Source organism: Oncorhynchus nerka, linkage group LG11 (genome assembly GCF_034236695.1).
Source record: "Oncorhynchus nerka isolate Pitt River linkage group LG11, Oner_Uvic_2.0, whole genome shotgun sequence".
Classification (NCBI taxonomy): domain Eukaryota; kingdom Metazoa; phylum Chordata; class Actinopteri; order Salmoniformes; family Salmonidae; genus Oncorhynchus; species Oncorhynchus nerka.
The window spans coordinates 21,604,741-21,748,163 of record NC_088406.1 but is presented as its reverse complement, the minus strand read 5'-3'; the positions used below and the strand labels follow the sequence as shown (position 1 = coordinate 21,748,163).

The 143,423-nt window shown below is 42.8% G+C and overlaps 6 protein-coding genes and 1 long non-coding RNA gene across 24 annotated transcripts; 2 read left to right on the top strand and 5 right to left on the bottom strand.

Annotated features, from left to right (window-relative positions):
* Nucleotides 1-11,285: 11,285 nt before the first annotated feature.
* Nucleotides 11,286-27,782, top strand: LOC115136606 (protein NLRC3-like). Of its 5 annotated transcripts, none has more exons than XR_010465027.1 (7): nt 11,286-11,525; nt 18,438-18,539; nt 18,882-19,065; nt 20,589-21,550; nt 21,749-21,785; nt 21,976-22,087; nt 22,193-22,282. XR_010465027.1 is itself a non-coding variant. In XM_029672164.2 (6 exons), exons 1-5 carry the CDS (start codon nt 21,424-21,426, stop codon nt 27,191-27,193), a joined length of 2,370 nt encoding a protein of 789 aa, XP_029528024.2. In that variant the 5' UTR covers nt 20,595-21,423; the 3' UTR covers nt 27,194-27,217; nt 27,694-27,782. The 5 variants fall into 5 exon arrangements, 2 of the variants coding, with proteins under 2 accessions (XP_029528024.2, XP_029528025.2); XR_010465028.1 differs by having other exon boundaries at nt 21,976-22,074; nt 22,193-22,277; XM_029672164.2 differs by lacking the exons at nt 11,286-11,525; nt 18,438-18,539; nt 18,882-19,065; nt 21,976-22,087 and adding exons at nt 25,525-25,695; nt 27,151-27,217; nt 27,694-27,782 and having other exon boundaries at nt 20,595-21,550; nt 21,749-21,784; nt 22,193-24,185.
* A 306-nt stretch (nt 27,783-28,088) lies between these two features.
* Nucleotides 28,089-32,228, top strand: LOC135573869 (neoverrucotoxin subunit alpha-like). Its single transcript, XM_065024049.1, has 5 exons — nt 28,089-28,208; nt 30,526-30,698; nt 30,843-31,007; nt 31,145-31,191; nt 31,282-32,228. Exons 1-5 carry the CDS (start codon nt 28,089-28,091, stop codon nt 31,815-31,817), a joined length of 1,041 nt encoding a protein of 346 aa, XP_064880121.1. The 3' UTR covers nt 31,818-32,228.
* Nucleotides 32,229-32,806: 578 nt separating this feature from the next.
* On the bottom strand, nt 32,807-41,000 carry LOC115136605 (heterogeneous nuclear ribonucleoprotein R-like). Of its 4 annotated transcripts, none has more exons than XM_029672158.2 (12): nt 40,834-41,000; nt 39,794-39,960; nt 39,552-39,670; nt 39,296-39,403; nt 39,065-39,178; nt 38,704-38,880; nt 38,339-38,474; nt 38,028-38,233; nt 37,722-37,874; nt 37,531-37,640; nt 36,850-37,436; nt 32,807-36,146 (listed from the first exon to the last, which is right to left on the bottom strand). In XM_029672158.2, exons 2-11 carry the CDS (start codon nt 39,954-39,956, stop codon nt 36,851-36,853), a joined length of 1,872 nt encoding a protein of 623 aa, XP_029528018.1. In that variant the 5' UTR covers nt 39,957-39,960; nt 40,834-41,000; the 3' UTR covers nt 32,807-36,146; nt 36,850. The 4 variants fall into 4 exon arrangements, with proteins under 4 accessions (XP_029528018.1, XP_029528019.1, XP_029528020.1 ...); XM_029672159.2 differs by having other exon boundaries at nt 36,850-37,433; XM_029672160.2 differs by having other exon boundaries at nt 37,722-37,871.
* An 8,010-nt stretch (nt 41,001-49,010) lies between these two features.
* Nucleotides 49,011-62,931, bottom strand: LOC115136604 (uncharacterized). Of its 4 annotated transcripts, XR_010465025.1 has the most exons (5): nt 62,575-62,931; nt 50,791-55,307; nt 50,111-50,236; nt 49,765-49,886; nt 49,011-49,471 (listed from the first exon to the last, which is right to left on the bottom strand). It is a non-coding gene; the product is annotated as an uncharacterized LOC115136604 (long non-coding RNA). The 4 variants fall into 4 exon arrangements; XR_010465024.1 differs by having other exon boundaries at nt 49,011-49,886; XR_010465026.1 differs by having other exon boundaries at nt 49,011-49,886; nt 51,075-55,307; nt 62,575-62,930.
* A 3,993-nt stretch (nt 62,932-66,924) lies between these two features.
* Nucleotides 66,925-92,807, bottom strand: LOC115136603 (von Willebrand factor A domain-containing protein 5A-like). Of its 4 annotated transcripts, XM_029672156.2 has the most exons (19): nt 92,671-92,806; nt 92,337-92,431; nt 86,219-86,269; nt 82,777-82,979; nt 81,830-82,052; nt 81,328-81,503; nt 81,029-81,143; nt 80,654-80,829; nt 80,372-80,460; nt 80,070-80,214; nt 76,309-76,388; nt 75,866-75,980; nt 75,553-75,711; nt 75,233-75,336; nt 74,469-74,686; nt 73,684-73,815; nt 71,185-71,342; nt 69,340-69,463; nt 66,925-69,066 (listed from the first exon to the last, which is right to left on the bottom strand). In XM_029672156.2, exons 3-19 carry the CDS (start codon nt 86,259-86,261, stop codon nt 68,987-68,989), a joined length of 2,340 nt encoding a protein of 779 aa, XP_029528016.2. In that variant the 5' UTR covers nt 86,262-86,269; nt 92,337-92,431; nt 92,671-92,806; the 3' UTR covers nt 66,925-68,986. The 4 variants fall into 4 exon arrangements, with proteins under 4 accessions (XP_029528016.2, XP_029528015.2, XP_029528017.2 ...); XM_029672155.2 differs by lacking the exon at nt 92,337-92,431; XM_029672157.2 differs by lacking the exon at nt 92,337-92,431 and having other exon boundaries at nt 73,720-73,815; nt 92,671-92,805.
* Nucleotides 92,808-93,310: 503 nt separating this feature from the next.
* On the bottom strand, nt 93,311-120,593 carry LOC115136601 (von Willebrand factor A domain-containing protein 5A-like). Of its 5 annotated transcripts, none has more exons than XM_029672149.2 (23): nt 120,464-120,593; nt 110,293-110,343; nt 109,860-110,062; nt 108,983-109,205; nt 108,481-108,656; nt 108,182-108,296; nt 107,810-107,985; nt 107,500-107,588; nt 107,198-107,342; nt 106,037-106,116; nt 105,594-105,708; nt 105,279-105,437; nt 104,959-105,062; nt 104,223-104,440; nt 103,612-103,641; nt 103,311-103,427; nt 103,087-103,137; nt 102,932-102,949; nt 102,537-102,557; nt 94,784-94,825; nt 94,420-94,577; nt 94,021-94,144; nt 93,311-93,752 (listed from the first exon to the last, which is right to left on the bottom strand). In XM_029672149.2, the coding sequence occupies exons 2-23, from the start codon at nt 110,333-110,335 to the stop codon at nt 93,673-93,675; spliced, it is 2,487 nt and encodes an 828-aa protein (XP_029528009.1). In that variant the 5' UTR covers nt 110,336-110,343; nt 120,464-120,593; the 3' UTR covers nt 93,311-93,672. The 5 variants fall into 5 exon arrangements, with proteins under 5 accessions (XP_029528009.1, XP_029528010.1, XP_029528013.1 ...); XM_029672150.2 differs by having other exon boundaries at nt 103,317-103,427; XM_029672153.2 differs by lacking the exon at nt 94,784-94,825.
* LOC135573868 (von Willebrand factor A domain-containing protein 5A-like) lies at nt 117,193-135,409 on the bottom strand. The gene is made up of 5 exons (XM_065024048.1): nt 135,260-135,409; nt 134,164-134,243; nt 123,578-123,692; nt 123,265-123,423; nt 117,193-117,246 (listed from the first exon to the last, which is right to left on the bottom strand). The coding sequence occupies exons 1-5, from the start codon at nt 135,407-135,409 to the stop codon at nt 117,193-117,195; spliced, it is 558 nt and encodes a 185-aa protein (XP_064880120.1).
* Between the last annotated feature and the right edge of the window lie 8,014 nt (nt 135,410-143,423).

Here is a 143,423-nt window from a genome sequence, read left to right as displayed (position 1 = left end):
TCAGCGACCTATCATGTTAGTGTTTGGAATTACTTTCTGTGATGATAATGAAATTGTCATTTTCAGCCTATTGCAAGTTTAATTATAGCCTATTTCCCATGAATTAAAGGTGAAATGTAATTGGACAGGTGGCTGGTGTCTGGTTCCACTTGCAGCTGGATGGTCTCATCTAGCCGGAGAATGCCCATGCACCCCTGAAATGGGACTCCAGGGTTTGATAATAATGAAGCTTCTCATTTTCGTCCTTCTTTATTTTAATTCATCTAGCTACTCCCCTCCTGTGTGATGTACACATGCCACTGGGAGAAAGTGTTTTGCTTTTTCCAAACTTCCTCTCGGTTTGTGTCTGTGGCAAAAGTGAGTTTACTCTAAGACCACACAAGTTGAGGCTAAAGTAAGTTCAACAAGTGGGCACACAACTTGAATGCTAGAGCCAAGGTAAACGTGGTCCACCAGGGTTCGAAACTTGGGTATCCTGTGTGCCACAAGATTATGTTATCCCTCTGAGCTAAACCACATACAGAACTCCATGACAGTCTGAGCCAATCCCTTTGAAGTCTGACTCAATGTAAACCCACACGAGTGCAAAGCACCAAAAAAGTAGGTTGTGTGTTGGGGGAGCGCTCGGGGTGACACACTCAGAAATATCTATTCATTTCTACTTCAAAGCAAATGAAACCTTGACAGAGGTTTACCTTCAAGGGACTGCGGGGACTATCGGTGGGAGTTATTCATATGAAAAAAATATACATTATTTGATCAATTAGGATTAAGACACAATTTCACAAGCAGCTATTCATTTCCTGAAACAGGAAAGGGCCTTCCCCAATTTGTTGCCACAAAGTTGGAAACACAGAATCGTCTAGAATGTCATTGTATGCTGTTACGTTAAGATTTCCCTTCACTGGAACTAAGGGGCCTAGCCAAAACCATGAAAAACAGCCCCAGACCATTATTCCTCCTCCACCAAAATTTACAGATGGCACTATGCATCTAGGCAGGTAGCGTTCTCCTGGCATCCGCCAAATCCTAGACGTTTCCACTTCACAGTAACAGCACTTACAGTTGACCGGGAAGCTCTAGCAGGGCAGAAATGTGACGAAAGGTGGCATCCTATGACGGTGCCACGTTGAATGTCACTGAGCTCTTCAGTAAGGCCATTCTACTGCCAATGTTTGTTTATGGAGATTGCATGGCTGTGTGCTCGGTTTTATACACATGTCAGTAACGGGTGTGACTGAAACAGCCAAATCCACAAATTTAAAGGGGTGTTCACATACTTTTGTATATATAGTGTAAATATATCACAAGTATGTGATGTATTGTTGTCTCTACCTTCTTGCCCTTTGTGCTGTTTTCTGTGCCCAATTAGTGTTTGTACCGCTACCATGCTGTGTTGTCATGTGTTGCTGCCTTGCTATGTTGTTGTCTTTGGTCTCTCTTTATGTAATGTTGTCTCTCTTGTTGTGATGTGTGTTTTGTCCTATATTTATATTTTTTATCCCAGGTCCCGTAGGAGGCATTTTGCCTTTTGGTAGGCCTTAATTGTAAATAAGAATGTGTTCTTTAACCTTTATTTAACTAGGCAAGTCAGTTAAGAACACATTCTTATTTACAATGTTGGCCTAGGAACAGTGGGTGAAACTGCCTTGTTCAGGGGCAGAATGACAGATTTTTGTCAGATTGGGGATTCGATCTAAGAACCTTTCAGTTACTGGCCCAACGCCCTAACCACTAGGCTAACTGCCACCCCTTAACTTCTTAACTGACTTGCCTAGGTAAATAAAGGTTAAATAAAATTCAAATTAAAAGACTGCAGGCATTAATGTTTCAAGAAAGGAGTGTATATATTTGGCCTGGCGAAGCGGTTTTATGCGCTGACTGAATGGAAGCTGATAATTGTGAGTTTTTTTACTCTGCTGGTCTCCGGACTCAAAATGTGGTCTCGAGACCGAGACTGATCTGGTGTAAGTCCAGGTAGTTAACGTTCCAGTGTCAACAACCTGAAATCCCTGGTTATGAGCTGACTGAACTGAGCACCCTCTGAAACAAACAAGCTAATTATGAAACGCCACAAGTCAGTTGACCCTATAATGAACCAAATTACTCAGAGAACAACACAACCCTGCTTGTAATTAACTGATTGGGAAACAGCAGCTAGCGCTCCATGCGCATTCTGACTTTCACAGCAGATCTTACTGGTGGGATGCTGTGACATACTGTACATTCTTCAGGGGTTAATTTGCTGCTCCACAGAAGGCTATTCCTTCCTATACACCCACCTCCACTTCTACCCTCTCCTCCTCTCACCTCCATTCCTCTGCACACAATCACACACTGCACATTAGCCATTGCTTACACAAGCTGTGTGTGTGTGTGTATGTGTGTGTGTGTGTGTGTGTGTGTGTGTGTGTGTGTGTGTGTGCACGCGCCTACTACTTTATGTGTGGGAGCATGTTTTTGGTTATTGCTAGGATGCATTGTCATCCTGTATATATTTCATTTGAATGGACTCTAGGTTAGCAGTACCATTTATAATGGCAGTTCCGAAATCTTTTGATGTCCACTCTCTCTGCCTCCCCATCTGCCTCTCTCCCCATTCTGACCTCCCTTCCTCCCCAATTCTGACCTCCTCCATCCATCCCCCATTCTGACCTACCCATCTCCCCCATTAAGACCTCCCACTCTTATCTCTGTGACCCCTCACTTGATAATTGGATAACAAGTGGGCAATACATGACATCCCTATTAGTGCCTTAGATAGTGTAGTATAATCACAGCGTCATTATCAATAGCGTGACCATGCACAAAGTTAGGGTCATTTTTAAATGTCATAATAGGTCATGGTTAAAGGACCAGCGCAGTCAAAAAAGTGATATTCCTGTGTTTCACAGTGTACATATTTCCACACTATAAGGTTGGAATATTACTGTGAAATTGTGATAATGCACTTTTAATGTCAGGAAGCAGGTGCAGTCAGTGTTTAATAAGAACACCCAGAGTGGCTACAGGAACAAGTGTAGCATCTGAACATAACACAGAAACAATACTGCCTGATGGGTAATAAAAATAAAATTAAAAAGGAGCTCTAGATAAAGGGGGAGTAATCAGGGAAGTGATGAGGTGCAGGTGAGGACCGGTGACGCTGAGCACTGGAGATGAGGAGTGGGAGCAGATGTGACATTGGGTGAATGCTGTTTGATAAGACTGCCTGTTTTGGTAGGACGGAGTTTTGGCCTGCCTGGGGACATCACCAGGTGGTAAATTAGTTCATACACAAAACCTTTCTTCCCATATCAGCTAGTTTTCAGTTTTCACCTCCCCACTCAGACAACTCCCAGACAGTCTAAGCTAAATTTCTGCTTGAGAAATTGCTCTTTGCTCATAAGCTATTTTATTTTTTACAATTTTAATTGAACACGATCACAGTAAGGTAGTTAATTGTTACCCAGAAATGATTTGATATTGAGATAAAAACATCTGCATTGGACCTTTATAAAGTGTGGTTTATATAACTCAAAATAGCTTGTACAATGTGAATAAATCCATTTATCATTTATTAATCATTTGCAAATGTGTTTTGGACTGTGTTGATCCGGTACCTCTCATGGCATGACAAATAATGGTCACATTTTGCAATGCAAAATTCTAATAAAAGAAATCACAGTTAATTTGAGTTGCCTCTTTGTTAATTGTCCAAGACTTAATCAAACCCTAATGCAGTGGTGTAAAGTACCTCAGTAAAAATACTTTAAAGTAGTACTTAAGTTGTTTTTTGGGGTATCTGTACTTTACTTTACTATTTATATTTTTGCCAACTTTTACTTCACTACATTCCTAAAGAAAATAAAATACTCCTTACATTTTCCCTGACACCCAAAAGTACTAGTTACATTTTGAATGCTTAGCAGGACAGGAAAATGTCTAATTCACACACTTATCAAGAGAACATCCCTGGTCATCCCTATTGCCTCTGATCTGGCAGACTCACTAAACACACATGCTTTGTTTGTAAATTATGTCTGAGTGTTGAAATGTGCCCCTGGCTATGCATAAAAAAATGTAAACAAGAAAACCGTGCCGTCTGGTTTGTTTAATATAAGGAATGTGAAATGATTCATACTTTTACTTTTTATAAAGTATATTTTAGCGATTACATTTACTTTTAATTCTTAAGTACATTTAATACCAAATACTTTTAGACTTTTACTGAAGTAGTATTTTAATGGGTGACTTACTTGAGTCATTTTCTATTAAGGTATCTTTACTTTTACTCAAGTATGACAATTGGGTACTTTTTCCACCACTGCTCAAATATGAAGAAATTCAATTTCAGCCCAAGCCTAATATTCTAAGAGTTGATTCGGGTTGGGTCAGCCCAGGTTTGCGTAACATTGTGAGTGTGAGTAGCACGTCTGTATCTCTCACAGAACTCGAATGAGGTTCACTTTCTATGATCTCTCTCCTTATCAATTCAATTCAAGGTGCTTTATTGGCATGGGAAACATACACTACCGTTCAAAAGTTTGGGGAAACTTGGAAATTTCCTTGTTTACAAAAAAAGCACTTTTTTGGTCCTTTAAAATAACATAAAGTGATCAGTTTAGACATTGTTAATGTTGTAAATGACTATTGTAGCTGGAAATTGAAGTTTTTTTTTAAATGGAATATATACATAGGTGTACAGAGGCCCATTATCAGCAATCATCACTCCTGTGTTCCAATGGCACGTTGTGTTAGCTAATCCAAGTTTATCATTTTAAAAGGATAATTGATTAATAGAAAACCCTTTTCCAATTATGTTAGCACAGCTGAAAACTGTTGTGCTAATTTAAAGAATCAATAAAACTGGCCTTCTTTAGACTAGTTGAGTATCTGGAGCATCAGCACTTGTGGGTTTGATTACAGGCTCAAAATGGGCAGAAACAAAGGACTTTCTTCTGAAACTCGTCAGTCTATTCTTGTTCTGAGAAATGAAGGTTATTCCATGCGAGAAATTGCCAAGAAACCGAAGATCTCTACAACGCTGTGCATTACTCCCTTCAAGGAACAGCGCAAACTGGCCCTAACCAAAATATAACGAGGAGTGGGAGGCCCCGATGCGCAACTGAGCAAGAGGACAAGTACATTAGAGTGTCTAGTTTGAGAAACAAACGCCTCACAAGTCCTCACCTGGCAGTTTCATTAAATGGTACCCGCAAAACACCAGTCCCAACGTCAACAGTGAAGAGACGATTCCGGGATGCTGGCCTACTATTTTTAGCCAGATCCTAATTGGTAAGTTTTACGTTCCTTTTTATGGCATAGAAGGCCCTTCTTGCCTTGTCTCTCAGATCGTTGACAGTTTTGTGGAAGTTACCTGTGGTGCTGATGTTTAGGCCAAGGTATGTATTGTTTTGTTTGTGTGTTCTAGGGCAACGGTGTCGCGATGGAATTTGTATTTGTGGTCCTGGCGACTGGACCGTTTTTGCAACACCATTATTTTGGTCTTACTGAGATTTACTGGCAGGGCCCAGGTCTGGCTGAATCTATGCAGAAGATCTAGGTGCTGCTGTAGGCCCTCCTTGGTTGGTGACAGAAGCACCAGATCATCAGCAAACAGTAGACATTTGACTTCAGATTTTAATAAGGTGAGGCCGGGTGCTGCAGACTGTTCTAGTGCCCTCGCCAATTTGTTTATATATGTTGTAGAGGGTGGGGCCTAAGCTGCATCCCTGTCTCACCCCATGGGCCTGTGGGAAGAAATTTGTTTTTTTGCCAATTTTAACTGCACCCTTGTTTGTGTACATTAATTTTATAATGTTGTATGTTTCCCCCCCCCCCAACACCACTTTCCATCAATTTGCATAGCAGACCCTAATGCCAAATTGAGTTGAAGGCTTTTTTTAAATGAGAAGACTTTGCCTTTGTTTTGGTCTGTCAATTAGGTGTGCAGGGTGAATACATGGTCTGTCGTACGATAATTTGGTAAAAAGCCAATTTTACATTTGCTCAGCACATTGTTTTCACTTAGAAAATATATGAGTCTGCTGTTAATGATAATGCAGAGGATTTTCCCAAGGTTGCTGTTGACGCATGTCCCACGGTAGTTGTTGGGGTCAAATTTGTCTCCACTTTTGTGGATTGGGGTGATCAGTCATTCTTTCCAAATATTGGGGAAGATGCCAGGGCTAAGGACGATGTTAAAGAGTTTTAGTATAGCCAATTGGTATTTGTTGTCTGTATATTTTATTATTTCATTGAGGATACTGTTACGTTCCCCAGTTTATGTATTGTAGTTTGTATATTTGCATGTGTTTATTTCAGGAAATGGCTTCCTGAAATCCCTCAAGCAGCTAATTGGTCGACTCCATGGCTAAGTGGAGAGCTGACCCCGCCCCCTCGTCAAGACGCAGCTGTCTCCAATTACCCATTCCTTCTGACGCTATATAAAAGCCAGTGTTCTGTTCAGGAGGGAGATCTTTTTGTAGAGAGATTTTCTGTGAGGTCATTGCAGAGATATTTTGATAGAGGTTGATTTTGCTGGGAGTTCATTGCTGAGAGTTGGTATGTTTTGTGAGTTTGTTGCTCAGATGGAGCTTATTTTGATGTCCTTTGTTTCTTAGTTTGTTTGAAATTGTTTAATATTCTGTTTCATTTGTTCCCAGGGGGGAAGGGGAAGGCACCTAGGGAGTGCTTAGGCAAGAGGCCCGCGGGCATACATATACCCGTAGTATATACGCTGTCTAGGCACACTAGGTAAGACCTGGGCGGACCACCCCCTGTATTTTGGTTAGGGCACCAGGTGGTGCTAAATTAGGTAAGTATTGGGTAGGCAGGTAAGATAGGAGAGGGGGCTTCGAGATTTACTTTCTTTGCTTTGGTTCCGTCCAGCCCCTTTTCCCCATATTACCGTGTAAAGGAATAAAGTCCTTGTAAACGGTACCACATTCTGCCTGTTGTCATTCTTACTTGCACCTACAGTCCATACCTTTTTCACTTCACGGAGAGTTTAATTGTAGCAGGGTGTTGCGTTCCCTCTTCATAGAGGCGTGCGTAACAGATACCATCAACACCACAGGCCTTTTTGAGTTGGAGGGTTTTTATTTTGTCCTGTAGTTCATTCAAGGTAATTGGAGAATCCAGTGTTTTCTGGTAGTCTTTAATAGTTGATTCTAAAATTTGTATTTGATCATGTATATGTTTTTGCTGTTCTTTGTTATAGAGCCAAAAAGATAGGAGAAGTGGTTTACCCAAACGTCTTCATTTTGGATAGATAATTATTTGTTTAATGTTTTCCAATTTTCCCAGAAGTGGTTAGTCTATGGATTCTTCAATTACATTGAGCTGATTTGAGATGTGCTGTTCCTTAGTTTTCTGTATTGTTTTAGTGATTCACCATAGTGACGCTTAGACTCAGGTTTTCTGGGTGTCTGTCTTTGGTTGAACAGGTTTCTCAATTTATTTTCCTAGGTTTTTGTATTCTTCAAACCATTTCTCATTGTTAATTTTCTTTGGTTTCCTGTTTTGAAATGATTTGATAGGGAAGCTTAGAGGTCAACTATACTGTTTATATTTTCTACTGCCAAGTTTACACCTTCACTATTACAGTGGAACGTTTTGTCCAGGAAGTTGTTGAAAAGGAATTGAATTTGTTGTTGCCTAATAGTTTTTTGGTAGGTTTCCATACTACATTCCTTCCATCTATAGCATTTCATGTTTGAGTATTCCTCTGTTCAAGTAGACTGTGATTTTGCTATGAACTGATAGGGGTGTCAGTGGGCTGACTGAACACTCTGAGAGGCTCTGGGTTGAGGTCAGTGGTAAAGTAGTCTACAGTACTACTGCCAAGAGATGAGCTATAGTTGTACCTACCATAGGAGTCCCCTCGAAGCCTACCATTGACTATGTACATACCCAGCGTGCGACAGAGCTGCCGTTTTTGTTGGTTATGTTGTCATAGTTGTCCCGAGGGTGGCATATGGGGGAGGGAATGCTGTCACCTCCAGGCAGGTGTTTGTCCCCCTGTGTGCTGAGGGTGTCAGGTTCTGGCTTTTAGGTCGCCACAGACTAGTACATGTCCCTGGGCCTGGAAATGATTGATTTCCCCCTCCAGGTTGGAGAAGCTGTCTTCATTAAAGCATGGGGATTCTAGTGGGGGGTTATAGGTAGCACACAGGAGAACATTTTTCTCTTAAGATAATTTCCTTTTGAATTTCTAGCCAAATGTAAAATGTTCCTGTTTTGATTCATTTAGTAAAGTGAGTTAGGTCTGCTCTGTACCAAATTAGCATACCCCCTGAGTCCCTTCCCTGTTCCACACTTGGTAGTTTGGTGAATGGGACTACCAGCTCTCTGTAACCTAGAGGGCAACCAGTGGGGTCCATCTCCTCCATACCAAGTTACTTGTAGGATGACAATGTCTGTATATCTGATTTCTTTGAAGTCCAGGTTCCTGCTCTTTAGACCAAAGGCAGATTACCTCAGGCCTTGGATATTCCAGGATGAGATAGTGAAGGTTTTGGGTTCCATAAAGTGTCCACTGTTGTTGGCCGTGTGGTTTGGCTTATCTCTGCTCAGATAGACATGATCCTGAAACTCATCTCTCCAGCGTTGCACTTCATATAGCCACGTGAAGGGGTTCTAGAGGAGCTGCAGCACCCCTGATAAATTCAAATACATTTACCAAAGTTATAGAATAACTGCTGTCTGTTAAGAAATAAATGAAATATTTCAGAATAGCCTACTACAGCATCTAAATGACCTTAATTAAGCCACAGATGATTGCTAGTTAATTTTTTAAAATTGCGTAGCTGTAGATTGTGTGTAGTCCAACAAGGAACGCGCAGCAAATCTGTCAGTGAACAGTACACACAGTCCTTTCGCAATATGGAAAACAGGTTGGAAACCAAATGGCTCCTGCTGAAAAGAGAACTATAATCTGTCTGCTGTAGGCTAACTAAATATTTTATTAACTTCCAAATATTGTTTTACAAAGTAAGACGAGCGCGAGGTATGGGCTTTTAGCAAGAACGCATCGGCCATCACAAGCGAGTGAGCTGCGCTTCATTGGGTGAGCCAGTGAAACTGGAAGGCATGTTTAGGCCTATAATTTCCTCATATTTTATTAAATTTCTCATGCGTTCCGGTACCTCAGGGCTCCCTAGGTCACACACAAAGAGCTTATTTTTTTGTTTGTTCTGGCACCTCTCGAATTACAAATGAAGCACTGCGGGTATCACTTGAACACCCTTTGATGGGGGGACAATTCACAGACAATATAATATAAAGTCAGAAATCCCTGGTCTTTTGTATCTGTTGTGTTGTACTTCTTGGTTGGTTTGGTAACCGTGTGCTCTAGCAGAGAACCTAGCTTTACCAAGGGGTGCACACTGCATTCCGAATTTGAAGGTACAATTGTTTTGTTGACTTTGAGCTCGCCACGAGGAGGCATTGAGGACGTTGTGTGGCAAAAGAGAACGCGTCTTCTGGCGCCCTCTGCTGACCACTACACACAATGACATCTGGCTGGAGCCAACAACTGTTGACAGTCCTCACAAGTTTGCTATTTTCCAAAGAAAGTAATGTTGACTTTTTTTCTGATAAGTCAGCTGTTCAGAGAAGAGTAAAAGCAAACATAGTGTAGTCGTTATGGTTAAGTGTTAGGGACCCCACAAATGTTGACTTTGTCATTTTATCCACAAGCTACAGCTCATGAAACATGGGGGCCAACACTTCAGATGCGCCTGTTTTATAACACAGTTTCAGAGTCTAATTTAAATAAGAGAGAATTATAATTGCCACGCAAATATTTTGCCTATGAATTAGGTTGGACATTGTGCACCAGAGGCAAAACATGGGTGAATTCACAGCCAACAACAGAGCCACATTTTGTGACCGAACTACTGCAAAGTGCATTGAAAGAATTGAAGGAATGTGTATTTGTTCATATGAATATTATGAACATATCAACAAAGTATCACGCAGATGCAGAAATACAGACAGGCAGACACCACCAGAACATATTCGTAAGTCTAAGTTAGTAGCCCAGTCCTGAGTGAGGTTTGAAGTGATAACTCCCAATTACCAGATAGTCATTGGAGTGCTATTAGACCACAGCTTCTGCAGCTAGCTAGGCTATACCACATCACATGGATTAGATTAACCTCCAGGTCAAATTACCTGGCTATAGGCTTTGATATTATACAGAGCTATTTCCTCTTTATTTTGCTACTATAAACTGAAAAGATATGTCCTTTTTACAATGTCACTTAAAGGTAATGACTATCTATAGACTAGTTCTAAATAGGAAAGTAGTCATATGTGAATTCATTGTGAGGGGAAGTCCATTAGTAATTATGTCATCACTGAGGTTGACTTTATTTGCATAGAACTTTCATGATGAGTGAAGAGAGACACTGGCACTAATGCCCTGCTGGACTGGTTTTATGGAATCCTAATTCCTAGTGTCCTCCTACCATAATTCAAATGTGCTTCACTATGATGCTACACACTAATTCTATATAGCCTGTAGGCACAGACATCAGTTCAACATTTTGATTTACATTTGGTTGAGTTGTCAATCAATGTGAAAACACAAACAAAAAATGAACCATGTCATTGGATTTAGGTTCAAAGTTGCAGAAGAAATGAAAAAACTCACTTACACTGATGACTTAAAAAAAAATCTGGGACATTGTTACATTGTGGGTTGCAACCAATGTGTATAAACCCTGGATTACAAACCCTGGATTACTGATGCTATGTATTGGCCATTGAGAGGTTTTGAAGCCACCGGTTGGCCATATTTGCACTCCCTAGTAGGAGCAATCCTCCATAGGAATGAATGAAATTCTACACTATTTAGATTACATTTTTTAGGGTAGTGGGGACAGTGACATTAGTCATCTCTAAAAATGATACTTTAAGGAAAATGTCTTTATATACAGTACCAGTCAACTTTGGACACACCTACTCATTCAAGGGTTTTTCTTTATTTGAACTATTTTCTACATTGTAGAATAATAAGATAGGAAATAACACATCAATATGTAGTGACCCAAAAAGTGTTAAATTAAAATGTATTTTTTTGTGTTTACTATTTCCTTTTTTATTTAGCAAATATTTCTTACTTTTTAACTCTGCTTTGTTGGGAATGGGCTTTACGCCTGTCGTACTCGGTGATTTCATTTCAACACAGCGCCCCCTATAAGTAATCTAGTGTGTATATGACTCATTGGAGGGAAACCGTCTGTTTAGGCGGGGAGACTAGGATTCAGATGGACGTTCGTTTTTGGCAAGGAAATGCAGTCTGTAAACCGCGCCCCTTTACTATAAAATTATTTTTTCTTGTGCTTGTATTGCATTCCTGGAATAAAATGAACCCCGAAATGTGCACCACCGGTGAATTTAGCTGGATTGTCTCATACAGATCTTTATCATAATAGACAGGTAAACATACATTGAAGGGATATGCAAAGCAAATTGACTTGGAAATAAAAGTACAGTACAGAGCCCGCGTTGGACGAGGACAATGGCCTATTCGGGTAAATTGCTTCTGCAGTCCACGCTGCATTTTTTTCACTGTTGCAATATATTTAAAAAAAAGTGAACTAGGTTACTTATTGTAAAAGTTAGATTGTCTCGTAGGTGCGAATGTGACAGGTTAAAGGACATATTCATAGCCTGTTATACATTGAAAAGTATTAGTAAGTTCATAGTATGTGAGGATCTTAAAACATCTAAGGTTAAAATATGCATTCAGTATTAGTTGATAGAGATTGATAACATTCATATAATTGTGTTAAAGTTCAAATCTGTCAAAGGGTACGAATTGTGAGAGTAATGTGTAAACGTTATATTGATTACTTTATTTTGTGGTGCCTAAAAGTGTTAATCTGTGATCTACGAAATGCTTTTAATCTATGAGCCGGAGATCGATTGCTCTGGTCTCCACCCATATTCCTGGGGAAATTCGCGGTCTTTTTCTCATTGAACTAAATGTTGACTTGAGAATACAACACCGTATCACTCTCGTGATTATTTCTCCCCTGTTTTCAGGTACTTTATTGATGATAAAAATAGTAATTTAAATGTTATAACTAGCGAACATGTCAAGAGTGTTTAAGGTGTGTTTTAGTAACGTCTTGAGGAAGTTAGAGTTAAGTTTGAAGAGAGTAATATTAGCCCTGCTCGGTTGAAGTGAAGGTGGGAGCATAGTACAAATAGTCATGGAACTTATCAGTGATTGCCCATTTTAGAGCTAGAAATTCTAGCTTGCTCGAGTGGTAGTGATAGTTCTTCTCAGCTGCTGTTAAGGTTCGAGAGCCATAAGCAATGACCCTAAGCTTCCCCTCTTGCTTTTGATAAAGAACTGCTCCCAAGCCTTGGTGTGACGCATCAGTGTGTACAACAAATGGCTGAGTGAAATCAGGGAAACCTAAAACTGGTGGGTGAAGCAAACACTCAATCAGCTGTTCAAGTGCCTGTTGATGCTGGTCAGTCCACAGGATTGGCTTGTTTGAGGGCACCACATGACTTACTTTCTTTGTTTTTGTTTTCCGTGGGTGGTCAAGTAATTTCTCTGAATCTGCTTTCAGGAGGTCATACAGGCAGCTGGCACTCCTAGAAAAGTCTTTGATGTACTGTCTGTAGTACGTGAGTAAACCAAGCATTTTTCTGAGCTGGCCCACAGTCTCTGGTCTGATTTCTTTCAATGCTCTTACTGCTTCAAAATCGGCTGGGTCAACTCGGCTGCCCTCTGCAGACACTATTCTGCCCAAATAACGGACCTGGGGTTTAAAGAGATCACACTTACTTGGTTTGAGTTTAATGCCATACTCTCTGAGACGCTGCAAAACTTTTCGCACATCATTCACATGGCTGTTGAATGTTTTACTGAAAACTAGCGTGTCGTCCAGATAAGGAATGCAGATGTTATCCCGGAGCCCTTCCAAACACTCCTCCATACACCGCTGAAAAGCTGCAGGAGCGTTCATGAGGCCGAATGGCATACGTATCCACTCATAGAGTCCCCACGGTGTCACAAATGCTGTCAGTGGTCTGCTTTCTTCAGAGATGAACCCCTGGTGATACGCTTTCCCCTGATCTAAGAGGGAGAACCAGGAATTACCACCTAAACTGTCCATGATGTCTTGGACCCGAGGGATGGGCTGGCGGTCGGGATGTGTCTTTCTGTTCAGGTCTCTGTAATCTATACACAACCGGAGGGTCCCGTCCTTCTTACGAACGCACACGACAGGTGAAGAATATGAAGAGTTTGACTTCCTAACCCAGCCCTGGACTATGAGGTCATAAATGTAACCCTTCATCTCCTGATACAGTGGCCTGGGCACTGACATGTATGTGCGCTTTACTGGTTCAGAGTCCTTTAGAGAAATAGTCATTTTCAATCGTTCAATGCAGCCAATGTCATTGTCTGATCTGGAGAAGGAGTGACACTCTTCTCTAAGCATTTTCCTAACAACCTCTCTCTGTTCTTCGGTTAGGTGAGTTAAACCTACTGGTGGATCCCACTGTTCAGTATCAGTACATGGGGTTTGAACGCTGGTGTGATTCACTGTGGCTGAGGTGACAGTTTTTTCAAAGACTTGGGCAGGTAACACAGTCATAATGGTTTGTGCTGTACCGATTATTGTGCGTCCTAGCAGGGCAATGTCGTGGTCAGTGGGGTTAGAGACATCAAGCAGGATAACTGGAAAACCACCTTTACTGACTCTGACTAGTGTGTCAAAGAACTCAAGGTCATCTGGCCACTGCGGGTTCAGGTCTGGCTGGAAAAGCATTGTCATGTCATCTTTGAAAGGCTGGGAAGCTACACGGCACTCAATCTGAATGCTACTGTGTTTTGGTACAGCAACCTTCTCTTTCTTGGTTTTCACTGCGTATTCATCTGTCTGTTCTGCGCTAACAGCCTGTATAAAAGCCCTCACCTTGTTTCTTTTGAGGCTTGGGAAAGCTGTTTTTACTGTACTGTATAGTTTAGTCTTTTCGGTCATTGTCAGGATGTGCTCGATAACATTGAAACCTATGATGGGATGAGATAGGTGACAGCCTTTCATTACCAGCACTGGGATGATCAGTTCCTTTGTTTGGTCAGTTTCAGAGGCTAGACGAAAAGTTGTTTCAATCCATCCCAGGTACGGCATTTCAGTCCCATTTGCTGCAGTCAACCTTAGATCATCAGGTGAGTCCAAGATTTCTGAAACATCTCTCAGCCTTGCGTTTGGGAGAGATTCCTCTTTCCATCGTTCATCAATGACCGATACCTGAGAGCCTGTGTCCCATAAAGCTTGGAGGTGGTGGCGATTCAGGTGACACTCAATAAGGCACTGTCTGCCGACTAGCGAGGTGACCTTACGGGGGTGGCAACCTTGAGCTAGGGATGGTAAGGAGTGGGCATTTTCCTCTGTGCAGGAAAACCTTTCACTGGTAGTCACTTTTCAGGTGAGTGCATTTTTCCTTATGTTTAGTCCAATGTTGGTTTTGACATACTTTGGAACAGTACAGTGTCTCTTTACATGATGAACATTGTTTCAGGTTCTCAAATGACTCTTCTCTGGCACAATTTGCACATTTCTGGGACTTTTTGGTAGCTACGGTTAACACTCGTCCCTCAGCGGTAACCCGTTTCCGTTTAAAGGGGCCTCCCTTGATGGTCTGGCTCCCCGGATTTTACATCCAGCTTGAAAATGTTCTCCACTCCCACATCGGAAGCAGTGTGTGCAGCGTGCATCTGTTCTGGCCTGCTGGCATACAAAACACCTCCTTGGAGCTTGAGCAGAGTGGTTGGTATACCGGTTAGGTGCATATTGATGCTGTGCAGGCTCAAGTGCTTGGGACCGACTGTAGTTGCTGTAATACTGCTGCTGGGAAACAGGTGGCTGGGGGTCCCTATCTGGCCTCCTAACTGGGGGTGGGGCATAGGCACAAGGCTGTGACTGAAACATAGGCTGCTGTAATGTCTCCTTAATCTGAGCAATCTCTGCACTGAGACCTTTTAGAGAAGCTACACCTGTCTTAAGTTCAGCTAACTCTGTTAACAGTTCTGCGGGTATCGTAGCTTTGGCTTCCTTCACAGGACACTTTGCAGATGGCATATCCTCTAACTGGACTACACTTACAGTTGTAGCAGGCTGTGGGGCATTAAACCGCTTTTTGTTTAGTCTTTCTCTCTCATTAGCACAAGCAATGTTAAGCTTCTCTAGCAAAACCTCATCTGATGTTTCGCTCTCTAGCAGGAGAGGCTGCATGTCTATCCTGATACTGTCACTCTGGAGACCCGTAAGGACTGTGTGTAAACACATGCTCTGGACTAGAGCAGGGTCATACTTAAGCCCTGATTCTGACTCCTGGGATGCAAACAGTACTTTTTGCCTCAAATCTAAAACGCGCATCAGGAAGCTTTGAGGGGTCTCCTTGCTATGCTGTGCTTCTGAAGCTAGCTGTTTGTAAAGCTCTGTTGCACTCTTCTCTTGGAAGTGGGAACGCAGGATACATCTAAGTGTGGGAAGAGTAAGCTGGGGTTTACCTTCCAAGTAGCTGCGTAGCTGTGAGCCTGGAGAAATAGCCCTGACTACTGCGTCTACTATTTCTACCTCAGGATATCCTCTGTTAAGTCCATTTTCAATCTGATGGGCAAGGCTGGAAAAAATCAGTTTTTCTTTTTGGCCCGGTTCACCTATCTGACCAGAAATTTTAAACTCTTTGCGCCAGTATGAGCTGGGCTGTGCATTGGGTGAGAGCGGCACGCTCCCCTGAAGATTGGCATGGTGTTGGGGCTGACGCAGAGAATCACTGACTTTGGCTGCAGTAATCTGCTCAGTTCCCACCCCTTGTTGTGGGGTTACAGTTCTCATTTCCTCTATTCTGTGATGTGTTCCGGCTGGTTCAAAATCATGGTCACCTTGCCCTGTTTTGTTATCTCTGCCACTGATCATCTCTGTCATTTCGTCTCTAAGTAGCAACAATTCCGACATGCCGCCATCTTCTAACTCTGCGACTTCCTCTCTTCCAAGGAACATCATAATGCGAGTCATTAATGATATGCGGGATTTATCTTTAACATCTCTTCTCTGTTCGCCTGATATTTCAAGGAAATCACATATCTCTAGTAATTTGTCTTTAGTCAGGGTGTGCAATTCTCCTACTACCTCTTCCTGTAGTTCTTCCAAGGCGCTTGTCATGTTGACAGAACAGGAGGAACTTTTACTGTGCAGGAGTTGACTCTGAATTAGATGGTCCTTACTGTCTCTGATGGTCGATCAATGGCCTCAGTTGACACGTACTTAACCACTAACTTCCAACTTCCTCCAAACAGCAACACTTTCCTCACTGCAGCCTGCCTGAGTTGTTATGTGGAGATTTAGCTGGCTCGGAATTCAGCGACCAGGGTGTGGAAACTGGACATCTGAGCAGCAATCTCAGCGGAGCCTCCAAAAATGTTACGCCCCTGAAAACAGGGGAGAAATAATCACGAGAGTGATACGGTGTTGTATTCTCAAGTCAACATTTAGTTCAATGAGAAAAAGACGCAAATTTCCCCAGGAATATGGGTGGAGACCAGAGCAATCGATCTCCGGCTCATAGATTAAAAGCATTTCGTAGATCACAGATTAACACTTTTAGGCACCACAAAATAAAGTAATCAATATAACGTTTACACATTACTCTCACAATTCGTACCCTTTGACAGATTTGAACTTTAACACAATTCTATGAATGTTATCAATCTCTATCAACTAATACTGAATGCATATTTTAACCTTAGATGTTTTAAGATCCTCACATACTATGAACTTACTAATACTTTTCAATGTATAACAGGCTATGAATATGTCCTTTAACCTGTCACACGAACACCATCTCTTCCATTCCTCTCCTTTGTAGTGAGACGAGTACTACTCATATGCTAGCTATCTGGACTACTTATTTGTCTAGAGAACTAGATCTTGTTGTATGTAGCGTGTGGTGATGTTTGCGCCGTACAGTTCGCGCTCTTTTAGACTGAGTGTGACGCATACTGTGGTATTTCACCCAATATATATGGTTGTTGATCAAAATTGGATTTGTTTTCAATTTCTTTGGATCTGTGTAATCTGAGGGATATATGTGTCTCTGGTCATACATTTGGCAGGAGGTTAGGAAGTGCAGCTCAGTTTCCACCTCATTTTGTGGGCAATGTGCACATAGCCCGTCTTCTCTTGAGAGCCAGGTCTGCCTACGGTGGCCTTTCTCACCGAGTCTGTACATTGTAAAAGCTTTCCTTAGTTTTGGGTCAGTCACAGTGGTCAGGTATTCTGCCTGTGTACTCTCTGTTCAGGGTCAAATAGCATTCTAGTTTGCTCTCTTTTTTTTGTTAATTCTTTCCAATGTATCAAGTAAATATATTTTTGTTTTCTCATGATTTGATTGGATCTCTCTCTAATGAAACCAGTCTGTAGGAAATTGAGTTACAAAACCATGATGCATTGGCAAAAATCAACTATTAATCTGACACTTGGCTTTTCACCCTAAATAAAATGTTACTTTATTTTCATTTAACACAAATGTTTGTGGTAGTTTGTCCATAAATCATTAAAATGGTATACTAGTTGAATTTTACATTACCTTGACACTTTTTCAAGTTTCTGTAAAAACGTATTCACCCATGATGCATCATCCCCAGGAGTAGTCCTTAGATGAGCACAAGTTAAAGCTACAATATGTAACTTTTTGGGATTCCTGACCAAATTCACATAGAAATGCGAGTTATAGATCTTTCATTCCAGTTGAAAGCAAATCTAAGAAGTGGTAGATCTGTTCTATGTGTATTATTTCTATGTTTCCTTTTTGTGTTCAAACAGCTGAATATACAATATGTTTGGTTATAGAATGATATTTCAGTGGTTTAGATGGTACAATGATTCACTACACAATGACTGCTTGTTTTGTCACAAACTAAAATTAGGTGAACTATTAGAATTTTAGCAACCATGAAATGGTGTTGTGATTTCTGCATAGTGCATCTTTAAGTTAATTAATTCACTTAAATGCCATCAGCATGAGGTTCCTATTCTCAAACACCCCCTTAACCCTACTTGGCATTCTCAATATTAAAACTCTGAAATAGTGAAATTATTTTTATTTTCAATGTTTTGTTTAACTCAAGCCTTTTCATAAGAGGAACAATGTAAAATATATATATATTATAAATGGATTTGTTTTTACTTTTTTGGATTATGAAACTGTTAATGATGATTTTGTGGTAAAATATATATCTGATTAAAAAAACATAATGAAATAGATATGTACAGATCCTAATCTCAGTGATCCAAGAGGAAATCACATGAAAAATGACATGAGAATGACCCATATAAGCTACAGACAAGAGACTGCATGCAAATTGTTTTCCCGAGCATAATGAACATCCGATTGTATGGTACTGTTGATTCCCCCAGCCTCTATGAAATAGACAAGAGGGGTAAACTGGTCGCAGCCTGTAAGAACACGTTTTGGAGAAGGACACCATGGACAGCAAAAAGAGACGCACCATGGCAAAGGTCAGTCAATGGCTCTCTGTAAATCTAAGGTTAATGGAACATTTAATTTATTCTCTTAATTGTATGTGTATTGCTTATTTCCTGTATTTACAATGTAACTTTGTAGAGCATTACATAAGCCCATATTACCACTTATGGTGATGATTAAACATGTTATCTGTCAATGAAATCTGCAATTCTCAACAAGTGTCATATAAACAATGATATCTTCAGTCATCCATTTTCTAAAAGATTCAGTATATTTGGCTAAAAAGCATAACTTCTTTCTAACAACTTTTCAAGCAATACCAATAACTTTACCAATGGCATTTTGTGTAGTCTTATTCACGATTATTGTTGCAGAACCCTGAGTGGAAGAAGAATCTTGGCACCAAGCCATGTATTAGAAAGCTGTTAGGCAGCCCTTGTCCACCATCAGCAGCCTGTCTCCGGTGTAGGGAGAGCCCTAAGAGTTCCCCCGCCATTGACACGCCTGGACAGATACCACAAGAACACAACGACCCACCCTCAAGCAACAGGAAAAGGAGTAAGCCATTTCAAATGAAAACTTGTTAGGGATAGGCGTCCCGTCAACGGGAGAGTTGTAAATCATGCAGTGCCTTGTGTCATGATCACGCATTTTAGAGAAACCACAAATGTCGGTACATATTATATTGGCTGAAAGCTTACATTCTTGTTAATATAACTGCACTGTCCAATTTACAGTAGCTATTACTGCGAAAAAAAGGCCATGCTATTGTTTGAGGAGAGCGCCTAACAACAAAACACTTTTTTCACCGCGATAGGTTTGATAAATTCTCCTCTGAAGATGAAATTTGTACTTAGTCTGAAATCTTGCTCTGATTTATCATCCCAGAGATAACATGAATTTGTTAGATAAAATCCTTTTTCATATCCTAAAAAGGTCCATATAGCATGCACAATTGATTTTGTATTTCGTTCAATTTTCAAAGAATCTGTGAAAATCTAACCATAAACGTAGTTTAAACCGGTCAAATCACGTTCGTATGTATTCCTCAGAGATCCTAGAACGTAACTAGACTTCACTATCATTAGGGGGGTAGTATATCCTATAGGAAAAAAGAGCGACACCTTCATGGCAGGCCGACTCTCACTTGATCGACTCTAGCTTTGTCAAATAAGCACAAATCGCAGTCAAACAGAGCTAGCTAGATAGCCAATGAGCTGGGCTTCACGGGAGTATCCAGAAACCCTGTATCTGTCGTCAAATGTAGCTGCTAACCTTTTGCAACAGTATGCCTTTTCCTTTTGGACAAAAATTATAAGAATATTCAGAGTTATGAAAACGGGTTGGTTTGTAAATGTTGAACTTATAATATGGCTACTAATACTGGAAAAGCTAAATCAAAGTCCAAGTATACAGATTTGACGATATTCTTGCAGAAAAATGTCATATGAATGCAAATGTCTCCTTCGCAATTTGCCCAAATGTTCCTGGGTGATTTCACACTAAATGTCATGTAGTTCGCTCATACTTCAAGTTAGTCTTGTGGACACCACCTTCCGGAGACACCTGAAACCCCACCTCTTTAAGGAATACCTAGGATAGGATAAAGTAATCCCCCCCCCCCCTTAAAAGATTTAGATGCACTACTGTTCCACTGGATGTCATAAGGTGAATGCACCAATTTGTAAGTCGCTCTGGATAAGAGCGTCTGCTAAATGACTTAAATGTAAAATGTTAAATGTGGACACAATCGGAATTACAACCAGAGTGATGGCTAGAACTGGGACCTTTGTTGCATTTCAAAGGTGGTGGGAGAAAAAAAAAGTTTTTCCTTTGTATTTTCTTCTACCAGATCTATTGTGTTATTCTCCTACATTCAATTCACATTTCCCCAAACTTCAAAGTGTTTCCTTTCAAATGGTACCAAGAATATGCATATCCTTGCTTCAGGGCCTAAGCTACAGGCAGTTAGATTTGGGTATATCATTTTAGGTGAAAATTGAAACAAAGGGGGCTAGCCCTAAGTCAGAGTTTTTGTAAGTGACAAGTATGTAGTATCCAACTCTCTTTCCTCTCTCTAGGTCTAGGAGATCAACCTACCACGGAGCAGACACAAGCTTCACTCCCATCCTCTTCCTTTTCATCAAACTGCCAGCCTCTCCATTCTTCCGTTACACCACGGCAACCCCCCTTTCCACATCTTACTCATCCTCACCTTTCCTCTCTGTCATCCTCTGTTTCACCACACGTCTCCACCCCCCATCCTCTTTCACTGGGCCCTCCTCTCCCGTCATCCATTCCCCCAGTCTTCTCCTCCCCATCCTCGGTTTCACTGGGCCCTCCTCTCCTGTCATCCATTCCCCCAGTCTTCTCCTCCCCATCCTCGGTTTCACTGAGCCCTCCTCTCCCGTCATCCATTCCACCAGTCTCCTCCTCCCCATCCTCGGTTTCACTGAGCCCTCTCCCGTCATCCATTCCCCCAGTCTCCTCCTCCCCATCCTCGGTTTCACTGAGCCCTCCTCTCCCGTCATCCATTCCACCAGTCTCCTCCTCCCCATCCTCGGTTTCACTGAGCCCTCCTCTCCGTCATCCATTCCACCAGTCTCCTCCTCCCCATCCTCGGTTTCACTGAGCCCTCCTCTCCCGTCATCCATTCCACCAGTCTCCTCCTCCCCATCCTCGGTTTCACTGAGCCCTCCTCTCCCGTCATCCATTCCACCAGTCTCCTCCTCCCCATCCTCGGTTTCACTGAGCCCTCCTCTCCCGTCATCCATTCCACCAGTCTCCTCCTCCCCATCCTCGGTTTCACTGAGCCCTCCTCTCCCGTCATCCATTCCACCAGTCTCCTCCTCCCCATCCTCGGTTTCACTGAGCCCTCTCCCGTCATCCATTCCACCAGTCTCCTCCCCATCCCTCATGTTAACAGCACATGCTTTTGGACATTCCTACACAGCCCAGTCTGGAGGCACTAATGTTGCACCACACCTCAACAACAACTATATTTTGGGCTCTGTTAATATTAACGTGTCATCTCTGCAGAGCGGTAAGTGTATCTGTTATGATTCTAATCATCATCTGAGTACATTTAAAACAGTAACTTCATTTTATAATTACTCATGAATAACATTAGTTTCATTAGGTAGACCTTGTGCTTTGCTTATTTTTTTCTTCATATAGAATGTGCCACTCAAATTCCAAATGATTTGTATCCTAAGCAATGTTTATGTTTTGTATATTCCAGTGGACTTGTCAGTGGCTCCACAAAGCAGTGATCAAGGGTAAGACATACATTTTTGGAACACTTTATAGACTAGTGTATTATGTAAATGATTAGTGTACTTGCAGTAGCAGTTATAGTAGTAGTGGGTTTTTACAGTATCCTAAACTGGATCAAATGAACTCGGCATTTATCCTCAACATTTAATTTTAGCACCATAAACTGATTGTGTTTCTGTCCTGTTTCTACAGTAAGTGAAGGGTGGCCTGACAGCCTGTACCTGGTGCACATCCAAGTTACAGCAAAGCAGGCACCTAGAAGACTTCCTACTGCTAAGTAGATATCATGTGGTGATTTGGCAATGTGATTATTTCACTTGTGTGCTTTTCAACTGGTGGTCTTCATCACATACCTTACCTTTTTTTTTAAACGTGTGTGTTTTGTGTCCCTGTAACTTTGTCCTTGCAGAGGATGCTCTCATACAGAGAGTCAAAGAGAAGCATAAAGCCAGACTGAAAAGCCGCTGTAAGCACCTGTTTGAAGGCAACGCCAGAAATGAAACTCTTCTCAACAATATTTACACAAAACTCTACATCACAGCAGGAGAGTCCGAAGGGCTCTGTAACAAACATGAGGTGTTGCAGATTGAGACAGCATCCCGAACATGCACATCAGAAGACACTCCTGTCAACTGCAACAACATCTTTAAACCTTTACCTGGACAGGACAGAATAATCACAACTGTGATGACCAAGGGCATTGCTGGGATTGGAAAAACAGTCACTGTACAAAAGTTCATCCTTGACTGGGCAGAAGGAAAAGCCAATTCGCATCTGGATTTCATATTTCTGCTTCCTTTCCGGGATTTGAATTTGGTCGAAAAACAGTTCAGTCTTCATGGCCTTCTGTGTAGCTTCCACAATGAACTTAGAGAAATAGATGCAAAGAAAATTGCAGGTTGTCAAGTTCTGTTCATTTTCGATGGTCTGGATGAAAGCCAACTTCCACTGGATTTCAATCGAAACAAGATATTGTTTGACATGACAGAAGAAGCGCCCATTGATGTGCTATTGACAAATCTCATTAAGGGGAATCTGCTACCCAGTGCTCGCCTCTGGATAACCTCCCGACCAGCAGCAGCCAATCAGATCCCCAGGAAGAACATAACACAGATGACAGAAGTGCGTGGGTTCAATGACTCACAGAAGGAGGAGTACTTCAGGAAGAGATTCTGTTCGGATGCGAACCTGGCCAACCGAATCATCTCCCACATAAAGACAAAAAGGAGCCTCAACATCATGTGCCAGATTCCAGTCTTCTGCTGGATCACTGCTATGGTTCTAGGGGAGATGTTGACAAATGACTGCAAAGAAATCCCTAAAACAATTTCTGAGATGTACACACACTTCGTGCTCATTCAGACAAACCTGAAGAACCAGAAGTATCATAACAGCAATGAGACAGATGCGCGGAGGATCAAAGAATCAGATAAAGAGATCATTCTAAAGCTGGCCAAGCTAGCTTTTGAACACCTGAAGAAAAACAATCTCATATTTTATGAGAAGGATCTGATAGAGTGTGGCCTTGACATCAATGTAGCTTCAGTGAAATCTGGATTGTGCACACAAATCTTTAAACAAGAAGATGGGCTCTACTGCGAGAAAGTCTACTGCTTTGTGCATTTCACCATCCAGGAGTACTTTGCCGCTCTGTATTTACTCTACTGCTACACAACCAATAACCTTTGTGTGTTGGAGTCTTTCCTCCATAAGAGGTTTGTTGAGGAGGACCTGGAAGAAGGTTCTGCGGCTTTGTTGGGCGATAACGGAGACCATTCAGATGCTTCGCAGAGTGATGAGTCTGGAGAAAGTCTAGAGTCCACTATTGAAAACTCAACTCTGGAGGAAGAGCCTGAGGAACACTCAGAGTCATTCAATGATGATGAGGCTGAAGAAGTGTCTGGCTCTGAGTCTTCAGAGCTGGTTCTACATGAAAAACCATCCTTCCATGTGTTACTGAAGAGTGCATTGCGCAATTCCTTGCAGAGTGTGAATGGACATCTGGACCTTATGCTCCGCTTCCTTCTTGGCCTTTCACTGGACTCGAATCAGAGACTCCTACAAGACCTACTGTCAGAGACGGAGAGCTATGCAGATAGTGTTGAAGAAACAAAGTTTTACATAAAGGAACAGCTGAGGTTGCACAACTCCCCCGAGAGATCCATTAACCTTGTATACTGTTTGGCTGAAATAAATGACAATACACTTACTGAAGAGGTTGAAGCGTACCTGAAGTCAGGAAATCGTGGAGGAACAAAGCTCTCACCTGCTAAATGCACAACTCTGGCTACTGTGCTGATGTCAAGGGAGATTCTGGATGAGTTTGACCTAAAGAAGTTCAACACTTGTGAGGAGGGACGAAAGAGGCTGATTCCACTTATCAAGTACTGCAGAAACGCTTTGTGAGTGTTAAGCTAATTATGCACATACAGTGTATTCAGACCCCTTGTCTTTTTCCACATTTTGTTACGTTACAGCCTTATTCTAAAATTTATTGAATAGTTTTTTGCCCTCAATCTACACACAATACCCCACAATTGCAATGCAAAAACAGGTTTATACATTTTTGCAAATGTATTAAAAATAAATGTAGCACATTTGCATAAGTATTCAGACCCTTTGAAGCACATTGAGTCTTCTAGGGTGACGCTACAAGCTTGGCACACCTATTTGGGTAGTTTCATTCTTCTCTGCACATCCTCTCAAGCTCTGTCAGGTTCCATGGGGAGCGTTGCTGCACAGCTATTTTCAGGACTTTCCAGAGATGTTTGATCGGATTCAAGTCCGGGCTCTGGCTGGGCCACTCTAGGACATTCAGAGACTTGTCTCGAAGCCACTCCTGCGTTGTCTTGGCTGTGTGCTTTGGGTCGTTGTCCTGTTAGACTGGGGGCAAAGGTTCACCTTCCAAGGTCCTGAGCGCTCTGGAGCATGTTTTCATCAAGGATCTCTGTGTACTTTGCTCAGTTCATCTTTCCCTCGATTCTGACTAATCTCCCAGTCCCTGCTGCTGAAAAACGTCCCCACAGTATGATGCTGGCACCACCATGCTTCACCATAGAGATGGTGCCAGGTTTCCTCCAGGTGTGACGCTTGGCATTCAGGCCAAGGAGTTCAATCATGGTTTCATCAGACCAGAGAATCTTGTTTCTCATGGTCTGAGTCCTTTAGGTGCCTTTTGGCAAACTCCAAGTGGCTGTCATGTGCCTTTTACTCCCCTGTTTATCCGCATGGCCAGCTCTAGGAAGAGTCATGGTGGTTCTAACCTTCTTCCATTTAAGAATGATGGAGGCCACTGTTCTTGGGGACCTTCAATGCAACAGAAATGTTTTGTTTCCCTTCCCCAGATCTGTGCCTCGACACAATCCTGTCTCTGAGTTCTACGGACAATTCCTTCCACCTCAGTTTGGTTTTTGCTCTGACATGCACTGTCAACTGTGTGACCTTATATAGACAGGTGTGTGCCTGTAACCCTAACCCTGGTCTCATAGCAAAGGGTCTGAATACTTGTGTAAATAAAGGTATCTGTTTTTTTATTTATTTTTATACATTTACAAAAAATTCTAAACCTGTTTTCGCTTTGTCATTATGGGGTGTTGTGTGTAGATTGAGGGAAAATGTATTTAATCCATTTTAAAATAAGGCTGAAACGTAACTAAAAGGGAAGGGGTCTGAATACTTTCCGATTGCACTGTACCTACACATTTTGTAGAGGTTAGTTTAATTGTATTTACTCTGTTGTAGACTTGCTGGCTGTAACCTCACAGAGCGGTCTTGGGGAGTAGTGGCCTCAGCTATAAAGTCAACAAACTTACTGCGAAAGCTGGACCTGAGTTACAATGACTTGCAGCACTCTCGTATGGATCTGCTCTGTGATGGGTTGTGTAGTCAAAGCTGTAAACTGAAGATCTTGAGGTGAGAAAATTTAGTTTGTTTGTGCCACATTTAGGTGTAATTACAGTATGTGTGTAGACTACCTCAGGCAGCGTGGGTAAGCCAATATTCATCATCACATTTAGGTGTAATTACAGTATGTGTGTAGACTACCTCAGGCAGCGTGGGTAAGCCAATATTCATCATCACATTTAGGTGTAATTACAGTATGTGTGTAGACTACCTCAGGCAGCGTGGGTAAGCCAATATTCATCATCACATTTAGGTATAATTACAGTATGTGTGTAGACTACCTCAGGCAGCGTGGGTAAGCCAATATTCATCATCACATTTAGGTGTAATTACAGTATGTGTGTAGACTACCTCAGGCAGCGTGGGTAAGCCAATATTCATCATCACATTTAGGTATAATTACAGTATGTGTGTAGACTACCTCAGGCAGCGTGGGTAAGCCAATATTCATCATCACATTTAGGTGTAATTACAGTATGTGTGTAGACTACCTCAGGCAGCGTGGGTAAGCCAATATTCATCACATTTAGGTGTAATTACAGTATGTGTGTAGACTACCTCAGGCAGCGTGGGTAAGCCAATATTCATCATCACATTTAGGTGTAATTACAGTATGTGTGTAGACTACCTCAGGCAGCGTGGGTAAGCCAATATTCATCATCACATTTAGGTATAATTACAGTATGTGTGTAGACTACCTCAGGCAGCGTGGGTAAGCCAATATTCATCATCACATTTAGGTGTAATTACAGTATGTGTGTAGACTACCTCAGGCAGCGTGGGTAAGCCAATATTCATCATCACATTTAGGTGTAATTACAGTATGTGTGTAGACTACCTCAGGCAGCGTGGGTAAGCCAATATTCATCATCACATTTAGGTGTAATTACAGTATGTGTGTAGACTACCTCAGGCAGCGTGGGTAAGCCAATATTCATCATCACATTTAGGTGTAATTACAGTATGTGTGTAGACTACCTCAGGCAGCGTGGGTAAGCCAATATTCATCATCACATTTAGGTGTAATTACAGTATGTGTGTAGACTACCTCAGGCAGCGTGGGTAAGCCAATATTCATCATCACATTTAGGTGTAATTACAGTATGTGTGTAGACTACCTCAGGCAGCGTGGGTAAGCCAATATTCATCATCACATTTAGGTGTAATTACAGTATGTGTGTAGACTACCTCAGGCAGCGTGGGTAAGCCAATATTCATCATCACATTTAGGTGTAATTACAGTATGTGTGTAGACTACCTCAGGCAGCGTGGGTAAGCCAATATTCATCATCACATTTAGGTGTAATTACAGTATGTGTGTAGACTACCTCAGGCAGCGTGGGTAAGCCCATATTCATCATCACATTTGCAGACTATTCCTTTTTTATATATTTTATAAACAAACATCAACTACATCACACCTGTGCAGATCCAGCACCCACATCACTTTGTTTCTCTCCGTAGCCTACACAATTCCAATTTTTACAGAATTTTACCTGTTTGTTAACGACTGAGAATTGGTTGATTTCCAGTTAAGTATACCTTTTTTAAATGTATTTTTTATTTTACTTTTCTCCCCAATTTCGTGGTATCCAATTGTTAGTAATTATTATCTTTTCTCATCGCTACAAAATCTGTCGTTCTGCACTGAACAAAGCAGTTAACCCACTGTTCTTAGGCTGTCATTGTAAATAAGAATTTGTTTTTAACTGACTTGACTAGTTAAATAAAAGTATGCCTAGCTGGGCCTCCACTTTTCACTGACAGTCGCAACTCAACCATCTATTTGGTATTTTCAGCATGCACTGCCCAAATTCGCCCTTCTGATTTGTAGGCAATGTGATTTAAAACAATCCACAGCTTATTGTTTTCCCTAAAAACTAATGATCCTCTGTGGCCAAATCATGCTTTCTGGTGTAGTCTATTTTGAATGATTTTTAAACATTTCTGTATAGACAGTAGGAGGCTATGATTATTAACCATAATTCTGTATATTTTTTTCCTAAGGCTAAATCAATGCAATCTAACAATGGAATGTTGTTCAGCTTTGGAGTCTGCTCTTGGCTCAACCTCATCACACCTGAGAGAGCTGGACCTGGGTGGCAATGATTTACAAAATTCGGGTGTGAAACTGCTCTCTGCTGGACTACAGAAATTGGAGACTTTGATGTAAGTGCATTTTTTTTTTCAGAAAGAGAAGCGTGTTCAGTAGTAAAGAAAAGCTAGAGACCTTGACCTCTTATGGAATGATTGACTAAAGCAGGAAACACACCATGCTCTCACTGCCGATAGGTACTTATCACAGTGGGAGGCCGTTCCTTTTCTCTTGCTAGAACAAAAGCGGTAACTGCAGCATGCCGACCCGGTAGTGACGAACCTACCATTCTACTTGTAGAATCGCAATGTTCGTCAGTGGCCAACAACGTGACTTTGAGCCAATCAGAGAGCATGAACCCCTACGTGGGGGAGCCAACAAAAAACAGAAAAGAAATGGGTCATTTTCTCGTGGAGGAGGTCGAAGAGTGAGGGAGTTTTTTATATATATATATATATATATATATATATATTTGTAATAATGCCAATTACAACAATACTGAATGAACACTTTTGTATTTTAACTTAATATAATACATAAATAAAATCAATTTAGTCTCAAATAAATAATGAAACATGTTAAATTTGGTTTAAATAATGCAAAAACAGTGTTGGAAAAGAAAGTAAAAGTGCAATATGTGCCATGTAAAAAGCTGACGTTTAAGTTCCTTTCTCAGAACATGAGAACATATGAAAGCTGGTGGTTCCTTTTAACATGAGTCTTCAACATTCCCAGTTAATTCGTTTTAGGTTGTAGTTACTATAGGAATTATGACACGTCGACTATTTCTCTTTATTCCATTGGTATTTCATATACCTTTGACTATTGGATGTTCTAATAGGCACTTTAGTATTGCCAGCCTAATGTCGGGAGTCGATAGGCGTGAAGTCATAAACAGCGCTGTGATTCAAGCATTGCTAAGAGCTGCTGGTAAACGCCGTAAAGTGCTGTTTGAATGAATGACTACGAGCCTGCTGCTGCCTACCACGCTCAGACTGCTATATCAAATCATAGACATAATTATAATAAACACAGAAATACGAGCCTTTGGTCATTAATATGGTCAAATGCAGAAACTATCATTTAGAAAACAACATTTATTCTTTCAGTGAAATACGGAACCGTTCCGTATTTCATCGAACGAGTGGCAACCCTAAATCTAAATATTGTTGTTACATTGCACAACCTTCAATGTCATAATTATGTAAAATTCTGGCAAATTGAATTCATCTTTGTTAGGAAGAAATGGTCTTCACACAGTTCGCAAAAAGCCAGGCGGCGCAAACTGCTGCATATACCCTGACTCTACAATTTTCCTATTTTGCCTGCTAACATTAATTTCTTAACTAAATATGCAGGTTTAAAAATATATACTTCTGTGTATTGATTTTAAGAAAGGCATTGATGTTTATGGTTAGGGACAGGGTGCTTTTTTCTCCCCGCGAATGTGCTTTTGTTAAATCACCAGTTTGGCAAAATTGAAGTAGGCTGTGATTCGATGATAAATTAACAGGCAATGCATTCATTATAGGATTGCAGGATTGCAACGATTATGTGAAGATAGTTTTTTTTTATATAGGTTTTATGCTAGCTAGCAACTTACCTTGCATGCAGTCTCCTCGTGGATTGCAATGTAATTAGCCATAATCAGCGACCAAAAATGCTGATTACCGCTTATTATAAAAATTTGAAATCGACCCTAATTAATTGGTCGACCTCTAGCCCATGTCCCTACAAATTGAGGCGAAAAGGCCTTGTGGGCGTGTTTTGTGGTCATTTAGCTAGACATTTTTGCTAAACCTGTCAAGTCTGCCTTCCCTTCACATTTGTCACTGTCAATCGTGAATGATAATTATTCAAGTTTTACTGATGAAATGTCCATGCAGCATCTGCATACCAACTATTTGACTTCAATCAGTTTATGGGGGTATGCATTTAGATTTTCCTGAGTTATATAGTGTTTTTGAATGATGTACAGTGACCAGATTTTTGCACAGATGGTGTTTACAAACCATAGCATAGTTTATCTGTTTATTTTGCATAATGTTGAGTTTCGGCCACATTGGAGGAAAAATGTATTTTTTGTCTTACAATAACATACATTAATACTATTATACTCAGTTCTGTTATGATTATGCGATCTTGCAGACATTGATTCAGCTTTGAGCTAACCATTCAGCAGAGTAGTAGAGCAGAGAATGTGTGTAAAGTAGAGCATAAACAGAAGCTCCTAATGTGATCCGCACATCCCGACGTTTCGGGATCTTTAGCCTGGGGAAAAAAATATCTGAAAAGTCGGATAAGCAGCCACTCTTTTAAGGACACTACCTTGAAACACCTGAAATGACAGGCTGGGTTTACACAGGCAACCCAATTCAGATCCTTTGACAATAATTGGGCAAAAGATCAGAATTTGGCTGCCTGTGTAAACCCAGCCTTAGTACTGGTTCTTACCTTATCAACCACGCGAACGAGGCCCAATCATAATACAGGAAGTTGCACACATGACATTCGGACGGGCTAGTCACAACAAAAAGGCTGATTTTTACACCATCAGACAGCGTTCTACAAAGTACGTTTTACGCTCGTGGATTTCTATTCCTCTGCTACTACGATGTAACTGGCATTTGGTGCTCGTTGCAGGTAGACATGTTAAAGGTTTAACCTTGTAACTACACCTTAAACAATCTCACAAATATTGTGGTATTGAATATTTTCAAGATTTCTCTGAACTCTTCCTGCAGGATGTCATCCTGTGGCATCACAGAGGAAGGCTGTGCTTCTTTGGCTTCAGCTTACGTTCAAACCCCTCATACCTGAGAACGCTAGTACTCTGTGACAATAACCTGCACAATTCAGGAGTGAAGCTGCTCTCTGCTGGACTGGGGAGTAAACATTGTGAACTGGAGACACTGAGGTGGTTATGAATTTAACTTTATAGATTATGAAATTGTCATACACAGCCCATTTCATTAGACAGCCCATTTAATTAATGAACCATGTACATATATGAAATGAGTAGTTAGAACTCTTTTAAAATAGTGATGTCTTCCTGTTGCAGGCTTTCTGGCTGTCTTGTCTCAATGGAAGGATGTGCTTCTCTGGCTTCAGCTCTGAGGTCAAACCCCTCACACCTGCGAGAGCTGGATCTGAGCTACAATCACCCAGGAGACAGAGGAGTGAGACTGCTCTCTGATGTACTGGGCGATCCACTCTTCATACTAAAGTAAATCAAGTAACTTGAAAGTGCTCCTTAGTCCAAAACTAGGCTTAACCTGTGTCTGAATAACTATTCAGTGCCGGTTTCACAGAGTTACAAGTCTTGTTTCTGTCACTAAATCACTGTTCCTCTGCTTCCCTTAGTGTGGAACACAATGAAGAGTGCTACTTAAAACCAGGCCTGAAGAAGTGTATGTTTTTCATTGTTAACTTCTCTAGTCTCCTAAATGCATAAATTAATCTTGGCATGTGTACTGATTCCTAACCTCTATTTATTGCAGATGCCTGTGCGCTCACACTGGACCCTAACACAGCACACAAAACGCTCTCTCTGTCTAACAACGGAAGAACTGTGACATGGGAGGATGATGATCATCTATGTTTGCCTCACACAGAGAGATTTAATGACTGTCCTCAGGTGCTGTGTAGAGAGGGTCTGACTGGGTGCTGTTACTGGGAGGCAGAGTGTAGTGGGAAAGGGTTTCATATAGGTGTGGCATATAAACACATTAGCAGGGTTGGAAAAGGGCATAACTGTTTGCTTGGTTACAATGACAAATCCTGGAGCCTAAGACTCCTCCACCATGGTTTCCTCAAACTCTCTGTCTGGCACAAAAATGAGCACACGGTCATACCTGCCCCCTCTTCCAGCACTAACAGAGTTGGGGTGTATCTGAACTCCTCACAAGGCATTCTGTCCTTCTACCTAGTCTACTCTGACACTCTGACCCATCTCCACACATTCCAGTCCACCTTCACTGAACCAATTTATCCAGCATTTTCAGTCAATGACTATTCATCAGTGTCCCTGTGTTAAGTCTTAAATTGGCCTAGAGAAAAGGATTATGTTGAATGTTTACTAATAAACTGCTGTACTTCTGAGTCCATGATAGAGATGGAGTCTAGACCATATCCAGTTGACCAATACATGGAAATACTCAATTCATATTATCCATAATTGTTTGAACTCTTTCCCCCAAGTACATTGCAAAATTACAAACATTTTAACGTTTTTGAAAGAACCTGGATTCCCAATCTGAGGTCCTACTGTATATGAACTGCATACTTATTCAATATAGTGGTTGAAAGTTTGACCTATTCTGTATGATATGTTGCGTTCAGCTACAAGGGGAGCTTCTCCTTAGCTTTTTTTTTTTCTGTACATTGTTCTCAGGGTTCGGGGTGTTTTTATTTTTGAGTAATAATGGAAATACATTTTATCAAACTATTACATGTACAATTTGTATGATTGTGGTCTTGTGTTGTGTATTATAAGAAATATTCAAATGTGTTTTTATATGAAGGATTTCTTAAGCTCCTAACCCCAACATGTTTTATACTTTCATCCCACCAATCCATCCACACTCTCAACCCTGAAGGGTGGACCATTAGGAATACACACTCGCCCTCAGGGCAGGAGAGCGAGGGAGAAGAGTGTCAGGCTGTGCTCATAAGATCTTTTCAGAGCTGATCTGACTGGTCAAAAGACTCATTTAGTGTGAATTTTTTAAATCAGAATTAGGCTGCCTGTCTGAACACTGCTTAAGATGTACACTAAACATCACACACAGAGATAGAGAAGCTGACATTTGAAGTCAGCCATGCTTGACTTAAACCGCACCATCTGTCTCCCTCCAACTTTTAATGAGACTCCCAGAAGAGAATAGTAGACTACAGCACTTCTCCAAGGTAATGGTCTACTGGGTATTGTTGCCACATTGTGCATAGAGGAAGGAAGCAGACCTATCCCTGTAACACCCTTTGAGGGTAGGACGATACACAGACAAGAGAAAACAAAGAAATCCCTGGCCTTTTGTATCGGTTTTATTTCTTGGTTGGTTTGGCAATCGTGCTCTAGCAGAGAACCTAGCTTTACCTAGAGATGCACACACTGCATCCTGAATTTTTTTGCTGATAAATCAGATGTTCAGAGTAAAAGCAGCCATGTTGTGATATTGTCAGTGGTATTCAGGATCCTTGACATCCCTACCCTAACAATAATCCTTACCTAAACCATCTTAAATTTCCACAATGAGGTTGGGATGTCCCAAGGATAGCATGTGGGTACTACAGCAGTCCATGCTAATGATGCATGTTTTATAATAGAGTATCATGGTCTCATTAAAACAAGGAAAAGATAATTATATAATAATTACATTATCATTATATATGAACATATCCAAGTATCACACCGATGCAGAAACAAAGACAGGCACTCACCACCAGATCAGATTTATAGGCCCAGTACTGAGAGGTTTGAAGTGATAACTCCCAATTACCAGATAGTCATTGGAGTGCTATTAGACCACAGCTTCTGCAGCTAGCTAGGCTATACCACATCACATGGATTAGATTAACCTCCAGGTCAAATTACCTGGCTATAGGCTTTGATATTATACAGAGCTTGTAGTTTCCCATTCATTTGTGCTAAAAACTGAAATGACAGCCTTTTAATACGGAACAAAAATATAAACACAATTTGTAACATGCTGAAATAAAATTTTCCAGAAGCACAAAAAGCTCATGTCTCAAATTTCGTGCACATATTTGTTTACAACCCTGTTAGTGAGCATTTCTCCTTTGCCATGGTAATTCTTTCACCATATCAATAAGCTGATTAAAACAGCATGTTCATTACAAAGGTGTACCTTGTGCTGGGGGCAATAAAAGGCCACTCTTAAATGTGTAGTTTTGTCAAGTTTCGAGGGAGCTTGCAATTGGCATGCTGACTGCCGGAATATCAAACAGAGCTGTTGCCAGAGAATTTAATGTTAACTTCTCTACCATAAGCCCCCTTCAACATCGTTTTAGAGAATTTGGTAGTACATCTAACCGGCCTCACAACCACAGACAACATATAACCCCGCCAACCCAGGACCTCCACATCTGGCTTCTTCACCTGCAGGACCGTCTGAGGGGGTGCTCAGGAGTATTTCTGTCTGTAAGAAAGCCCTTTTGTGGGGGGGGGAATCATCTTGATTGGCTGGGAAGCCAGGCTTCCCAGTGGGTGGACCTACAGTTGAAGTCGGAAGTTTATATACAGCTTAGCCAAATACATTTAAACTTAAGTTTTTCGCAATTCCTGACATTTAATCCTAGTAAAAATTCCGTTTTAGGATCACCATTTTATTTTAAAAATGCTTTTTTATGGTGGTTTTGGAGTAGTGGCTTTTTCTTTGCTGAGCAGCCTTTCAGGTTATGTCGATATAGGACTAATTTTAATGTGGATATATACTTTTGTACCTGTTTCCTCCAACAGCTTCACAAGGTCCTTTGCTGTTGTTCTGGGATTGATTTGCAATTTTCGCACCAAAGTTAATCTCTAGGAGACAGAACGCATCTCCTTCCTGAGCGGTATGACAGCTGCGTGGTCCCATGGTGTTTATACTTGCGTACTATTGTTTGTACAGATGAAGGTGGTTTGGAAATTGCTCCCAATGATGAACCAGACTTGTGGAGGTCTACAATTTTATTTGCTGAGGTCTTGGCTGATTTCTTTTGATTTTCCCATGATGTCAAGCAAAGAGGCACGGAGTTTGAATGTAGGCCTTGAAATACATCCACAGGTACACCTCCAATTGACTCAAATTATGTCAATTAGTCTATCAGAAGCTTCTAAAGCAATGACATTTTCTGGGAATTTTCAAGCTGTTTAAAGGCAGTCAACTTATTGTATGTACACTTCTGACCCACTGAATTATAAGCGAAATAGTCTGTAAACAATTGTTGGAAAAATGACTTGTGTCATGCACAAAGTAGATGTCCTAACTGGCCAAAGCTATACTTTGTTAATTAACAAGACATTTGTGGGGTGGTTGAAAAACTAGTTTTAATGACTCCAACCTAAGTGTACGTAAACTTTCGACTTCAACTGTATGCCCTGCCAGGCCCACCTATGGCTGCGCCCCTACCTAGTCATCTGAAGTCCATAGATAAGGCCCTAATTTATTTATTTCAATTGACTGATTTCCTTCTATGAACTCTAACTCAGTCAAATCTTTGAAATGGTTGCATATTGCATTTCTATTTTTGTTCAGTGTACAATGCCACTTAAAATTGGAGGGCACGTCTAGGCAGTGTCCATATTGTGAGGTAAGTCCTTTACATTGATGTCAAATGGCTTGACATTGCATTGGACCTTCAGTGTGTGAAAAGACAGCCTTTTTACAACGTCACTTAAAAGGACTATGTATGGCCTAGTACTAAAGAGGAAGGTAGCCATACTGTGTCTTTAGTGTGAGGGGAAGTCTAAGTAATTCATGTCACTGAGGTTTAATTTATGTGGATAGGACCTTCATCGTTGACAGGGGTCCCGAGTGAAGGAATAGATTGACACTAGCCACACTGAATTGGTTTTACAGAAATGTAATGCCTAGTGTCCTAACATGATTAAAACGTACACTTGTTTATATACATTTTTACGAAATAGACAGTTGACTTTGTGGCTGTGGTAACCATTTATCCGCAAACATGCTTAAATTCCTCGCACCAGTTCTTACACCGCCGTCGCCCAAACCTGATTCCATCCACTTAAATCAATGACGAAAACCCAAAACCAGGAACTACTGCTGCTCGTAATCACATAATTCTATATGAGCCTTGACAGATTCTCACCATTTCATCTGTCCACAAGAGATTAGTCTAGAAGTTGGCCTACACTTTGTAAGCCGGGCCCCTTCACGGGATTTCTTTTATTGTTATCTTCTTGCCTTGCATGGAAAAAAGAACAGAAATATGCAGTGGAGCTTGATCACTGGTGATTTTTGCTGACATGTCTCAAAAATCTTTATCCTAATAGTTGACGAGAAAACATTGAATGGCATATGCAAGGCAAGCAAATTGCTCTGTAAATAGCATAATAAATCAAATAAACAAAATGACCATTAAAATCCATTAGTTTAAACTAGACATTTGTTTGCATGGGCCGCGTCTCAATCCACCGCATCGGCAGTGGAAGGTGGCGCAGAGCTACAGCACTGTTTGTCAGACCAGGAGACATCTTGGAAATCGGTCTTCTCACAAAATAACCTGTAGATTCAGCACGGTTTGGGCTAGACACTACTAGTAATAGCTCACCCTTTTGTAAGGAACAAAGTTCAGGGTGAGTTTGTTTCTCACTCAAGCGCTGTCGCTCTCACCTCACCACCTGTGTAAATTGGAATAGAAGGACAAAACAAACAAAATGGTGATGTCATTGAACCAAAGGTGTTTGCTCTTAGCATTTCTCTATGGAAAGACTGCAAAAAGACTACTCTCAAAAAGTCTAGGAGTTCCTGGAAAAGAAAAAGGGTTCAAATAAAAGATTCAGTCATTCATGTTGTTTGTGCGCTCTGCCATGGAGTCTTTTGGTATTCTACAATTTCATTTGGTCTCTTGATTTATTCCTTGAGCGAAAAGTTGAGAAAATAGTGTTCCAAATGTGATATTTTAGGTAAGGTGAGGAATAGACTGGCAATTGAATGATGCTCAACTGAGTTTAATTGAAAGGTATGTATAAATACAAAAGAGAACAAACTGCTATGGCTTCCCAAAGAAAACAAAGGTATAATAATATACATTTTAAAAAACTATTTATCTACCTCTAGAAAAACACTAGACCTACACTTTTAGGTATAAGTGATGTGTTAAAACATACGTCCCATGTAACTACAAGTAATTATTCAGCAAAATGGTTACATTCACATTTCAAAATGCAATTCCAGACAATTCATTGTTTTTTTTGGTAAGGGATGAAGATTAAAAAGACATTCAAAAATTGCTCAACTTTTTTTTGTTGTCAAATACCTTTTTCATGTGTCTACTTCCACCAATGCCCATAATAACCCTGTGAAACTCCAGGGTGTCATTACCTTAACCATAGTTATCAGAATAGTCGCTGCCTTTCTGCTGGGTGATGAGCTGGGACCCCCAGTTCTGCTTGTTGGTCTGCCGGCGCTTTGAGTCAGGCTGGTTGAAGGCGTCGGCCTTCCTCTTCCCGCCCACATTGCCCCCACGGTTCCCCCTGGCTCCTCGGGTACTGTGGGCCCTCTGTGGCTGAAAGAGTCCCCCACGGCCCCCTCTGCCACCCCTGGGCCCTCTGATGGGTGGCCCCCTCTGCACATAGCCCCCTCGGCCCTGTGTGGGTGGTGTTCCACGGGCCCTAGGAGGGGGCGGAACTCCCCTGCTGCCACGACCCTTCTCGCTGTACACATCCTCGTAACCATAGTAGGAGTCCTCGTAACCGTAGTAGGGGTCCTCGTAACCGTAGTAGGGGTCCTCGTAACCGTAGTAGGGGTCCTCGTAACCCCTGCAGGGTTCATGATAGTCATAGCCGTAGTGGTCATCGTAGCTGTGGTAGTCTGGAGGGTAGGAGGCGTAGCCTCCGCGGTGACCACGGCCCCTGCCCCTATCTGGTGGAGGCATGCGTGGCGGTGGCTGGTTGTAATCGTCATTCCTGCTGAAAAACAGGAAAAACATAACTTTCAATGTAATCGCATGATGGGAGATCTACTAAATCAGATATAAGTCAATACCAGTCTCTGTGGCCTCACCCTGGGTTTCTGGTGGTCTGGCGCTGAGTCTTCCGCGCCTTCTTCTTCTTTGCTATTCTTATTTCAATCGCCTCTCCCCCCAACTCCTTTCCATTCATGTCTACCATTGCCTGAGAAAAAACGAAAACATTTTATCAGATATCCGAAGAATGATAAAAATATATATATTTTTTTTACTGAGGGTAACCCACCTTCACAGCGGCGTCCCTGTCCTCAAAGTGGACAAAGGCGTAGTCTTTGAGCTTATACACCCGCTCCAGTTTGCCAAAGGCAGAAAACGTCTTCACTAGTAGCTCCTCTGTGACTGAGGTGGCAAGCTTCCTGACAAACAAGACCTTCGCCTGCTGACTCACACGGACAAAGTTGAACTCCGTTTAGAGAAGTATAAATAAAAGTCAGACATGAAACACATAGGGGGGGTTGTTCATGTGTTGATGTAAAACAAACAAGATGGGGCGGAAGCGAGAAATGGACAGAGAAAGTGAGAGATGACTCACGTTGGCCATGACATCCGTGTCACGCTCAGTGACCGGGTTGGCCCACTCCACAGTGACTGGGTTCCCCCACACCATCACCTTGCCACTCATGAGGCAGCGGCGTGCCTGGGCTGCAGACTTGTGGTCCTCATACTCCAGGAAACAGAAGCCACGGTTCGTCTCCTTGTCATCCGGCTGGTGGTAGAGGATCACTTCCTGAAGCCCCTCTGGAGGAACAAGAACGAGATTGACATAACTGATATCTGACCAATGATTACCCACAGAACATAAAGCCAAGTTAACCAAATTGGGGTGTCTGCACTTTCACTGACCTGTGACTTTGCTGAAGTCTTCCAATATGCTCTCTCTGGTCTTGTTCTTTGGGATTGAGCCGACAAATAGGCGGTTGTTCGCTACAGATACGCACACTCCAAGGTGTTTCCTAGACCGGATTTCATAGTTGTCACACTGAAAACAAGAATAGAGGAAAGATGGCTTTGTAGGGTTGATAAGGTAGCAGGAGGCTGGCCGACGACCCCTCCAAAATTAAATATGCATCACATCTTGGGCAGGTTTCGATTCACAGATTAAACTTGGCCCTAGACTAAAAAGCACATTCAATGAAGATAAGTTTTCAAAACCAGCCCTTTGGTTCTTAGAAGGTAAACTAAGACCATGTCTGACTGCAAGGACTTACAAGTTTCACCGCCTCAGCTGCTGCATCCTTGCTGCAGAAGTTGATGAAGGCGTAGCCCCGGTTCTGACCCGACAGGGGGTCCATCATTAACCTCAGATCCCAGATTGGGCCCGCCTTCTCAAACAGAGGCACCAGCTCATCTTCATACAGGTCTCTGGGGATCTTTCCTACAAACACCTAAAGGCAGAAAACCGCCTGAATGAGGGTTCCAGTGTGATCGTGGAAGAATGCTGTGGTATTGCTATAAACTTCTCAATTGACATTCATCTCTCTACTCTATATCAGTTAACAGCTTTGCCGCGATGACCATAAACCTTACAAATAGTGTTACTTGAAAATCGAGCATCTCCAGCAGCTTTACCTCAGTTCCAATCCCAGGCTGTGCTCCTTTAAACACTTCCTCTGGTGGGGGCCCTCCGTATTTCCTCTGTCCGGTGGTGACGTCCAGGGTGTATCCTGTCCGCGCCAGCAGAGCCTGCAGAACACGTCGACAACAGCATAATCACAACAGAACTACACAACCTGAGCAGGTTCACACACACAGCAGGTTCTATTGACCCACTGAATGAATGTTCAAACAACTGCATTTTACCTTGATCTTGGACTCAGCAGGACCCTTAGAGGATTCCTGAACTTTACTTCCTTGCTTTTCCCGCTGTCTGTATGTCTTCATAGCTGCACAAAGAAAAGCACTTTTGTTCTGGAAAGCAAACCACAGCAGAGTTGATTCATGTATTGGTGTTATGATCAGAGGAAAAATTATAAACCCCTCAATGTCAACTTCTTAGACTCATTTGAATGCAATTATCTAAACTGACTTCTGTTTCATTCCGGTCACACTAACTCACTTGGACATGGGTCAGGTCACTTTCTTTGAACTGCGACAGTACAGACAACGCTCCCACTTCATTGAACGCCCGCAGAGCATCGATGGCCCTCTCATCTAGGTCAGTGTATGCCAGCAACCCTGTTGGTACAAGACAGATTTGTACTATTACAATCTGGCCTTTATCCACTTCATGCATTCTTGAGCAACACCATGTTTCTTTGGAAAATAGATTACTCAGCCATTGTATGACGGATGCCCCACCAGTAGAGAATATTTTGTTGAGACTGTCAGCCACTTTCTGCGGCAGTCCGGCATCAATTAGTGTCTGGTAGTTCTCTGTGTGCTCGCCTTCGGTGGTGACTTCTATAGGCTCCTTTTCCTCCATCACCGGAGCAGAACTACTGTTCACCTCAGCAGCAGCCATTCTCCTGAGAAAAAGGGGAAAAATAGATCAGATAAAAACACGTTTTCAGTTTGACATTCTAATCTAAAAACCAAATATATTGTTTCAGCTGCTTTTTACAGATGGACACTAGCAACTTGTAGGGAACAAAAACGTTCCCTTTTCTAAACATGTATATTTGCAAATGATGCACTGCTGCAATAGTTACTCCCAATGAGCAAAAACCTCTAAAGGACTGTAAAAGGTTAGCATAATGCTAAAGACCCTACCGTTACGCTTGTTTACGCTGCTGCTCAGTGTAAAGAAGCGTAAAGGTAAGAGTTGGTATCTTCTATAACGATCTATAACGTTTCTTTCCGATGGTAACGTTGGCTAAATATGTAACTGCATCAGAAAAGCTAACCCATTAATTTCAATGCAGACAACCATGAGGTCAAATATAAAATACATGGAGACAAGTGAATCCTAGGTTTATATTGGTGGCAAGCTAGTTAGCGAACTAGTCAAGCCAACATTAAATCTGTGGTCAAGCAAACTAAAACGTTGTGAGTTGAAGCTAGCTTGGATGGCGGTGTGCATTTCTTAGTTAAGTCTCCGGCTAAGCACCGTCCCGCCCCCTAACACGTTAGCTACTGAGTTAAAGCTGACTGGATTGTCACAATTTGTAACTTTTACATCCAGCTAAATAATCGCTTTAACGATAGAAATACAACAGTTAAAATATATAAAACCTAGTATCAAGGTTCATACGCGTAGTTAAGCAAATAGCTAGCTACCAGTGCTAACGTTAGCCAGCTAGTAACAGCCAAGGCCTTGTTAGCTTGCTGGACACCTTTACAGAAATCAAATAAACCACCGGCCAAAGAAGATGAACAATTAACAGTTAGCAAACACTTACCTATCTTTTCCAGGAAAATAAGAATATCGTAAAATATATTTTGCAGCAATTAACCAAAATATTTATCCAATATGGAAAATATTAATATGTTTCAGCAGAGCGGAAGTCGCGAAACGAGAGGAACTATCATTTGCATTACTCCATTGATTTACTCTGCGGAAAATCTGTCCACGAAAATAAGACTTCTTCTTCTTCTGTGACTTCTAAAATGGCAGTTGGCAACCAAAAGCTGCATTACCGCCACAAACTGGACTGGAGTGTAAATCCATTACACTTTGTGAAATTAAATATGAAAGGGGAAAGAAAATCAGGGCAATCCGGGAACTCGGGCGCATATTCGCGACCACAGTTGCAGCATATAACCTCAACTGGTATATGATATAATTTCCGTCTGCATACACTTGATACATGCCCACATCTTTTGCATGTATAACACTGGAGGGGATTATGCACAAAAACTATTATAGGGTATATCATAAAGCCTAGTTTAACATGAGAAGGGAGAGAAGTACACCAATCACTTCACCTACTTCCTCAGGTATAACATTTGCATCCACTTGAATGTGCAACCCTGGCTCCCTGACTCATATAGTGCTGCTCATTGGACCCTATGATCACTCGGCTAACACATGCCTCTCCCTAATGTCAATATCCCTTGTCAATTGCTGTTTTCTACCTTATCCCCATACTGTATTTATTTATCTTGCCCTTTGCACCCCAGTATCTCTACTTGCACATTCATCTTCTGTACATCCTACCATTCCAGTGTTTAATATTACTTCGCCACCATGGCCTATTTATTGCCTTACCTCTCTTATCCTACCTCATGCTGTATATAGATTTTTTTTACTGTATTATTGACTGTATGTTTTTTTATTCCATGTGTAACTCTGTGTTGTTGTATGTGTCGAACTGCATTGCTTTAGCTTGGCCAGGTCGGAGTTGCAAATGAGAACTTGTTCTCAACTAGCCTACCTGGTTAAATAAAGGTGAAATAAAATACAATTTTGGTTAGTGATTATTGTCTTATTTCACTGTAGAGCCCCCAGCCCTGCCCAACATGCCTTAGATAGCCCTTTTGTTCCACCCCCCACACATGCGGTGCCCTCACCTGGCTTAACAGGTGCCTCTAGAGACATTATGTAACCATAATAACCATAACCATTTCCCTCATTAAAATGAAAATCAATTTATAAAATTTTCTGGATTTTTTTGTTGATATTCTGTCTCTCACTGTTCAAATAAACCTACCACTAAAATTATAGACAAATAATTTCTTTGTCAGTGGGCAAACGTACAAAATCAGCAGGGGATCAAATACTTTTTTCCCTCACTGTATGTAAAATCATGTGAAATGAAAATGGACAACCTAAAGGGTGTGAAGTCAGTAGGTCACATGACCAAGGAGCTATAGAAATGTTTTCTTTAAAAAAAAAGTAAAATCTTGTGAGATGAAAATGGATAAACTAACGGGTGTGCAATATAGAAGGGTAGTCAGTGGACATTCTGAACCAGTAGGTCACATGACCAATGAGCTATTGAAATTCAAAAATGTAAATAAATCATTTAAAATAGTGTGAGATGTAAATCGACAAAAAAAGTGTGTGCAATGTGTGTCTATGCCATCGGGTTAGCTACAACCAGTTTTGAAAGTTTTAGGAGTAATGGTTAAAGAGCAATTGAAATTTGAAAAATTTGATTTGTCACTATGTAGACGGTCCCTAACTGCTGTTGGTGGCTGCAAGGAAAACTACAGGCGAATATCCGTCGAATATCCATCCTGAAACTGGCTTTACCTCGGTCTTTGCTTTATCTTGGCCTGGTCGCAGTTGTAAATGAGAACTTGTTCTCAACTGGCCTACCTGGTTAAATAAAGGTTAAATAAAAAAATTAAAACCCCAGAGATAATCCCTCTGACAGGCACCCTGCTTCAGTAATGTCAGAGTCGTGTGTATAGGTGGCAGGGAAGTCAGGCGCAGGAGAGTCAAACGGAGTGTAAATGGAGTCTTTTAATATAAGTCCACTTAACATGCTCCAAACACTAAATACGTACATACATAAACGAACATGGGTACGAGGACCCGTCGCGCACCTATACAACATAAAACAACACTTGACATAAAACAATCTCTGACAAAGACATGAGGGGAAACAGAGGGTTAAATACACAACAGGTAATGAATGGGATTGAAAACAGGTCTGTGGGAAGACTAGACAAAACCAATGGAAAATGAAAAATGGATCAATGATGGCTAGTAGGCCGGTGACGTCGACCGCCGAGCACCGCACGAACAAGGAGAGGCAACGACTTCGGCAGAAGTCGTGACAGGTAATCCATAATGAAAACATTCAAAAATCGTTTTGAGGCGCAAAGCACACTTCTTCTGTTCCGCGGACATACATCAGAATAAGACCAGCTCGACTCACTGACGCCACTTCATCCAAAGCATCCACGATACTCCAAATGAAACCCCCAGGTGAGAATCCCCCAGGCCCAGGAGTATGGAACGCCGCTTGGGTCTTAAAGCACGTAGTCAAAACATGATCTTTTAAATGCTACGTGTGTAAAGTAAACAGGTGCAGATGCTAAAATTAACATATTCACACGTTAAATGACTTCTTATGGCTGGGGGCAGTATTGAGTAGCTTGGATGAATAAGGTGCCCAGAGTAAACTGCCTGCTCCTCAGTCCCAGTTGCTAATATATGCAAATTATTAGTATATGTGGATAGAAAACACTCTGAAGTTTCTAAAACTGTTTGAATGATGTATGTGAATATAACATAACTCATATGGCAGGCAAAAACCTGACAATAAATCCAAACAGGAAGTGGGAAATCTGAGGTTGGGTCGATTTTCAATTTAGCCACTATTGAAGACACAGTGGGATATTGGTCATGTTGCACTTCCTAAGGCTTCTACTAGATGTCAACCGTCTTTAGAAACTTGTTTGAGGCTTCTACTGCGCGTCACCAGCCACGAGCTGGTCATGCGAATTCACATGACAGGTATCTCCCGTTCCATTGTTTTTCTGAAGACAAAGGAATTCTCCGGTTGGAACATTATTGAAGATTTATGTTAAAAACATCCTAAAGATTGATTCTATATATCGTTTGACATGTTTCTACGGACTGTAACGGAACCTTTTGAAATTTCGTCTGCAACTAGTGAACGTGCTTCGTGAGTTTTGATTTGTTTACCAAAAGCGCTAACAAAGGTAGCTATTTGGACATAAATGATGGACATTATCGAACAAATCAAACATTTATTGTGGAACTGGGATTCCTGGGAGTGCATTCTGATGAAGATCATCAAATGTAAGTGAATATTTATAATGTTATTTCTGACTTCTGTTGACTGCACAATATGGCGGATATATTCTTGGCTTGTTGGGTCTCTGAGCGCTGTACTCAGATTATTGCATGGTTTGCTTTTCCGTAAAGCTTTTTTGAAATCTGACACAGAGGTTGCATTAAGGAGAAGTTTATCTATATTTCCATGTATAACACTTGTATTTTCATCAACATTTATAATGATTATTTCTGTAAATTTATGTGGCTCTCTGCAAAATCACCGGATGTTTTTGGAACTACTGAACATAACGCGCCAATGTATACTGAGATTTTTTTATATAAATATGAACTTTATCGAACAAAACATACATGTATTGTGTAACATGAAGTGCTATGAGTGTCATCTGATGAAGATCATCAAAGGTTAGTGATTAATTCTATCTCTATTTCTGATTTTTGTGACTCCACTCTTTGGCTGGAAAAATGGCTGTGTTTTTCTGTGACTTGGCTCTGACCTAACATAATCGTTTGTGGTGCTTTCGCTGTAAAGCCTATTTGAAATCATACACTGTGGTGGGATTAACAACAAGATTACCTTGAAAATGGTATAAAATACTTGTATGTTTGAGGAATTTTAATTATGAGATTTCTGTTGTTTTGAATTTGGCGCCCTGCACTTTCACTGGCTGTTGTCATATCGATCCCGTTAACGGGATCTCAGCCCTAAGAAGTTTTAATTGAACGCCTACACTCATCAAATAAGCATGTGCAAATGTGCTTGCAGGTGGTTCAACATGTGCTAAATAAACGTCTGCAATCGGTCCTGCACACGTCAAGTTAACGCCTACAGCTGCTAAATATACACCTACACACGCTAATTTAATGAGTTCCTTAATATGCTAATTTTACTAGCCAATTTCCCTAGCTCCTTCTTTCAACCAGGTTTCAATAATCAGTGTACAGTCAATTTGATGCAACAACACGTCAATTGAAGATGGCGAGAAGGAACTTCCTTATCCACTGCAAACAGACCCTAAATGACTGCATTTGGCTTCTGCTCTCTGATAATCCTGGACTTGATGCCCTTGAGTCCACGTTAACAAGGTTGATTATTTTTTAAATACCATTAATCATAAAGTTGATCCGCACACCCCGGCCATTGCCGCAGTGAACGGCGCAATCTTGTAAAATTTTTACAGCCCTGCTAGCTACGTAAAGGTGATTTATTGTCGAGGAGTACTGACATATTTTTTTTTAGGGACGTGTATTTTTAGGCATTTTTTTAAATTTCAGGCTGGTTAGCTATAATTGCAATGCCACTTAGCCTTAGCCGTGCTAGCTCGCGATTAGCATGAAAACATTTACAAAACTCACATAAAACTCATTTGACTTAAGACAACCCTCTAAAAACGTTGCTAATATCTACAACATACCAGCTTTCCAACAGCACAGATATTACTTTTGAATACCCTTTGAAAGTTGTATATTTCATTTAAGCCTACGATGCAGAATTTAACAACTTCCGAAGCAGGAACGTTAACGTTAGTACTATGGCACTGTTTTAACAGGAATCGCAGTCCTATGTTCTCTATTTTCACAAAACTGTCGTCTTGCAGAATGGAAACCATGCAGAGGAGCCTGGGCTAGGGGAGGCTGATCAATGATGCTTCAGCAGATGATCCAATTGATCAAGTATCTCAGTTCATTCAGGAGATTCATTCATCTGGCTGGCATGCACAACAAGGTAAGCAGCATTGTAGTGGGTTGGGTTTACTGTTGGTTCTTTCACTCTTCCTTCTCCTGCTGCCCGTTGTATTCGTTCTTGGTCAACATTTCTATTTATGTCTTGGCTTTAAAATCCAATATTATAAAAACATTACTTGGCCACAATTTGTGACAGTTACTATAATTTTTAAGTGTTTTTGGAATGAGGGGGGCGGGCGGTGTGACAATACATTAAGCAGCCTAAACACAGTGTTATTGTTACAGCCAGTTCCGGTTACCAGGCTCCTCGGACTTGGAGAGGAGCTAGAGGTGCATCTTGTTTGGATGTTAATTTAATATCTGGTCTGCTGCTTTGTTATATACTGCAGGAACCTGATACAGCATCTAAGTGGTAAAGGACGAGGGTGATGTTTGTATATTTCATGTGTTCAGCTTTTGTATCAACCACTGCTGTTTTCTGATTTAGGTGGAGGATAGTCATACATGGTGGCATTGATGGGTACAGCCGTCTTGTTGTTCCTCCGTGCTTCCAGCAACAATGGCAGCAGTACTGTAATGGATTGCTTTGTGAATGCTGTCTCCAGATATGGTGTTCCCTCCAGTTAGGACGGACCATGGAGGAGAAAACAACACTGTCTGCTTGTTGAATGTAATGCAAAAAATATAGCTACATGCATCCTTAAAACCTCTTCTTGACCTACACATTGATTACATTCTATAGTGAGGGATGCATGAGGCTACATTTTTTTTCTGTAAATAATTTTCAGAACGCAATCACATTATGTTGGACAGCTTTATTGCTTTCTCCATGTTTTTGAAATGTATAAGCCTTTAAATGACCTTTTAAACGAGGCTACACTTGTGGCACCCCATCTTCTGCACCACTTCTTGTGGCCCCCCTCCAGCTTTACCACTTCCTGTGGCCTCCCCTCCACCATTCCCTGAGGCTTATCATCCACCTTCACCACACTCTTCTGTTGATGTTGGTGATGACAATGAGTAAGTCATCCCTGTAAATAATTAAATGTCTTGTTTTTACAGATGAATTGTGGGAAGTATCTGAGGTTTGTTATTCTGAATGTCTCTTTTAGTGTTGACCTCCAAACACTGCTGAAGTTAATGAGATGCCAACCAAATGAACGTCATGAGGGACAACGTTTATGATTGTGCAATGAGGCTTTAAGAGAGCCCGCTTTAATCCGGAGGCAAAAATAGACATGGTTTTTAGGGATGCTGATGGAAAAGGGGCAGCTGATGAGGGTGGTCCCTCGAGAATTTCTCCAGTTGCTAATGAGTGCCATCCATTCCTCTGCAATATTTGAGGGGCCTGATTGACAAAAATGCCTTTCTTGCAACTCTCAAGGTGAGTTACACTTTTACACCAACAAAGACACATTTGTTTATGGCAATATATATGACTTGAGTAAGACATTTAATTTTTGTATGTAATGTGTCCTTTGTTTACTGTTTGTCTTCTGTGTGACAGCACTCTATGATGACGTATACAAGCAGGTGGGCCGCATGATTGCTGTCTGTCTGGTACATGAGGGTGTAGAGCCACATTTTTTCAGAGAGGCTGTACAGGCAAGTGTCTGGCCTAAAACCTCTTGTGCCAGAACTGAAAGAAATTGTGGAATATGACTTCAGAGAGAAGTTGGAGAAGGTAAGTACTTTATATTGTGATGGATGTTATGTTACTGTTAATTTGCACTAAGTTTGAAAAAAAACAGAACTTTTCCAAATGGATTTGGTTTATTTTTGTTGGCAGTCAATCTTTAAGGGTAGTGATAATCAGTTTATTGTTTTGCTAATTTGTCCCAAAACAGTTCAATAAACAATCTAATATCCAGTTAGCACAAACTGTTGCGAGGCACAGGAAGTGGTAATGTTGGGTCCAGTGAGATACATTCGTACATTGGTGAGGGATGCCCTGGTGGAATCAGCCACAAAGTTCTACTTAGAAAGCAGGATACGGGATGCTCTTGAGTAGTGAGTTTCCATATATCTAAGGAATCTCAAGTTTAGTTAAATTCTTCAGGGCAAATTGATATACTTTTTTTACTTTATAGATTCACAGAGGGTCTGGAGTGTATAGGTCTCCTGCCTTACATGAATAGACACTCAAGCCTCTTCAGAGGTTTTCATCTACGCTGAGAAACCTCTTTTGGCCAAAGGCATAGCTTCTCTCTTCAAAGCAGAGCGCTCCCCACCTGGTACCAATCAATGAGCAATAGAGAGAGAAGAGTCATATGTTTCTGGAGGGACTGAGATCATTGAAGTAACATGGCCCACATGAGTAAAACATCACCTAATCACTCTCACAACTGTGGGACAGCATTTTGTAGCCTTATTCTTCCATGGGCCCCCTAAGAATGTAATAAATTAAATCCTAAACTACTTTCACTTCAGAGTATTGTGTTCTCCAACAAGTGTTACTTATGGACATTAATGTCCCCACCTTTCCTTTTTTCAGGGGGGAACACACCCTTTAACCATGGAGATGTTCATTTTCACGTCGGGGGCTTCAGCATTCCTAGGCTGGGATTGCCAGTGGAGCCACAGCTACAGTTCTCTGCAACCACATCGCAAGCGGTACCGGAGCACCAAGTCTAGGTCCAAGAAGTTTCTAAACAGATTCTACCCCCAACCCATAAGACTACTGAACATCTAATCAAATGGCTACCCAGACTATTTGCTGCTACTCTATGCAGTCACTTTAATATCTCTACCTATATGTATATATTAACTCGACTAACCAGTACCCCCACACATTCTCTGTACCGGTACTCCCCCTGTATATAGCCTCGCTATTGTTATTTTACTGATGCTCTTTAATTATTTACTTTTTTTGTAACTGCATTGTTGGTTAAGGGCTTGTAAGTAAGCATTTCACTGTAAGGTCTACTACACCTGTTGTATTTGGTGCATGTGACAAAGACAATTTGATTTGATTTAAATAATTAATTTAAGGGGAATTATCCAGAACAGTCATTGCATGACCACCTAGTAAGTTCAGAATACTGCAGCCAATGTTAATTGATGTGTCCCAAAATAATTGATATTATGAAAGTTTCCGACAGGATTGTCCATCAGCAAAAAAATTTTGTAGTGAAAGTTTTCAAAAACATTACAACCAATCAGAATCAATTGGACACAGTATTACATAATGCAGCTTTAATATTTAAATAAATGTATGATTTTAGTGGGTAAACTGAGCATTATGCAAAGTAGTTAAGTCATGTATGTCAAGGGACTATGTTACAATATGTGCAATGTTACCATAAATAAATCTTACAGTAAATATGGACATTTCCTTTACATGTGTTATGGCAATAAAAGACACTGTAGTTGGTACATAGGTCGTGGTGCAGCAAGTTTGAGGTTAGTGGAGAAGCACAAGTGGGACTTTGAGTGAAGTAACTGAGGGCAGAAAAGGATATCAGGGTGCCCAGGAACTTGCAGCTGCTGATCATCTCCATGTCAATGTACAGTAGATGGGAGAATGGTCAAGTATCACCATCTACTTTGTTTTGCTTATGCTGAAACTTGTCCTATCACCATTGTCAGGTCCCACAGCTCCTTCATGTACTCATGTGTACCATGGTAGTGTCAGGTCCATTCTGTGGATACACATTCTTATAATGTAAAAAATCTAATTTATTACAGGATTTACACCCAGAGCCTGCTAACCAGTTTGTGGGTAAGGATGGCGTTGAACGCAAAGCTATAAAAGAAAATGCACTCTGACGTATGTAAAAATGTATAATTGACATATGTTGGGGCAATAGGCAAACTGGAGTTGTACATAATGTCGTACAATCCATTGTTCCAGTTTATTTTATTTTATCGATATTGACTAGGCTGCAGTGGAGACGGTAAGAAGCTTTGATATCATGGGGACCTAACTACTAACGTTCTTTCCTGGTACACCCAGACAGACACTGCAGTCAAATGCCAACCAGCGGCTCTCCGTCCTACGGTGGCTGAAGATGTTTTGCCTGACGTCAAACATTAACAAGTGTCAGATTGAAGTGTCTGGAAAAAATGTAAACATAACCATAAGAGCAGATTACTTTGTCATCTTTACTGGCACAGTTTTAAAATGTCTAATTGTAGTCACTTTCAATTGATTCATTGACTCCAAGAACCATAGATTGTTAGTTCATAACATTAACACAAATGACAAACGTTGCTCGACTTTAAATTGGGATACATGTTTTAATAACATTGGATATCTGATTGGACTTAATGTTGCATACCTTATGTTGTGCATGCCAACCAGTTGAGAATCACCTAAATTAATTGATACTTGATTAATCAGGTCTCCTCTGCTGCTTTATCAGCCTCTCCCTTGCCCACTCCAAGCTCCTCTTCATGGTTCCCTTCTGCAAGACACAATTGTGTGAAAATAAAGCGGAAGGAATGGGAACCCTGTTCCTTTGAAGCAGTACTAGGTATATATATGCCTGGTTATTTTATTCTAATAAACTTCGATGGAATATATTAAAAATAAACGTGCACATTAGTCTACTCTGTTCGAAAGCTGACATGTAACGTTAGCAATGGTTTTATAAGGTTGTCACTAGCCAAATTTCCTTTATGTGAGCTTTCTGTGTCTTCATGCTAATCGCGAGCTAGCGCGGCTAACGTTAGCATTTAAATGAAAGCCAGTCAGGCTGAATAAATTGCCTACCTTAAGTTGTTTTGCTTAAATACAAGGCTTTGGGCTAAAAACGTAACTCAAAAACATGTCCTGCTTCAGTACTAGCCGAAAAGTCACATTTAGGTAGCTTGTCTTAAGCCAATTATAAAGCAAAATAAAGACAATAGTCCCAAAAAATCGAGAACTACCAGGATTTTGAGCATCTCCGTTGTCTAATCTATGTATGCCTGGCCCTGCAAGCAAGCAACAATCTTGCTAGTATGTAAATTAATTTACCTTGATAGCATTAACATAGTCCAATGTGTTTCCGTGGCTGTTATAGTTTTTTTTTCAGCATTGTTTTTAATAAAACATGACGGTGCCGTTCACTGCAACTAGCAGTATGACCGGGCAAAGTTTGAGGCTAACTAATTTATATGATCTAATATGGCCGGGGTTCGAGGCTACCGACGTTCGCTAAATTAGCTAGCAAAATATAGTTTATGTTAAAAGTTTAGTTTCTGCTAAACACTGCTGATCCTGGTGCTAGATTAATGTTAGTTGAATAATCTATATCACACCGAGAGATTTGACGACTATCCTCAGGTGCTGTGAAGAGAAGGTTTGACTGGACGTTGTTACTGGGAGGCTGTGTGGTGGGAAAGGGTAATGCAGGTGTGGCATATAAAAGACATGAGCAGGGTTGGAAAAGAGCTCAACTGTTTATGTTGTTACAATGACAAATCCTGGCGCCTGAGACTCCTCAAACGTCGTTTCCTCAAACACTGACAGAGTTGGGGTGTATCTGAACTCCTCACAAGGCATTCTGTCCTTCTAACAAGTCTACTATGACACACCTGCATTTCACTCCACCTTCACTGAACAAATACTGTCAGCCAATGACTATTCATTAGTGTCTCCGTGCTTGGTCTCAAATGAGGAGAAAGGAAGGATGGCAGATGGTTTCAAGATAATATCCTGTTCAAGGGAGATAAATGTCTTTTCTCGATCAACTTAAAAAAATACTCTATTTTCCATAATGATTTGAACATTTCAATGTTCTGAACCACCTCCATTCTCAACGTGTTTACATCAGAGGTCTTACTGTACATCTCAAACTATTCAGATGAACAGTATACATGATTCTATGGTCTTAGTAAAAAAATCTAATTTTTTAATGTTTTTAGATGTGATTCATTTTTATCTAATAAAGTAATTGTTAACATTTCTCAAGCACTTGACCCCAAACTCAGGTCTTCTTACCCCAAACCACACCTCTAACCCAGCAAGTATGGGGATAGTGAGAGAGCACACAGAGATAGAGAAGCTGACATACGAAGGCAGCCATACTTGACTTGCACCGCACCATCTGTCTCCCTCCAACTTTTAATGAGACACCAGGAAGAGAGGGGAGACTAGAGAATAGGCTGGATCCATTCAAACAGACATCTTGTTAGACTACAGCGCTTCTCCAAGGTAATGGTCTGCTGGATATTTTTGCTGTATAGTGGATAGATAGGAAGTAGATTAACTTCATGTTGCAGCTGTGTGTTGGAAGAAGGGAGGGGGTATGGTGTGAGGTGCTTGTGTCTCGGCTTAACTTTCTCTATTTCACAGGGGTCCCAATGAGTCCCACCGCGTCGCCGGCACGATTTGGACACCTTTTTAAACATTGTGTGTTTGAGCTACAGACTTCTGGGTTGTACCATTAGATTTGGGGTGGCAGGGTAGCCTAGTGGTTAGAGCGTTGGACCAGTAACCGGAAGGTTGCAAGTTCAAACCCCCGAGCTGACAAGGTACAAATCTGTCGTTCTGCCCCAACCCACTAGGCTGTCATTGAAAATAAGAATTCTTAACTGACTTGCCTAGTTAAATAAAGGTAAAATAAAAATGTGTACCATTGGATTTGTCCATGTCTCCTGCTTCAGCTTTGTGATTAACAGGGGCTGAGCTAGAGCGGTGTTTGTGGGACAAGGGCGGGGCCCGGGGCTGGGTAGAGTTACGTAAAAGCGATCTATAAAAAGCTGACTCTCACAAACATGCACGTATCATGTTGACGCTCACAAGCTACATAAGAGTCCTTAGAAGGTAAGGGGTTATTCTACAAAGAAGATCATAGGAAATCCAAGGACATAGTGCCTATAATACTCAAACATAAGCTCACATAGTTGCTGTAACAAACTCCAAACTGCACAGTTGTCACTGACTAGTTGGATATTCATTTCCCACTGGCCAAACAATTCATATTCAGGTTTTTGTATTAAGTCCCACTTTAAAATATATATTTCTATAAATATACATTAGTCAATAAAACTAATGAATGCAACTTTTTATGTCAAATTATTTTACTTGTAGCCCTAGTTGTCCTGAAAATAAAACGGTAAAACACTGAGGCTAAATAAGGGCTGGACATGCAGATAAATGAAAGTCATAAATGAAGACTATTTTTGTTGGAGTCTCAAGACTGATAAGGTTAAGCCTTTTCTCTGCTCTGACATTTATGGATAGCCGCTCATTAAAAAAATGTCAATCTGGTACACAAGAGGATTCTCCACCGTCTCAGTATATTACAGAATGTGTCCTTACTTTAAGTGCTCCATCTGAAGTTCTAAGGAGCAATCAATCTTAGATCATGTTCTTTCCCTTGTTCATCCTTGCCTGCACTCTCAGATTATATATTACAGGACAGAGCAAAATCCAACCATTCCTCATCCAAAGCAAGTCAGACTTTGGGCAACAGGGGCAGGGGCCAACACAGACATACAGTACGCCTAGGGGACAGTAGGGACACTGCTCTTTAGTGTCCCTAGAGGATGCCAGGTGACACTACTGATCCACCGGGCTGCCTGCATTACTGCATATGGGTTAAAGGTACACCAAATTACACCAAATAGACTAGAGCAGGGGTATTCAACTCTTACCCTAGGAGGTCATTTCACCCACCAGGTGTCCCAGGTCTAAACCTGTCCCTGAATAGAGGGGAAAAATGGAAAAAAAACTGTCTTCGAGGTCCAGAATCGAGTTTGAGGGGACTCGAGCAACAAACAGTTTTCAGTTCTTTATTAACTGAAAAAGAGGAATTGTCAAATGTTATAAGGCACATATTTTCACATCTGCACAGATGTCATATTGAGCGACCCAAAAGTCAAAGTTGTCAATAACTTAAAAAAGGTACAAAGTGTGTAGCGCTGTGATTGTACATTAATATATTATGTTCTCCTGTGTGACATATTCACAATCTGTCTAGTACAAAAACACCACATTCAATCAGGACAAAATCCTGAGTTGCTTTCAACTATTTGAACAGACAGGACCAATTGCTGGCATGTGAAAATGTTCTTTTTTTTTTGTAATCGCAAATTTTTGGATGTATACATTCTAGACATAGCTTGGACTGCTGGCCTGAAAACGGTCAAATGCTCTTTGTCATGTAACCTTAATCTTGAAAAACACATTGCTAAACAATGCCAGTAGATTCATTTTGTCACACTTTAATTAAATGCTTCTTCAACCTTTCACCTGAATAAAACATCCTCAGATCAAACTTGGCAAGGTGTGTACCGAAAGTCCTTTGATAAACAGGAAATTGAAACTAAGACAGCACCAGAGCCAACATGAATCCCACTGTCGTAACAGAATGAGTGAGATGTAGCAGATAAAAGTTCTGCCCTTGAGCTAACATGGTTGCCTTAGTTGCCACACATCTTCATCCATCAAAAAGGCACCTATGAAGCCACTCCTGTAATACTTCTCCATTCAATGATTGTTTTGCAGCTCAATTCTCTCATGGCAAAATGGCACTTGGCAGGAAGCTTCAATTAAGACAAATGGCAGGTCTCCGAGGACACAAGGAGATAGTGAAGTGTGGGTGAGAGGATGAAATGAGTGACCAGAAAACTTGCCTAGTTAAATAAAGGTTAAATAAAATAACATTTAAAAAAACTGCTATATGAGGGATGAGTACATTAAGCTGGGAGTCGGGGGGTGGGGGGCATCCTTTGGGTGCAGCAAGTCTCTGAGTAAATTGGGACCCAGTCCATGGAGGCAGGGCTGAGGCATACATCCCCAGCGGGGCCCAGCCATCCTAGAGCAGGACCCGATTCAACCCCTACCCTTCCCCTTGGCCAAGATCTATTAGATAGGAGCAATATGGTGGACGCTGTAGTACTACACTGCTCAGGGCTCTCCGACGCTGTTCCTGGAGAGCTACCGTCCTGTAGGTTCACACCAACGCTGTTCTTGGAGAGATACCTTCCTGTAGTTTTTCGCTCCAACCCTAATCTAGCACACCTGATTCTAATAATTAGCTAGTTGATAGGCTGAATCAGGTTAGTTACAACTAGGGTTGGAGTGAAGACCTACAGCAAGGTAGCTCTCCAGGAACAGGGTTGGAGAATGCTGACACTGCTTATACCTATTAAGACCAGACAGACATGCTAACATCAAGGGGTTAGGGCCAAGGGGAGGTATGTGGAACCTGGCACTACTCTAAGGCCCTGGGCATGGTGGCTACGTAAACAAAGACTACGATGAGCAGCACCACCACAGCCAGCGTGGGTAGAACCACTGTGGCCACCTGCGACCGGGCCTCCTGCATGGCCGCCTTACGCTCCTTCTTGTCCCTGGATGTCTCCTTCTTGGGCTTCCCCTTCAGCTGCCTCATGGTGACGCCCTCCCTGGGCAGGCACACTGCAACACTCCGTAGGGTCAGCCAAGTCTCTCAGACAAGTCCTGCAGATGCAGTGACAGTTACTGCCTCTACAGTTCTGAAGGTGCAGTCATTGGTGGTCCACTTGCTCGCCAACACCACGCACCTGTGACCAGGAAGAGAACATACAGTATACAAATCAGGCTACAGCTATGTATTTTCATTAGTTTATTGGTACCTTGGGCTAAGTCTGACTAAGACTTAAGTGAGAGACAAGAGAACCATATTTTACATTACTTAACCATATCTATAATACACAATTAGGCAAATCCAAATTAAGGATCATCCTAAACCATAAGAGTATGGTCAAAAATGACCAGTTCTAAAATGCTACGAAATAACCATTATAGTTCATCCTCCCCTGGTTTCCCCCCTGCACGTCTAATGGCAACGCTTCCACCGAAGGATCTCTGAAGAAATAGAAATGACAACCGAACGAACACAGGGCAGCAGAACCGCTGCACATTGTTGTTGTTACTTAATATACAAAAAAATCAAATAAAAAAACACTATCCGCTAACAAGGACATTTTAGCATAGCAAAATTTACATAGTCACTTCACACTATGTAAATATGGGTTTTGAGTAAGACATCTCTTGGATGCTGAATTCCAGGCTACATAAAGTGATGTGGTGTAAATTCTGTCATTGTATACGCAAGGCCTTCATGTCATTTTTAATCTCTCCTGGATGATATACCGTGGATTCTGGTAGACTGGTGCAGGCTGAGGCCCAATCTCAATACTCAGCAGTGTCATAGTGCCTGAAACATTCTTGGCTGTTGCTGCAGACAGGGAGAGTCTGAACCAGTCAGCAGTAGTTCCACACATTCTGACGTGACGTATTGGACTACTTCCTTCAGATTGACTGTGTGGAGAGGCTCTCCTACTGTATTCTTTCATATCACAGCAGCGACTGATAGGTAGATGACCCGGGTCATGTTCAATAAGAAGAAAACGTTTTCAAAGTGAATAAAAACTGGGAGGTAGGCTAGTATCTGAATTATTAAACGGGGAGGTAGGCTTCTTACCATCTGCACTTGTCCAACAATAACCTAGATTTTCACAGTGTGCCCTATTGAACACAACCCTGGTATTTCCAGAAGGATGTTTAGTCTTTAGCTCATTGTTTGGCATTGAATTGTCCCCTCCCTTGTAGGGATGGCCATTGGTAATAGAGTACTCAAAACGGATGTCAAAACTATTATTATTGACTCTAGTGTTCCATTTGTACACGTGCATTCGCGGAGCACAACTAAGCAGAAACCAGGTCAAACATCAAACAGTTCGCCCTAAATTCCCTTGCGTTCCCTCAACACATGCATACAAACTCCCATTAGTCATACAGAAATGCCTAGAATTACATATACTACTGATGGGATAAACCAGCTACATTCCTTGCCAAATGACACGTTTTAACACAAATTCCAAATGGAATGGTTGACTGAAGTAGGGAATTAGGTGTTCCAACAACAAGCTGAAATACATTTTCCACTTGGGCTACTTTGCAGTTAACACTAGTTACCACAGACAACGCCAAAATTGGCTATATTGTAAAGATTCATGAAAACAAAAATATGCATTTTGGTCTTATTTTAAGGTTAGGCATAAGGTTAGCAGTGTGGTTAAGGTTTACATTCAGATTTGAATTAGATACATTTTAACAGTAGGTGGGGTTTATAATTTTGTGGCAACTGACGAACCCACATTTGCTATACATGTGCTTTGCTTTCAATTAGCTAAAAGCTAGCTAGTTAAAGTCTGTGTGTGTACTTCCATTTGCACCACCGTACAGTAAAGCAACGCACGAGTTGAAGATATTGAAGGAATGCGGTTCACAGGACACACCGCAGCCCAGTGCGGCATACCCAATGTAGCGTTGTGGAATGACTTACACAAGAACGCAAAGAGTTAGACTGATCTGGTGGACATGAGGCGTTGGAATTGGTTAGTCTAGGCTATAACCCCCTAAACAGACAGATTCCACACTAAAAATACGCAAAACAGTTTAATAAAGACAATCAGCGTATTTATCAGAGTCATTAAGCCTAGGCATACTCACCAAACACATGTCGTGGTCGTAATTCATCCCCATGCAGTTTTCAATGTGGAATTGTTCATCCATTAGAAAATTCCAAAGAACTGGCAGAATCAACTAAATCAAACATCTGTGTATCTAAATATATATATATTTTGAGCCCCGTATCAAGAGATCACTGTTCTAGACCTGAGATGTGCATCACTTCCCATTATATATATATACACACACACACACACACCACACACCACACACAAATACACCCACATAATCATATAAACTATAAAATAGGTGTCTTGACTGTGATAAGGGCTCAGGGAAATAAGAGCATCTTGTCAGCTAATTTAACCTCTTGAGTGTAGGGGGCAGTATTTGATGTTTGGATGAAAAACATACCCAAATTAAACTGCCTATTTCTCAGGCCCAGAATCTAGAATATGCATATACTTGTCAGATTAGGATAGAAAACACTCTAAAGTTTCCAAAACTGTCAAAATATTGTCTGTGAGCATAACAGAACTGATATTGCAGGCGAAAACCTGAGGAAAATACAACCAGGAAGTGCTGTTTTTCCTGAAACCTCTCTGTTCCATTGCATGCCTTCCCTCCATTTAAAGGGATATCAACCAGATTCCTTTCTCTATGGCTTCCACATGGTGTGAACAGTCTTTTGACATAGTTTCAGGCTTTTATTCTGAAAAATGAGCGAGAAGGATCACATCGCATCAGTGGATGGCTGTGTCCCCCCAGAGTTTTGCATGCGCAACAGCTTGCAGCAGACATTTTCTCTCTCTCCCCCATTGAAAAAGCTACAGTCCGGTTGAAATATTATCAATTATATATTGTAAAAACAACCTGAGGATTGATTATAAAAAACGTTTGACATGTTTCTACGAACTTTACGGATACTATTTGGAATTTGTCTGCCCCGTCGTGACCGCTCGAGCCTATGGATTTCTGAACAAAACACGCCAACCAAATTGAGGTATTTTGGATATAAAAATAATCTTTATGGAACAAAAGGAACATTCATTATGTAACTGGGAGTCTCATGAGTGCAAACATCCGAAAATCATCAAAAGGTAAGCGATTCATTTTATTGCTTTTCTGACTTTCGTGACCAATCTACTTTGCTGTTAGCTGTTTGTAATGTTTTGTCTGCTGAAAGAGATGTCTTAACATAAACGCTTGGATAGCTTTTGCTGTAAAGCTTTTTTGAAATCTGACACACCAGATGGATTAACACAGCTGTGTTTTGCCATATTGCACTTGTGATTTCATGAAAATTAAATATTTTTAGTAATTTAATTTGAAGCTCTGCAATGATCCTGCTAACAGGATGGGTGCGCCAAGAATTAACAAGACAAGGCTATGCCATTGCACAGCCATAGACTTCTACAAGCAAGAGCCATTACACACACACACAAAAACAGGATTTTAGAAATTGCAAATTCATTATAATATAGATAAAAAACAAATACCTTATCTTACATAAGTATTCAGACCCTTTGCTATGAGCCTCAAAATTGACCTCAGGTGCATCCTGTTTCCATTGATCATACTTGAGTCGTTTCTACAGCTTGACTGAAGTCCACCGGTGGTCAATTAAATTAATTGGACATGATTTAGAAAAAAGGCACACACACCTGTCTATATAAAAGGTCCTAGAATTGACAGTGCATGTCAGAGCAAAAACCAAGCAATGAGGTCAAAGGAATTGTCCGTACAGCTCCGAGACAGGATTGTGTCGAGGCGCAGATGCAGGGAAGGGTACCAAAAAAAAATGTATGCATCATTGAAGGTCCTGAAGAATACAGTAGCCTCCATCTTTCTTAAATGGAAGAAGTTTCTAACCACCAAGACTCTTCCTAAAGCTGGCCACAAGGCCAAACTAAGCAATCAGGAGAGAAGGGCCTTGGTCAGGAAGGTGACCAAAAACCCGATGGTCACTCTGAAAGAGCTCCTCTGTGTAAATGCGAGAACCTTCCAGAAGGACAACCATCTCTGCAGCACTCCACCAATCAGGCCTTTATGGTAGAGTGGCCAGATGGAAGTCACTGCTCAGTAAAAGGCACATGACAACCCGCTTGGAGTTTGCCAAAAGGCACCTAAATTACTCTCATGAGAAAGAAGATTCTCTGGTCTGTTGAAACCAAGATTGAACTCTGGCCTGAATGCCAAGTGTCACATCTGGAGGAAACCAGGCACCTCTCATCACCAATACTATCCTTATGGTGAAGCATGGTGGTGGCAGCATCATGCTGTGGGGATGTTTTTCAGCAGCAGGGCCTGGGAGACTAGTCAGGATCAAGGGAAAGATGAACAGAGCAAAGTACAGAGAGATCCTTGATGAAAACCTGCTCCAGAGCGCTCAGGAACTCAGACTGGGGTGAAGGTTCACCTCCCAACAGGACAAGGACCCTAAGCACACAGCCAAGACAACACAGGAGTGGCTTTGGGACAAGTCTCTGAAAGTCCTTGAGTGGCCCCGCCAGAGCCTGGACTTGAACCCGATCGAACATCTCTGGAGAGACATGACAATAGCTGTGTAGCGACACTCCCCATCCAACCTGAGAGGATCTGCAGAGAAGAATGAAACTCCCCAAATACAGGTGTGCCAAGCTTGTAGCGTCATACCTAAGAAGACTTGAGGCTGTCAGTTTTTTAAACGTTTTTTTATACATTTGCAAATATTTTCTAAAACCAGTTTTTGCTGTGTAATTATGGGAGTTGTGTGTAGATTGAGGTAAAAAAAAAATGTAATCAATTTTAAAGTAAGGCTGTAACGTAACAAAAAGGTGGAAAAAGTGAAGGGGTCTGAATACTTTCCAAACGCACTAATATAACCAGTTGATATTACTGTTTCATTCATCTTAAAATTGCACTTTTTATTGACTATATAATAGGCAATTTAGCAATTAGGATTCATTATCTGTAATGGTTATGATAAATTAGGCATTGTTGCACACTGTTGGCATATATACTGAACAAAAATATAAAAACGCAACATGTAAAGTGTTGGTCCCATGTTTCATGAGCTGAAATAAAGGATCCCAGAAATGTTCCACACGCACAAAAAGCTTATTTCTCTCAGATTGTAAACAAATTTGTTTACATCCCTGTTAGTAAGCATTTCTCCTTTGCCAAGATAATCCATCCATTTGACAGGTGTGGCATATTAATATGTTGATTAAACAGCATGATCATTATAGGTGCACCTTGTGTTGGGGGCAATAAAAGGCCACTAAAATGTGCAGTTTTGTCACACAACACAATGCCAAAGAGGTCTCATGTTTGAGGGAGCATGCAATTGGCATGCCGACTTCAGGAATGTCCACCAGAGCTGTTGCCAGATCATTTAATGTTCATTTCTCTACCATAAGCCGCCTCCGTCATTTTAGAGAATTTGGCGGTGCGTCCAAACGGCCTCACAACCGCAGACCACTTGTGGGGGCAAACTAATTCTGATTGGCTGGGCCTGGCTCCCAAGTGGGTGGGCCTATGCCCTCCCAAGCCGCACTCATGTCTGCGCCACTGCCCAGTCATGTGAAATCCATAGATTACAGCCTAAGGAATTTATTTAAAATTGACTGATTCCCTTATATGAACTGTAACTCAATAAAATTGTTGCATTTATATTTTTTTCTGTGCTGGCCTTCTGTTCTAAAAAATACCATATTTTTTGTTGTTGTTGAGTACTCTGGGAGTACTGAACAGTCAAAATGTCTAACATCCATCCCTCTGTCAGAATATAAATAGGCTGGTGAAAGTTTTTAAAGTGGACAGGCTTTTTTGGCATTATGGACATGCATCAGACCCAGGATTTCATATGGATTGGCCATGCTGTGATGCAAATACATTAGGATATTGTTCTATATTGTGCCAACTGATAGTACTGCATTCTTTATCAAATGTAAACAGTGTAAAAATTTAAAAAATCTGATAAATAAAGCCTACTGGGCTACAGAACACAATCACCCCAGTCAGATCTTCCCTGAATAATTTTAAACATCTCTGCCCTTCCTTATCACAGCAGGAGATATATCTCCCTCATATATATGAGTAGCCTGGCTCCTGAAACAACCCCTCCTCTTGGAAAGGGGAAGTTGGATCTTGTATAATGGGTGTCTGGAGGCAATTCACTAACCAGCCCTGATTTATACAAGTGACCCTAAAAAGCCAGTACAAGTAGTGCTCAGCCTCAAACCTGACATGCTGACACTCAGACTACTAGTTGACACTGCCTCTCATAGAGAATAAAGAGCCTGCATGAGACCGATTGAGAAGTGAGGATTTGAGATGTTGGTTTGAGCAGATTGGTTAAAAGACCAGGGTTGTGAGTTTTATTCCTGCACTGAATATTAGCCTGACTGTGGCCCCCCTGGAATGGAAAGGGTTCACTGAGATGATATCCACAGGTCTCAGCCAAAGACCCAGTCGTTTTTCAGTATCGATTCTAATATTCTGTTGATATGATATCTTCCCTATATCAAACCAAACAACTACCTCTCCCCCTACTGTATTTATTTATTTAACTCCTTTGTTTTTCAGTCATTAAAAAGGCCTCTTTAGTGTCCTCAGTTTTCATAACTGTGACCTTAATTGCCTATCATCTATAAGCTGTTAGTGTCTTAAAGACCGTTCCACAGGTGCATGTTCATTAATTGTTTATGGTTCATTGAACAAGCATGGGAAACAGTGTTTAAACCCTTTACAATGAAGATCTGTGAAGTTATTTGGCTTTTTACGAATGATCTTTTAAAGACAGGGTCCTGAAAAATGGACGTTTCTTTTTTTGCTGAGTTTAATATGTGAACAGCATGTTGAATCCAATAGCTACAGTTTATGTTCATGCATACGTAACGTTAGTATTAAACTAGTTCGCCTAATCTTCGGTTTTCTCGACGAGAAAGATCCACAGGTAGTCGACAGGAAAGCAAGTCGATGATCATGCAACCATATGCAAGTGTCATTTCACGTAGTTATCTGGTTGATTGAATGTTCAACGAATTTGGGCAGTGTTGCTAAAGCCCAAATCAGTCAAACAGTGCATGAAGCCACGAAGAAGTACGAGCTCAACATGTGACCGACTAACATATGCAATAATGTAAACATTTGGCATCAGGGTATATTTAACTAATTATTCGCCTGATATAGGAACTAGCTACGTTAAGAACTTCAACGTCAAAAACGAAACGTTTGCGAGCTAATCCCTAATGTTAGCTAGAATTCTGTAGCTAGCCATAACGACACTGACATTGGCACATACTTGCGCCACCTCTACCAGTCGAAAATATAACTACAGTAGCTAACCTAATTAGCGTTACTTTCACTTACCTACTTAATCAACAATATCCACGTTTCAATGTTTTGTTTTCACAGGGGAAACTAAAACAATCCCCCCCTTGAACTTGTATGCTCTAAGATTTTGCCCGTGTGTTCTCCTCCGGTTCTGACAGGCTCGTGTTGCTCTGCTACGCAATCCGCCCCTTGTACCTATTGCCGCTTTCAAGTGCTAGTCGGAGCTAGGAAACTCGGACATTTACCCACTTGCTAACCATGTACGCGGCACGTATATAACTACAACCAGTTAGCAAGTCTGACATTTCCGCGTTTTCTCGTTCCGAATAGCATATGAACTCTGCATATACTCTGCACTCGGGAGATTACGTGGCAAATGGCAATAGAGCTCAGAGATAGAGGCCGAGGCCAAATAAACTCAATCAACCAGTTCGCCCTATAGGGCAAGAGCGACATAGCCACTGGAGTACAGATGTTTTCCTGTCTTGCACCTATAGTTGGGGAAAGAGGTCCAGTTTTACTAAGCAACAAGTAGGATGGTTGGTGAGCTGCTCGGGATAGGGTAAAGTAACTGGTAAATTTACATAGTATGATGTCTCTGAATAATTCTGTCTTCAATTATCATAACACACTGACCAATACTCATGACCAAAAGTATGTGGACACCTGCTCGTCGAACATCTCATTCCAAAATGTCAGAGTTGGCGTAGTGGTTAAGAGCGCTGGGCCAGTAACGGAAAGGTCGCTGGTTTGAAACCCTGACTAGGTGAAAAAAATATGTTGATGTACCCTTGAGCAAGGCACTTAACCCTAATTACTCCTGTAAGTCACTCTGGATAAGAGTGTCCGCTAAGTGACTAGTAATGTAAAAAATATGTCCCCCTTTGCTGCTATAAAAGCAAACCCTTTACAATGAAAGCCCATTTGCTGCTATAAAAGCCTCACTCTTCTGGGAAGGCTTTCCACTCGAACATTGAGGTGGCGACTTGCTTCCATTCAGCCACGAGCATTAGTGAGGTCCAGCACTGATGTCTGATTTGGCCTGGTGTAACAGTCTTCCTTCCGTCCCTCTCCTCGCCCCAACCTGGGCTTGAACCAGGGATCCTCTACACACATCAACAACTAACACCCTCGAAGCATCGTTACCTATCGCTCCACAAACTCCGTGGGGAAACAACTACTTCAAGGTCTCAGAGCGTGTGACGTCACCAATCGAAACGCTATTAGCGCACACCCTGCTAACTAGCTAGCCATTTCACACCGGTTACACTGGCTCGCAGTCGGCTTTCCAATTCATCCCAATGGGGTTGAGGTCAGGGATCTGTGCAGGCCAGACAAGATATTCCACAGTGATCTTGACAAACCATTTCTTTTTGGACCTTGCTTTGTGCACGGGGGCATTGTCATGCCGAAACAGGAAAGGGCCTTCTGCAAACTGTTGCCACAAAGTTGGAAGCACAGAATCGTTTAGAACAGTTGTTCCCAAACGTTTTATTGTTCTATAGTTCTGCAACCCCCTCTAGCACTCTCAAATATTTGTTTGCCATCATTGTAAGCCTGTCACACACACTATACGATACATTTATTAAACCTAAGAATTAGTGTGTTTTTGTCACAACCCAGCTCGTGGGAAGTGACCAAGAGCTCTTATAGGACCAGGGCACAAATAATAATAATCAATAATTTTGCTCTTTATTTAGCCATATTACATATAAAACCTTATTTGATCATCAAACATTGTGAATAAGTCACCACAGGTTAATGAGAAGGGTGTGCTTGAAATGATGCACATTACTCTGCAATGTTGGGTTGTATTGGAGAGTCTGTCATCAATTATTTTCCACATACAGTCTGTGCCTGTATTTAGTTTTCATGCTAGTGAGAGCCGAAAAGCCACTCTCCCATAGGTACATGGTTGCAAAGGGAATCCGTGTCTTAACAGCACAATTTGCCAAGGCAGGATACTCTGAGACAGCCCTATCCAGAAATCTGGCAGTGGCTTCTGATTAAATTAAATTTTCACAGAACCGCTTGTTGCAATTTCGGTGAGGCTCTCTTGTTCAGATATGGGTAAGTGGACTGGAGGCAGGGCATGAAAGGGATAAACAACTTGATTTGTTATGTCGTCCGTTTCGGGAAAGTACCTGCGTAATTGCACATCCAGCTGACTCAGGTGCTTCGCTATATCACATTTGACATTGTCCGTAAGCTTGAGTTAATTTGCACTTCCACCACTTCAATACTTTGCCCCCTGATAACCAGCGCAATTCTGTATGTTGTAAAAGCGTTACATGGTCGCTGCCCATATCATTGCATAATGCAGAAAATACACAAGAGTTCTGGGGCCTTGCTTTAACAAAATTAACCATTTTCACTGTCGTGTTCAAAACGTTTTTCAAGCTGTCAGGCATTCCCAAGTGGTGTCGGGAGCAACTGCTTGCAGGCGCGTTACCACTCCACTATGTCTCCCTGTCATGGCTTTTGCGCCATCTGTACAGATACCAACACATCTGGACCACCAAAGTCCATTTGATGTCACAAACCTGTCCAGTACTTTAAAAATATCCTCTCATGTTGTCCTGGTTTCCAGTGGTTTGCGGAAGAGAATGTCTTCCTTAATTGACCCCCAATAAACGTAACAGACATATACGAGGACCTGTGCCAGGCCTATACGAGGACCTGTGCCAGGCCTGTACCAGGACCTGTGCCAGGCCAGGTCTGTTGACTCATCCAGCTGTAGCGCATATAATTCACTGGCTTGTATGCAAAGCAGTTATTGTTTCAAAACATCTCCTGCCATGTCACTGATGCATCGTGAAACATTGTCGTTTGATGAAGGTATGGTCTGTATAGTTTTTTGGGCCTTTTCCCCCAGCATTGTCCCAGCCATAACTGCGGCAGCAGGAAGAATGAAGTCTTACACAATAGCATGGGGCTTGCCTGTCATAGCCACTCTGTAGCTCACCATATAAGATGCTTCTAGCCCCTTCTTATTAATGCATCTGTTGCTTTTACAGATGTCGTACTACTCGAAAGTAGTCTTTTTCTCACGCAAAAAACTCCGGGGGGGTTGTTTTTAAAATGGTCATGTTTCATTTCTAAATGTCTGCGTAAGAGTGAAGGTTTCCCGTGAGAGAGTAACGGTTAATGTGATTGGATGTTAATTATTTGAATAGGCTACCTGTATTTGATATTGTGTTGTTATTTCGCTGAACACTAGATGGTTTAATAACATTTTTGGCAGTATAACGAGGCTACTCAGGCAAGAAAAAAACCTCACCCAAATGTGTAGTCCCGTTGGAAAATATAAATGTACTGTGTGAAAATGTGAAGATAAACTTTTTTTAAATAAAAAATAAAAAATGTGAATCACATTTTTATTTGGCGTACCCCCGACGGCATTGCGCGTACCCCAGTTTGGGAATACCTGGTCTAGAATGTAATTTTATGCTGTAGCGTTAAGATTTTCCTTCACTGTAACTAAGTGGTCTAGCCCGAATCATGAAAAACAGCCCTAGACCATTATTCCTCCTCCATCCAACTTTGCAGTTAGCACTATACATTCGGGCAGGTAGGGTTCTCCCGGCATCCGCTAAACCCAGATTTGTCAGTTGGACTGCCAGATGAAGTGTGATTCATCACTCCAGAGAACGCATTTCCACTGCACCAGAGTCCAATGGTGGCGAGCTTTACACTACTTCAGCCAACGCTTGGCATTGTGCATGGTGCTCTTAGGCTTGTGTGCGGCTGCTTGGCCATGGAAACCCATTTCATGAAGCTCCCGACGAACAGTTCTTGTGCTGACATTGAGGCAGTTTGGATTTCAGTAGCGACTGTTCCAGTAGAAGACAGACAATTTTTACACGCTAAGCGCATCAGCACTCGGCGGTCCCGTTCCGTTCTGTGAGCTTGTGTGGCCTACTGGCAGAGCTGTTTCTGCTCCAAGACATTTCCACTTCACAACAACAGCACTTACGGTTGACTGGGGCAGCTCTATCCTATGATGGTGCCACATTGAATGTCACTGAGCTCTTCAGTAAGGCCATTCTATTGCTAATGTTTTTCCTATGGAGATTGCATGTCTGTCTGTTCGATTTTATACAACTGCCAGCAACAGGTGTGGCTGAAACAGCCGAATCCGCTAATTTGAAAATACACAAATACTTGTGTCTATATAGTGTTTGTTAAAAGTTGTCTTCTAGCCTACTCTTCCTCATCAGGGGTGACCTACTGTAACACTCCTCATGGACCCTATTAATCAGGTGTGTTCAAAAGCCGGTCACCCAGTGGCTCCCCAGGAGGGGTTGGTAACTCCTGATGTAGGTTCAATGCAGAAGGAACAGAGTGGAGTCATTAAGAAGATAGATACAATGACCAATAAAGATGTAGATTATGATCCATTTTTATCAAGTGAAGTCATACGATACCTGTCAAAAGTTTTAGAACACCTACTCATTCATGGTTTCTTTATTTTGACTATCTTCAACAATGTAGAATAATAGTGAAGACATCAAAACTATGAAATAACACATATGGAATCATGTAGTAACCAAAAAAAGTGTTAAACAAATCTAAATATATTTGAGATTCTTCAAAGTCGCCACCCTTTGCCTTGACAGCTTTGCACACTCTAGGCATTCTCTCAACCAGATTCATGAGGTAGTCACCTGGAATGATTTTCAATGAACAGGTGTGCCTTGTTAAAAGTTCATTTGTGGACTTTCTTTCCTTCTTAATGCATTTGAGCCAATCAGTTGTGTTGTGACAAGGTGGGGGGTGGGGGGTGCAGTCGCAAAAAAACATAAAGCGCTATGATGAAACTGGCTCTCATGAGGACCACCACAGGAATGGAAGACCCAGAGTTACTTCTGCTGCAGAGGATAAGTTCATTAGAGTTAACATCAGAAATTGCAGCCCAAATAAAAGCTTCAGAGTTCGAGTAACAGACACATCTCAACATCAACTGTTCAGAGGATACTGTGTGAATCGGGCCTTCATGGTCACATTGCTGCAAAGAAATCACTACTAAAGAACACCAATGAGAAGAAGAGACTTGCTTGGGCCAAGAAACACGAGCAATGAACATGAGACCGGTGGAAATTTGTCCTTTGGTCTGGATTGTCTTTGTTAGATGCGGTGTGGGTGAACGGATGATCTCTGCATGTGTATTTCCCACCGTAAAGCATGGAGGAGGTGTTATGATGTGGGGGTGGGTTTACTTGATAGCTACCTACACAAATAGCTAGCTAGAACAAAGTGTTAATAAGATACATTCATTTAAAAAGATTAAAAGCAATACAAATAAGTTCTCCAGTAGGCATCTACTGAGGGAGCTAAGAGCTGTGTTGTCAGTCATTTCCCAGCTGGTGACACTGATTTATTTAGAATTTAAGAAACACTTATCGCTGCAGAATGCTGTTTACGCCATCCCGTTTGGGCTTAGTGGGACTATCATTTGTTTTTCAACAGCACAATGACCCAACAGACTGCCAGGCTGTGTAAGGGCTATTTTAACAAGGAGGAGAGTGATGGAGTGCTGCATCAGATGATCTGGCCTCCAAAATCCCCAGACCTCAACCAAATTGAGAGGGTTTGGGATGAGTTGGACCGCAGAGTGAAGGAAAAGCAGCCAACAAGTGCTCAGCATATGTGAGAAGTCCTTCAAGACTGTTGGAAAAGCATTCCAGGTGAAGCTGGTTGAGAGAATGCCAAGAGTTTGCAAAGTTGTCATCAAGGCAAAGGGTGGCTACTTTGAAGAATCTCACATTGTGATTTGTTTAACACTTTTATGGTAACTAGATGATTCCATGTGTTATTCCAGTGTATTTCTGATCAATTTGATGTTATTTAAATGGACAAAAATGTCCTTTTCTTTAAAAAAATACGAAAATATTTAAGTGACCCCAAATTTTTGAACGGTAATGTATATGAGGAATTACATGAATACAGAGACAGTGTTACATGATCACACAGTAAAGGCACCCAGATAGGCACTCATCTGGCTTTTCATATTATCCACAACTTCTCCCTGCATGCATTTGGCCTCATATACGTGGATAATGCATACATACAATAATAAGGCCTTTTACCAAGCATTTTGGTTAGTGATGACAAGTACTGCATACACATTGTTTCCAGTAGTCTATATGGAATTGATAACCAAAGCAAAGTCTAAACAAGTTTAGCTGTATACGTAGCACGTAGATGAATGGTGATATGTTAATAACAACCAATACATTGAGATACATAAGTGTCCCAACAGTAAATGACAATAGGCTGATATAGGTAAGAGGTTGATAATTAGGCTTGTTTAGGCGGATACAGTTGCTAGCTCCACCAGTTTGCTTGGAGTAGGGGACTAGGAGCAGGCAGGGTTGTGTGGAAATCTCACGCCAGGTAGAGTAGCAGGCGTATGGGGGACAGATTGAGGACTGGGAGAGTGAACATGTCAGAGTCCCAGGGTGTCTTTCTGCACTTGGCAACCCAGAAGGGTGTTTCCAGCCTGGACACACTCAGACACACTGGCCACTGAAACACACAACATCACCAGGACAGGCATCATTATACAGTGGCATCATGTTGGCAAGGATGGGCAAAATGTATCTTCAACACTTGTTTGAAGACAAAATACCACCAACATTGTATTGTGAATGATTATACTCAAAATGTAAATATATTTGTCATTTAAGTAATACAGTATGGTAGATACCTACTAGGAAATTGCATTCACCTAAACATTTTCTTTCCAATCAGGGCAGAAGGACAAGAGTTGCCAGGACTATGAGTGTAAGCTATAGCTACCTTTCTGAGCCTGGATCCATGATACTGCCTTCATGGCCAGAAACTGCCACTCCTCCTGAGCCTCCATCTTGAAACCATAGAGCCATACCAGGGCTAGAACCGTGGCCCACACCTCCTGGTCCACCTGAGTGAGGAAGAGAGTGAGAGAGAGAGACAGACAGATTGAGAGAGAAACAGAAAATAAGGACACTGAGACATGGGTATCATGGGGACATTCAATTCAATGTTCATCAAGCCCTTGTCCAGAGCTGATGGTCATTCTACAGAGCGCACGTGCAGATACTCTGAGTGCATCATCTTGCAGCATGCTCATAATACACAGTATCAGTCAAAAGTTTGGACACACCTCTTCATTACTATGTTCTACATGGAATAGAATAATAGTGAAGACATCAAAACTATGGAATAACACATGGAATCATGTAGTAACCTAAAAAGTTAAACATATATTTTGATTTGTTTTTGAGATTCTTCAAAGTAGCCACCCTTTGCCTTGATGACAGCTTTGCACACTCTTGGCATTCTCTCAACCAGCTTCATGAGGTTGTCACCTGGAATGCATTTCAATGAACAGGTGAGCCTTCTTAATTTGTTGATTTTCTTTCCTTCTTATTGAGTTTGAGCCAAATCAGTTGTGTTGTGACATGGTAGGGGTGGTATACAGAAGACAGCCCTATTTGGTAAAATACCAATAAGTCCATATTATGTCAAGAAAAGCTCAAATAAGCAAAGAGAAACGACGGTCCGTCATTACTTTAAGACATGAAAGAGGGTCAGTCTGGAAAATTTCAAGAATTTTGAAAGTTTCTTCAAGTGCAGTTACAAAAACCATCAAGCCCTATGATGAAACTGGTTCTCTTGAAGACCGCCACAGGAAAGTAAGACCCAGAGTTACCTCTGCTGCAGAGGATAAGTTCATTAGAGTTACCAGCCTCAGAAATTGCAGCCCAAATAAATGCTTCAGAGTACAAGTAACAGACGCATCTCAACATCAACTGTTCAGAGGAGACTGCGTGAATCAGGCCTTCATGGTCGAATTGCAGCAAAGAAACCACTACTGAAGGACACCAATAATAAGAAGAGACTTGCTTGGGACAAGAAACACAAGCAATGGACATTAGACCTGTGGAAATCTGTCTTTTGGTCTGATGAATCCAAATTTGAGATTTTTGGTTCCAACCGGCGTGTCTTTGTGATACGCAGAGTAGATGAACGGATGATCTCCGTATGTGTGGTTCCCACTGTGAATCATGGAGGGGTTGTGATGGTGCTTTGCTGGTGACACTGTCTGTGATTTATTAAGAATTCAAGGCACACTTAACCAACATGGCTAGCACAGCATTCTGCAGCGATATGCCACCCCATTTGGTTTGCGCTTAGTGGGAGAAAAATTTGTTTTTTAACAGGACAATGACACCTCCAGGCTGTGTAAGTGATATTTGACCAAGAAGAGGAGAGATGGAGTACTGCATCAGATGACCTGCCTTCACAATCACCCAACCTCAACCCAATTGAGATGGTTTGGGATGAGTTGGACCACAGAGTGAAGGAAAAGCAGCCAACAAGTGCTCAGCATATGTGGGAACTCCTTACAGGCTGTTGGAAAAGCATTCCAGGTGAAGCTGGTTGAGAGAATGCCAAGAGTGTGCAAAGCTGTCATCAAGGCAAAGGGTGGCTACTTTGAAGAATTAAAAATATATTTTGATTTGTTTAACACATATGGTTACTACATGATTCCATATCTGTTATTTCATAGTGTTTATGTCTTGTCTATTATTCTAAAATGTAGAAAATAGTAAAAACAAAGAAAAACCCTGGCATCTCAGTTTATTTCTGTGGACCCACCTGTGCAGGCTTTGGCTTGGACACCTCCTCCTCTGTCTTCACCAGCACCTCAGCCAATGCTGCCTCTAGGACCCAGGAACCAGAGGCCTTCTGAAGGGAGATCAGCTGGAGGAGAGGGTCCCTCACAGGCTTAGAGGTTGGGGCTGGCGAGTCAAAGTCTAATGGGATTGGACAACATAATGGTTAGAACGGTTAGAGATGATCTAAATGATTACATACCTAATACCTTAACTGTTCCATTATAGCGTCAGTGGCTAACTGAGTCACCCTAACCGGAATCCTAACAGTTGCGGTAAAATCCTTGTGCTGTGCTTGAGTAATACAATCACAATAAATAGAACACTGAGGAGCATCAAACAGTGTTACAATTCCTTGAATAACAGGTATTTGGAATTAGGTTAACACAGACATTAACCCTTAACCCTCGTAAAACTGACCATCCTACCGATCCTCGACTTCGGTGATGTCATCTATAAAATAGCCTCCAACACTCTACTCAACAAACTGGATGCAGTCTATCACAGTGCCATTTGTTTTGTCACCAAAGCCCCATAAACTACCCACCATTGCGACCTGTACGCTCTCGTTGGTTGGTCCTCGCTTCATACTCGTCGCCAAATCCACTGGCTACAGGTTATCTACAAGTCTCTGCTAGGTAAAGCCCCGCCTTATCTCAGCTCACTGGTCACCATAGCAGCACCCACTCGTAGCACGCGCTCCAGCAGATATATCTCACTGGTCACCCCCAAAGCCAATTCCTCCTTTGGTCGTCTTTCCTTCCAGTTCTCTGCTGCCCATGACTGGAACAAATTGCAAAAATCTCTGAAGCTTGAGACTCACATCTCCCTCACTAGCTTTAAGCACCAGCTGTCAGAGCAGCTTACAGATCACTGAACCTGTACATAGCCCATCTGTAAACAGCCCATCTATCTACCTACCTCATCCACATACTGTTATTTATTTATTTTGCTCCTTTGCACCCCAGTACTCTACCTGCACATTCATCTTCTGCCGATCTACCATTCCAGTGTTTAATTGCTATATTGTAATTACTTCGCCACCATGGACTATTTATTTCCTTAACTTACCTCATTTGCACTCACTGTATATAGACTTTTTGTTTTCTTTTGTTCTTCTGTATTATTGACTGTATGTTTTGTTTATTCCATGTGTAACTCTGTGTTGTTGTATGTGTCGAATTGCTACGCTTTATCTTGGCCAGGTCACAGTTGCAAATGAGAACTTGTTCTCAACTAGCCTACCTGGTTAAATAAAGGTGAAATAAAAATAAAATTAAAAGAACAGATGTTTTCATAGCCGAATACTAAATCATCCAAAGCTGAAACCCAATGTAAATTGTTTATGTTGTGTCGTACATTCCCACAAACAAAAGTCTATCTATTAAAGATCACAATTCAACATTACAGTACTTCTACCCAAAAAACACTGAACAAAAATATAAACGCAACATGTAAAGTGTTGGTTTCACGAGCTGAAATAAAAGATGCCGGAAATTTTCGGTAAGCTCAAATAAAATGTGCACAAATTGGTTTACATCCCTGATAGTGAGCATTTCCCCTTTGCCAAGATAATCTATCCACTTGACAGGTGTGGCATATCAAGAAGCTGATTAAACAGCATGATATTGTGTTGGGGACAATAAATGTACAGTTTTTTCATACAACACCACAGATGTCTCAAGTTGAGGGAGCATGCAATTGTCATGCTGACTGCAGGAATGTCCACCAGAGCTGTTGCCAGATAATTGAATGTTAACTTCTCTACCATAAGCCACCTCCAACGCCTTTTAAGAAAATTTGGCAGTACGTCCAAACGGACTCACAACCTGCAGACCATGTGTATGGTGTTGTGTGGGTGAGTGATTTGCTGATGTCAACGTTGTGAACAGAGTGCCCCATGGTGGCGGTGGGGTTATGGTATGGGCATGCATACGCTACGGACAACGAACACAAATGCATTTTATCGATGGCAATTTGAATGCACAAAAATACAGTGATGATATCCTAAGGCCCAATTTTTTTTAAGGTATCTGTGACCAACAGATGCATATCTATATTCCCAGTCATGTAAAATCAATATATTAGGACCTAATGGATGCATTTAAATTGACTGGTTTCCTCATATGAACTGTGTAACTCCGTAAAATCTATTAAAATTGTTGCATGTTGCATTTTATATTTTTGTTCAGTATAATTCAACATGAACCATGTTGATTCCAACATTTCTGTAAAAGTTATGAAATGTGTCAAAACACATTTTGTAAAACTGAATTATTTGAATTAACCCTGAAATGAATAAAACATGTAGTTTCATCAAAACATGCAGACTTTAAACATGAACCCATCAGATCACAATCTTAATACAAATGAACAGGGATCATATTAACAGGGTTTAGTATTAACTCATAATAGTGATATGTAAGCATATTGAAAAGGAGACATGTAACTTGTTTTTTAAACAAATAAACTCGGTGCTGACCTTTACATTTACTCTTTTTGCTCAACTTTAACTTGCCTGGGGCACTCATCTGCAGACTACTCGCCATCATCAGGGAGCTGCACTGAGCCATAAAACACGACTGCTTCATGTACGTGCAGCTTTGATACAACACTGAGAAAGAAGGGAAAAACACAGGTCACTGGGTTACAAACATGAAGGTACACGCACCAAACTCATTAATGACTAAACTATGAGGATTCTGTCTTTCACGTGCAGGGGGCACAGATTGAGACACTTCAGCTCGCGGTTACAATTTATTTAGCGCCATTTACATATCTGCATAAAATAATTTCCTTGCACAGCCTCTCCCCATCACACAAACACTCACTCACTTGGTGTGGGGACATGTCTGTGTAGCAGCTGTCCTTGCATGGCCTCTCCCTGTCACACAAACACTCACTCACTTGGTGTGGGGACATGTCTGTGTAGCAGCTGTCCTTGCAGGGCCTCTCCCCATCACACAAACACTCACTCACTTGGTGTGAGGACATGTCTGTGTAGCAGCTGTCCTTGCATGGCCTCTCCCTGTCACACAAACGCTCACTCACTTGGTGTGGGGACATGTCTGTGTAGCAGCTGTCCTTGCAGGGCCTCTCCCCGTCACACAAACACTCACTCACTTGGTGTGGGGACATGTCTGTGTAGCAGCTGTCCTTGCATGGCCTCTCCCTGTCACACAAACACTCACTCACTTGGTGTGGGGACATGTCTGTGTAGCAGCTGTCCTTGCACTTACTCTCCCCGTCACACAAACACTCACTCACTTGGTGTGGGGACATGTCTGCGTAGCAGCTGTCCTTGCAGGGCCTCTCCATCTCCTTGGTGGACAGCGATGAAGGCAGTAAAGGCACTGCTCACTCCTGATTGGACGCTGAGCTCTATCACCTTCTCTTTCGCTCCCTCCTTCTCACCATCCTGCTCCCTCTCTTCCACCTCCAGGGATTGGATTAGGGTTCGAGCACCCAGCCTGTGGACAGTCATTCTGGAGAGGAGGGATAGAGAGAAGAATTAGAGGAAAGAGCGAGAGAGAGATAAGAGTTAGAGGGATATAGAGATTAAGAGGGTGGAGTGGGGGAGAGGAGGGATATAGAGATTAAGAGGGTGGAGTGGGGGAGAGGAGGGATATAGAGATTAAGAGGGTGGAGTGGGGGAGAGGAGGGATAGAGAGATTAAGATGGTGGAGTGGGGGAGAGGAGGGATAGAGAGATTAAGATGGTGGAGTGGGGGAGAGGAGGGATATAGAGATTAAGAGGGTGGAGTGGGGGAGAGGAGTGATATAGAGATTAAGATGGTGGAGTGGGGGAGAGGAGTGATATGGAGATTAAGACGGTGGAGTGGGAAAGACGAGGGTCGATAATAAGATGGGGGTACCCACAGTACTATATATATCAAATCATACTACATAGCTGAAGTGCATTAGAAGTGCTGGCACAGTTTCTGTTAATGGAGCATCATAGCAGTGTTGCCTGTAAATAGTGGCACATTCCCTTAAAATGCATCTGACCAAGGCCTGCAGTGTTGTTTTTACCCAGTGTCCTCTGCAGGCTTAAGACTGAAGCTCAGCTGGTTCTCAACAGGCTGCTTGGCCAGGCTGTACTTCACTGTCACCGAGCCCTCTGTGTCCCCCGAGCTCTGAGCAGGGGAGAGAATGAGAGAGAGCGAGAAAGAGACAGACAGAACGAGAGAAAGAAAACAAGGAAATACAGGGTTGAGTGAAACACGTGGACCGTGACCCAAAAAATAGTTGTCTTGCAAATAAGTTATGACCTTACCAGTGTCATTTGAACATTGACATACTGCATGTTAAATAATATTAACATTCATAACAGTAGAAGGCAGAGTCCTCACCTTCCCAGTGAGCTGGGCATACAGAAGTGCCCTTTGGCCCTGGAAAATCACTCTGATTGGTGAAGACAGAGGGGTGACAGACACCTCCTTTGGGACATTCCACTTGACTGAGATGTCCACCACAGCTGGCTGCAGGGCAAACCGGAGAGACTGCATCACCTGAGGGAGGAGTGTTAAGGAGGTGGGAGAGTGGTAAAAAATGTCATTAAAAAAGGAAAGAGATAAAACAAGAGAGAATAAGGAAGGTGATACATGTTTATAACCAATACAACCCTCAATTTACACATGTACACACACTGATAAGCTCTCTTACTTTGGGCTGCATCCTGTCCTGTCCTGTGATAAACTGTGCGTGCCCTCTGGCCTGCTTGGCCACCCCAGAAATGAGAGCAGTGCTGGCCCCCTCCCCGACCCCAAAGGAGAAACACCTGACAGGTACACACCCAGGAAACACTGTTATTGTTGTTATCAAATACCAAAATCCATATCACTTGTATCATGTTCTTGTCCTCGTGGGGTGACTGAAAACACAGACAGGTTGGGTAGGTTTACTTTAGATTGGGTTTTACAATTCATCTTTTGAGTAAAAAAGACCAGTGTTTAGACCTTTACTTTCCAGACAGGTGCAATGGGTTCTGTAACAAACTCTATTAAAACCAGTTAGTCCAATTCTTTCAGGTGGGAGGTGACAGAGCTAGCTATGGGATCTCTGCCCCAACTAGGTAATGATAGGGGAAACAGTGCTTGTGGGCCCACCTGTGAGAACCGGCATTCGTCTTCACCAGATCCAGGACTTCCTTGGTGTTCCCCACCTCACCGTCAGTGAACAAGAAGAGCTGTGGAGGACAGAGCAGGTGTTACGGAGATAGCACTGACAAAACCTCTTGGGCTTTACCAGTTCATTTACACTGAAGTAACAGGCACCATACCTCTTCAGGCCATTTCAATGCTACGGCTATACGTTCAAAAACACAAAAATAGGAGTCAACCTCTGACTCTCTGAACAAAGGTACTACGGCAATCTGCCTACTAATATCAAAAGTGTTGGAAGACAGCTGGTGAGGAGGCCTCGCGGTCTCTGCCTCCAGTTCCATCTGGCGCATTTTGAGCTCCAAATGCCGTTGTTCTCTTTCTGCCTCACAGAGGAGTATGAAAATACATTATGATAAACAGGCTGTTTCTCGTCCACTACAGCCAGGTGACCAAGTACTGGTGTTTTTGCTTGTTCCAGGATCTTCACTGTCAGCTCGTTTCTCTGGTCCGTATTTCATTGAAAAGAAATTAAGTGAAACTGATTATGTGCTTCAAACTCCTGATAGAAACGCAAGTATCGGGTGTGCCACATTAACACGTTGAAAGCATACCAGACCCGACCCATCACCCAGGTAGATAGTTCAAAAACAGCGGAAGGTACTGCTGTCTCCTCTGCTTCTACTGCTATGATAGTGGGCTGTCATATTAATGATGTTGATGGAGATGGATTAGAGTTGTGCAATACTCAGCAGCAGTGCATTATTAGATTACCCAACTCAGAAATGCTGCTGTCTCTCTGGTTCATTTAACGGACGGACAGGCCGACGATATTGTGAGGCTACTGCACAGTTTTCCATGTCTCTTTAATGACGTTCCTACTCGCACCAACGTGTTGGAACATGACATTAATGTTGGAAATGCTGCCCCTGTCAAGCAACACCCATATCGTATCAACGCTTCCAAGAGGAAGATAATGAGGGATGAGGTGAGATATTTGTTGGAGAATGACCTGGCTACGCCAAGTTCAAGCCCTTGGAGTTCTCCTTGCATTCTGGTTCATAAATCTGATGGTACATCCAGATTAAGTACGGATTATCTAAAGGTAAATTCTGTCACAATGCCAGATTCGTTCCCGTTATCCAGACTGGACGACTGTTTCGACACTGTTGGTGCTGTGACTTATGTAACTAAGTTGGACCTCAGATCATGTTGACTCTCTAAGGGTAGTATGTGAATGTTTGGCAGCTGCTTCTCTAACCCTGAATTTGGCAAAGTGCGAGTTAGGTAACAGTAGCCTTCCCAATCTCGGCAAAGAGGTCAGCCATGGACATGTGCGCCCTGTTGATGCCAAAGTCTTGGCTATAACTGCATTTCCCACACCTACCACCAGACGAGAGCTACGCCACTTTTTAGGGATGGTTGGCTACTACCGTAGTTTCTGTAAAAATGTCTCTGCTGTAGTTGCTCTATTGACCGATTTGCTCAGTCCAGCTAGATCATTTGAGTGGTCCCCTGATTGTAAGAGAGCTTTTGAATCTGCGAAAGCACTCTTATGTAACACCCCTGTACTTGCTGCTCCGGATTTTGAACAACCGTTTAAACTTGAGGTAGATGCTAGTGCCAGAAGTGCTGGTGCTGTTCTACTGCAGCAGGACAAGTGGAGTGGATCATCCTGTTTGTTATTTTTCTTGTAAATTTAACAAATGTCAGACAAACTATGCAACCATCGAACAAGAAGCTTCAGCTTTGTTGTTAGCTCTGCAATACTTTGAAGTATATATTGGTTCCAGTGCCCTACCAGTGGCCCTATATACTGATCATAACCCCTTAGTGTTTCTCCACCGGATGTACAACCAGAACCAGCGCCTTATGCGTTGGGCGCTTATTGTGCAAATTATCATTTGGAGATCCGCCACAAAAAGGTTCTGAAAAAGTGTTGGCAGATGCTTTGTCTCGTGTTTAAAAATTATGATTTTTGAATGTTTTGTAAATACTGTGGTCGCAATCCCCGGAGTTGCTCTTTTAAGGGTGGGAGGTATCCTGTGTGTATCCTGTGTGTATTTCTTGTCTCTCCTTCTCCCCTCACAGATGACAATCATCATTATCCAATCAGAAGACACCTGCTCCTTTTCCCTTACCCTATAACATTCCCTTGGTTTAAAAACCCTGTCAGTTGTTTACTCTAGAGCTCAATCTCTCTGTAGATCTCTTGTTTGGTTTAGCAACTACGTGTCACTTTGTCCATTACCCTGTGAGTATTAGTTATTGTTTTTGTTATGGTGTTTGACTGTTTGTTTGCTGGTGGGAAAAGGGGTTACTTAGACAAGTCACCCATGGGCCTACACTACCCGTAGGAATACTTTGTCTAAGAACACTAGTTAGAACTGGGCGGACCACCCACTGTATTTTTGGTTAGTTAGCTGTATTGAAGTAGGCTAGTCTAGCTTAGGGGTGTTTTTGGACATTTGTTTCTTTCCTTGGGTCCAGCTCAGTCCCCCCCCCCCCCGCCTTTACCGTGTGTTTACCAAATAAACCATGAGTGTTTGACGGTAGATTTAAGTTGTCTGTGGTTGTCCGTTCTCACTGTTACCTTTTCACTGTTGTAATTTGCATGAGTTATGTTACGGGTCTCGTTGCCATCCCCCCTAGACTAGAGCCAAAGGGATTTGTAACAGCGGGTATGTTGATGTGTCAACGTTAAATGACGTACGTGCAGCACTGATACTGAGAATGTTTCCTTAGTAACCAAAAACACAGGTCTATTTGGTCTCCCAGTAAGCCAGGGGGTGTGACTGTAAATACCACACTCAAAATACACTGTTTGCTAAGGTGTTACTCTGTAACTAAACATGCCCAAAGCCCAAAAGGGAATTCCCTCATGGTCTAAGACATTGGTTGCTCCCGTGGGAGACCAGGGTTATTATCCTGCGTGTTACACATGGAAAGGTGGGAGGAGTTTCAGGTGTTTCAAGAGGAACCGGTATGAATCACTGTGTGTGTGTGTGTGTGTGAGTGTGTAAGGTATATAGAAGGCCAATGAGTGAGATGATTAGAAACAAATATTCAAATGCCACTCCACAATGATACAATAACTGACAGATTTTTGTTGACCACTCAGATAGTTGAGACACTAAAAAACAAACCTAGTCAAACATGGTACAGTGGTTCCTTTGGCATCATCAAAAATAATACATAATCTATATTTTGGGTAACAGTCGTTATACATTGCGTCATCTATACACGTATGCATAAACGAAAGTAGATAAAAGGACATTCAGAAACTTCCAAAGAAATGTCTGTTGGAGGATACAGTGGCAGGATTTAGCAAAGGCATTTACATTATTGTTACCTGATAACATTGCACACTATTTATTATTTTCATCTAGATCATTTTAACTATCATTTTGGCTGGACATCTGACGAAAAACATCATCCCGACTGTCATTGTATAACCCACAGTAAAGCAACGCATGAGGTTCTGTTACAATGGAAGCATTGTTACAGAAAGTACAGACATTTCTCTGTGGGAGTGTTTGTGTATATTATTATCTGTATTTAACTAGGCAAGTCAGATAAGAACACATTCTTATTTACAATGACGGCCTAACCCGGCCAAACGCTAATCTGGACAACGATGGGCCAATGATACAGCCTGGAATCGAACCAGGGTCTGTAGTGACGCCTCTAGCACTGAAATGCAGTGCCTTAGACTGCTGCGCCTCTCGGTCTAAGGCACTGTAAGGAATGTAAGGTGTGTTAGATACCTGTCTGGGCTGGTCGGGGAGGCAGGGCTGGCTGTAGATATGTTTTAAAGGCTGGAGGATCTCTGTACCTCCCAGGTCAGCCCTCATTTCTTTCACCTTCTGCAGAGCCTCATCCATAGTCTTCTGGCTGTACTCCACACTCTTACTGATGTCCAGATAGATATACACACACAAGGTCAAAGGGTCATTACCACAACATGTTATAGACCCAAGCCATGGACATTTGAATCCTTCCCCTACCTGCTGCAAATTATTAGATGTAAACAAGATTGAAACAGGGGTTGGAAGGAGAAAACACTCACGGAAAGAAGGACTCATAACTGGACCCAAAGCCGATGATGTTGAAGTAGCAGCCCATGGGCAGGCTTTTCAGCAAGAGCAGCAGAGTTTCCTGCAAGAGAGAAGTCCAACAAGTGTCTTTACTCTTCAATAAACCTTATAGGACAGTCTTAAAGAACTAGTACAGAGTAACCACTGTGTATTGGATTTAACTCCAAACTACCTTGTGGTGAATCCTGTGCAGATTGAGCTGTTCATTCACTAGAATAGGGTTGCTGTGTGTGTGTGTGTGTGTGTGTGTATACCCTGGCACTGCTAATACGGTCCTGTGACCCAGACCCAAGGTGCATGGGGCATTCCATGCTGCCAGAGCGATCCACTACGAACAGGAACTCCCCGTGTGAGGTCATAGATGACATCACATCCTTGGGGAACTCTGGGTACAAGCTCAGCATGACCACTGGGTCACCCATCAGAGAGCCTGGGGGCGTGAGGGAGAGAGAAAGAGAACGAGAGAAAGAAGGAGAGAAAGACATGTGTCCAACAGTTTTTCTCCATTTCTATAGGACGCCTCTCCTTCAGTCTCACCATGTCCCTCTATAAACATGGATGACGGTAGTAGACTAGACTACTCATTGATCTCATATACACCAATCTACAACAGAGTACACCCCCCTCACCTGGCTTGGCAGAAGCCTGTGCTGCCTCTACTATAGCAGTAGGCTGATGGGTGTCTTGGTAATACAACAACAGCTCAACATCCCGGTCAAACTGATGACCTGCAGCCAGACTGACCTGCAGTTAGAACAACATTCACATGAAGGCAGAGCAGTCAGAGAGGGAATTGAACAACTATGAAGGATTCTGATGGTTTATGGTGCTAGTGAGAGTGCAAGCACACAGACATACACAGTGTACACATTCATACGTACGTAAAGCAACACACTTACACATGCATATGAACACACACACACAGTACCGTGGCTTGGGTTTTCTCTGTGTTGAGGTAGTTGAGTGGGTCCAGGGGACAGTTGGACTCTACTCTAGAGATGGGATGAGGGGACGACACATGGGCACTGAGGGACAGACTGTAGGGGACAGAACCAGCGGGCACCGAGGACACCTGGGCACTGCCACCACTACCACTGTCTGACCCTTAGAGAGAGATGGGTGAGGGAGAGAGGAAGAGAGAGGGGCGAGAGACCCACAGATTAGAATGTTTTTGTTCCAGCCCAACACTAACACTCCTTTCATCTCATCAACAACTCACCAAGACCTTGATTAATTCATTAAAACGGGACTGTAACTACAGCCTGCACCATCCCCTGTGGGTCTCGAATAGCAGGTCTGAAGACCACTGCCCTATGGGACCAGGTACTGGTTCCTAGTCACACTGCTGCCCACAAGGTTTTTACTTTGTTTTGCACTGCCCTATGATGTATTAGTGGTTTGTGTCTCTATACAGGGCCCCATGTTTTTACCCTGGGGTTGGTAACGGGGGTTGAGCACGGCGGGCAGGCAGAGCCTCAGGCCGTCGTCAGCCTGTACAGCCAGCTCTGTCACATAGTCCAGGCTGACAGAGGCCTTCTCCCCTGGAGGCAGACTGCCCACACTCAGCTTGAACACGTCCGGGCTCTCATCACTCTCCTCCAATAGGAAGGCCTGCTGGCCCGAACTCAATGCATCATCATACTGCTCCTGTGCCTGAGGAGGGACAGAGGAACACAAGGACGCATCATCAGCCTGACACAGTATAGTTACAGTAGCATACATCCAGGGGAGGGTGCCGTCTGACTGACACTAGTCATGTCAATGAGGTTTGACAGAGAGTTGCTTTGACAAAGCAGTAGGTTGGGAACCAGTTTTACAGGGTCAAAGTCTAATACTGAGAGCAGAGAGCTGTCAACAAACATCTGAATAACTTTTGAAGGCCCCTAGGTCATAGACTGCTGGTTAACCATAAAGTGATAATAATAAGTAATGGATTGGATTTATATAGAGCCTTTCTACCAACTGAGGTACCACAAGCACTTTACATAGTAAGGGGGGAACTCATCTCATCCACCATCAATGTGTGGTACCCAGCAACCATTTTGTGCCAGAATGCTCACCACACACCACATAACATGGTTGAGAGGCGAGGAGTGATATTTACCAATTAAGAATGAAGGGATTATTAGGTTGCCATGATGGAAATGGGGCCAGGTTAGCTGGCCGGTAACATTTTATACCAAGTTTCTCTTAAAACTGTGTAGTAACGCTCTAATTACACTAGTAACAACACTTGTACTAACATGTTATTGATTGGTATTAAATGTGAAATTAACCCAAATCCTGCAATAAATTATACTTTTGTAGATCTCAGAAAATTTCATAAAAATGTCTAGAGTTGTATTTGTCTCATTATTGACTTGTCATCTCTCCTCACCTTCTGTTTCTCCTGAACCTCAGCCACCACCTCAGTCTGTCCTATCTTTGCGCTGAACCTGCAGACAGCAGCCTCTCCCGGCAGAGGGAAAACAAAGATGGCCTCCAGGGGGCTCTGCTCCTGGTTCTCATACTGCAGAGTGGAGCTCACAGTGGCCACATGCCCCTGCACACTCACTTCCACAGCAATACTCTTCAGAGGCACTGAGAGAGGTAGGGATGGATGGAGCAACAGATTTTTAATTTCGTGAAAAATAATATACAGTTGAAGTCAGAAGTTTACATACACCTTTGCCAAATACATTTAAACTCAGTTTCAAAATTCCTGACATTTAAACCTCGTAAAAATTCACTGTCTTAGGTCAGTTAGGATCAGCACTTCATTTTAAGATAATGAAATGTCAGAATAATAGTAGAGAGAATTATTTATTTCAGCTGTAATTTCTTTCATCACATTCCCAGTGGGTCAGAAGTGTACATACACTCAAGTAGTACTTGTAGCATTGCCTTTAAATTGTTTAACTTGGGTGAAACGTTTTGGGTAGCCTTCCACAAGCTTCCCACAATAAGTTGGGTGAATTTTGTCTCATTCCTCCTGACAGAGCTGGTGTAACTGAGTCAGGTTTGTAGTCCTCCTTGCTCGCACACACTTTTTCAGTTCTGCCCACAAATTTTCTATAGGATTGAGGTCAGGGTTTTGTGATGGCCACTCCAATACCTTGCCTTTGTTGTCCTTAAGCCATTTTGCCACAACTTTGGAAGTATGCTTGTGGTCATTGTCCATTTGGAAGACCCATTTGCGACCAAGCTTTAACTTCCTGACTGATGTCTTGAGATGTTGCTTCAATACATGACGCCATCTATTTTGTGAAGTGCACCAGTCCGTCCTGCAGCAAAGCATCCCGACAACATGATGCTGACACCCCCGTGCTTCACGGTTGGGATGGTGTTCTTCGGCTTGCAAGTGTCATGACGTTGCCCTCTTTGTGTACAGCGAGCACCATCCCAATCTCTCTCTCTCCTACAACTAGGCTGCTGTGGTCAGAGAGGTCGTAAATTCCTGGAGGAGATTGTCTCTATACTGTGGCCATGAGGAGATGAATTTTCATAGAGAACAAAGGAATTTCTTCCACCTCACAGAACTTGAGGTCTGAACAACATTTATGTTCCGGAGAAGGTATAAAAGATCGGTGAAGAATCCAGCTACGAACTGGTCCGGTTGGTACAATTTGGTGAAGCTCATGGTAGACGGTGCGGCCACATTACCATAACACTGTTTATATAATAACCTCAGATATGAGGTTTACATCTAATTGTTGTATAAGATGAATGACTGAGGATGATACTGTTTGTAAAATTGTGTAATGTGATTTGGACTTTTTAATGAAGGAAACTCCAATTCCCCTTTGAGTGTAACTAAATCAGAGGACCGCCCATGAGCCCAGTTAAGGTAAGGCATCTTGGTACAGGCCCTTTTCTGCAATTCTGAATAAAACCCCACCGTGAGAATTTCTCAACAGACCATGTTTCTCTCAATCACGAGAGGACAAAGGTTGCAGACCAGCTTACCTCGATAACGAGAGGGCCAAGGTTTGAGTAGATGGCTGAATCTTTTAACCATCCCACGTGGTTAAACTCTTAGACTATCGATACCGACAGAATAAGAACAAATCTTTGATATGAATTACTAGTCTGCAGCTAGGAATTCGGTATCATTGAACGCGAAGAACGACATCCGCTGAAACATCTATCCATAACGACATGAATGAATGTCACTGAACTATCCATTCTAACCATGGCAGAGTGAGAGAGACGGACAATTCTACAAAATAATCAAACTTTTCAACAGCGATCAAGACGACACACTAAGCGTAAATTTATATATTGATTGCAATTGTTCCCGAATGAGGGAGAGTTCATGTGCAAAGGATTAGCATTTCAATTGTTATAATTATCAACTCTGTCGTGACTTCTCATCTGACCCCCACTCCCCTTTTGTCTAACAAGCCGCGATGCCGGTTTAGCCCACTAGGGCACATTCCCCAATCATTTCTTGTAACCATATTTGTTTGTTTGTTTGTGTGTGCACTTCTGTGATTGTTTAGTTATTTAATAAATACATGATTTAAGACAATTGATGTATGGATGACTCATAGTGAAGACTGGGTTCGTGCAGATAACCAACAATTTACGACGTTTGGAATGAGACTAACGTGAGGTAAAGTAAATAATTCATTAATTCGAAGACTAATTGATCAGATAAAATATCAGAAAAGTTATTTTAGGAAATGATAACTTTGTAATCTGAATATTTTTCCTCGGTCCCCGACTTCCTAGTTAATTGCAGTTACATGATTAATCAGTTTAATCGTAATAATAATTACTGAGTTATTTGATAAATAAGTCTTATGTTTAATGATGCCAAAGACACGACACAAGCCTCCCCCTTTTTCCTACAAACATAACGATGGTCATTATGGTCAAGCAGTTATATTTTTGTTTCATCTGACCAGAGGACATTTCTACACAAAGTACAATCTTTGTCCCGATGTGCAGTTGCAAACCATATTCTGGCTTTTTTTAATGGCGGTTTTGCAGCAGTGGCTTCTTCCTTGCTAAGCTGCCTTTCAGGTTATGTCAATATAGGAATCGTTTTACTGTGGATATAGATAGATACCGGTTTCCTCCAGCATCTTCACAAGGTCCTTTGATGTTGTTCTGGGATTGATTTGCACATTGACACCAAAGTACGTTCATCTCTAGGAGACAGAATGAGTCTCCTTCCTGAGTGGTATGATGGCTGTGTTGTCCCATGGTGTTCATACTTGCGTACTATTGTTTGTACGGATGAACGTGGTACCTTCAGGAATTTGGAAATTTATCCCAAGGATGAACCAGACTTCTGGAGGTCAACAATTTTATTTCTGAGGTCTTGGCTGATTTCTTCTAGATTTTTTCCATGATGTCAAGCAAAGAGGCACTGAGTTTGAAGGTATGCCTTGAAATACATCCACAGGTACACCTCCAATTGACTGAAATGATGTCAATTCGCCTATCAGAAGGTTCTAAAGCCATGACATCATATTCTGGAATTTTCCCAGCTGTTTAAAAGCACAGTCAGCTTAGTGTATGTAAACTTCTGACCCACTGGAATTGCGATACAGTGAATTACAAGTGAAATAATCTGTCTGCAAACAATTGTTGGAAAAATGACTTGTGTCATGCACAAAGTAGATGTCCTAACTGACTTTCCAAAACTATAGTTTGTAAACAAGACATTTGTGGAGTGGTTGAAAAACAAGTTTTAATAACTCCAAACTAAGTGTATGTAAACTTCCGACTGCAACTGTAAATGTGGTGAAATGTTCTGAAGTATTTATTTCATAAAAAGGAAGAGAAACAGACACTGGAAGTAAACAATCATGTCTGCTTTCAAACCGTACCTGGTTCATTCTTGACAGTAACCAATCCACAGCAGTTCTCCATTTTGGCTCCTGTATGGAGAAGTCAGGTGTCATATCATTGTCCTGGTACTGAAGTTAATTGCCATGTGTGGCCAAGTAGGCTACTGTGGCTATTTGATCATTATGTAGGTATACCAGAGTGGCCTACCATCAAAAACAAGGAGAAAATGTAACATTTTAACATGGACATAGCTGTTTTATAATTCGGCCTACAGTAGCAGCCAATGAGTGGTGTTCAATGTAGGCTTCATTCCATGAGACTTAAAACATGCAGAGCTTGACATTAACCTGTTTATCCACTTGTCCTTCAGACAAGGAGGTGACAAAATATGTTGTGTTATTTCGATGCAAGAAACCACTTTTCAAAATATAATGCATTATTATTCCCAAACCATTATTACAGAGAATCAGACAAATTATGCTACCCTCTGCCTATTGGCTACTTAGCGTATTCAAGCCTGTCTCAAAGTACAACACAAACAATGTACATGGTTTGTGCTCTTGCAGGAAGCAATCACTCCCTATTGCTGACTAAAAATGATTTATAACTGGGCTAATAACTCACTAACTAGAAAAGGATATGAACTAAATGTGCACACGTGGCTACACGTGGCTACATGCTGCTCTCTCTTTGATCTCCAAACAAGCGCATCTACTCAAGACCACAGCTGTAAACACAGTCCAGTTCAAAGTAAAAGGCACAGATCCAAATATGGCAATGGTCTATTTGCATATAGGCCTACTGCAGCTCTGATTAGTTATGCCGCACCGTTTGGGGGTAAAGTATGGGCTCAGTTGTGCGCAATAGAATACTACTCTAATGAATTCTTCATATGACAATCTCTTGCGTAGTTCGTTTTGTTTCGTTATGTTGAATTGATAGTGGGTAATATTGTGTTGATTCAATCACAATTGACACAGTAAAGGGAAATGTTGACAGTGTTAAAAGTGACTCCCCATCCCGCATGAGGGAGCGTAATCGTCGACTGACACTAATTAGCATAACGCAACGGACATAAATATTCCTAGAAAATATTCCTATTCATGAAAATCACCCTGTCATCTCAGATTTTCAAAATATGCTTTTACAGCCAAAGCTAGACAAGCATTTGTGTAAGTTTATCGATAGCCTAGCATAGCATTTTGTCCAGCTAGCAGCAGGTAACTTGGTCACGGAAATCAGAAAAGCAATCAAATTAAATAGTTTACCTTTGATGAGCTTCGGATGTTTTCACTCACGAGACTCTCAGTTAGATAGTCAATGTTCCTTTTTTCCAAAAATATTATTTTTGTAGGTGAAATTGTTCTTCACGTTTGGCTGAGAAAAAGCCCGGAAATTGCAATCACGAAAACGCTGAAAAATATTCCAAATTAGCTCCATAATAGCGACAGAAACATGGCAAACGTGGTTTATAATCAATCCTCAAGGTGTTTTTCAAACATCTATTTGATAATATATCCACCGGGACAATTGGTTTTTCAGTAGGACCGATTGGAATAATGGCTACCTCTGTATTTTATGCGAGAATCACTCTGGGAGCATCAGGTGACCACTTGCGCAATGTAGCCGCTTACAGGTATTCTTCAACATAAATGTGTAAAACTACGTCACAATGCTGTAGACACTTTGGGGAATACGGAGAAAAAGTAATCTGGTTGATAGCCCATTCACTGCTCAATAGGGACTCATTGGAACACAGTGCTTTCAAAACATGAGGCACTTCCGGATTGGATTTTTCTCAGGCATTCGCCTGCGTTGACTTGATGACAGCTTTCCACACTCTTGACATTCCCTCAACCAGCTTCACCTGGAATGCTTTTTCAACAGTCTTTAAGGAGTTCCCACATATACTGAGCACTTGTTGGCTGCTTTTCCTTCACTCTGCGGTCCAACTCATGCGAAACCATCTCAATTGGGTTGAGGTCAGGTGATTGAGGAGGCCAGGTCATCTGATGCAGCACTTCATCACTCTCCTTCTTGATCAAATAGCCCTTACACAGCCTGGAGGTGTGTTTGGTCAATGTCCTGTTGAAAAACAAAATTATACTCCCACTAAGCGCAAACCAGATGGGATGGCATATCACTGCAGAATGCTGTGGTAGCCATGCTGGTTAAGTGCGCCTTGAACTCTAAATGAATCACAGACAGTGTCACCAGCAAAGCACCCCCACACCATCACACCTCCTCCTCCATGATTCACGGTGGGAACCACACATGCAGAGATCATCTGTTCACCTACTCTGCGTCTCACAAAGACATGGCGGTTGGAACCAAAAATATACAATTTGGACTCGTCAGACCAAAAGATAGATTTCCACAGGTCGAATGTCCATTGATCGTGTTTCTTGGCCCAAGCAAGTCTTCTTTTTGGTGTCCTCAAGAAGTGGTTTCTTTGCAGTAATTCGACCATGAAGGCCTGATTCGTGCAGTCTCCTCTGAACAGTTGATGTTGAGATGTGTCTGTTACTTGTACTCTGTGAAGCATTTATTTGGGCTGCAATTTCTGAGGCTGGTAACTCTAATGAATTTATCCTCCGCAGCAGATGTAACTCTGGGTCTTCCTTTCCTGTGGTGGTCCTCATGAGAGCCAGTGTCATCATAGTGCTTGAAGATACTTTCAAAGTTTTTGAAATGTTCCAGATAGACTGACCTTCATGTCTTAAAGTAATGATGGACTGTCGTTTCTCTTTGCTTATTTGAGCTGTTCTTGCCAAATAGAACCATCTTCTGTATACCACCCCTACCTTGTCACAACACAACTGATTGGCTCAAACGCATTAAGAAGGAAAGAAAACCCACACCTGTTAATTGAAATGCATTCCAGGTGCTGGTTGAGAGAATGCCAAGCGTGTGCAAAGCTGTCATTAAGGCAAAGGGTGGCTACTTTGAAGAGTCTCAAATATAAAATATAGTTTGATTTGTTTAACACTTTTGGTTGCAACATGATTATTTCATAGTTGTGATGTCTTCACTTTTATTCTACAATGTAGAAAATAGTAAAAATAAAGACAAACCTTTGAATGAGCAGGTGTGTCCAAACTTTTGACAGGTACTTTATACCTTCTGCGCACTACTACGCACTTTAGAGGGAACATTTCTCTACACCAACTTTTTCAGTTGTTGCACAAAGCACATGATTTGGTCTCACTTTTTATAATTGACAATGACCTGGCCTGTGTTCCATAATGAGCCTGAATTCCATATAGAACCTGCCTAATAATGACAAGCCATCTTTTAAATTAGCATGCCCTTGTGCCCAAGTAAAAATGTGACAGGGAAGCGAATGAGTGCATCATTTCAATAGCAGGTGTGTTGATCTTTCATTTGTGGACTGAGCAAGTAGCCACAACGAAGGGTTTACACAGACATTACCAAGACAATTTTAAAAGGACTTTTTTGACAAGGACCTACATTTAAAAATTGAACTGTTTTAATAGCCAATAGAATTATATATATTTTTAAGTATATATATATATTACCACCGTAAGGATAACATGTTTTAACAGGCCTACCCAATGGCATTATGAATTGACATTCAGATGATTATTTTTTACATTCTAAATGTCAGAATAATGTGGGCATTGCCTGACTACATAGACAGCATACTGCTGTAAAATAGGGACCTTGTAGCAGTCATAAGGACAAAGATTTTGCAGTAGTCAGGCAGATAGAGGTGCAAATGAATATTGGATTCATTTACACAGCGCTGGTGATGGTGATGAATGTACAATTCAATTATATTTACAAACTTCTGACTTTAAAATGTGAGCATTCAAAAAGAAAATGGCCTCTTATCAGGAAAAAAAACTATCCTTACCATACAAAGCACATGTGGGTTCTCCTAGGCTCAAATGCAGCCTCCCCATTGAGTTATCAAACGTGAACAGACATGAACATCCCAAATCAGGCACTTCTAAAGAATAGGTGTGGCCGGCCATATCTTGGAGGGCAGGCCAGGTGTATCTATATATGCTCAAGCACGCAAGTTCACACATTTAACATGACGGAGAAACCAGACACATGCTCTCCAAAAAAGAAAATAAAGAAATTGACATTGCAATACACACTGCCCTTACCCACCTTGACAAAAGGGATACATATGTGAGGATGCTGTTCATCGACTACAGCTCAGCCTTCAATACCATAGTGCCCTATAAGCTCATTACAAAGCTGACAGCCCTGGGTCTGAACTGGGTCCTGGACTTCCTAATGGGTTGTCCCCCCCAGGCGGTGAATGTAGGCAACATTACCTCCTTGACATTGATTCTCAACACGGGGGCCCCACAAGGGTGCGTCCTCAGTCCCCTCCTATATTCCCTGTGTACCCACGACTGCGTGCCTAACATAGTTCCAATTCCATTATCAAGTTCACTGACGACACGACAGTAGTAGGCCTGATTACCATTAACTACGTGACAGACTACTGGGAGGAGGTAGGCACCATGTAAACAACCTCTCCTTCAACATTAGCAAAATAAAGCAGTTGATTGTGGACTTCAGGAGGAACCAGGCTGGACAAGACTCCATCCTCATCAACAGGGGTGACATGGAGACCGTCAAGGCACTTGTATGGAAAACCAAGTTGACTGCAAGGCGCTTGTATGGAAAACCAAGTTGAAACAAACATCTGATGCCTTGCTCATAATAACCGCACATGGTTTTACCTCAACAAGCACAACAGACTAGTGCAACACCCTTCAATTGACACAGTGGGAAACAAAATGAAAGCGGAAACATCTATCATATAAACTGAACTGAAATAAAATAAAATCACAGAATAATTATATTGGAGCAGTAGAACTTCTAAATATGCTACCATAACTTCAATTACTTTTCAAGGCCAAAATATCATTTAAGGTAGGCTTATTCCGTTGACTGAATTTGGCATTGCAAATATTCAACCAACACTTTATAACACTTTCAACGCCACTCAACAACCAAACGTTTGAAAGCTGTGCATTCTCTATTCCAGAGAGACTATTGCAGGGTTCCCTAACTTAAATTTTCATTTCTCATTGGCACCATTGTGACCAATTCAAAATGTGTGTCGCACTGCCAAGTCAAATGGTCACAAATACAACTGTTCTGGTCGCAGTATCGAGCCCTGGTTGATCATGCGCCATAAGTGCTGGTTGCTGATAAAACAGTGCTTTGTACAGTAACACAATACTGGTCTTTCCAGAACAGACAGTAATTCCTCATACAACAGATGCTTTGTGTAAAAATTGACATTTCCAAGCCTGAAGTTATTGTGAACAAATAATGAAATCACAGCAGCCTGATGCAATAACGTCAATATCTGTCCAGCCAGTGTAATCTCTGGTTGAACTAGTGAAATAGGATGGAATGCAATGGTCAATCATGTCAGGAGGTAGGCCCGACCTGCCACTTGGAGGTCAGGTATTTCATTTGTATACTTATTGTACGGTCCTGAGCATTAACATCCAACAATTCAAACGATATGTTGGATAAACATTGACATGAATGACATGTGACTATTACTGTCTCTTGCTAGGCACATCAGGTTCCGTCATGACTGTTAGGGTTGGGGGCAATTGTAGCACAGTAATACAATGATGCTGAGCCAAGCAGCCAAATTATGAGTACAAGTGATTTTAACTTTAATTAAGATCGTATGAATTATACAAATAATACACGTAAAATAGCCTTGATGTCAAGTAGAGCAGTGGTTTCCCAACCTCTTTCGGTTAATGTACCAACAAGAACATTTTATTCTGTCCAGAGTACCACTGAAGAACCCCCAGAAGTGCATTTTACCAGTTAGCATATGGTCTCATGAGTCTTCTCAAGTACCCTCTGAGGATTTTTATTTTTATTTGGCAAGTCAGTTAAAAAAATCCTTATTTTCAATGACGGCCTAGGAACAGTGGGTTTACCTGCCTATTCAGGGGCAGAACGAGATGTCAGCTCGGAGATTCGAACTTGCAACCTTTCGGTTACTAGTCCAACGCTCTAACCACTAGGCTACCCTGCCGCCCCAGGATAAGACAAGTACCCCCAGTGTTTTACATTAAAAAATGACAGGATTAGTTCAAGTAGTCTCTGCGGATTAGAATAAAAAATTTAAAAACTCACAAAATCACAATTGCCCCCGGTCTCCTCAACATGACCGATTTCTGAACGTTCTGCACTCCTGAACAGACCCTGAGGTGTGGTCTTTGCTTGTTGCTCTGCACAGTCATTGTTTTAGGTTACTTGAATAGACGCAAACATCCAAAAAATAAGGATAGTGTGATATGTGGATGATATCGAATTGAATGGCTATTTCTTGCCACCGACATTAATAAGCAAAGTAGGTAATACGTCATTTCGAAATGTCTAATAAAATGTACAATATTTTGAGAACCTGAATGCTTTCACATAAATAGGCGAATCATCCTATAAACGACGCAGTCATGTAACATATTACCTTGACATATGTGATAGGCTAGTTTTCAATGGTTTCCTTTTACTGGTCCTGGAGATAAAATCCAACCGTTTCAACGTTCGTGTAGCATTAATATCAGAGTAGGCTACTTCTTCCTGGTATATAAAGATTAACGTCAATAGAAAACATTGCGCAATCAACTCATTGGCCAATGTTCATAGTCACGCCTGTTATCTTCCTTACCATTGGTGAAAAGACACAATGGGCCATTCAACCAATCGTTGTTTTGTGTCTGTAGCCCGGGTTTTTACGACCTTATAAGACATTTATTTATATTGGCTATAGCAATTCGTCAATGGACTGAACACTAAACATATCTGTATGGTTATTGTGTTTATGGCTAGTCAATCCATTGGTTATCTACTCAGAGTTTAGTATGGTGTCACCACATTCCGCTGCCCATATTAGGCTTAAAAAGACGTTAATGGGGTCTTCTAGCCTACTCATCATACCTAACACTCCTCATGGACTATATTAATCAGGTGTGTTCAAGCAGGGCTGGAACAAAAGCCTGCACTCCCAGTGACTCTCCAGGAGGGTTTGGCTACTCCTATTCTAGGTTCCATGTAGAAGGAACAGAGTGAAGTCATTAAGAAAATAGATACAATGACCAATTAAGATGTAGATTGTGATAGATTTTAATCAAGTGCAGTCATATATGAGGAATTACATGAATACAGAGACACAGTGTTACATGATCACACAGTAAAGGCACTGGGATAGGCACTCAGCTTTGCATATTATCCACAACTCCTTCCTGCATGCATTTGGCCCCATATACATGGATAATGGATACATACAATATACATAGAATGTTGTTTCCACGTTATTTCAATAAAATTGTTTAGGCAGATACAGTTGCTAGCTCCACCAGTTTGCTTGGAGTAGGGGACTAGGAGCAGGCAGGGTTGTGTGTATACATCTCACCCCAGGTAGAGTAGCAGGCGTATGGGGGACAGATTGAGGACTGGGAGAGTGAACATGTCAGAGTCCCAGGGTGTCTTTCTGCACTTGGCAACCCAGAAGGGTGTTTCCAGCCTGGACACACTCAGACACACTGGCCACTGAAACACACAACATCACCAGGACAGGCATCATTATACTGTGGCATCATGGTGGCAAGGATGGGCAAAATGTATCTTTAACACTTGTTTGAAGACAAAATACCACCAACATTGTATTGTGAATGATTATATTCAAAATACAAATATATTTGCCATTTAAGTAATATGGTGGATCTCTACTAGAAAATTGCTTTCACCTGAACAATTTATTTCAAATCAGGGCAGAAGGACAAGAGTTGCCAGGACTACGAGTGTAAGCTATAGCTACCTTTCTGAGCCTGGATCCATGATACTGCCTTCATGGCCAGAAACTGCCACTCCTCCTGAGTCTCCATCTTGAAACCATAGAGCCATACCAGGGCTAGAACCGTGGCCCACACCTCCTGGTCCACCTTAGATAGGGAGAGACAGACAGATGAGAGACAGAGAGAGTAAGGGATAGAGAAAGATCATGAGAAAGAGAGAGGAAAGAGGCAGAAGATAAGGACACTGAGACATGAGATTCAGTTCAATGGTCATCATGCCTTTGTCCAGATCTGATGGTCTTTCTGTAGAGCACACGCGCAGACACTCTGTGAAAGTGTATCATCTTGCAGCATGCTCATCTATTTTCGGTTCATCCTGCTGCCTGTCGAAACGCCGTATCAGTTTAATTCTGTGGACCTACCTGTTCAGGCTTTGGCTTGGACACCTCCTCCTCTGTCTTCACCAGCACCTCAGCCAATGCTGCCTCTAGGACCCAGGAACCAGAGGCCTTCTGAAGGGAGATCAGCTGGAGGAGAGGGTCCCTCACAGGCTTAGAGGTTGGGGCTGGAGAGTCAAAGTCTAATGGGATTGGACAACATAATTGAAATCAAAATGCTTCCTTAATGTACATTAATACCTCAACCCGAACTCTAATCCTAACCGTTGCAGTTAAATCCTTTTGCTGTGTCACAATAAAAAGTAACGTAGGGAGCATCAAACACAGTAACAATTTGCAGGTATTTGGAATTAGGTTAAAACAGACATTAACACCTGTCCCAAATTACCTTCATCACAGTCTTCGTCACATTCTAATACTTCACGAGCACCTGAAAAACGTATATTCGTTGAATATTCCCATTAACACAAGTCTATCAATAATTGATTAACTAAATAATCTAATCACAGTTTACTTCTATCTAAAATAATCGGTTGTCCCCCCCTCCCCCCTAAATTCAAGTATTTACTCTGAGCATTATAGTAACTTACTTTAAAATGGAAAAGAAGAAAGTAGGAAAAGGTTGTGGAGCTACAACAATAGTTTGTAACAAGACAGGAGAAGCTAAAATCGTAGTCTAAACAGAGATGGCTCATGCTAGCGCAAATAAGCTAGCAGCAGCAAAAGTATCCTAATTTCATGAGGTGATAAAGGAGGATTTGCGCAATGCGCTCACAGGCTTTCAAGAGGAACTTCGAGAAGATGTACAAAAATAACTAAAGGAGTTCAACATGGACATTAACCACAAACTCAAAGAAAACAAATAACTTCACAGCGTATCTACAAAAATGTGGGATGCAGATCAGCACATTTGGGAAACAGACACATATAACACTGCAGTCAAGGGTGCACTTGTACAGTCTTTGAAAAGCCATCATGCACTACAAAAGTGACAGACAGTTTTTCACTTCATAATAACTTTATTCCGTGGCAGAGGGCACAGAAAAAGACTCGATGCCCACCTTCGTGGAGGGTCTATTCAAATAAATGCTTAATGACACAGACCTGGGACTCGAGAGAGCACACCGAGCACACAGAGTTCTGGCCTCAAAAACCCCCTAGCTGTGTCCCACCAAAACCCATCGTTTTTTTCCCGCGCAGCCTGGAAAAAGCCTGTTAACTTCCAAGGCCAACGAGTGTTCTTTGATCATGACTACACGGGAGAAATACTGAAAAGGAAGTAAGGAATTACACCCCTATCAAGAAGGCACTAAAAGACAAAGGGATTCACTTTTAAACACCATTCCCGGCAAAAATGTAATGGCCCGGTTACATACGAGCAATGCAGACGAGGCGGTGGAGGACCTGAAGTCGTGGGGCATCTCAGTGAAGTATACCACCAGGAGAAAGTAGTCTTCACCGGCGGAAAGACTCAAGCAAGTCACCTCGGCAAGAGGACGCTCACATTCGACAGAGACTCAGGCATTTCCAGTGAGAAGATGCAAAACACTGAATTAGATTTAACAGACTTAATAGTTACCGCTAGCTGTTATACATATTGGGTTGTTACGGTTGACAATAGGTAAATGTCTCCCCTATTTTTCCCCACTACTGAGCAAGGGCGAGTAGCCAAAAGTATGTGCCTTTATGGACACATTATGTCTGGTCAACTTAATAACATATCTATTAGCTAACAATGAATGACACAGCGACAACAGGGTGGCAGAAAAGCATATCATGGGGAGGATTCATGATATGCACGTATGACCTATATACACTGCTCAAAAAAATAAAGGGAACACTAAAATAACACATCCTAGATCTGAATGAATGAAATATTCTTTACATAGTTGAATGTGCTGACAACAAAATCAGACAAAGATTATCAATGGAAATCAAATTTATCAACCCATGGAGGTCTGGATTTGGAGTCACACTCAAAATTAAAGTGGAAAACCACCCTACAGACTGATCCAACTTTGATGTAATGTCCTTAAAACGAGTCAAAATGAGGCTCAGTAGTGTGTGTGGCCTCCACGTGCCTGTATGACCTCCCTACAACGCCTGGGCATGCTCCCGATGAGGTGGCGGATGGTCTCCTGATGGATCTCCTCCCAGACCTGGACTAAAGCATCTGCCAACTCCTGGACAGTCTGTGGTGCAACGTGGCGTTGGTGGATGGAGCGAGACATGATGTCCCAGATGTGCTCAATTGGATTCAGGTCTGGGGAACGGGCGGGCCAGTCCATAGCATCAATGCCTTCCTCTTGCAGGAACTGCTGACACACTCCAGCCACATGAGGTCTAGCATTGTCTTGCATTAGGAGGAACCCAGGGCCAACCGCACCAAAATTGAGTCTCACAAGGGGTCTGAGGATCTCATCTCGGTACCTAATGGCAGTCAGGCTACCTCTGGCGAGCACATGGAGGGCTGTGCGGCCCCCCAAAGAAATGCCACCCCACACCATGACTGACCCACCGCCAAACCGCTCATGCTGGAGGTTGTTGCAGGCAGCAGAACGTTCTCCACGGCGTCTCCAGACTCTGTCACGTCTGTCACGTGCTCAGTGTGAACCTGCTTTCATCTGTGAAGAGCACAGGGCGCCAGTGGCGAATTTGCCAATCTTGGTGTTCTCTGGCAAATGTCAAACGGGCCCTCATACCTCCGTCATGGAGTCGGTTTCTGACCGTTTGAGCAGACACATGCACATTTGTGGCCTGCTGGAGGTCATTTTGCAGGGCTCTGGCAGTGCTCCTCCTGCTCCTCCTTGCACAAAGGTGGAGGTAGCGGTCCTGCTGCTGGGTTGTTGCCCTCCTACGGCCTCCTCCACGTCTCCTGATGTACTGGCCTGTCTCCTGGTAGCGCCTCTATGCTCTGGACAATACGCTGAGACACAGCAAACCTTGCCACAGCTCGCATTGATGTTCCATCCTGGATGAGCTACACTATCTGAGCCACTTGTGTGGGTTGTAGACTCCGTCTCATGCTACCACTAGAGTGAAAGCACCACCAGCATTCAAGTGACCAAAACATCAGCCAGGAAGCATAGGAACTGAGAAGTGGTCTGTGGTTATCACCTGCAGAACCACTCCTTTATTGGGGGTGTCTTGCTAATTGCCTATAATTTCCACCTGTTGTCTATTCCATTTGCACAACAGCATGTGAAATTTATTGTCAATCAGTATTGCTTCCTAAGTGGACAGTTTGATTTCACAGAAGTGTGATTGACTTGGAGTTACATTGTGTTGTTTAAGTGTTCCCTTTATTTTTTTTCTCTTGTAATTAACCAATGTGTTTAAGTGACGAAAAGGGTGCCCTTTTTATTTTTGGTTCCAACAGGTGTGTCACTGATTTTGATATTTGAGTGAGGGGCCTTTCAAATTCCAGAGGCAAGAGACAGTCCACTGACACGGGAGTCCAAATAACAAACTATTTTCCCACTTTGGTTTACCTTTTTATTGTTCTTGTTTTAGAGTTCATTTTTAGGTTCATATTAAGCAGGCTGTTATGCTGCACAGGTTCTGTGGTTTATATCGATGAGTCATCGAGAATTTAAGGTCATCAGTCTCAAACGGACTGGGGAGTGCCATCAAGAGAAGTAAGGTCATCAGTCTCAAACGGACTGGGGAGTGCCATCAAGAGAAGTAAGGTCATCAGTCTCAAACGGACTGGGGAGTGCCATCAAGAGAAGTAAGGTCATCAGTCTCAAACGGACTGGGGAGTGCCATCAAGAGAAGTAAGGTCATCAGTCTCAAACGGACTGGGGAGTGCCATCAAGAGAAGTAAGGTCATCAGTCTCAAACGGACTGGGGAGTGCCATCAAGAGAAGTAAGGTAATAGCAAAGAAGAAACGGGAGAGTTGACATACTATTCTGGCGGGAAACTTCCTTATCCCCTCCTGAACACGAGAACTCAAGAAAATGGCATATAGGAATACCTTTTTTTCTTCTTATAACATTGGTAGAAGGGGAATTGGAATCTTGATCCCAAATTCAGTTAACTTTGAGTTTATATCAGACGTAAAAGGGTAGATTTATATTTGTTAAATGTAAACTGGATAACAAGGAATTTACATTATTTAATGCATACGTGTCTCTGGAGAGTGACATGGTCTTGTACAGGAAGGTGTTTGATTTACCGTAATTTCCGGACTATAAGCCGCTACTTTTTTCCCACGCTTTGAACCCTGCGGCTTATATAATGACGCGGCTAATTTATGGATTTTTCCCGCTTTCACAAGATTCATGCCGCCAAAAAACTGAGCACAGTCACATAATGTGACGTAAATCGAGCACGCTCAAACTTCCCATCATTCTGATTACGGTAGTCATTTTGTCACCCTCATCATGGCAAAGACACAGAGAAATGCATATGATGCAGCTTTCAAGTTGAAGGCGATCGATCTGGCTGTTGGAAAAGGAAATAGAGCTGCTGCACGGGAGCTTGGCCTTAATGAGTCGATGATAAGACGTTGGAAACAGCAGCGTGAGGAACTGACTCAGTGCAAAAAGACAACAAAAGCTTTCAGATTGAAGAAAAGCAGATGGCCCGAACTAGAAAATGAGCTTGAAGACTGGGTCAACACACAGAGAGCAGACGGCTGAGGTGTTTCAACTGTGCAGATCCGACTGAAAGCCAAAACGATCACCACCGCAATGAAGTTTGAGGATTTTATAGGTGGACCATCATGGTGTCTAAGATTTATGAGACGTAAAGGCCTGTCCATCAGGGTACAGACGAGTCTGTGTCAGCAGCTCCCTCCCAACTACGAGGAAAAAGTTTCAAACTTCCGCAAATTCACTGATGCAAAGATAGCGGAGCCTATTAATTTTTGTAACAAGCTGTGTTTCGTTTAAAGGCTGTGTAAAGTTAATTTGTTTCAATGTACCGGTAGGCACCTGCAGCTTATAGACACGTGCGGCTTATTTATGTACAAAATACTTTTTTTTATTTTTTATTCAGTGGGTGCGGCTTATATCCAGGTGTGCTTAGTAGTCCAGAAATTACAGTAATTGCCACAGAAACTCTGGCACTCTTATCTGTGGAGGGAATTTTAATATGGATTTTAAACTCAAAATAGGACAGCACAAATCAAAATAGGAAAATGAACCTGGTTGCTAAAAAGATCAATAGGATATTACAGGATTTAGCACTCCTTCATGTATGGCGTGACATCCATATGTCAGATAGGGAATATGGTTTTTACTCAGCCCGCCACACTGAATACTCCAATTTAGACTACTTTTTTATATGCAGTACAGAAAGGCACAAGCTTAAGGATTGTAGGGTCGGTCAGAGCGACTTAAGGGTGTTTGCCTAACTCAACTCCTTGATCGCAAACCAATAAATATGGTATAGAGGCTTAATACAAGCATGCTGAATGATGGAGACAGAAAAAAAACAAGCACAAAATAACATTTTCAAAATAAAAGACCCTAAAACAAAGATTACATGCAAATTGGATGAAATACAGAATGCATTTGAGTCATACTATACAAATCTGTACAAGCAACCAGAGAAAGAGCATTTTTTTAAACGTACTTCATCCCCCCTCAATTGGGACAGAGCAACATGATAGACTTACTTCAGAAATAACCACTTCAGAAATGAATAATGCAATATCTCCAGGCACTAAGCAAACAAATCTCCAGGCACTAATGGCTTTCCTTCAGAATGGGCTAAATTTGATGGGACAACAAATTATCGAAACAGTTACATATTATTAAAACATTCCCCAACCAGAAACCGTGGATTGATGGAAGCATTCGCGCAAAACTGAAAGCGCAAACCACTGCTTTGAATCAGGGCAAGGTGACCGGAAACATGACCGAATACAAACAGTGTAGCTATTCCCTCCGCAAGGCAATCAAACAAGCTAAACGTAAGTATAGAGACAAAGTGGGGTCGCAATTCAAAGGCTCAGACACGAGAGGTATGTGGCAGGGTCTACAGTCAATCACGGATTACAAAAAGAAAACCAGCCCAGTCACGGACCACAATGTCTTGCTCCCAGACAGACTAAACAACTTCTTTGCTTACTTTGAGGACAATACAGTGCCACTGACCAAATCAAATCAAATGTATTTATATAGCCCTTCGTACATCAGCTGATATCTCAAAGTGCTGTACAGAAACCCAGCCTAAAACCCCAAACAGCAAGCAATGCAGGTGTAGAAGCACGACATGGCCCGCTACCAAAACCTGCGGGCTCTCCTTCACTGCAGCCGACGTTAGTAAAACATTTAAATGTGTTAACCCTCGCAAGGCTGCAGGCCCAGACGGCATCCCTGGCCGCGTCCTCAGAGCATGCGCAGACGAGCTGGCTGGTGTGTTTACAGACACATTCAATCAATCCTTATTCCAGTATGCTGTTCCCACATGCTTCAAGAGGGCCACCATTGTTCCTGTTCCAAAGAAAGCTAAGGTAACTGAGCTAAATGACTATCACCCCATAGCACTCACTTCCGTCATCATGAAGTGCTTTGAGTGACTAGTCAAGGACCATATCACCTTCACCCTACCTGACACCCTAGACCCACTCCAATTTGCTTACCGCCCCAATAGGTCCACAGACGACGCAATCACAATCACACTGCACACTGCCCTAACCCATCTGGACAAGAGGAATACCTATATAAGAATGCTGTTCATTGATTACAGCTCAGCATTTAACACCATAGTACCCTCCAAACTGGTCATTAAGCTCGAGACCCTGGGTCTCGACCCCGCCCTGGGTCCTGGACTTCCTGACGGGCCACCCCCCCCAGGTGGTGAGGGTAGGTAACAACATCTCCACCCCGCTGATCCTCAACACTGGGGCCCCACAAGGGTGCGTTCTCAGCCATCTCCTGTACTCCCTGTTCACCCACGACTGCGTGGCCATCCACGCCTCCAATTCAATCATCACATTTGCAGACGACACTACAGTGGTAGGCTTGATTACCAACAACGACGAGACGGCCTAAAGGGAGGAGGTGAGGGCCCTCGGAGTGTGGTGTCAGGAAAATAACCTCACACTTAATGTCAACAAAACAAAAGAGATGATTGTGGACTTCAGGAAACAGCAGAGGGAGCACCCCCCTATACACATTGACGGGACAGTAGTGGAGAGGGTGGAAAGTTTTAAGTTCCTCGGCGTACACAACACGGACAAACTGAAATGGTCCACCCACACAGACAGCATGGTGAAGAAGGCGCAGCAGCAGCTCTTCAACCTCAAGAGGCTGAAGAAATTCGGCTTGTCACCAAAAACACTCAAACTTTTACAGATGCACAATCGAGAGTATCACCGCCAGGTACGGCAGCTGCTCCGCCCATAACCGTAAGGCTCTCCAGAGGGTAGTGAGGTCTGCACAACACATCACCGGGGGCAAACTGCCTGCCTTCCAGGACACCTACACCACCCGATGTCACAGGAAGGCCAAAAAGATCATCAAGGACAACAACCACCCAAGCCACTTCCTGTTCACCCCGCTATCATCCAGAAGGCGAGGTCAGTACAGGTGCATCAAAGTGGGGACCGAGAGACTGAAAAGCAGCTTCTATCTCAAGGCCATCAGACTGTTTAACAGCCATCACTAACATTGAGTGGCTGCTGCCAATACACTGACTCAACTCTAGCCACTTTAATAATGGAAAAATTGAGGTAATAAATGTATCACTAGCCACTTTAAACAATGCCACTTTATATAATGTTTACATAGCCTACATTACTCTTCTCATATGTATATACTGTACTCTATACCATCTACTGCATCTTGCCTATGCCGTTCGGCCATCACTCATTAATTTATGTACATATTCTTATTCATTCCTTTACACTTGTGTATGAGGTAGTTGTTGTGAAATTGTTAGATGACTTGTTAGATATTACTGCATGGTCGGAACTAGAAGCACAAGCATTTCGCTACACTCGCATTAACATCTGCTAACCATGTGTATGTGACAAATACAATTTGATTTGATTTACTGGAACCTAATACCTCAACCGCTCCATTATATCGCCAGTGGCTAACTGGGTCACCCTGACCCTAATCATCACGGTAAAATATTTGTGCTGTGAATAATAGTCAAAATAAAAAAAAGTTTGCAAATTACAAACCTTGTTTAGAGAAGAATCCAACTTGCACCAGGACACAAGAAACCAGGAGATAAAGGACGAAGAGCAGTATTAGTAACTTCCTCAATCATTCAACGCGCATCACACAAATTAAAATGCATTTATTTTTTAAAACTAAACAAATCTCCAGGCACTAATGGCTTCCCTTCAGAATGGGCAAAGTTTGATGGGACAACAAATGATCGAAACGGTTACATACTGTTTTCTAATACCTCAACCCCTCCATTATAATCGCCAGTGGCTAACTGGGTCACCCTGACCCTAACTGGGTCACCCTGACCCTAACTGGAACCCTGACCCTAATTATCGCGGTAAAATATTTGTGCTGGGAATAATACAGTCAAAATAGAATATGAAAAAATTAGCAAATTACATACGTTGTTTAGAGAAGAATCCTATTTGCACCAGGACACAAGATACCAGGAGGTAAAGGACGAAGAGCAGTATTAGTAACTTCCTCAATCATTCAACGAAAATCACAAATTAAAATGTATTTATTTTTTAAAACTAAACAAGTGTAGTTTAAACGTACCCGTCACCCTAGAGGCGAGCGAACCTTCGGCCTTCTTTTTAGCAGACATACCTTAATACAAATGAACAGTGATTGTATTAACAGGGTCTAGAATTAGTATGTTTATTATAAACTCATAAACGGATACTTATGCATAATTGAAATATGGTAATATCCTCAAATCATGCAAATTTGTTTCTAAACCAAATAGACTTGGTGCTTACTGCTTCTTTTATGCAACTTACACTTACTCTTTGTGCCGACCACAAACTCTGACGCAGAGCACAGAAGCTGATCAGCTCGGTCATCGAGTTCAGATAGTTTCATATCGCGCTCAAGTACACTACTGCTAAAATCACAATCTGCACAAAACATGAAGATCCACAATACAAATTATAAAGTGGTTAGATTTCCACCCACACCAACAATGGTATTAATTTAAAGAATAAATTAGTCAATTCAATTTGTATAAGTACCTTGTATTGTTTGTTCAAATAAAATGAATCTGCAACAGTAACAATATAACCGTGGCAAAGTAGCACAAACCTGTCAGTGAACATCCCCTTAGATTCAACACTGAGAAAGAAGGGAAAAACACAGGTCACTGGGTTACAAACATGAAGGTACACGCACCAAACTCATTAATGACTAAACTATGAGGATTCTGTCTTACACGTGCAGGGGGCACAGATTGAGACACTTCAGCTCGCGGTTACAATTTATTTAGCGCCATTTACATATCTGCATAAAATAATTTCCTTGCACAGCCTCTCCCCATCACACAAACACTCACTCACTTGGTGTGGGGACATGTCTGTGTAGCAGCTGTCCTTGCATGGCCTCTCCCTGTCACACAAACACTCACTCACTTGGTGTGGGGACATGTCTGTGTAGCAGCCGTCCTTGCACTTACTCTCCCCGTCACACAAACACTCACTCACTTGGTGTGGGGACATGTCTGTGTAGCAGCTGTCCTTGCACTTACTCTCCCCGTCACACAAACACTCACTCACTTGGTGTGGGGACATGTCTGTGTAGCAGCTGTCCTTGCACTTACTCTCCCCGTCACACAAACACTCACTCACTTGGTGTGGGGACATGTCTGTGTAGCAGCTGTCCTTGCACTTACTCTCCCCGTCACACAAACACTCACTCACTTGGTGTGGGGACATGTCTGTGTAGCAGCTGTCCTTGCAGGGCCTCTCCATCTCCTGTGTGGACAGCGATGAAGGCAGTAAAGGCACTGCTCACTCCTGATTGGACGCTGAGCTCTATCACCTTCTCTTTCGCTCCCTCCTTCTCACCATCCTGCTCCCTCTCTTCCACCTCCAGGGATTGGATTAGGGTTCGAGCACCCAGCCTGTGGACGGTCATTCTGGAGAGGAGGGATAGAGAGAAGAATTAGAGGAAAGAGCGAGAGAGAGAGAAGAGTTAGAGGGATATAGAGATTAAGATGGTGGAGTGGGGGAGAGAAGGGATAGAGAGATTAAGAGGGTGGAGTGGGGGAGAGGAGGGATAGAGAGATTAAGAGGGTGGAGTGGGGGAGAGGAGGGATAGAGAGATTAAGATGGTGGAGTGGGGGAGAGGAGGGATAGAGAGATTAAGATGGTGGAGTGGGGGAGAGGAGGGATAGAGAGATTAAGATGGTGGAGTGGGGGAGAGGAGGGATAGAGAGATTAAGAGGGTGGAGTGGGGGAGATGAGGGTCGATGATAAGATGGGGGTACCTACAGTACTATATATATATATATATATCAAACCATACTACATAGCTGAAATGCATTAGAAGTGCTGGCACAGTTTCTGTTAATGGAGCATCATAGCAGTGTTGCCTGTAAATAGTAGCACATTCCCTTAAAATGCATCTGACCAAGGCCTGCAGTGTTGTTTTTACCCAGTGTCCTCTGCAGGCTTAAGACTGAAGCTCAGCTGGTTCTCAACAGGCTGCTTGGCCAGGCTGTACTTCACTGTCACCGAGCCCTCTGTGTCCCCCGAGCTCTGAGCAGGGGAGAGAATGAGAGAGAGCGAGAAAGAGACAGACAGAACGAGAGAAAGAAAACAAGGAAATACAGGGTTGAGTGAAACACGTGGACCGTGACCCAAAAAATAGTTGTCTTCCAAATAAGTTATGACCTTACCAGTGTCATTTGAACATTGACATACTGCATGTTAAATAATATTAACACACATAACAGTAGAAGGCAGAGCCCTTACCTCCCCAGTGAGCTGGGCATACAGAAGTGCCCTTTGACCCTGGAAGACCACTCTGATTGGTGGAGACAGAGGGGTGACAGACACCTCCTTTGGGACATTCCACCTGACTGAGATGTCCACCACAGCTGGCTGCAGGGCAAACCGGAGAGACTGCATCACCTGAGGGAGGAGTGTTAAGGAGGTGGGAGAGTGGTAAAAAATGTCATTAAAAAAGGAAAGAGATAAAACAAGAGAGAATAAGGAAAGTGATGAAAATGTTTGTAACCAATACAGCCCTCAATTTACACATGTACACACACTGATAAGCTCTCTTACTTTGGGCTGCATCCTGTCCTGTCCTGTGATAAACTGTGCGTGCCCTCTGGCCTGCTTGGCCACCCCAGAAATGAGAGCAGTGCTGGCCCCCTCCCCGATCCCAAAGGAGAAACACCTGACAGGGACACACCCAGGAATCACTATTATTGTTGTTATCAAATACCAAAATCCATATCACTTGTATCATTTTCTTGTCCTCGTGGGGTGACTGAAAACACAGACAGGTTGGGTAGGTTTACTTTAGATTGGGTTTTACAATTCATCTTTTGAGTAAAAAAGACCCGTGGTTAGACCTTTACTTTCCAGACAGGTGCAATGGGTTCTGTAACAAACTCTTATTAAACCAGTTAGTCCAATTCTTTCAGGTGGGAGGTGACAGAGCTAGCTATGGGATCTCTGCCCCAACTAGGTAATGATAGGGGAAACAGTGCTTGTGGGCCCACCTGTGAGAACCGGCATTCGTCTTCACCAGATCCAGGACTTCCTTGGTGTTCTCCACCTCACCGTCAGTGAACAAGAAGAGCTGTGGAGGACAGAGCGGGTATGTTGATAATGTGTCAACGTTAAATAATGTACGTGCAGCACTGATACTGAGAATGTTTCCTTAGTAACCAAAAACACAGGTCTATTTGGTGTCCCAGTAATACCACACTCAAAATACACTGTTTGCTAAGGTGTTACTCTGTAACTAAACATGCCCAAAGCCCAGAAGGGAATTCCCTCATGGTCTAAGACATTGGTTGCTCCCGTGGGAGACCAGGGTTCATATCCTGCATGTTACACATGGAAAGGTGGGAGGAGTTTCAGGTGTTTCAAGAGGAACCGGTATGAATCACTGTGTGTGTGTGTGTGTGTGTGTGTAAGGTATATAGAAGGCCAATGAGTGAGATGATTAGAAACAAATATTCAAATGCCACTCCACAATGATACAATAACTGACAGATTTTTGTTGACCACTCAGATAGTTGAGACACTAAAAAACAAACCTAGTCAAACATGGTACAGTGGTTCCTTTGGCATCATCAAAAATACATCATCTATATTTTGGGTAACAGTCGTTATACATTGCGTCATCTATACACGTATGCATAAACTAAAGTAGATAAAAGGACATTCAGAAACTTCCAAAGAAATGTCTGTTGGAGGATACAGTGGCAGGATTTAGCAAAGGCATTTACATTATTGTTACCTGATAACATTGCACACTATTTATTATTTTCATCTAGATCATTTTAACTATCATTTTGGCTGGACATCTGACGAAAAACATCATCCCGACTGTCATTGTATAACCCACAGTAAAGCAACGCATGAGGTTCTGTTACAATGGAAGCATTGTTACAGAAAGTACAGACATTTCTCTGTGGGAGTGTTTGTGTATATTATTATCTGTATTTAACTAGGCAAGTCAGATAAGAACACATTCTTATTTACAATGACGGCCTAACCCGGCCAAACGCTAATCTGGACAACGATGGGCCAATGATACAGCCTGGAATCGAACCAGGGTCTGTAGTGACGCCTCTAGCACTGAAATGCAGTGCCTTAGACTGCTGCGCCTCTCGGTCTAAGGCACTGTAAGGAATGTAAGGTGTGTTAGATACCTGTCTGGGCTGGTCAGGGAGACAGGGCTGACTGTAGATATGTTTTAAAGGCTGGAGGATCTCTGTACCTCCCAGGTCAGCCCTCATTTCTTTCACCTTCTGCAGAGCCTCATCCATAGTCTTCTGGCTGTACTCCACACTCTTACTGATGTCCAGATAGATATACACACACAAGGTCAAAGGGTCATTACCACAACATGTTATAGACCCAAGCCATGGACATTTGAATCCTTCCCCTACCTGCTGCAAATTATTAGATGTAAACAAGATTGAAACAGGGGTTGGAAGGAGAAAACACTCACGGAAAGAAGGACTCATAACTGGACCCAAAGCCGATGATGTTGAAGTAGCAGCCCATGGGCAGGCTTTTCAGCAAGAGCAGCAGAGTTTCCTGCAAGAGAGAAGTCCAACAAGTGTCTTTACTCTTCAATAAACCTTATAGGACAGTCTTAAAGAACTAGTACAGAGTAACCACTGTGTATTGGATTTAACTCCAAACTACCTTGTGGTGAATCCTGTGCAGATTGAGCTGTTCATTCACTAGAATAGGGTTGCTGTGTGTGTGTGTGTGTGTGTGTGTGTGTGTGTGTGTGTGTGTGTGTGTGTGTATACCCTGGCACTGCTAATACGGTCCTGTGACCCAGACCCAAGGTGCATGGGGCATTCCATGCTGCCAGAGCGATCCACTACGAACAGGAACTCCCCGTGTGAGGTCATAGATGACATCACATCCTTGGGGAACTCTGGGTACAAGCTCAGCATGACCACTGGGTCACCCATCAGAGAGCCTGGGGGGGTGAGGGGAGAGAAGAGAACGAGAGAAAGAAGGAGAGAAAGACATGTGTCCAACAGTTTTCTCCATTTCTATAGGACGCCTCTCCTTCAGTCTCACCATGTCCCTCTATAAACATGGATGACGGTAGTAGACTAGACTACTCATTGATCTCATATACACCAATCTACAACAGAGTACACCCCCCTCACCTGGCTTGGCAGAAGCCTGTGCTGCCTCTACTATAGCAGTAGGCTGATGGGTGTCTTGGTAATACAACAACAGCTCAACATCCCGGTCAAACTGATGACCTGCAGCCAGACTGACCTGCAGTTAGAACAACATTCACATGAAGGCAGAGCAGTCAGAGAGGGAATTGAACAACTATGAAGGATTCTGATGGTTTATGGTGCTAGTGAGAGTGCAAGCACACAGACATACACAGTGTACACATTCATACGTACGTAAAGCAACACACTTACACATGCATATGAACACACACACACAGTACCGTGGCTTGGGTTTTCTCTGTGTTGAGGTAGTTGAGTGGGTCCAGGGGACAGTTGGACTCTACTCTACAGATGGGATGAGGGGACGACACATGGGCACTGAGGGACAGACTGTAGGGGACAGAACCAGCGGGCACCGAGGACACCTGGGCACTGCCACCACTACCACTGTCTGACCCTTAGAGAGAGATGGGTGAGGGAGAGAGGAAGAGAGAGGGGCGAGAGACCCACAGATTAGAATGTTTTTGTTCCAGCCCAACACTAACACTCCTTTCATCTCATCAACAACTCACCAAGACCTTGATTAATTCATTAAAACGGGACTGTAACTACAGCCTGCACCATCCCCTGTGGGTCTCGAATAGCAGGTCTGAAGACCACTGCCCTATGGGACCAGGTACTGGTTCCTAGTCACACTGCTGCCCACAAGGTTTTTACTTTGTTTTGCACTGCCCTATGATGTATTAGTGGTTTGTGTCTCTATACAGGGCCCCATGTTCTTACCCTGGGGTTGGTAACGGGGGTTGAGCACGGCGGGCAGGCAGAGCCTCAGGCCGTCGTCAGCCTGTACAGCCAGCTCTGTCACATAGTCCAGGCTGACAGAGGCCTTCTCCCCTGGAGGCAGACTGCCCACACTCAGCTTGAACACGTCCGGGCTCTCATCACTCTCCTCCAATAGGAAGGCCTGCTGGCCCGAACTCAATGCATCATCATACTGCTCCTGTGCCTGAGGAGGGACAGAGGAACACAAGGACGCATCATCAGCCTGACACAGTATAGTTACAGTAGCATACATCCAGGGGAGGGTGCCGTCTGACTGACACTAGTCAGGTCAATGGGGTTTGACAGAGTCGCTTTGACAAAGCAGTAGGTTGGGAACCAGTGTTACAGGGTCAAAGTCTAATACTGAGAGCAGAGAGCTGTCAACAAACATCTGAATAACTTTTGAAGGCCCCTAGGTCATAGACTGCTGGTTAACCATAAAGTGATAACAATAAGTAATGGATTGGATTTATATAGAGCCTTTCTACCAACTGAGGTACCACAAGCACTTTACATAGTAAGGGGGAAACTCATCTCATCCACCATCAATGTGTGGTACCCAGCAACCATTTTGTACCAGAATGCTCACCACACACCAGATAACATGGTGGAGGTGAGGATAATTATTAGGTTGCCATGGAACTGAGTTGCTCTTAAACTGTGTAGTAACGCTCTAATTACACTAGTAACAACATTTGTACTAACATATTATTGATTGGTATTAACATGAAATCAACCCAAGTCCTGCAATAAATTATACTTTTGTAGATCTCAGAAAATTTCATAAAAATGTCTATAGTTGCATTTGTCTCATTATTGACTTGTCATCTCTCCTCACCTTCTGTTTCTCCTGAACCTCAGCCACCACCTCAGTCTGTCCTATCTTTGCGCTGAACCTGCAGACAGCAGCCTCTCCCGGCAGAGGGAAAACAAAGATGGCCTCCAGAGGGCTCTGCTCCTGGTTCTCATACTGCAGAGTGGAGCTCACAGTGGCCACATGCCCCTGCACACTCACTTCCACAGCAATACTCTTCAGAGGCACTGAGAGAGGTAGGGATGGATGGAGCAACAGATGGAAGAGAGAACTGACAATGACAATGTTTGGGAACAACTTGGAAATAGTCAATGTAATTCATGGCTCATCTCATGTAAATGTTTAATTTAGTGAAAAACAATATAAATGTGGTGAAATGTTCTGAAGTATTTATTTCATAAAAAGGAAGAGAAACAGACACTGGAAGTAAACAATCATGTCTGCTTTCAAACCGTACCTGGTTCATTCTTGACAGTAACCAATCCACAGCAGTTCTCCATTTTGGCTCCTGTATGGAGAAGTCAGGTGTCATATCATTGTCCTTTTACCGGCGTCTTACATGAATAAAGTTAATTGCAGTACAACAGTAAACAGCTAATGGTAATATGCCAAGTGTCTATGATGAATTGTTTTATAAAGGCAGCCACAGAATGAAACCACTGACAGTAGGATGACAGTCATTGAGAGGTTTATCTAACCATGTTGGCAGGGCTCTCCAACAATATTCCCTAAAAACATTTTTTACCACGGAGCAAATTTCAAGTCTGCTGAAAGCAAACGGGACATGTTTTAAATATTGTGTAACTTCCAGCGCGCGTTTAATTGTGAACACCGAGGCTGGACCCACTTTCAGTTACAGTTTTAACCGTGGCCAAGTAGGCTACAGTGGCCATTTGATCCTACTGAAGGTCTACCAGAGTGGCCTACCATCAAAACAATAGAGAAAAATGCATCCCATAACATGTTAACATGGAAATAGCTGTTCAATCATTCAGCCTTTTTATTACAACACATCTGTCATAGTTGTTTTCTTTACTAAAGTAGAGCTTTATTATTATTGCTAAAGGTACAGCATAGGTGTAAACATAACTGTTTTAGCAAGAGATTACCTAAGAAAGTAGTAGAAATATGCAGAAAGTAGTTTTACATTTACATTACATTTAAGTCATTTAGCAGACGCTCTTATCCAGAGCGACTTACAAATTGGTGCATTCACCTTATGACATCCAGTGGAACAGCCACTTTACAATAGTGCATCTAAATCTTTTAAGGGGGTGAGAGGGATTACTTTATCCTATCCTAGGCATTCCTTAAAGAGGTGGGGTTTCAGGTGTCTCCGGAAGGTGGTGATTGACTCCGCTGTCCTGGCGTCGTGAGGGAGTTTGTTCCACCATTGGGGGGCCAGAGCAGCGAACAGTTTTGACTGGGCTGAGCGGGAACTGTACTTCCTCAGTGGTAGGGAGGCGAGCAGGCCAGAGGTGGATGAACGCAGTGCCCTTGTTTGGGTGTAGGGCCTGATCAGAGCCTGGAGGTACTGAGGTGCCGTTCCCCTCACAGCTCCGTAGGCAAGCACCATGGTCTTGTAGCGGATGCGAGCTTCAACTGGAAGCCAGTGGAGAGAGCGGAGGAGCGGGGTGACGTGAGAGAACTTGGAAGGTTGAACACCAGACGGGCTGCGGCGTTCTGGATGAGTTGTAGGGGTTTAATGGCACAGGCAGGGAGCCCAGCCAACAGCGAGTTGCAGTAATCCAGACGGGAGATGACAAGTGCCTGGATTAGGACCTGCGCCGCTTCCTGTGTGAGGCAGGGTCGTACTCTGCGGATGTTGTAGAGCATGAACCTACAGGAACGGGCCACCGCCTTGATGTTAGTTGAGAACGACAGGGTGTTGTCCAGGATCACGTAAAGGTTCTTAGCGCTCTGGGAGGAGGACACAATGGAGTTGTCAACCGTGATGGCGAGATCATGGAACGGGCAGTCCTTCCCGGGAGGAAGAGCAGCTCCGTCTTGCCGAGGTTCAGCTTGAGGTGGTGATCCGTCATCCACACTGATATGTCTGCCAGACATGCAGAGATGCGATTCGCCACCTGGTCATCAGAAGGGGAAAGGAGAAGATTAATTGTGTGTCGTCTGCATAGCAATGATAGGAGAGACCATGTGAGGTTATGACAGAGCCAAGTGACTTGGTGTATAGCGAGAATAGGAGAGGGCCTAGAACAGAGCCCTGGGGACACCAGTGGTGAGAGCACGTGGTGTGGAGACGGATTCTCGCCACGCCACCTGGTAGGAGCGACCTGTCAGGTAGGACGCAATCCAAGCGTGGGCCGCGCCGGAAATGCCCAACTCGGAGAGGGTGGAGAGGAGGATCTGATGGTTCACAGTATCGAAGGCAGCCGATAGGTCTAGAAGGATGAGAGCAGAGGAGAGAGAGTTAGCTTTAGCAGTGCGGAGCGCCTCCGTGATACAGAGAAGAGCAGTCTCAGTTGAATGACTAGTCTTGAAACCTGACTGATTTGGATCAAGAAGGTCATTCTGAGAGAGATAGCGGGAGAGCTGGCCAAGGACGGCACGTTCAAGAGTTTTGGAGAGAAAAGAAAGAAGGGATACTGGTCTGTAGTTGTTGACATCGGAGGGATCGAGTGTAGGTTTTTCAGAAGGGGTGCAACTCTCGCTCTCTTGAAGACGGAAGGGACGTAGCCAGCGGTCAGGGATGAGTTGATGAGCGAGGTGAGGTAAGGGAGAAGGTCTCCGGAAATGGTCTGGAGAAGAGAGGAGGGGATAGGGTCAAGCGGGCAGGTTGTTGGGCGGCCGGCCGTCACAAGACGCGAGATTTCATCTGGAGAGAGAGGGGAGAAAGAGGTCAGAGCACAGGGTAGGGCAGTGTGAGCAGAACCAGCGGTGTCGTTTGACTTAGCAAACGAGGATCGGATGTCATCGACCTTCTTTTCAAAATGGTTGACGAAGTCATCTGCAGAGAGGGAGGAGGGGGGGAGGGGGAGGAGGATTCAGGAGGGAGGAGAAGGTGGAAAAGAGCTTCCTAGGGTTAGAGGTTTTGAATGCATTTTATTGAAGGAAAACAATAACAGTCAAACGATTTTGGCAACATAGTGATATATTCTTATATACTGCACAATGAGTAATTCAACTACAAAATACTAGTCTTCTCCCATTTTTTTTACTATTGCCCCCACCCACAAGGTGTGTAAACAACAATAAATACAAATACAATAAGATACATACAAAACAAAAACTTGAAGAACATAAATCAATCAACTCTAATTAGCACATGTAGGACAATATGCAAGTGTGTGTGCATGGACTTTGCAGATGTATTTCTCACATGTGCAGTACATCGTATTTGTTTTACAGTCCTTCTTTAGGGGGGCAGAATTGGCATCTCCTCTTCTTGCCCGCCCCAGCTGCAGCCTCAGGTGGATCAGAACAGCTTTCACAAGCACTGCAGAGGCTGCTGTACGGGGAAGGCGCTCCCTTCTTTGAATGTGTGGTGTTACAAGTGCCTTTCCCATCTGCTCCGGAAACACCCTCCTCTTGTTCCGCTTATCAGGCATCCAGGTAGGGTTGATCTTGTTCCATATCACAAAGGCATTGTAACATCATTGACGTTATGGAAGATGACCAGGGGCCAGTCATACTCCTGCAGCTTTAAGTCCCAATTACCTTGTCCAGGTTTTCCGCGCCTCATTTGTTGTGGTTGTAGTCCAGGATGATGGCTGGCTTCATGTCCTCACGATCACAGATCTCAGCCGTTTTGTGCAGTGCTCAGGAGGACCACATTCTTGTTCCTCTTTGGGACCTTTTCAAGCACTTAACTGTAATTTTCAAAGACCTACATTTGATGTTTAATCGTTTTAATAGCCGACAGAAGAAAAAAAATGAAACAAATAAACATTACCACATTCTAAATGTCAGAATAATGTGGGCATTGCCTGACTAAATAGACAGCATCCTGCTGTAAAATAGGGACCTTGTAGCAGTCATAAGGACAAAGATTTTGCAGTAATCAGGCAGATAGAGGTGCAAATGAATATTGGATTTATTTACACAGCGCTGGTGATGACATGATAAATGTAGAATTCAATTATATTTACAAACTTCTGACTTTAAAATGTGAGCATTCAAAACAAAAAGGGCCTCTTCTCAAGCAAAACCTAACCTAACCATACAAGGCACAGGTAGAGACTCCTAGGCTTAAATGCAGCCTCCCCATTGAGTTACCATACGTGAACAACCCAAACATTTGGCCATACCTATTCTTGGTGCACAGGCCAGGTATATCTATGCATGCTCAAGCATGCGCGTTCACACATTAAACATTATGGACAAACCAGACATATGCTCTCCAAACAAAGGAATTGACGCAATCGAGATTGCACCGTTTATTTTTACTTAACTAGGCAAGTCAGTAAAGAACAAATTCTTATTTACAATGACAGCCTACCCCAGCCAAACCCTAACACGGATGACTTTGGGCCAATTGTGCGCCGCCCTATGGTACTCCCAATCACGGCCGGTTGTGATACAGCCTGGAATCTAACCTGGGTCCGTAGTGACGCCTCTAGCACTGAGATGCAGTGCCTTAGACAACTGCACCACTCGGAGCCCATATAAATAAACAAGAAAACAAAGACTGCACTGTCCAAATGTTTCAACACTCATAAGATCCCAAAATGAGTAGTGAACATATTTGAATTCATCAAAACTGTAGTTCCAGTTCTTAAGAATGGGGGAGCGGAGGTAGGAGTACATTCATTCAGGCAATTCATGCTTTGGTCTGCATGCCAGTGTTAGTTCCTGTTGGATTGGGTTGGGAAGGGATGGAATGGCATCACAGAGAGAAGTCAATGGCCAGGGAAAGCTCCACACAGCCAGTCCAGGTCACATGGTCAGAATGGTATAAAAAGGCAGTCCTGACTGGTTGGGAAAGAAGGCCTTTGACAGCTGTGCCAAGAAAGTGCTCATTCATTGAGGCAGAATGCTTTAGTGCAAATGGATTGGATTGAACTAAGCCTGGGGATCTGCCATTGAACTATTGAACTGCAATTGAACTGCCATTGAACTGCCATTGAACTGCCATTGAAGTTGTAAGAAGGTTTCCCTGTCGGCTCTAACATGGGTTGGAAAAAGGTACCCATATAGTATTACCATTTGCACCTGCTATCAGTTCAAGTAAAACAGTCCTTGGTTAAGGTTGTATTATTCCAATGGAAGTTTATGAATTGTTCTGGATGAAGAAAGAGCATCTTCTACTCCATCTTGTGGTCAGTTACACACACACTTCCAATGTAGCTCTGCAATGTCTTCTGCAACACATGCTATTGAAGTTGAAATGTACAATGATTAGGTAAAGGGTTAGGGTAGGGATGTCCCAAGGATTCAACCAACATTATTTTTGCCAGACAGAGACTATCTATGGCAGGGTTCCCTAGATGGTGACCCACAGATCAGTCAACAAATTATTTGTAATTATGTTCAGGTCCCCATCCATCTACTCAAGAAAAATATGTCCTGTGGCTGAATCTAGTTGATGATCCCTGATATACAGGCTGTGTGTGTTTTTTAAACTGGCACTGACAGGGATGATCATCTGGCCTGGAGTGTTTAGCTTAACTGAGCAGCCCTGTACGTGGAACCCTGACCCACGCACCGACAGGGGCATTCCCGTGCTAATGTTGCTTCTTCATTAAATTGGTTTAAGTTTGTATCAAGCCCTGGTTGATCATGCATCAGAACTGCTGGTTGCTGAAAAAGAACATTGCTTTGTACAGTAATACAATATTGGTCTTTCCAGAACATACAGTAATTCCTGAAAAAACAGAAGCTTTGTGCAGAAATGTACATTTTCAAGCATGAAGTTATTGTTAACAACAAAGTATGAAACCACAGCAGCCTGATGCAATAATGTCAATATATGTCCAGCCAGTGTAATCTCTGGTTGAACTGGTCAAATAAAATGGAATGCAATAGTCAATAATAAATAGTACTGTTAGGAGATTTGGAGAGACCGGGTAAGTCAATTACTAATACTCTTAGTAAAAGTATCTATCTTCAACACGCAATCTGTAGATTCTATTCGATTAGATAGATTGAAATTGTACATTAAACATCACAGCATAGTTGAAAGATATGTGTTGCGTAGAAACACGAAGTGGGTGGCCAGCAGAGATAGATGGGATGGGCTGAGGGAAGCTGAGGGTTGGTGTGTGGAATTGGAGACAAGTGGGAGTGAAGTTGCTGTGTGAGAGAGAGATAGATGGGATGGGCTGAGGGATGGTATGTGGAATTGGAGACAAGTGGGAGTGAAGTTGCTGTGTGAGAGAGAGATAGATGGGATGGGCTGAGGGTTGGGATGGGGAATTGGAGACAAGTGGGAGTGAAGTTGCTGTGTGAGAGAGAGATAGATGGGATGGGCTGAGGGATGGTATGTGGAATTGGAGACAAGTGGGAGTGAAGTTGCTGTGTGAGAGAGAGATAGATGGGATGGGCTGAGGGATGGTATGTGGAATTGGAGACAAGTGGGAGTGAAGTTGCTGTGTGAGAGAGATATAGATGGGATGGGCTGAGGGATGGTATGTGGAATTGGAGACAAGTGGGAGTGAAGTTGCTGTGTGAGAGAGAGAGAAAAAAAAAGTCTAAATAAAACATAGTAAAAGTAGAATGACACTAAGTGGCCGTGTTTTTACAACTAATGCCGGTTTGCCTGAGGCTGATGCCATGCAGGTGTTTGACACTAAGTGGCCGTGTTTTTACAACTAATGCCGGTTTGCCTGAGGCTGATGCCATGCAGGTGTTTGACACTAAGTGGCCGTGTTTTTACAACTAATGCCGGTTTGCCTGAGGCTGATGCCATGCAGGTGTTTGACACTAAGTGGCCGTGTTTTTACAACTAATGCCGGTTTGCCTGAGGCTGATGCCATGCAGGTGTTTGACACTAAGTGGCCGTGTTTTTACAACTAATGCCGGTTTGCCTGAGGCTGATGCCATGCAGGTGTTTGACACTAAGTGGCCGTGTTTTTACAACTAATGCCGGTTTGCCTGAGGCTGATGCCATGCAGGTGTTTGACACTAAGTGGCCGTGTTTTTACAACTAATGCCGGTGTGCCTGAGGCTGATGCCATGCAGGTGTTTGTACACATGCATATACACACACTCGCATTCAAATAAACACATACAAGAACACACACATACATGTAATAGTGCCAGACATGCACACAAACATAAAGTAGGCATCGCTGTTATGATTTCAGTTGTCCTTGATGTCCTTTGTTTAAAATCTATTCTAAAAAAATATATTTAAAAAAAAATTGTTGTTTGCTGTTTTCTTCGGTCTTTTTTCTCATTAGTTCATTCTCTTGGTTGTTGGTGCAGTCGGGGGGTTCTTGGGGATGGGGAACTGTGGGGGGGATCTTGGAGGGTTCGGGTTTCACAAGATTGTGATCATGAAAAAGGAAACTTACATATTTTATATCACTATCATGCACACGCATCCTCACATAAGGATGGCTCTGTTGCGGAAAGACATACATGTTTGATAGTGTCTTGATGCTGTATTGTTTGTCCTTAATGTTCTAATACTTTAATGTTACCCCTTCCTTGTGTTTTTTGTAATAAATAATCATTTAAAAAATATATATATAGTCAATAATGTCAGGAGGTAGGCCTACCTGCCACCTGGAGGTCAGGTATCTCATCTTTCAGAGATTTAGGCTACCACAAACAGAGTTACAGATGCAAGTAAACGTTTCACACTAGTTTGATCAACCAGGATTATATAAACATTTTGCAAGAAGCTTCTCAGAACAAACACACACACTTGCATTTAGGCTACTTTATCCCATAATACCTGAGGTAGAATATGCAATAGTGCAACATTAACCACAGCAGATAAATAAGTTAGAGCCTGTGATTCATGTCTGTTCAGGGGAGACCAGGGGCAATTGTAACCGGAAGCAAATGAAACAAATGAAATGAATTTCTACAAACCGATACAAGCTAGAGTGATGAAACTCACTCAGTACGCCCATTTTTGTCCTATCCCTGCTTGAAAAGTGTCTCACTATCTGCATGTTTTATGGGCAAATGTTTGCGCTTTGGGGGTGGGGGGGCGACTATGTCATTGTACTGTTCTGAGCATTAACGTCTATATGTTGGATAGCATGAATGACATGACTATTGTTGTCTCTTGCTAGGCACGTGAGGTTGTCAAGACTGCTAGGGTTGGAGCAATTGTAGCGCAGTATTAAAATGATCCTGAGCCAAGCAGCTGAATTATGAAAACAAGTGATTTTAACCTGAAGATGGTACGAATTCTACAAAAAATGTATTTAAATAGCCTTGCTGTCCTGTAGAGCAATGGTTTCCCAACCTTATTCAGTTAATGTAACACCAAGTACATTTTGCTCTGTTCAGAGTACCACTGAAGTACCCCCTTATGTATATTTTATCAGTAGGCCTATGGTCTCATGAGTCTTCTCAAGTACCCCCTGTGGATGGGCCAAGTACTCCCAGAAGTGGAAAGCCAAATAAGTTGCAAACAATATATTCTGGGCACCATCAGACTACTCAAGATGTTTTGAGAGGAACAAAATGTTCATGCAGAAACAGGGGTGTAACTGTAAATATTGGTTATGTAAAGAAATAGCTATATACGATGATGATGATGATGATGAATGAAATGTAGCCTAGGAAGCCAATAATGGGATATGCACTATGCTAGATATGCACATTGGCTGCCTAGGCTAGATCATTTGCTAATTCATAAACTTTAATGATATACAGTGCATGACACAAGTAATATTTCCAACAATTGTTTCCAGACAGACTATTTTGCATATAATTCACTGTGTCACAATTCCAGTGGGTCAGAAGTTTACATACACTAAGTTGACTGTGCCTTTAAACAGCTGGAAAAATTCCAGAAAATTATGTCATGGCTTTAGAAGCTTGGAGATGTACCTGTGGATGTATTTCAAGGCCTACCTTCAAACTCAGTGCCTCTTTGCTTGACATCATGGGAAAATCCCAAAAAGAAATCAGCCAAGACCTCAGAATTGTATTTTTAGACCTCCAGAAGTCTGGTTCATCCTTGGTAGCAATTTCCAAACGCCTGAAGGTACCACGTTCATCTGTACAAACAATAGTACGCAAGTATAAACACCATGGGACCACGCAGCCGTCATACCGCTCAGGAAGGAGACGCCTTCTGTCTCCTAGAGATTAACGTACTTTGGTGCGAAAGGTGCAAATCAATCCCAGAACAACATCAAAGGACCTTGTGAAGATGCTGAAGGAATATCCACAGTAAAACGAGTCCTATATCAACATAACCTGAAAGGCCGCTCAGCAAGGAAGAAGCCACTGCTCCAAAACTGCCATAAAAAAGCCAGACTACGGTTTCCAACTGCACATGGGGACAAAGATTGTACTTTTTGGAGAAATGCCCTCTGGTCTGATGAAACAAAAATATAACTGTTTGGCGATAATCACCATCGTTATTTTTGGAGGAAAAAGGGGAGGCTTGCAAGCCGAAAAACACCATCCCAACCGTGAAGCACAGGGGTGGCAGCATCATGTTGTGGGGATGTTTTGCTGCAGTAGTAACTGGTGCACTTCACAAAATAGATGGCATCATGAGGTGGGAAAATTGTGGATATATTTAAGTAACATCAAGACATCAGTCAGGAAGTTAAAGCTTGGTCGCAAATGGGTCTTCCAAATGGACAATGACCCCAAGCATACTTCCAAAGTTGTGGCAAAATGGCTTAAGGACAACAAAGTCAAGGTATTGGAGTGGCCAACAAAGCCCTGACCTCAATCCTACTTAACTTTAATATGGAAAGCTACCTGAAACATTTGACCCAAGTTAAACAATTTAAAGGCAACGCTACCAAATACTAATTGAGTGTATGTAAACCTCTGACCCATTGGGTATGTAATTAAATAAATAAAGGCTGAAATAAAATCACTATTATTCTGACATTTCACATTCTTAAAATAAAGTGGTGATCCTAACTGACCTAAGACAGGGAACTTTTACTATGATTAAATGTCCGGAATTGTGAAACTGAGTTTAAATGTATTTGGCTAAGGTGTATGTGAACTTCTGACTTCAACAATATAAATTAAGTGAGTTTATTTTTTAAGTTTATCAGGGGGTGCTGCAGCACCCTCAACAACCCTACTTCAAGCAGCTATGGATGGAAGTGTCTTACATAAGAAAATGACTGGCCTAGTTCAAGGGGGCTCCGGGCAATAGAGTAACACACACAAAATCACAATTGCCTCTGGTCTCCCCAAAATGATTAATTTCTTAACGTTCTGTAACGTTGCGCACTCTAGAACAGACACGGAGGCGTGGTCACTTTGCTCGTTGCTCCGCTGTCATTGCGTTAATTCTAGCAACCTAAACCTCCATAAAATACATCCATAAAATAAGTATGGTATGATATGTGGATGTGGATGTAATCGAAATTAATGGCTATTTTTGGCTAACATTTATTGGCCACCAACATTAATAAGCAAAGTAGGTTCATGCCATTTCAACATATGTTGAATATTTTGAGATAAATAGGCGAATCATCCCCAAACTACGCAGTCATGTAACATATTACCTTGAAATATGTGATAGGCTAGTTTTCAATGATTTCCTTTTACTGGTCCTGGAGATAAAATCCAACCGTTTCAACGTTCGTGTAGCATTAATATCAGAGTAGGCTACTTCTTCCTGGTATATAAAGATTAACGTCAATAGAAAACATTGCGCAATCATCTCATTGGCCAGTGTTCATAGTCACGCCTGCTATCTTCCTTACCATTGGTGAAAAGACACATTGGGCCTATTCAACCAATCGTTGTATTTGCGTCTGTAGTGCAGTTTTTTTCTACCTTATGCTTTAAACGTATCATTAGGCACATGTTTCAATTGGCTATAGCAATTTGTCAATGGACTGAACACTAAACATAGCTGCCTGGTCATTGTGCTTGTAGACAGTCAATTCATTAGATATCTTCTGTCAGATTGAAGTACGGTGTTACGACATTCTGCTGCCCATATTAGGTTTAATAAGACGTTATGGTTTTCTTTCACTAAAGCAGAAAAAACGAAAAGGCTTTTAGAGATGAAGTGAGTTGAAAATAGGTCTGGGCACTGTTGAAGCAGCTAAGAATAGTGGGTTGTAGGGTTGATCTGACGGTGTGAAGGATGTATTGGGAGTATCCCTGCAACTCCAGGGGAGGTTAGATTCCGAAGCGTCGTCCAGAGTGTGTTCCCGAAAACAATCATCCTAGAGTGTCTGTGTGGGCGCTATTCTAGCCTACTCATCCTCATAAGGAGGTACCGAACCACTCCTCATGGACCCTATTAATCAGGTGTGTTCAACAGTGGCGAAAAAGGTACCCAATTGTCATACTTGAGTGAAGATTCATTAATAGAAAATGACTCAAGTAAAAGTCACCCAGTAAAATACTACTTGTGAAAAAGTCTAAAAGTATGTGGTTTTACATACAGCAAATGTAATGGCTAAAATATACTTAAGTATCCAAAGTAAAAGTAATTTCAAATTCCTTATATTAAACAAATGAGACAGCACAATTAAAAAAAAATGGAAAGCCAGGGCACGCTCCAAAACTAAGACATAATTTACAAGCGAAGCATTTGTGTTTAGTGAGTCTGCCAGATTCAGAGGCAGAGGCAGTGGAGATGACCAGAGATGTTCTCTTGATAAGTGTGTGAATTGCACCATTTCCCTGTCCTGCTAAGCATTCAAAATGTAACTACTATTTCTGGGTGTCAGGGAAAATGTATGGAGTAAAAAGTAGTAAATGTATGGAGTAAAAATAATTTTTGTATTTTAAATTGAACCTTTATTTATCTAGGCAAGTCAGTTAAGAACAAATTCATATTTACAATGACAGCCTACTGGGGAAAGTGGGTTAACTGCCTTGTTCAGGGGCAGAATGACAGATTTTTACCTTGTCGGCTCAGGATTTGATCCAGCAGTTGCTGGATTTCAGTTACTGGCCCAATGCTCCAACCACTAGGCTACCTGCAGAGAGTAAAAGTTGTCCAAAATATAAATAATAAAGTAAAGTACAGATACCCCAGCGACGACACGGATAGTATAGAGCTGGCTGACTTCTCCGTGCGTCAGCAGGACAGAGCAGATACGTCTGGTAAAACGAAGGGCGGGGAAGTGTGTATATTTGTCAATAACTGTTGGTGCGCGATGTCTAATATTAAGGAAGTCTCGAGGTATTGCTCGCCTGAGGTAGAATACTTCATAAGCTGTAGACCACACTATCTATATTATTCGTAGCCATCTATTTACCACCACAAACCGATGTTGGCACTAAGACCGCACTCAACGAGCTGAATAAAACCATTAGCAAACAAGAAAATGCTCATCCAGAAGTGGTTCTCCTAGCGGCCGGGGACTTTAATGCAGGCAAAGTTAAATCCTTTTTACCTAATTTCTACCAGAATGTCACAAGTGCAACCAGAGGGAAAAAAGTATACTATACGCAACAGGACTATTTTGCTAGCACAGAATGGAACATGTTCCGGGATTCACCCATGGCATTGAGGAGTACACTACCTCAGTCCCCAGTTTCATCAATAAGTGCATCGACGACTTCGTCCCCACAGTGATCGTACATACATTTCCCAACCAGGATCCATGAATTACAGGCAACATTCCAAGCTAAAGGCTAGAGGTGCCTCTTTCAAGGAGCTGGACACTAATCTGGACGCTTATGCCCTCAGACGAACCATGAAACAGCCAAAGCGTCAATACAGGACTAAGATTGAATCCTACTACACCGGCTCCGACGCTCATCAGATGTGCAGGGCATCTCTGGTCATCTCCACTGCCTCTGATCTGGCAGACTCACTAAACACAAATGCTTCGCTTGTAAATTATGTCTTAGTGTTGGAGTGGGGGAGAGGAGGGATATAGAGATTAAGACCGAGTGGGAAAGACGAGGGTCGATGATAAGATGGGGGTACCCACAGTACTATATATATCAAATCATACTACATAGCTTCACAGTTTCTGTTAATGGAGCATCATAGCAGTCTTGCCTGTAAATAGTGGCACATTCCCTTAAAATGCATCTGACCAAGGCCTGCAGTGTTGTTTTTACCCAGTGTCCTCTGTAGGCTTAAGACTGAAGCTCAGTTGGTTCTCAACAGGCTGCTTGGCCAGGCTGTACTTCACTGTTATCGAGCCCTCTGTGTCCCCTGAGGTTTGAGAGAGGAAAAGAGTCAAGGAGAGAGACAGAGAGAAAGAGATAAAACAAAAGAGGAAATGTTGTCTTGCAAATAAATTATGACCTTACCAATGTCCTTTGAACATTGAAAAATTGTATGTTAAATAATATTAACACACATAACAGTAGAAGGCAGAGCCCTTACCTCCCTAGTGAGCTGGGCATACAGAAGTGCCCTTTGACCCTGGAAGACCACTCTGATTGGTGGAGACAGAAGGGTGACAGACACCTCCTTTGGGACATTCCACTTGACTGAGATGTCCACCACAGCTGGCTGCAGGGCAAACCGGAGAGACTGCATCACCTGAGGGAGGAGTGTTAAGGAGGTGGGAGAGTGGTAAAAAATGTCATTAAAAAAGGAAAGAGATAAAACAAGAGAGAATAAGGAAGGTGATAAATGTTTATAACCAATACAGCCCTCAATTTACACATGTACACACACTGATAAGCTCTCTTACTTTGGGCTGCATCCTGTCCTGTCCTGTGATAAACTGTGCGTGCCCTCTGGCCTGCTTGGCCACCCCAGAAATGAGAGCAGTGCTGGCCCCCTCCCCGACCCCAAAGGAGAAACACCTGACAGGGACACACCCAGGAAACACTATTATTGTTGTTAGTTGTAATCAAACACCAAAATTAGGCTATCAACCAAATCCTGATCACTTCTACCATTTTCTTGTGCTTGTGGGCAGACTGAATTAAAACACATAACTGTCGGGGAGAGTTGGGTAATTTGAGCTACATTTTTATTTATTTCATTTCACCTTTATTTAACCAGGTAGGCTAGTTGAGAACAAGTTTTAATTTACAACTGCGACCTGGCCAAGATAAAGCAAATCAGTGCGACACAAACAACACAGAGTTACACATGGAATAAACAAACATACAGTCAATAATAAAATAGAATACCGTGTGTGCAAATGAGGTAGGATAAGGGAGGTAAGGCAATAAATAGTTCATAGTGGCAAAATAATTACAAAATAGCCATTAAACACTGGAGTGATAGATGTGCAGAAAATGAGTGTGCAAGTAGAGATACTGGGGTGCAAATTAGAAAAATAAATAACAATATGGGGATGAGGTAGTTGGATGTGCTGTTTACAGATGGGCTATGTACAGGTGCAGTGATCTGTGAGCTGCTCTGACAGCTGGTGCTTAAAGTTAGTGAGGGAGATATGAGTCTCCTGCTTCAGTGATTTTTGCAGTTCGTTCCAGTCATTGGCAGCAGAGAACTGTAATGAAAGGCATCCAAAGGAGGAATTGGCTTTGGGGGTGACCAGTGAAATATACCTGCTGGAGTGTGTGCTACGGGGGGGTTATGCTATGGTGACCAGTGAGCTGAGATAAGGCGGGGCTTTGCTTAGCAAAGACTTATAGATGACCTGGAGCCAGTGGGTTTGGCGACGAATATTAAGCGAGGGCCAGCCGACGAAAGCATACAGGTCGCAGTGGTGGGTAGTATATGGGGCTTTGGTGACAAAACAGATGGCACTGTGATAGATTGCATCCAATTTGCTGAGTAGAGTATTGAAAGCTATTTTGTACATGACATCGCCGAAGTTGAGAATCAGTAGGATGGTCAGTTTTACGAGGGTATGTTTAGCAGCGTGAGTGAAGGATGCTTTGTTGCGATATAGGAAGCTGATTCTAGATTTAATTTTGGATTGGAGATGCTTAATGTGAGTCTGGAAGGAGAGTTTACAGTCTAACCAGACACCTAGGTATTTGTAGTTGTCCACATATTCTAAGTCAGAACCGTCCAGAGTAATGATGCTGGACAGGCAGGCAGGTGGGGGCAGCGATCATTTGAAGAGCAAGCATTTAGTTTTACTTGCATTTAAGAGCAGTTAAAGGCCACGGAAGGAGAGTTGTATGGCATTGAAGCTTGTCTGGAGGTTAGTTAACACAGTGTCCAAAGAAGGGCCAGAAGTATACAGAATGGTGATGTCTGCGTACAGGTGGATCAGAGAATCACCAGCAGCAAAAGTGACATCATTGATGTATACAGAGAAAAGAGTCGGCCTGAGGATTGAACCATGTGGCACCCCATAGAGACTGCCAGAGGTCCGGACAACAGGCCCTCCGATTTGACACACTGAACTCTGTCTGAGAAGTAGTTGGTGAACCAGGCGAGGAGGTCATTTGAGAAACCAAGGCTGTTGAGTCTGCCGATAAGAATATGGTGATTGACAGAGTCGAAAGCCTTGGCCAGGTTGATGAATACAGCTGCACAGTATTGTCTCTTATCGATGGCGGTTATGATATCGTTTAGGACCTTGAGCGTGGCTGAGGTGCACCCATGACCAACTCGGAAACCAGATTTTATAGCGGAGAAGGTACGGTGGGATTCAAAATGGTCGGTGATCTGTTTGTTAGCTTGGCTTTCAAAGACCTTAGAAAGGCAGGGTAGGATAGATATAGGTCTGTAGCCATTTGGGTCTAGAGTGTCTCCCCCTTTGAATTGGGGGATGACCACGGCAGCATTCCAATCTTTGGGGATCTCAGACGATACAAAAGAGAGGTTGAACAGGCTAGTAATAGGGGATGCAACAATTTCGGCGGATCATTTTAGAAAGAGAGGGTCCAGATTGTCTAGCCCGTCTGATTTGTAGGGGTCCAGATTTTGCAGCTCTTTCAGAACTTATAGATGAACATCTGCTATTTGATGCTAATGCAGTACACCACAGGATGTTTTTGTGCTGGTCAAGGACAGTCAGGTCTGGAGTGAATCAAGGGCTATATCTTTTCCTGGTTCTATTTTTTTTTAATGGGGCATGCTTATTTAAGATGGTGAGGAAAGCAGTTTTAAAGAATAACCAAGCATCCTGTACTGACGGAATTAGGTCAATATCCTTCCAGGGTACCCGGGCCAGGTCGATTAGAAAGGTCTGCTGGCTGAAGTGTTTTAGGAAGCGTTTGACAGTGATGAGGGGTGGTCGTTTGACCGCAGACCCATTACGGACGCAGGCAATGAGGCAGTGATCACTGAGATCCTAGAGGTGTGTTTGGAGGGCAGGCTGGTTAGGATAATATCTATGAGGGTGCCCGTGTTTACGAATTTGGGGTTGTACCTGGTAGGTTCCTTGATAATTTGTGTGAGATTGAGGGCATCAAGATTTTAGGATGGCCAGGGTGTTAAGCACGTCCCAGTTTAGGTCATCTAACAGCACGAGCTCTGAAAATACATGGGGGGGCAATCAATTCACATATGGTGTCCAGGGCACAGCTGGGGGCAGAAGGTGGTCTATAGCAAGAGTGAGAGACTTGTTTCTGGAGAGGTGAATTTTTAAAAGTAGAAGCTCATTTGGGCACAGACCTGGATAGTAAGATAGAACTCTGCAAGCTATCTCTGCAGTAGATTGCAACTCCGCCCCCTTTGGCAGTTCTATGTTGTTGGAAAATGTTATAGTAAGGGATGGAAATGTCAGGGTTTTTGGTGGTCTTCCTAAGCTAGGATTCAGACACGGCTAGGACATCCGGGTTGGCAGAGTGTGCTAAAGCAGTGAATAAAACAAACTTAGGGAGGAGGCTTCTAATGTTAACATGCATGAAACCAAGGCTTTTACGGTTACAGAAGTCAACAAATGAGACCGCCTGGGGAATGGGAGTGGAGCTAGGCACTGCAGGGCCTGGATTAACCTCTACATCACCAGAGGAACAGAGGAGGAGTAGGATAGGGGTATGGCTAAAGGCTATAAGAACTGGTCGTCTAGTACGTTCGGAACAGAGAGTAAAAGGAGCAGGTTTCTGGGCACGGTAGAATAGATTCAAGGCATAATGTACAGACAAGGGTATGGTAGGATGTGAATACAGTGGAGGTAAACCTATTTATTGAGTGACGATGGGAGAGATTTTGACTCTAGAAACATCATTTAAACCAGGTGAGGTCACAGCATGTGTGGGAGGTGGAACTAAAGAGTTATCTAAGGCATATTGAGCAGGGCTAGAGGCTCTACAGTGAAGTAAGGCAATAATCACTAACCAAAACAGCAATGGACAACGCATACTGACATTAGGGAGAAGCATGCGTAGCCTGAGTGATCATAGGGGTCCAGTGAGTAGCTCGGCGGGCTGGAGACACGGTGATTCAGACAGCTAGCGGGCCGATAGCAAGCTAGCAAGCTAGAGGGGCGTTGCTACGGAAGAAGGGGTAAGTTGAGCCACATTTATTTCTCAGAAACCATACACAACATTATTAATTTGACCAAAGATTTAGGAAGAGGCCATCATTTCATGGTGTCTGTGAAGGAAGAAACCACATGGAAAAAGTGGTAAGTTAGGTCCAAAAATGGATTTTCTGTGTTAGAGTATTGTGTTAGAGTAATGGTCACCAACTGATCATCATGATCAACTGTTCGATCTTCAAGGCATCCCTAGTCGATCACCAAAAATGTCTGTTGAAAAGCCATCGATAAAAGCACAGAGTTGTCTTTGATTAAAGCACAAAGTTATCTTTGATAAAAGCACAGAGTTGTCTTTGATAAAAGCACAGAGTTGTCTTTGATAAAAGCACAGAGTTGTCTTTGATAAAAGCACAGAGTTGTCTTTGATAAAAGCACAGAGTTGTCTTTGATAAAAGCACAGAGTTGTCTTTGATAAAAGCACAGAGTTGTCTTTGATTAAAGCAGAAAGTTATCTTTGATAAAAGCACAGAGTTGTCTTTGATAAAAGCACAGAGTTGTTTTTGATAAAAGCACAGAGTTGTCTTTGATAAAAGCACAGAGTTGTCTTTGATTAAAGCACAAAGTTATCTTTGATAAAAGCACAGAGTTATCTTTGATAAAAACACTGAGTTATCTTTGATAAAAGCACAGAGTTGTCTTTGATAAAAGCGCAGAGTTGTCTTTGATTAAAGCACAAATTTATCTTTGATAAAAGCACAGAGTTACCTTTGATAAAAGCACAGAGTTGTCTTTGATTAAAGCACAAATTTATCTTTGATAAAAACACAGAGTTGTCTTTGATAAAAGTACAGAGTTGTCTTTGATAAAAGCACAGAGTTGTCTTTGATAAAAGCACAGAGTTGTCTTTGATAAAAGCACAGAGTTGTATTTGATTAAAACACAAAGTTATCTTTGATAAAAGCACAGAGTTGTCTTTGATTAATTAAAGCACAAAGTTTTCTTTGATAAAAGCACAAAGTTATCTTTGATAAAAGCACAGAGTTGTCTTTGATAAAAGCTTGTTCCTTTTTTTAGAACTATTTAATATTTGTCTGAAAAGACAAACAGGTGGACCTGGAGATCTGTGGCGAAATCAGTGCGCCTACTGCGCTGACCAATTCGATAGCTCAAATCAAGACCCTGGCCACAGCAAAGCTTGATACGAGCCTACGTGAGATTTTGAAACTGTGACCAGAGAAAGACTGTCAAAGAATACAGCAAAGAGCTGCTGTTTTCATGATTTAACTAGGCAAGTCAGTTACAAACAAATTCTTATTTACAATGACAGCCTACACTGGCCAAACCCACGACGCTGGGTCAATTGTGTGCCGCCTAATGGGACTCACAATCATGCCCCGTGTTGATACAGCCTGGATTGAACCAGCGTGTCTGTGGTGATACCTCTAGCACTGAGATGCAGTGCCTTAGACCGCTGAGCCACTCAGGAGCCCATGAGTGAGTTCATTCTAAGTTTTTATTCTGCACTGTCAACACTGTTTAATCTAACACTATTACAAAACATCAAACGAACTTCTCCCTACTTCCACTTGCGCTGCAGCTGCAAGGAATGAGTGGCCAAGTGTATCGATAACCCTGCATTTCTATTATTATTAGCAGCGTGTCATGTCTGTTTTAATATTGAGGAATATTTCACTTTTTTCTGGTTATAGGAACAACATGAATTTGTGCACTTTGTAGCGACCAGAGCAGGCACAGAGTGCTTGCTCCCTGGGGCGCAAAACAAGTGTACCAGCAGGCTCCGGGGACCAAGGAACACATCACAGTGCTGGCCTTCTTCAACGCAGCTGGGGAGGACATCCCCCTGTTTATCATCTACCCCAAGTGTTTCCCAGGTGGCACTACACACTTGGAGCCCCCACCCCCCCAAGCCTTGTATGAACAGTCAAACAGTGGCTACATTGACAGGGACCAGTTCAGGAAGTGGTTTCAAATCAAATCAAATTGAATTAGTCACATGGGCTGAATACAACAGCCCCTAAACAACAATGCAGTAAAAACATTTTTTTTAAATGAATAAGAATAAGAAATAAAAGTAACCAGTAATTCAAGAGCAGCAGTAAAATAACAATAGCGAGACTATATACAGGGGGTACCGGTACAGAGTCAATGTGCGGGGCCACCGGTTAGTTGAGGTAATAAGTACATGTAGGTAGAGTTATTAAAGTGACAATGCATAGATGATAACCTCAGAGTAGCAGCGGTGTAAAAGGGGGTGGGGGGGTTGTAATGCAAATAGTCTGGGTAGCCATTTGATTAGATGTTCGGGAGTCTTATGGCTTGGGGGTAGAAGCTGTTTAGAAGCCTTTTGGCCCGAGATTTGGCGCTCCGGTACCGCTTGCCGTGTGGTAGCAGAGAGAACAGTATATGACCAGAGGCCTTCCTCTGACTCCAACTGATGTAGAGGTCCTGGATGGCAGGAAGCTTGGCCCCGGTGATGTACTGGGCCGTTCGCACTACCCTCTCTAGTGCCTTGCGGTCGGAGGCCGAGCAGTTGCCAAACCAGGCAGTGATGCAACCAGTCAGGATGCTCTCGATGGTGCAGCTGTAGAACCGTTTGAGGATATGAGGACCCATGCCAAATCTTTTCAGGCTCCTGAGGGGTAATAGGTTTTGTCGTGCCCTCTTCACGACTGTCTTGGTGTGCTTGGACCATGTTAGTTTGTTGGTTATGTGGACGCCAAGGAACTTGAAGCTCTCAACCTGCTTCACTGCAGCCCTGACGATGAGAACCGGGACGTGCTCAGTCCCTTTCCTGTAGTCCACAATCATCTCCTTTGCCTTGATCACATTGAGGGAGAGGTTGTTGTCCTGGCACCACACGACCAGGTCTCTGACCTCTTCCCTATAGGCTGTCTCATCATTGTCGGTGATCAGGCCTACTACTGTTGTGTCACTTGATCATGGTGTTGGAGTTGTGCCTGCAGTCATGAGTGAACAGGGAGTACAGGAGGGGAGTGAGCACGCACCCCTGAGGGCCATGTTGAGGATCAGCGTGGTGGATGTGTTGTTCCTTACCCTTACCACCTGGATCCAGGATCCAGTTGTAGAGAGAGGTGTTTAGTCCCAAGGTCCTTCGCTTAGTCACACTTTATGTGTTTTATAAAACTGCAATGTTTAAACTTTATTTTCTCCCTTTACATATCTACAGTCCATAGCACCAGCCCTCAAGGCATGTCCACCTCCTCCAAGACTTCTGCAGCTTCCTCCAGAGGTATTGATGTATAAAAGTTGAAAAGGGTTTTCATGAAACATGTTCTGTCTAACACTACTTTTTCTCTCAACTGCAGCACAGAAAAGGAAGAGAAAAGCTTCCCCGGCCTCCTCTGTCACACCACCCATGGCACCATTCTCAGGTACTTCAGAATCTGTTTGCTACTTTTTCTCTCAACTGCTGCACAGAAAAGGAAAAGAAAAGCTTCCCTGGCCACCTCTGTCACACCACCCATGTCACCATTCTCAGGTACTTCAGAATCTGTTTGTTTTTCTCTCTCTCAGTTGTATCAATTAATATTGTTTCTGTAGTACTTATACATTTGGCAAAACCATGTTAATCACTTTCATGTGTTTATATATATTTTTTACATAAAAGAAGACACCATCTGCTGTGCTCGCAGGGAGCTTGATCGGCCTGCAAGCTCCCCGCAGAAGTGTAGATCCGAGGTGCCATGGGTGTGCTGTGACTTCTGCCAGCACTGGTTCCACTGTAAGTGTGTGCTGTGACTTCTGCCAGCACTGGTTCCACTGCAGGTGTGCGCTGTAACTTCTGGTTCCACTGCAGGTGTGTGCTGTGACTTCTGCCAGCACTGGTTCCACTGCAGGTGTGTGCTGTGACTTCTGCCAGCACTGGTTCCACTGTAAGTGTGTGCTGTGACTTCTGCCAGCACTGGTTCCACTGCAGGTGTGCGCTGTAACTTCTGGTTCCACTGCAGGTGTGTGCTGTGACTTCTGCCAGCACTGGTTCCACTGCAGGTGTGTGCTGTGACTTCTGCCAGCACTGGTTCCACTGTAAGTGTGTGCTGTGACTTCTCCCAGCACTGGTTCCACTGCAGGTGTGTGCTGTGACTTCTGCCAGCACTGGTTCCACTGTAAGTGTGTGCTGTGACTTCTGGTTCCCCTGCAGGTGTGTGCTGTGACTTCTGGTTCCACTGCAGGTGTGTGCTGTGACTTCTGGTTACACTGCAGGTGTGTGCTGTGACTTCTGGTTCCACTGCAGGTGTGTGCTGTGACTTCTGCCAGCACTGGTTCCACTGTAAGTGTGTGCTGTGACTTCTCCCAGCACTGGTTCCACTGCAGGTGTGTGCTGTGACTTCTGCCAGCACTGGTTCCACTGCAGGTGTGTGCTGTGACTTCTGCCAGCACTGGTTCCACTGTAAGTGTGTGCTGTGACTTCTGCCAGCACTGGTTCCACTGTAAGTGTGTGCTGTGACTTCTGCCAGCACTGGTTCCACTGCAGGTGTGTGCTGTGACTTATCCCAGCACTGGTTCCACTGTAAGTGTGTGCTGTGACTTCTCCCAGCACTGGTTCCACTGCAGGTGTGTGCTGTGACTTCTGCCAGCACTGGTTCCACTGTAAGTGTGTGCTGTGACTTCTGCCAGCACTGGTTCCACTGTAAGTGTGCGCTGTGACTTCTGGTTCCACTGCAGGTGTGTGCTGTGACTTCTGCCAGCACTGGTTCCACTGTAAGTGTGTGCTGTGACTTCTGCCAGCACTGGTTCCACTGTAAGTGTGCGCTGTGACTTCTGGTTCCACTGCAGGTGTGTGCTGTGACTTCTGCCAGCACTGGTTCCACTGTAAGTGTGTGCTGTGACTTCTGCCAGCACTGGTTCCACTGTAAGTGTGCGCTGTGACTTCTGGTTCCACTGCAGGTGTGTGCTGTGACTTCTGCCAGCACTGGTTCCACTGTAAGTGTGTGCTGTGACTTCTGCCAGCACTGGTTCCACTGTAAGTGTGTTGTGACTTCTGCCAGCACTGGTTCCACTGTAAGTGTGTGCTGTGACTTCTGGTTCCACTGCAGGTGTGTGCTGTGACTTCTGCCAGCACTGGTTCCACTGTAAGTGTGCGCTGTGACTTCTGGTTCCACTGCAGGTGTGTGCTGTGACTTCTGCCAGCACTGGTTCCACTGTAAGTGTGTGCTGTGACTTCTGCCAGCACTGGTTCCACTGTAAGTGTGTGCTGTGACTTCTGCCAGCACTGGTTCCACTGTAAGTGTGCGCTGTGACTTCTGGTTCCACTGCAGGTGTGTGCTGTGACTTCTGCCAGCACTGGTTCCACTGTAAGTGTGTGCTGTGACTTCTGCCAGCACTGGTTCCACTGTAAGTGTGCGCTGTGACTTCTGGTTCCACTGCAGGTGTGTGCTGTGACTTCTGCCAGCACTGGTTCCACTGTAAGTGTGTGCTGTGACTTCTGGTTCCACTGCAGGTGTGTGCTGTGACTTCTGCCAGCACTGGTTCCACTGTAAGTGTGCACTGTGACTTCTGGTTCCACTGCAGGTGTGTGCTGTGACTTCTGCCAGCACTGGTTCCACTGCAGGTGTGTGCTGTGACTTCTGCCAGCACTGGTTCCACTGTAAGTGTGTGCTGTGACTTCTGCCAGCACTGGTTCCACTGTAAGTGTGTGCTGTGACTTCTGCCAGCACTGGTTCCACTGTAGGTGTGTGCTGTGACTTCTGCCAGCACTGGTTCCACTGTAAGTGTGTGCTGTGACTTCTGCCAGCACTGGTTCCGCTGCAGGTGTGTGCTGTGACTTCTGCCAGCACTGGTTCCGCTGCAGGTGTGTGCTGTGGGATCCAGAGGTGACGTTGGAGATTATTTTTTGTGACAATATAGGGATGGAGGTCGAGATTTAATTGTTTGTTTTGTTTGTTTTCATATGAAATTATTTATTTGTAAAAAAGAAAATACATGTCTAAAATATAATATACATATTTTTATTCAACCCATCTTGTGTATTTCTTCCTTTACTTTCCAAGTGCAACACAAACTCCAACACTGTTTTAATTGTTTATGTCAATGCACATGACTGAAATTAACGTTTTATTTGATGTAAATTATTCATACTAATTTATATTTTAGTATTAAACTACTTAAGATTAATCTGTGAAACTAACGATCAGACATTTGAATACAACACTGAATATGTTGGTGAAGAACCATTTTTTAAGATTCCACAGGAGGGCGCACCGGGCTACGCAATGAAAAGTTGACAGGCAAGGTTGGTAGGAAACGAGGTTGGTGTCATTTTTTAACAAAATTAAATGGATATATCTTGAACAAAATAGTAAGGTGGCCATTAACGGAACTGTATGCCGATTAATACGGGACGTATTTATTTAGTTAAGCCGCTTATCAAAAAGCTGCTAGTAGTAGTATTTCCACTTAAATGTCAAACATGCTACGCTAATGTTAATAATTGTGATTATTTCCAGGGATACAGAACATCTTGAAATACAGTATATGTAGATGTCTTTGTTAGAAATAATACTGTATTTCTCTTGACAGGGTGATACTGCGTGTAAAAAATGGTTCAACTTACCCCACTAACCCCTACAGGAAGAATCATCAATAAGAAGGCTTTTGTTTTCTAACTGGTGAAAAAGCCCTAACCTACAGAACTCTGCTGCTCACAGACTGCTGCTCACAGACAGGTTGGGTAGGTTTACTTTAGATTGGGTTTTACAATTCATCTTTTGAGTCAAAAAGACCCGTGGTTAGACCTTTACTTTCCAGACAGGTGCAATGGGTTCTGTAACAAACTCTATTAAAACCAGTTAGTCCAATTCTTTCAGGTGGGAGGTGACAGAGCTAGCTATGGGATCTCTGCCCCAACTAGGTAATGCTAGGGGAAACAGTGCTTGTGGGCCCACCTGTGAGAACCGGCATTCGTCTTCACCAGATCCAGGACTTCCTTGGTGTTCCCCACCTCACCGTCAGTGAACAAGAAGAGCTGTGGAGGACAGAGCGGGTATGTTGATCATGTGTCAACGTTAAATAATGTACGTGCAGCACTGAAGTATACTGAGTATGTTTCCTCAGTAACCAAAAACACAGGTTTCCAGTCCCAGTAAGCCAGGTGTGTTACTCTAAATACCACACACTCAAAATACACTGTTTGGTTGGGTGTAACTCTGTAACTAAACATGCCATTGGTTGGGTGTAACAATAACTAATCATGCCATTGGTTGGGTGGAAGTGTGTAACTAAACATGCCAGAAGACTATGGATGAGGCTCTGCAGAAGGTGAAAGAAATGAGGGCTGACCTGGGAGGTACAGAGATCCTCCAGCCTTTAAAACATATCTACAGTCAGCCCTGCCTCCCTGACAGGTAGCTAACACAGTTTACGCATACACCTTATACATACCTCATACACACACACACACACACTGTAATCCACATGGGTGGAAGTGTATAACTAAACATGCCATTGTAGTGAACATAAGGTTCATGTGATTGTAGTCATGGAAAGGTGGGAGGAGTTTCAGGTGTTTCAGGAGGAGCCCATGTGAATTACAGTGTGTGTGTCAAACAATGTCACTGTTTATCTTTGGATTTAGATTACCTGGTGCAACATACATGATACAACCCTAGAATGACATAGCTAAATGTGTTTGTAAACAACTGAACTTCTCAGACACTGACTTGAACAGATTTAAACGGGTTGGAAGGAGAAAACACTCACGGAAAGAAGGACTCATAACTGGACCCAAAGCCGATGATGTTGAAGTAGCAGCCCATGGGCAGGCTTTTCAGCAAGAGCAGCAGTATCCTGCAAGAGAGAAGTCCAACAAGTGTCTTTACTCTTCAATAAACTTTATAGGACAGTCTTAAAGAACTAGTACAGAGTAACCACTGTGTATTGCATTTAACTCCAAACTACCATGTGGTGAATCCTGTGCAGATTGAGCTGTTCATTCACTAGAATAGGGTTGCTGTGTGTGTGTGTGTGTGTGTGTGTGTATACCCTGGCACTGCCAATACGGTCCTGTGACCCAGATCCATTGTGAATGGGGTATTCTATGCTGCCAGAGTGATCCACTACGATCAGGAACTCCCTGTGTGAGGTCATCGATGACATCACATCCTTGGGGAACTCTGGGTATAGGCTCAACATAACCACTGGGTCACCCATCAGAGAGCCTGGGAGAAGAGAGAGCGAGCGACAGAGACAGAGAGAGCGAGAGAGAACAGAAGTGTCCAACAGCTTTTCTGAAGGCAGAGCAGTCAGAGAGGGGATTTAATCAGTGGCTAACTGCAAGCATTGCAAAGCAATCACTAGCCTGATATTCAGTGGAGTGGGTGTGTGGTCCTAATTCTGGGTTGAATGGTCTCTATTCCAAGCTTAAAAGGATAGACATTCAACATTGGCCATGCTGTCAATCCAGCATGATTTCTGATGCGCTCAAAACAACTGTTAACACAGAACTGGGAAATCTGACTTCAGTGAGTTCAAGACAACTGGGAACTCGGGAAAAAACGAGCTCCGACCGGCAAAACACATTTTGAAAGGTCATCCAACTTGGAATTGTAAGTCGGGAACTCGGGCCTCTTTCTAGAGCTACGACCTGAAGATCACTGAGGTCATCATGACTCAACCCTGTTTTTTCCCAGTTGTCTGGAAAGCACCATAAATCCAGAGATTGCCATACTCAAATCAAATCAAATTTTATTTGTCACATTTGTATTTTATTTAACCTTTATTTAACATGTGCCAAATACAACCTTACAGTGAAATGCTTACTTACAAGCCCTTAACAAACAATGCTTTGAGAACTTTTAAGACAAAATGTGTTAAGTAAAAAATAGAAAATAAAATTAGCAAGTAATTAAACAGCAGCAGTAAAATAACAATAGCGAGGCTATATACAGGGGGTACCTGGTACAGAGTCAATGTGGAGGCTATATACAGGGGGTACCTGGTACAGAGTCAATGTGGAGGCTATATACAGGGGGTACCCGGTACAGAGTCAATGTGGAGGCTATATACAGGGGGTACCTGGTACAGAGTCAATGTGGAGGCTATATACAGGGGGTACCGGTACAGAGTCAATGTGGAGGCTATATACAGGGGGTACCTGGTACAGAGTCAATGTGGAGGCTATATACAGGGGGTACCTGGTACAGAGTCAATGTGGAGGCTATATACAGGGGGTACCTGGTACAGAGTCAATGTGGAGGCTATATACAGGGGGTACCTGGTACAGAGTCAATGTGGAGGCTATATACAGGGGGTACCTGGTACAGAGTCAATGTGGAGGCTATATACAGGGGGTACCTGGTACAGAGTCAATGTGGAGGCTATATACAGGGGGTACCTGGTACAGAGTCAATGTGGAGGCTATATACAGGGGGTACCTGGTACAGAGTCAATGTGGAGGCTATATACAGGGGGTACCTGGTACAGAGTCAATGTGGAGACTATATACAGGGGGTACCTGGTACAGAGTCAATGTGGAGGCTATATACAGGGGGTACCTGGTACAGAGTCAATGTGGAGACTATATACAGGGGGTACCTGGTACAGAGTCAATGTGGAGGCTATATACAGAGGGTACCTGGTACAGAGTCAATGTGGAGGCTATATACAGGGGGTACCTGGTACAGAGTCAATGTGGAGGCTATATACAGGGGGTACCTGGTACAGAGTCAATGTGGAGGCTATATACAGGGGGTACCTGGTACAGAGTCAATGTGGAGGCTATATACAGGGGGTACCTGGTACAGAGTCAATGTGGAGGCTATATACAGGGGGTACCTGGTACAGAGTCAATGTGGAGGCTATATACAGGGGGTACCTGGTACAGAGTCAATGTGGAGGCTATATACAGGGGGTACCTGGTACAGAGTCAATGTGGAGGCTATATACAGGGGGTACCTGGTACAGAGTCAATGTGGAGGCTATATACAGGGGTACCTGGTACAGAGTCAATGTGGAGGCTATATACAGGGGGTACCTGGTACAGAGTCAATGTGGAGGCTATATACAGGTGGTACCAGTACAGAGTCAATGTGGAGGCTATATACAGGGGGTACCAGTACAGAGTCAATGTGGAGGCTATATACAGGGGGTACCTGGTACAGAGTCAATGTGGAGGCTATATACAGGGGGTACCTGGTACAGAGTCAATGTGGAGGCTATATACAGGGGGAGGCTATATACAGGGGGTACCGGTACAGAGTCAATGTGGAGGCTATATACAGGGGGTACCTGGTACAGAGTCAATGTGGAGGCTATATACAGGGGGTACCTGGTACAGAGTCAATGTGGAGGCTATATACAGGGGGTACCAGTACAGAGTCAATGTGGAGGCTATATACAGGGGGTACCTGGTACAGAGTCAATGTGGAGGCTATATACAGGGGGTACCTGGTACAGAGTCAATGTGGAGGCTATATACAGGGGTACCTGGTACAGAGTCAATGTGGAGGCTATATACAGGGGGTACCAGTACAGAGTCAATGTGGAGGCTATATACAGGGGGTACCTGGTACAGAGTCAATGTGGAGGCTATATACAGGGGGTACCTGGTACAGAGTCAATGTGGAGGCTATATACAGGGGGTACCTGGTACAGAGTCAATGTGGAGGCTATATACAGGGGGTACCAGTACAGAGTCAATGTGGAGGCTATATACAGGGGGTACCTGGTACAGAGTCAATGTGGAGGCTATATACAGGGGGTACCTGGTACAGAGTCAATGTGGAGGCTATATACAGGGGGTACCTGGTACAGAGTCAATGTGGAGGCTATATACAGGGGGTACCAGTACAGAGTCAATGTGGAGGCTATATACAGGGGGTACCTGGTACAGAGTCAATGTGGAGGCTATATACAGGGGGTACCTGGTACAGAGTCAATGTGGAGGCTATATACAGGGGTACCTGGTACAGAGTCAATGTGGAGGCTATATACAGGGGGTACCTGGTACAGAGTCAATGTGGAGGCTATATACAGGGGGTACCAGTACAGAGTCAATGTGGAGGCTATATACAGGGGGTACCTGGTACAGAGTCAATGTGGAGGCTATATACAGGGGATACCAGTACAGAGTCAATGTGGAGGCTATATACAGGGGGTACCTGGTACAGAGTCAATGTGGAGGCTATATACAGGGGGTACCTGGTACAGAGTCAATGTGGAGGTTATATACAGGGGGTACCTGGTACAGAGTCAATGTGGAGGCTATATACAGGGGGTACCTGGTACAGAGTCAATGTGGAGGCTATATACAGGGGGTACCGGTATATACAGGGGGTACCGGTACAGAGTCAATGTGGAGGCTATATACAGGGGGTACCTGGTACAGAGTCAATGTGGAGGCTATATACAGGGGGTACCTGGTACAGAGTCAATGTGGAGGCTATATACAGGGGGTACCTGGTACAGAGTCAATGTGAAGGCTATATACAGGGGGTACCTGGTACAGAGTCAATGTGGAGGCTATATACAGGGGGTACCTGGTACAGAGTCAATGTGGAGGCTATATACAGGGGGTACCAGTACAGAGTCAATGTGGAGGCTATATACAGGGGGTACCTGGTACAGAGTCAATGTGGAGGCTATATACAGGGGGTACCTGGTACAGAGTCAATGTGGAGGCTATATACAGGGGGTACCAGTACAGAGTCAATGTGGAGGCTATATACAGGGGGTACCTGGTACAGAGTCAATGTGGAGGCTATATACAGGGGGTACCTGGTACAGAGTCAATGTGGAGGCTATATACAGGGGGTACCTGGTACAGAGTCAATGTGGAGGCTATATACAGGGGGTACCTGGTACAGAGTCAATGTGGAGGTTATATACAGGGGGTACCTGGTACAGAGTCAATGTGGAGGCTATATACAGGGGGTACCTGGTACAGAGTCAATGTGGAGGCTATATACAGGGGGTACCGGTACAGAGTCAATGTGGAGGCTATATACAGGGGGTACCTGGTACAGAGTCAATGTGGAGGCTATATACAGGGGGTACCTGGTACAGAGTCAATGTGGAGGCTATATACAGGGGGTACCTGGTACAGAGTCAATGTGAAGGCTATATACAGGGGGTACCTGGTACAGAGTCAATGTGGAGGCTATATACAGGGGGTACCTGGTACAGAGTCAATGTGGAGGCTATATACAGGGGGTACCTGGTACAGAGTCAATGTGGAGGCTATATACAGGGGGTACCTGGTACAGAGTCAATGTGGAGGCTATATACAGGGGGTACCTGGTACAGAGTCAATGTGGAGGCTATATACAGGGGGTACCTGGTACAGAGTCAATGTGGAGGCTATATACAGGGGGTACCTGGTACAGAGTCAATGTGGAGGCTATATACAGGGGTACCGGAACAGAGTCAATGTGGAGGCTATATACAGGGGGTACCTGGTACAGAGTCAATGTGGAGGCTATATACAGGGGTACCTGGTACAGAGTCAATGTGGAGGCTATATACAGGGGGTACCTGGTACAGAGTCAATGTGGAGGCTATATACAGGGGTACCTGGTACAGAGTCAATGTGGAGGCTATATACAGGGGTACCTGGTACAGAGTCAATGTGGAGGTTATATACAGGGGGTACCTGGTACAGAGTCAATGTGGAGGCTATATACAGGGGGTACCTGGTACAGAGTCAATGTGGAGGCTATATACAGGGGGTACCGGTACAGAGTCAATGTGGAGGCTATATACAGGGGGTACCTGGTACAGAGTCAATGTGGAGGCTATATACAGGGGGTACCTGGTACAGAGTCAATGTGGAGGCTATATACAGGGGGTACCTGGTACAGAGTCAATGTGGAGACTATATACAGGGGGTACCTGGTACAGAGTCAATGTGGAGGCTATATACAGGGGGTACCTGGTACAGAGTCAATGTGGAGGTTATATACAGGGGGTACCTGGTACAGAGTCAATGTGGAGGCTATATACAGGGGGTACCTGGTACAGAGTCAATGTGGAGGCTATATGCAGGGGGTACCTGGTACAGAGTCAATGTGGAGGTTATATACACGGGGTACCTGGTACAGAGTCAATGTGTGGGAGCACCGGTTAGTTGAGGTAATTGAGGTAATACGTACATCTAGGTAGAGTTATAGTGACTATGCATGGATTATAAACAGAGAGTAGCAGCAGCGTAAAAGAGGGGTCTGGGTAGCCCTTTGATTAGCTGTTCAGGAGTCTTATGGCTTGGGGGTAGAAGCTGTTAAGAAGCCTTTTGGACCTTGACTTGGTGCGTGAACAGGGAGTACAGGAGGGGACTAAGCACGCACCCCTGAATGGCCCCCGTGTTAAGGATCAGCGTTGCGGATGTGTTGTTACCTACCCTTACCACCTGGGGGCGGCCCGTCAGGAAGTCCAGGATCCAGTTGCAGAGGGAGGTGTTTAATCCCAGGGTCCTTAGCATAGTGATGAGTTTTGAGGGCACTATGGTGTTGAACGCTGAGCTGTAGTCAATGAATAGCATTCTCACATAGGTGTTCCTTTTGTCTAGGTGGGAAAGGGCAGTGTTGAGTGCAATAGAGATTGCATCATCTGTGGATCTGTTGGGGAGGTATGCAAATTGGAGTGAGTCTAGGGTTTCTGGGATAATGGTGTTGATGTAAGCTATGACCAACCTTTCAAAGCACTTCATGGCTACAGACGTGAGTGCTAAGGGTCGGAGAGTCATTTAGGCAGGTTACCTTAGTGTTCTTGGCCACAGGGACTATGGTGGTCTGCTTGAAACATGTTTGTATTACAGACTCGGTCAGGGACAGGTTGAAAACGTCAGTGAAGACACTTGCCAGTTGGTCAGTGCATGCTCAAAGTACACGTCCTGGTAATCCGTCTGGCCCAGCGGCCTTGTGAATGTTGACCTGTTTAAAGGTCTTACTCACATCGGCTACGGAGAGCGTGATCACACAGTCATCCGGAACAGCTCAGGCTCTCATGCATGCTTCAGTGTTACTAGCTTCGAAGCAAGCACAGAAGTAATTAAGCTCGTCTGGTAGGCTCGTGTCACTGGGCAGCTCGTGGCTTCCCTTTTGTAGTCTATAATAGTTTGCAAGCCCTGCCACATCCGACGAGCGTTGGAGCCGGTGTAGCACGATTCGATCTTAGTCCTGTGTTGACGCTTTGCTTGTTTGATGGTTCGTCGGAGGGAATAGCGGGATTTCTTATAATATTCCGGGTTAGAGTCCCACTCCTTGAAAGCGGCAGCTCTACCCTTAACTCAGTGTGGATGTTGCCTGTAATCCATGGCTTCTGGTTGGGGTATGTACAGTACGTACAGTCTCTGTGGGGACGACGTCCTCGATGCACTTATTGATAAAGCCAGTGACTGATGCGGTGTACTACTCAATGCCATTGGAAGAATCCCGGAACATATTCCAGTCTGTGTTAGCAAAACAGTCCTGTAGCTTAGCATCTGCTTCATCTGATCAGTTTCTTATTGACCGAGTCACAGGTGCTTCCTACTTTAGGTTTTGCTTGTAGGCAGGAATCTGGAGGATAGAATTATGTTCAGATTTGCCAAATGGAGGGCGAGGGAGAGCTTTGTACGAGTCTCTGTGTGTGGAGTAAAGCTGGTCTAGAGTTTTTTCGCTCTGGTTGCCCATTTAACATGCTGGTAGAAATGAAGTAAAACGGATTTGAGTTTTCCTGCATTAAAGTCCCTGGCCACTAGGAGCGCTTCCTCTGGATGAGTGTTTCCCTGTTTGCTTATGGCCGTATACAGCTCATTGAGAGTGGTCTTAGTGCCAGCATCAGTTTGTGGTGGTATATAGACAGCTACAAAAAAAATACAAATGAAAGCTCAAGCTGTTGTCTACAGCTTATCATGAGATACTCTACCTCAGGCAAGCAAAACTTAAAGACTTCCTTAGATTTTGTGCACCAGCTGTTGTTTACAAATATACATAGACCGCCACCCCTTGTCTTACCAGAGGACGCTGTTCTATCCTGCCGAAAAAGCTTAAAACCGCCAGCTGTATGTTAATCATGTTGTCTTTCAAGCCACGACTTGGTGAAACATAAGGTATTACAGTTTTTAATGTCCCGTTGGGAGGATATACGTGATTGTAGTTTGTCTATTTTATTATCGATTGATTGTAAGTTGGCTAATAGGACCGATGGTAAAGGTAGATTACCCTCTCAGCGTTGGATTCTTGCAAAGGCACCTGGACCTTCGTCTTCAATCCCTCCGTCTCTTTCTCCTGCGAATGACGCTGATGAGGGCCTTGTTAGGCGTCTAAAGTAAATCCTTCCCGTCCGAAAGAAGGAAGTATTCTTCCAGTATGGGGTGAGTCATCACTGTCCTGATATCTAGAAGCTCTTTTCGGTCATAAGACACGGTGGCAGAAACATTATGTACTAAATAAGTTACAAATAACGCGAAAAAACATACACAGTAGAACAATTGGTCGTAAACGGCAGCTAAAATGTCTTGTATGTTGCTGCATAAATGATGTAATCTGCCAGGGAGACCATGTATACTGTAGCTAAGAAAGTAATACTAAGTTCATGTTGTGTAGTAAGCTGTTAGTAGCCCATGTGCCTGGCCCTAATAATTTCACCTACTGTTCTGACTTGGTGGTGCACATGTAGCCTATAACCTGTTTAATAGAAATGTAAACATTGAATATTGTAAGAGCTTTCATTGTCTGCTTAAATGTCCCATTTATTTATCCTACGGTTCTGACTTGGTGTACAGGCAGAACACTGTAAGAGCGGCCCATGTTCTGAATTCTGTAGCTGTACATTTCAAAAGTGCTGAACAAATATTTATATTGACTATGTCTGTCCTAACTTGCTCATTAATGTCTTAATCGAAATTACGGATTGTCCTCTTATGCCATAGTTTGTACATCTCAATTGTCAGTAGAAACAACATTTGTTTAAGCAAGTCAGCCATTTTTAATTATTATTATTTTTTTAACTTTATTTTACTAGGCAAGTCAGTTAAGAACAAATTCTTATTTTCAATGACGGCCTGTGGGTTAACTGCCTGTTCAGGGGAAGAACGACAGATTTGTACCTTGTCAGCTCGGGGATTTGAACTTGCAACCTTTCGGTTACTAGTCCAACGCTCTAGCCACTAGACTACTCTGCCGCCCCATAGCAGCTATGTTTTTTTTAAAGGCAGTAAATAAGCCTGAAT

Bases quoted from the DNA above. Each gene is read 5' to 3' on its own strand.
- LOC115136606 (XM_029672164.2), top strand. From the start codon at position 21,424: ATGTTAACAGCACATGCTTTTGGACATTCCTACACAGCCCAGTCTGGA. The intron at 21,551-21,748 runs GTAAGTGTATCT...TGTATATTCCAG, and splicing joins CGTGTCATCTCTGCAGAGCG to TGGACTTGTCAGTGGCTCCA. The intron at 21,785-22,192 runs GGTAAGACATAC...TTGTCCTTGCAG, and splicing joins TCCACAAAGCAGTGATCAAG to AGGATGCTCTCATACAGAGA.
- LOC135573869 (XM_065024049.1), top strand. From the start codon at position 28,089: ATGTTCGTCAGTGGCCAACAACGTGACTTTGAGCCAATCAGAGAGCAT. The intron at 28,209-30,525 runs GTGAGGGAGTTT...CTCTTCCTGCAG, and splicing joins CTCGTGGAGGAGGTCGAAGA to GATGTCATCCTGTGGCATCA. The intron at 30,699-30,842 runs GTGGTTATGAAT...TTCCTGTTGCAG, and splicing joins TGTGAACTGGAGACACTGAG to GCTTTCTGGCTGTCTTGTCT.
- LOC115136605 (XM_029672158.2), bottom strand. From the start codon at position 39,956: ATGGCTGCTGCTGAGGTGAACAGTAGTTCTGCTCCGGTGATGGAGGAA. The intron at 39,671-39,793 runs GTGGGGCATCCG...TTGTACCAACAG, and splicing joins CAACAAAATATTCTCTACTG to GGTTGCTGGCATACACTGAC. The intron at 37,437-37,530 runs GTGAGGCCACAG...CCTGTTTTTCAG, and splicing joins CAGACCACCAGAAACCCAGG to CAGGAATGACGATTACAACC.
- LOC115136603 (XM_029672156.2), bottom strand. From the start codon at position 86,261: ATGGAGAACTGCTGTGGATTGGTTACTGTCAAGAATGAACCAG. The intron at 80,461-80,653 runs GTATACACACAC...TCTCTCTTGCAG, and splicing joins ACCGTATTAGCAGTGCCAGG to GAAACTCTGCTGCTCTTGCT. The intron at 69,464-71,184 runs GTGGGTCCACAG...TTCCTCACTCAG, and splicing joins CCAAGCCAAAGCCTGCACAG to GTGGACCAGGAGGTGTGGGC.
- LOC115136601 (XM_029672149.2), bottom strand. From the start codon at position 110,335: ATGGAGAACTGCTGTGGATTGGTTACTGTCAAGAATGAACCAG. The intron at 108,657-108,982 runs GTAAGAACATGG...TCTCTCTCTAAG, and splicing joins CCCCCGTTACCAACCCCAGG to GGTCAGACAGTGGTAGTGGT. The intron at 103,138-103,310 runs GTAAGTTGCATA...ATTTGTATTAAG, and splicing joins GGTCGGCACAAAGAGTAAGT to GTATGTCTGCTAAAAAGAAG.
- LOC135573868 (XM_065024048.1), bottom strand. From the start codon at position 135,409: ATGTTGAGCCTATACCCAGAGTTCCCCAAGGATGTGATGTCATCGATG. The intron at 134,244-135,259 runs GTATACACACAC...TGTCCTCCACAG, and splicing joins ACCGTATTGGCAGTGCCAGG to CTCTTCTTGTTCACTGACGG. The intron at 123,693-134,163 runs GTGGGCCCACAA...TGTCCCTGTCAG, and splicing joins ACGAATGCCGGTTCTCACAG to GTGTTTCTCCTTTGGGGTCG.